The sequence below is a fragment of the Pinus tabuliformis genome, chromosome 8 (genome assembly GCF_031772625.1).
Source record: "Pinus tabuliformis cultivar Carrire ecotype Pingquan chromosome 8, CPIR1, whole genome shotgun sequence".
Classification (NCBI taxonomy): domain Eukaryota; kingdom Viridiplantae; phylum Streptophyta; class Pinopsida; order Pinales; family Pinaceae; genus Pinus; species Pinus tabuliformis.
Window position 1 is genome coordinate 1,868,958,387 of NC_142294.1, and position 144,179 is coordinate 1,869,102,565.

The 144,179-nt window shown below is 36.8% G+C and overlaps 1 pseudogene; it reads left to right on the forward strand.

The window, feature by feature from the left end:
- The first annotated feature begins 114,184 nt into the window (after positions 1 to 114,184).
- LOC149243792 (non-structural maintenance of chromosomes element 4 homolog A pseudogene) lies at positions 114,185 to 117,643 on the forward strand (annotated as a pseudogene).
- The last annotated feature ends 26,536 nt before the right edge of the window (positions 117,644 to 144,179 follow it).

Genomic DNA, 144,179 nt, shown 5'->3' on the forward strand with positions numbered 1-144,179 from the left:
TCTAATCCAACATCTCAAAGATATCACTACAGAACTGTCATGAGACAGATCAGAGTCCATAAGGAAAATCCTAATGAATATCCCAAAAATAATCACAGAGGAATAGATTGAGAATCTCAATAGGCCAATTTCGATTTAGGAAGTGGAACAGGTTGTGGAAGATAGGCCCAGTGGAAAATTTCCTGGCCCTGATGGATTTACAGTCAATTTTTTCAAATCATGTTGGGAAATTGTGGGCTGAGAAATTACTGAGGTAGTAGAAGACTCTCACAAATAAGTTATGGTTCTAAAGGCCCTGAATGCTACTCTCATATGTTGATCCCAAAAGAAAAATAATACAACACTCCTAATAGGTTCCGACAGATTTCTCTGTGCAACGTAATCGATAAAATAATATAAAAAATCATTGCCAATCGGTTAAAACCCATGCTTCCAATTCTAGTCTTGGAAGAATAGGTTCGTTTTTTGGAAGGAAGGCAAATCCTTAATAATATAATCCAAGCCCATGAAATCATTCACTCCCTCAGAGCATAGAAAAATGAGAGAATCATAATGCAGCTAGATATCACTAAATCATATGATAAGGTAAGTTTGGGAATATTTGGAGAATCTTCTGAAAGATCTAAGATTTCAGAATAAATCGATTCAATGGATAATGTCTCTAATCACTTCCACCATATTCTCAATCATGGTCACTGGGGCTCTAGTGCAACCCTTCTCCCCCACAAGAGGCCTGAGGCAGGGAGATATGTTATCCCCCTTTCTCTTTGTCTTGGATATGTAGGGTCTTAGTGGAGCTATAAAAGTCGCAACTTACATAAGGTAGATTAAAGGAGTATAAACTTACTCTGAATGTAAACCAACCACCCATCGACAATTTGTGGATGACACAATACTTCATGGATTTCCTTGGTAAAGGAGGGAAGAGCCTATAAGAAAATCCTCAAGGATTTCTCAACAGGCACAGAAGGTCAATCAATCCAAGTAGATGGTTTTCTATTTTAATACTCACATTGATGTGTAAAGAAACCTCGTAACTATTTTAGTCTTTCAAAGAAAATCCCCGCCATCAAAGTAATTGGGATTTACTTTAATAGATCAATCAAGCAAGAAGCCAACCCGAGAATCCCTAGTATCCAAGTTACAACATAGGGTCAGCAGGTGGACTTACCGAGCCCTAAATCTAGCAGGCAGACTGGACCTTGCCAAAGAATTCTATAGGAAATCAATATGTTTTTATTATCAATGCTACCAACTCCCAAAGGTATTCTCAATAAAATCAAAGAAATCCACCAAAAGTTCTTGTGCTGAGGGGTAGAGGAAACAAAAATAGGCTCTGGCAGGTTGGGATAAAATTTTCAAACTAAAGTCCAAGGGAGGGCTAGGCCTCTAGGATCCAGAAAAAATGAATGTTTTCCGTGGAGAAAAATTATGGTGGAGATAGATTAAAGATATCAACCTCCCCTAGGTAGCATTTTGGAAGGAAAAATATGCACCACAATGGCACCCCCCAAGCCTTGAACAGATTCAATGACATGACGACAGGATTGCTTCATGGAACCTGGCCGGAAGAAACAAAGGATTAATACATGAACATTATTTTTAGGAGATAAGGAATGGAAAAACATCATTATTTTGGGAGGAAGCATGGAAGTAAGAACCAAAACTAGTCAGACCAACAAGAATATCCCTCCATGAGACACTTCAAATAGAAGGAAAACAGGTGGTTCACCAGTATTGGGAACTTGGATGATCCCACCAAAAATGGAGAAAACGGACCATCCTAAACCATTACGAGCAGTAGTTGTTAGCCTAGATTGCCCAAAATCTGGACGAGGAACTTCAACAATGAAAGATACTACACTTAGAGGACGAGGATCAACTATGATGGGGAAGGAAGGAAGGTGGACAATTCACCATAAAGGAAGCCTGAAGATATCTAATGGAGGAAAAATAGGATATAACAACGCTGAAGTGGAATAAGATTTGGTCATCCCCTCAGTGGCGAAAGATAAAAAAAAAATTATTTGGCTGGTTATGCACATTACAATTCTTATTTGGGAAAACCTCTATCACAGGGGATTTTTAGCTACCTCACATTATAGCCTCTGCCAAAAGCACGAAGAAACCAGCAACCACCTCCTTAATAACTATGAGAACACGACTACACTATGGGACTAGGTTTCTGAGGTTTTTTGGCAATCATATCGACTAAGAGACAACATTCAAGATACATTAAACAAATGGAGAGGATAAATATTAAAAGATGAAGTGGTCAATGTTTCTTGGAGTTTAAGTTCTGGATTTGTGATTTGGGTAGCCTAGAAGGAGAGAAACCATCTTATATTCCAAGAAAAATCCTCCTTGGCCTCGTACTTGATCACCCAAATCCTGCAATAATTATAGGAAACAATCCTAATTAGCGACCATGTTCGTATTGGAGATAACAATCCTACAAACAAAGAAAACAAAATTTTTAAAAAATTAGGTCTAAAAGGTATACAAGCACATCTTCACAGGATAAAGTATCTATGAGTTTAGGGGTTTGTGACGACATGGTCAACCCCAGTGGCAGGGTTTTTGAAGTTGAATTTTGATGGTGCCTCGAAAGGAGCCTTGGTCGAGCTAGAGCAGTGGGGGATGATTTGGGAAAGCACTGGTAAGATCCTCAGACTCTATTACACTCCTCTAGGTTTAATGACTAAAAATGCAATGGAGTTCCATGTTATGGAACAAGGTTTAGAGATATTGGTCGAAACCAACACCCACCATTGCACAATAGAGGGAGACTCAACTTTGGTAATCAGAGCGGCAAATAAAATTTAGTGTGGTACCAATATAGGGAAGGTTACGAAGCATTAGCACCTTAGCCATATCATTCAGTGAATTCAAGGACACTTGGCTAGCATGCAGACCATCGAGTTCAACCTCATACATAGAACAACCAAGAATTTGGGAGACATGTTGGTGAATGAGGACACTAAAGAGATCACAGAAAATTGTGAATATGAATGGGAGTAAGTACAGATAGGGAAGCTAAAGGATGGCTATGACAACCTAGCTGATTTGGACCTGAGGGTGAGAAATTATACTCAGATGAAGATCGGAGCTTAGATGACAAAACCTAGGGGGGCCAAACCCCAAAAAGTGATAAATGAACTTTGGGAATCAAAAACCATGTCCAGATATAACCAACATAAGGGAAGACCATTATAGCAAGGTGGAATTGGAATCATCCTAATACAAGGTACGTGGAGGATCATGGCAGGTAAGGTGATGACAAAGGAGGGTACATTTCTCAATACAAATTCTAATTCCCCTAAGGGTAATATTGATTATCACTCGAAGTGCTAGAGTATTCTATTAATTCCCATGTCAAATCTTGCAATGAAGAAAGGATATTGACTGAAGCAAAATCGGGTAAGTGCGTGGTGTGCATGAATGAATCTATGAAAATTATCACACCTTCATTAGGAAATAATGGTTAAAATTGGAAAGTTGTAGAGTAGTGGGAGCTCCAGACTTTAGGAACTTTGTGCTATTTATCACCCCACTAACCATATTTTCCTTCAACATGATCTGAGGTGCCATAAGGTTGGGAGAACCCATTTGTTGTTGAGTAGACTTGTGGTTCACATTATTATGGATCATTGCAAGTAGGTTAATCATAGGGGGAGGTCGTGAGGAAGGCCGCCAAAAGCCACCCCACGCAAGCAGACGAGGATGGAGACCGCAACAAGGGAAGGTGTTAGGCATATGTAGACCTTGTTTTGGAGGAGGGAAATGCCATTCTGGAGGGAAAAGAGCAAGAATTCAGGTAGAATAGAGAAAATAAGTCTAAGGGTCATGTGGCCGAAGAGGTGGATTGGGTGATTGATATGGACATTACCAGGACCCGTGAAACCCTCTATCATAATATTGTGTACACAATGTGGCACATGAAGATGCTTATGGGGAAATTCATAGCGAAGATAGGCGCTCAGTTGAGGCAGCTCAAAATTATCCAGAGGTGGGTGGAAAGGAAGGAAAATCATCTACAAACATTGGTGGATATTAAACGTCGTCAGATGGACCACATTGACACCATGGAAAAAAAAATTGATATTTTCTTGCACTATGTTCATCACCTAGACATCACTCCTAGAAATGGGGAAGACCATTCGTCTATAGTGTGACGTGTCTATGTGTGCAACACGAAAGGGGATCCCTCGCACCATGACAATGACTAGGAGCCACCCGAGAAAGCAGATTCCTCCTACGGAAAAGACTCTAATCATTAATCTAGTTTTTGAATGTCTTTGTTATGTTTTTGGGTATGGTTTTTACAAGTCTGTTATGTTCCTGTTATGTCTAAGATTGATCATGGTTTAAAGTTTGTTAGGGACAAGTCACTAGGTTGGAAAAGAAGGGTTATTAGAGCTTACATGGAGGTCTGAGGCCAGATTTCTTTTTGTAAATTTTGTAAAAGTTGGTATACGAAGAAAAACATATGTAATGTCATAACAAAATTTCTAATGAAAACATGGCTATACTGCCATTGGTCTGGTTTCCAATAAGGCATACCAGCTGCAAATGACTATGACTATAAAATTTTTTTGAATGATGAATAGAAATCCTACTTCTTATTTACCAAAAAAAAAAATCAAAATATTTCTCTAATACTATATTGTGAATATCTCTTCATTCAATAAATTACTAGAATTTTAAGTTGTTTTTTGTAAATCTAGGATCGATGACTGCAATCTAGGGTTTGGTGACCTTGTCGAACTTAGACAAAACTTGAAGTCCCTGTATGGATACATGAGGCATGTATCTAATAGGGGCGATGCAAGCACCAGAGGGGGCTGAGGGGAGATCCCCTCCTACTGTAGTGTAGCTGCCGATGAACGAGTGAAAAAAATTGCCACCAGTCCAACCCCCCTAAATCTGCCAGGCCTAGTGTTTGTCTTGTTCTTGGAGCTCGATGCTAGGCACATAGCCATCAGAAATGCTTTCCTTGTGCAACAGAGAAGCCCCGCTTTGTGATCCCAATCAATCAACTGGAGAAATACCAAATCTACATGAAATACCATGCTATGATATGCAAATTTATTGGAATCTGGCCAATGGAGAAGGACCTTATAAAATTGATACAGCATAAATGACAGCCAAAAGGTCATATAGAACTAAAAATAGGGTCTAGAGGATTCTTTATTATAATCTTCTCGAACCTACAAGATAAGGAAATGGTTTTAAAAAATGGCCCTATTTCTACCATAATGTGGGCCTCTTCATGCGATACTGGGAGGAATTCTATAACCGAGACAAGGAGAAATTTCTAGCAGCTCTTATTTGGGTTCGCCTCTTTGGTCTTCCAATGGATTTCTTGGATCAGAAAATAACAGAAGGTATTGGTTACTCAATTGGTAGATTTGTAAAAATAGCAAAATCTACTCATAGGTGAATATATACCTCATATGCCTGCAGCTGTATCTATATGAATATCTCAGAGCCCATCCCTGAATTAGTGGCACTGGAGTACTAGGAAAATATTTGGCTAATCAAGGGTAGAGATAGGGAGATATGGTGGAGCAACTAGGCATGAAATTGGATAGCTCAAAGGAACAACATATCTGAAGCAAAGGGGGGAAGAAAAGGGGATGGAGAAACCTGCAGGAGTCAATACAAATGATGAGAGAGATGCTAGTTAATATGAGAAGGGTAATATCTCTCTCAGCAATATTCTAACAACTCCACAAAGTTTCCCAATGATAGTAATCTCCTGGAATGTGAGAGGCCTCAATAGCCGAGGCAAGCAGAGATACTTACAAGACTATCTAAAAAAGGAGAAGCCTCAGATCTTGCTTCTCTAGGAAACCAAGATATCAGGGGATAAAATAGAGGATATACTTAGAAGAATCAAACCAAAATATAAAGCATTAGCACTATATGCAAAAGGAAGTGCAGGAGGAATTTCTATACTGTGGAATCCCATGGAGGTAATGGTAGATTATTGGCTGGGTATGCCACGAATCTTGTAAGGGAGTTTCCACAACATTGGAACCAGGTAATGAATTCTTATCTCAGCAGTATATGGCCCTCACACTCCAAGGGAGAAGGAAGGCTTCCTTCAAAGTATAAGGAAATTGAGTCAAATGCATATATAAAAATTATGGTTTATAAGGGGAGAGTTCAACCTGATAACTTCACTGGCAGAGAAAAAGGATGGATAAGAAAAGAAGAACTGGAAAAGGAACTGTTAAGGGACATGTAAGAGGACCAGAAGTTGGTTGACATCCCAACCATTAATGGAACACACACCTGGAATAATAGAAGGGGAGGTGCTCATCACGTGGCCTCAAGGTTGGATTGGTTCTTGGCATCTGAATATTTGATTAGCATATATGTTTACTATGAAGCCTCGATTTTTCCATGCCTGGGTTCTGACCATTGTCCTATTTGGCTGGAAGTAGACCTTAAACAAGGGTAACGAAACCAACATTTTCAGCTTGAAGCTTTTTGGTTGCATGTTCCCTCCTTCCTTGACAAAGTGAAGGACTCGTGGACCTCAAGTTCTGAATGGGGGAGAAATGTTATGCATACATTCAAGCTACATCTAAAAGTGCGCAAGAGAAAGATGAAGAAATGAAACAAAGAAGAATTTGGCAACAACCAACACGACCAGGAACAACTTCAGGCACATATGCAACAAGTCCAACCACAAATGACAATGAACGGCCGCTTGGGCTCCTTAGTAGAGGAAGAGGGTAAGCTTTTGACTAGGATTGAGGAAAGGAGGAAACAAGAAGAGATTTTATGGAAGCAAAAATTGAGGTTTCAATGGCTCCGGGAGGGAGAAAGAAACACCCGCTTCTTCCATAAAGCCATGATACAACATAGGCAATATAATCAAATATTCTCACTGATAGACTGATGAGGAAAAAAATTGGTGCAGTATGAAGATATGGAAGATCTACTGGTTAACCATTTCCAAAAATACTTGTTAGAACCACTTCCTGACAGATCAAAAGCTATTGACTGGATAACCAAGCATATACCCCAATTGGTTAGTAGAGATTGGAACTTAGCACTCATGAGCGTTGTCACATTGGAAGAGGTGGAGGATGTGGTCAAAGGAATGGCATAAAAAAAAGCAACGAGACTGGACAGATTCACAACAGAATTCTTTTAAACTGCTTGGCCAATTCTAGGTAATGACATCCTAGAAGTGGTAGAAGAATCTAGAAGGACAAGAAAGGTACACCCAACCCTCAACTCTACATTCATATCTTTAATTCCTAAATTTGATCACTCTGAAGAGCCTCAGGGATTTAGACCTATAGCCTTATGTAACATCATCTACAAAATCCTCTCAACTATTATGGTAAATCAACTTAAACCAATCCTCCCAGCTCTAGTCTCCCTAGAGCAGACTAGATTTTTCAAGGGTCGCCAACTACTGGACGATATAGTTATAGCTCAAGAAGCCATTCACTCCCTCCAAAGCCTCATATCAAAAGGTATGATTATTAAGTTTGATCTATATAAAGCCTATGACCGCGTGAGATGAATCTACCTTTTGTGTATCCTACAAGCCTTGGTTTTGATCCCTGCTAGATCCACTGGATTTCCTCCCTTATATCCACCCCATTGTTCTCTATCCTCCTTAATGGAGCCCCCAATCAAACCTTCAATGCCACTTGGGGCTTAGACAAGGCAACCCAATTTCCCCTTTCTTGTTTATCTTAGCAGCTGAAGGCTTGGGGTGATATGTCAAAGTGAAGGCTCAAGAAGGGAAATTTAAAGGGTTGCGCATGTGGGGGAATGATCTCCCCTTAACACATCAACAGTTTGTTGATGACATCATGATGTTCTACCAAGATACCCTTAGAAAGGCAAGGTCCCTCCTGTCTATCCTTCAAGGTTTCATGAACACCTCTAGAACTCAGACTAATAAAGAAAAGTCATATATTTTTTCTTTAATACTATTGTTCAGTCACAAGCTTTCCTGGCTAGAATTATGGGCTTTCGAATAGGCACCCTTCCCTCAAAATATTTGGGTATCCCCCTTAGCTTCAACTCCCTCAGAGTGTCAAACTGAAAGGATTTCCTTGATCGACTCCAAGGCCACCTATAGAAATAGACCTTTCGAGCCCTCAATATGGTGAGAAGAGTCATCCTTATGAAAGCAGTGCTTCAATCAATCCCCGTATACCAGCTCTCAGCTCTAGCCGCACCCAAAATATCATGCACTAAAATGAAAAATATCTTTAGGAAATTCCTATGGAAAGGGGTATAAAAAGCCAAGAAATGGGCCCTCCTATCATGGAATTGGTTAATCAAGCCCAAATTAGCAGGGGGTTTGGGTCTAAGGGATCCCTATACTCTAAACTAAGTCATGGGAGAAAAGCTATGGTGGAGATGGATCCAGGGAGGAAATGGCCTATGCAAGTTAATATGGGAAAGGAAATATAGAATGTCAATGTCTACGGAAGGGAGACTGGGAACACAAGAAATAACAAGGGGATTGAGAATATGGAACCTAGCAGTAAAAAACCGAAATCTGATAAGGAACCACAACTTCTGGGAGATTGGGGGGAGACAAAACAAGGTTTTGGTAGGATGCATGGAAACAGAGGGAAAAAGTCTTCAGTCGACAGGACCTTGTGGAGATATTCCTATTTACAAACTAACCAGCAAACCTGACTGTGAAGAAATTCTGGGATGCAGATGCCATATCCACCAAGAGAGAGTGGAAAAGGAGACAACATTGGCCCAATGCGCCAGACTCCCCCCAATGGGCAACATATGATAAGGAGGTCAATTCCAGAAGACTAAAAATCTCTGAAGGCATGGATATCATCAGATGGGGATACAAGAATAAAGGCATGTTTACAATACAGGAGGGATATCAATTGAAAGAAGAAAACCAACAACAACATTTTCTACCCATCTGGGGTAGAATATGGATGGGACAATTATGGCTGAAGGTAGCCTTCTTCCTCTGCTTGGATCACCATGGTCGAGCCCTTATGTGAGACCAATTACAAAAGCAAGGTGTTTAGGGACCTTGAGCATGCAATATGCACGAGGCACAAATGGAAACGATGGAGCACCTCCTAAACTCATGTCCCTTTAGCAACCAACTATGGAAGATTCATGAAACCCTCTTTGTTCATTCAGACCGAGATAGTTCAAGCATCAAGGAAACAATGGAAAATTGGAGAAAGAGAATATATAAGAGCCCCATCCTCAATAGAGCCTGGGACATTTCTATAGGATTCCTCCTTTGGGAAGTGTGGAAAGAAAGGAACTAGAGGGTATTTAAAGACGAAAGAAAGATTGTAGTCGTTGTCTATAAGATGATTAATCAAAACATCCACAAAACCATTATGGTAGAGAAATGGTATCTAGAGGATTGGGAAGCCTCATCTCAAGAAGGTTGTATCCTGGAAATTCTCAACTTTTCTCCACAAATGCTAATGCCCAATTCATGGAAATTAGAAACCCCTCCCATTGAATCCCCCTCACACTTCACATGCCCTCCAGAGGGATTCATAAAATTGAACTTCGACAGAGCGCCCAAAGGAAGTCCTGGTGAACCCAGATTCAAAGGTATATTCAGAGATCACCAGGGTCGAGTAGTCTAGTTGTTCGCATCATAATATGGAATTGCAGACACTAACGAGGAATAATTCAATGCAATCAAACATGGATTGGTAATTGCAAGAAGGGAAAGAATATAGAAACTAGTGGTGGAAGGAGATTCCACCTTGGTGATAGATATTATTAAAAAGCTACAACAAGGTACACACTGGGAAAAAATTAAGCAATAGCTAGAGAACAACGAGGTTAGTTCAGGAAATAGGAGATGTCATCTCCAATATATCAAACCTCATCCTGGAACATGTATGCCGCTCAGGGAATGTTGCAGTTGATTTCCTGGCAGACTGGGGATGTAGTAACCTGGGAAAGAATTTGGACATCTCCGAGAATGGGATAGACTAGGCAGAAGGCATGGAGGCTCTGAGGGAGATTCTAGAAAAATATAGGGGCAGAAGTCAGGGACCCTAATCAGGGTGCGATGGGATAGGAGATCCCCACGCGAATCGTTGACATGTGTAAGAGGACGGAGGACAGGGCAAGTGGGCGACCCACCCAACGACCCCACATGCGCATGGTAATAAACACCTAGAGAAGATGGCCACAAGTGGTAGATACATTAGGAAGACACGCGACAAAGGAAGGAGGAATACACGTGGGAAAGGTGGTGAGGGTCGTCATTATTTGCATACACAATCTATGTAGGAGCTTGCCTGCAGGAGTCGATACTAGTAGCAGGTTGGTGGAATTCGCCTGCAGAAGGAGAGATAGATGCCACTAGAAGGAAGATGCCAACAAAGTTTCAGATAGACAAGTACACTACTATGTATTTAAGGCCCTCCTTTTTCTAGAAATAGAGACTATGATGCAAGAAAGGAGGCTGGATTGGCAAAGATCGGTGATGGTTCCGCATGTTTCTGGTAGAATTTGGTTTAGTTCACTATTGTTGATGTCTCACATTTTAATTTTAGTATCATGTGTAAATTTGTTGGCTCAAAGGGGCATGCATGGAGGGTTTGGGTCTTCTCTTGGCACTCGGGTTGTAAATGTTTCCCCTACATTCATCAAACCCATGAGTCTTGGACCTGGATGGGGCTGGGGTAGTTCTGAGAGCTTGCGGTTGCCCGAAAAATTTATGGGCCAGAGACAGAAGAATGGGGAGCTTGGGATTCATATTACCTATATATTTGTTCAGTATGTTATTGTCTAGTCTTCGGGGAATCTTTTGGTCCAGTGAGTTAGGAATGGGTAGTCATAGCCCTCTAAAATCAGTGTGTCTGAACAGTCGGCCATTTTTTGGTCTCCAGGCAAACCTTTTGCCCAATAGGTCATGAGAGGGGGATTAGGGGACGCTAATACCATGCACTGTCAATTCTACAATGGTGTGGTTAAATTCTTGGAGCCAAAGGCCTGGCTAGGTTGGAGTGTAGAATGAAAAGACAGAGGGAGGGAATGTATTCAAACTTGGGCACACCCTTTACCAACCTGTCTGTAAATCCCATTAAGGTTGGGTTTTCTATCAATTTTAAGGTCCATAGGGGCATGAATGGTGAGTTAAGGTCACCAAACACCAACGGGTCTATCAATTCAATTAGGGTCTAGTATGTCACTTATATCCTAATACCTAAGTTTCCCAACACCTATGGGTCTATCAATTCAGTCATGGCGGGGCTTAATCCATGGAGCCAAAGGTTTGGCTGGACCGGGGGGAGAATAGTGAGCCATAGGGAGGGAATTCACCTAAGTCTGGGTACAGAGAGGATGAAGGAAACTAATGAAGGGGTTGGGTGGAAATTTAGTTTCACTCCTCAGACCAGGAAACACGACATAATAACCATGCTCCACAAGAAATGGATTGTAGGTTTTAACGCCGTACAGAAATTACCTGCATACGAATTCTACAACACAAAAAATAAACAATGCGAGAGCATAACACATAAAACACATATACACAGAGATTTCACCTGGATCCCAAAACTGGGACTACCAACTTGATTTTTCATTATGTTCCTTTCAATGTTACAATACATGTTTATACATGTCGAAGCATCTCATACCATGGACCAAAAACCATCGCGTCCAAAACCATGGACCAAAACCATAGGTAGGTCTGCCCAAACTAATATAGGGTCCAAATTTTTTTTCTCATGGCGCTACCCTAGACCTCGTAGAGGGGGGCTACCTGCCAGCCTCAAACCCCCCAAACAGGGGGGGCTTTCGCTTCCCCTGTGAACCCCTCGCTGCGCAATCAGCACAACGAAGGGGGGGTGGCCCCAGTTAACTATGTGGGCTAGTCGTGGAAAGAATATAATAGAACCCAACATTCTCCCACTTGTTGTTTTCTTTCCACAGGGGGCCACAGGAAAGCTTAGTCATTTATCTAGCCCTGAAATGACCATTTTTTCTATACACCAAGAGAACTTCTCAGAGCTCACAAATTTTTTCAATGCATATGCAGTATTCTTCAAAGAGTCCACCTTTACCAACAACACCTTTTTTTTTCTATCATATCCCTGACAAAGTGATACTGAACATCAATGTGCTTTGTCTTTGAATGATAAGCAGGGTTCTTTGCCAAGAAAATTCCACTTTGGCTGTCATAGTCTATCTTTATAGCTCCCTATACTAACCCCATACTTGAACAAAATCTCTGCAACCAAACTGCTTCCTTGCTTGCATGAGTGGCTGCCATGTATTTAGCCTCTGTAGTTGATAGTGCCACTACAGATTGTTTCTTACTCATCCAACTAACTACACCTTCAAATAGGTTGAACACATACCCACTTGTAGATATTCTCTAATCCAGATCTCCAGCCCAATCTGCATCAACAAAGCCGTGAATATCCAACAATCTATCCAATCTTGGTCTTCCTTGGTGGCACAAACCATAATCACTAGTGCCACACAAATACCTAAAAACCTGCTTCATTGTTGTCCAGTGCTCCTTCCTTGGTTTTGACATAAAATTTCTCAATAATCCCACTACATGTGCAATGTTTGGTCTACTACAGACAATCGCATACATCAGGATACCGACTGCACTTGCATATGGAACATGGGACATGTCCTCTTCCTCTTCTTGTGTCTTGGGACACTGTTCAACAGATAACTTTACACCTACAGGAATAGGAACGTTCACTGGTTTACTATCTTGCATATTAAACCTCTACACTATTGTCTCGACATACTTTCTCTGGTTTAACTAGAGCTTCCTCTTTGCCCACTCTCTTTTAATTTCCATGCCCAAAATATAGTTTGCAGCATCAAGATCTTTCATGTTGAATTTGGAGGAAAATTGGGTCTTCAAATCCTGGATAATTTCTTTGTCATTTCCAACCAGAAACATATCATCGACATACAAGACTAGATAAATAACACGGTCACAAATTAATTTAAAATACACATGGTGATTTTCTTTGCTTCTAGTGAAGCTAAGTCCCTGTATAAATGTATCAAATTTCTGATACCACATCACCAGTGACTGTTTTAACCCATACAGAGACTTCTTTAACTTGCATACCAGTTCTTTCTTACCCTTCACTGCAAAGCCTTTAGGTTGATTCATGTAGATCTCCTCTTCCATATCCCCATGAAGAAATGTTGTCTTCACATCCATCTGTTCTACTTCAAAATCAAAAGCAGTAGCAACAGATAAAAGTAATCTAATAGAAGTTACCTTGGCAACAGGAGAAAAAATATCACCAAAATCAATTCCTGGCACCTGGGAATAACCTTTTGCTACCAACTGAGCTTTGTATTTCTCCACCTTTCCTTCTACATTTGTCTTCTTCTTGAACACCCATTTTCTACCAATGGGTTTCCTTCTAGCCGGTAACACCACCAAATCCCAAGCCTCATTTTTGTGCAAAGATGCCATTTCATCAACCATGGCCTCTTTCCAGAGTTTTCCATCCTCTGAATCTACTGCTTCCTTCACAATTCTGGGATCATCATCAATAACAGATAAATCAAAATTTGAAAAAAAAAGAATGTGGACTATACCTTTCCAGCTGCCTTCTTTCTTGAACTGATCTTCTCACACCTGGAGTTTGTGGCTCTTGATCTTCTGATTCCTCCTCTGCTGTAGAGTCTGATTCTTCCTCCTTTAGCTCAAACTCTATCTTCTCAGGTTCCTTTGATGGGACTTCATGTTTAATAACATCTTTCACCTCTCTGAACACCACATCTCAGTTGTACACAACATTCCTTGTTACTAGGTTCCAAAGCTTATAACCCATTAAACCATCCTTATACCCAATAAAGATGTACTTTTCAGATTTACTATCCAACTTGGTTCTTTTCTCCTTTGGAACATGTACATATGCATCACATCCAAATACCCTCAGATGTGAAAGAGAGGGTTTCTTACCAGTCCATACCTCTTGTGGAGTCTTATCCTCCAACGCTGATGAAGGTGATCTGTTGACCAAGTAACATGCTGTCTCCACCGCCTCTGCCCAGAATTCTTGTCCTAACTGAGCACCAGTGAGCATGCTTCTTGCCCTTTCCATCAACATCTTGTTCATTCTTTCTACAACTCCATTTTGCTCAGGTGTCTATGGTGAAGTCTTCTACCATGCTATACCACACTTCTTACAGAATTCTTCAATTTCCTTACTGCAAAACTCTCCACCATTATCTGTCCTCGGCACCTTTATCTTCTTCTCTGTCTAGTTTTCCACTAGAGCCTTAAATTCTTTAAACCTGTCAAAGACTTTAGATTTCTTCTTAAGGAAATATGTCTATGTATTCTTTGAGAAGTCATCTATAAATGATACATAGTACATAGTCTTACCCAATGATGGAACCTTCACAAGTCCAAACACATCACTATGCACAAGCTCCAATAATGTTTCGCCATCTTACCACCAAAGGGGAAACTCACCTGATTTTGCTTCCCATATACACAATTTTCAAAGAAATCAAAATCCAAAGAGCTATTACTCATACCTTCTACCATTCCTTTACCATGAAGTATTCGAAGGCCCTTCTCTCCAATATATCCAAGCCTTTGATGCTCCAACATGGTTTTCTCTCCAAATACCACTAGATTTTCTGCTCCACTTTCAGGAACCACAAAACTGTTTCACCCATCAACAACAGTGCTACCTTGTAGCTTGTACAAAGTTCAAATCCGAACTCCCTATATCAATAACAATGGTCCCCGAACCATCTTGCAAGTATCCTTCTCGAACACTATTTTTACACTTGCATCATCCAACCTGCTTATGGAAATCAGATTTCTAGCCAATCCAGGAATATGCAAAACACTTGGAAGTGTTCTAACCATTCCACCTTGCAACTTCAACTTTACTTTTCCGCGACCAACGATTCTAGCCTTCCTGTCATCCCCCCAAAAAGACATCACCACCATCATATTTCTCATATTAGCAGAACCACTCTCTATGGGGAGTGAAGTGAAAGGATGCATCTGAGTCAATCAACCATGCCTCATGATCTACATGTGTACTTGAAGAAGCCAAGTACACATCCCCACCCTCATTGGAGGTGGTTTTCATCTCTGTAGAAGGAGCATCATCAGATCCCTTTCTGATCCAGATTTAGACAGGAATGCAACAAATTAAAAAGATAACCATAAACACAAAGATGCAGCGAAATAATACTTCATTTCATTAATGTAAAATACTGAGATATGCTTACAAATAGAAAATGGAAATAAACAGCTAGGTCGATGGTAGCTTATCTCTGAGAAGAGATGTGGTAGCTACATGCCTCTGAACTATGTTACAATGAGGCTCGAAGGCCTATCTATTGTTGAGAAACAATGGAAAACCCTTCACATCGCAAAACCTAACCCTAGAAGATGAAACCCCAAATTGTGGAACCCGTTTGGGTAAATTGGTGCCTCAATTTCCCGGGGTCGTAACTTTGGCATACGATCTCCGTTTGACATGTATAATAGCTCGTTAGAAAGATCTATCTAAGCACTACAACTTTGGGAAGGGAAAAATCAGTCCATGGACCCATGCTGCCCCCAAATTTCCCAAAAAACGTCGTTTACAGCCTCAAAACGGCTCCGGAAGTTCAGGACCCGAAAAACTGCTAAAAATAGTAAATTGTGCTACAAATAAGGAAACTGAAAATCTGAAAGAGACAATTGCAGGGGTCCAAGTGGGATAGGTGGGTGGCCACCAACATCCACCTAGATCATTCCTCCCCCCTTAGGAAGCAATGGTCCCCATTGCGTTGAGTTCCTCCATCTGCTGAACTTGGTCCTTGGTGAGCTGTTCTGCAATCTCAGATGTGTCCAGTAATGGTGAGAAGCATGGTTGAGGGCGGTACACATTGAACACGTGGTGCAGGCAAAGGAATGGAGGAATGTTGTGCTCCAAAGCATTATTTCCCACAGCCTTAGTAATGGTGTAAGGACCATGTCGGCGTGGTCAGAGCTTCTAATGGGCTCTTGTAAGGCGTTCTATCTGCAGATGCAACCAGATTTTGTTTCCCACTTGAAGCTTGTGTGGTACCCTTGTGGGTGAGGAGAAGTTCCTATGTTCTGTCATGACCATATTCCTTTGCTGCTGCTGCTGCTGCGTGGAGGAACCCTTCGTGGGAGTCATGGATGTGGTGACGACCTTCCCCTTACTTTGGGAGCGAATCAGACAGAAAATGAATTTCCTAATCTAGGAGATGAGCTTGCTGCCTTTCTTAGTAGAGATCAAAGAGGTGGCGATAGGTGGGGCTACCTCCGGTATCCTGTATAATGAATTATCCAAAGAAATAATGGCAACGCGATCAACCTTGACTCATACACAACATGTCGCCTCCACGAGTATGCTTGGCCTAATAGTACATCACAAACATCCAGAGGTGTAACATCACACAATACCTCACCTGTGAAGGGCTTGATGCTGTAGGGAAGGTGGCACTGTTGGCAGACTTTGAGATCTCGTCCTTCATGAAGCCACTTGATATTGTATGGTTGCGGGTGTGGTGTAGTCGGTAGGCCTAACTTCTTCACGACCTCTATTGAAATAAGGTTCTTTTGGCTACCACTGTCGACAATGAATTGTAGCGGTGAACCCTTCACCCACATCTGTGAGTGGAAAATATGCCCCCCCTCCTCTGGATCTTTGGGTTCATTCTTCTGGATCTTGGTGGTGGCAACAGTGGCGCTGGGATCCGCATCAATGATCTGCTTCCCTTTGCCATTCCCTTGTCGAGTTCTGGCTCAAGGTCGGAACATGCATCTGATTCAAAAGACTTCAACTTGGCCACCAGCGACTGCTTGGTCTGACACTCACTTGAGTTATGAGTGGGACTCTTGTGGAACTCACACCACTTTCCTGTGTCCTTCTTCAGCTTCGCGACGTTGTTTTTTGCTTGCAGCTTTGGCGGGTTGTCTTGGGCCACCCCACCTTGGATTTGTCCTTTGTTCTACAGTTTGAGGGCACCTTTCCCTTGCTTCAGATTTGCAGATCCAAAGTCTCACTTCTTTTGTTTAAACTTTTACTCAACCTTGACGGCATATCGGTATGCCATGCTAAGCGAGGAGATGTTCAAGAATTCTATTTCTTCCTGGATGTACTTGTGCAGGTAGCCATGGCATTTGAGTATCAAATGCTGCTCTGAATCCTTGATACCCAACTTTGTGTGAAGGGTATGGAAAATATTGATAAACTCTGACACGTCTTGGTCCCTTCCCTACTGCAGCATGGTCCATTTTATGTATTGATCCTCATAACTTCTGATAGGGTAGTACTGCTCCTTAATGGCATCCCAGAATGAATTCTAGGTGGGTGTGGCTGAAAAGAGTGAACTGGTACTTTCATACTTCTACATGTATTAGGTTTCCCACCAGTCCTTGACGTGCGGGGCTGCTTTGAGAAGAGCGAAAATAATCTTTTCCCGACTGGAAAAATCATGAATAGAAAAATAACCCTCTAGCAGATTTAACCATTTATCAATGGCATTTGTGTCTGTCTGACCCTCGAATATGGGGATTTCAAAATTAACTTGTACCTTAAATAGTGTGGTGTTTCCAGAGTAGTTGTGGGAAGCTGATGCGTCGACCGTTGAAGGATCTGGGCAAAGTTGTCCATCATCGCGTTCCTTTGTCGCTCGAAGGCTTCTTCGAGCAAGATTTTGATAGGATATCCTATTCCCTCGTCTTTCTTTTCATCCGCCATGGGAGGCCGTCGTGTTTTTCGAGGCTGGTCTTGCAAAGGTTCGACTAGTTCAAGCCCTAACTCCTTATATCCTGACCTCGTTGGGGATATGCAAAGAAAAACAGAGAAAAAGCAAATCACTTTGATACCACTGATCCGGATTTAGATAGGAACGCAACAAATTACAGAGATAACCATAAACACAAAGATGCAGGGGAAATAATACTTCATTTCATTAATGTAAAATACTAAGATATGTTTACAAACAGAAAATGGAAATAAACAACTAGGGTGATGGTAGCTTATCTCTGAGAAGAGATGTGGTGGCTACATGCCTCTAAACTGTGTTACAATGAGGCTCGAAGGCCTATTTATTGTTGAGAAACAATGGAAAACCCTTCACATCCCAAAACCAAACCCTAGAAGATGAAACACCAAATTGTGGGCCCCGTTTGGGTAAATTTGTACCTCAATTTCTCGGGGTCATAACTTTGGCATACGATCTTCGTTTGATTCGTACAATAGCTTGTTAGAAATATATATCCGAGCACTACAAATTTGGGAAGGAAAACATTGATCCACAGACCCATTTTGCTCCCAAATTTCCCAAAAAACGTCGTTTAGGGCCTCAAAACGGCTTCAAAAGTTCAGGACTCGAAAAACTGCTAAAAATAGTAAATTGTGCTACAAATAAGGAAACTGAAAAGTTGAAAGAGACAGTTGCGGGGGTCCAAGTGGGATAGGTGGGTGGCCACCAACATCCACCTGGATCACTTTCCTTTGTCAGGAGCTTTAGTTTTACAATCCCTTTTGTAGTTCCCTTCCTTTCCGCATTTTTAGCACACCACCTTTATAGGTTTTCCTGGAGATTTAGATCTCCCACTCAATGACTTATTTTTGTTTCTACTCTGGGACCATCCTCATATAGACAAGGCATCACCATTCTGGCTCTCCATTTTTTTCCGTCTCATCTCCTCCGTTAGCAAGGATGAGACTATTTCATCAAACTGCAAGGCAGTTGCATTACTACCTATTGCAATAACCAGGCTATCCCATGAATCTGGTAGAGAACACAAAAAAATAATGCACTTATCTTCATCTGAAATTTTAATATCAACAGATAATAACTGACTTACCATAGCATTAAATGCGTTCAGATGTTCTGTCACCGAGTCTCCATCTTTCATCCTCAGGTTATACAACTTTTTCCACAGGAACATTTTATTCACCAGAGACTTAGATTGGTACAAAGTCCCCAACTTTTTCCACAAATTCTTCACCGTAGCTTCCCCTGATACATTCAGAAATATGAATCTGAGACACACAATTGTATTGTGCTCTTTGCCTTCCAATCTAACTTCTTCCATTCTTCATTGGACACTCCAGTTGGTTTAGTACCCAGATCTACTGCGATCCACTTATCTTTATCCACCAACAGATCCTCCATTTTGAGTTTCCACAACTCAAAACTCTGACCATTAAATTTATCAATCTCTATCTTTCCACTGCTCACCATCTTCTTTCACCACCAGAATCGATCCCACAGATCTCCCACTAAACAAGGTCTACCGCAGGCTCAAGCGAAACCCCTCAGCAACAAAGGCATCCCATTGAAGCCAAAATTGCTCTGATACCAAATGTAGGTTTTAACCCCATACAGAAATTACCTGCATATGAATTTTGAAACACAGAAAATAAATAATGTGAGAGCATAATACATAAAACACATATACACAGATATTTCCCATAGATCCCAAAACCAGGACTACCAGCTTGATTTTTCATTATGTTCCTTTCAATGTTACAATAAATATTTATACATGTTGAAGCGTCCAATACCATGGACCGAAAACCATTTTCAAAAACCATGGACCAAAACCGTGGACCAAAACCGTGGACCAAAACCATAGGTAGGTCCGCCCAACCTAATATAGGGTCCAAAAAAAAATTTCCCAAGGCACTGCCGTAGACCCCGTAGAGGGGGCCTACTCACACGCCTCAAACCCCCCAAACAGGGGGTGCTACTACTTCCCCTGTAACCTCCCTGCTGCGTAATTGGCGCAACAAAGGGGGGGCTCCGTCTTCCCTCTAACCACCCGGTTAACTACGTGGGATAGTTGTGGAAAGAATATAACACAACCCAACATGGATGGACGAAAACACTAACATTTGGTTTGGTTTTAACTTTTCTGCATACATTACTCTTTTAGGTCTGTCTAATCTTCATCTCCCTCCAACTCCGACACTTCTGCTCGAGACAAGGCAAGAGCTTGAGAGCTCCCATGGTTGAAGAAAATTCTATCGAAGACAACATGGTGAAGGAAGAAGTGGGGCCAAGGAAAAGAGGGCATTGCCACAACTATAAACAAAACATTAGCAAAGGGAAAACTTCGTTGGCCTCGACCAACAAGACGCAGTAGAAGAGGGGCAGGAAAATAAGGGAGGAGAATATTCAAAACCTCATGCATGCCTATAGTGGGGGAACTCTAGCATAGGTCAAGTCCCTAATTTCATCATGGAGCAAAAATTGAATGCCAAGGCTATGGAATAGTCACTTCCAACGGAGGATTGGGAACCCTTGCTTTTGGACCTGGGATACACCCAAGGTAGGAAGACTCTCTTCAAACAAAAAGTCCAGATCTACTGAGTTATGAAGAACTTATTGGAAAAAACAATGACAACTACCGCGAATTTGGAGGATCTGCCACAAACCTAGCAAGAGGGGCCTGGCTTAAAATATATTCAACAGGAGATCTAGGCAGTATAGGTGCAATAGTACCACCACAATGTTTGTCTTAGACTAATTGCAAAAAATGAAATGCTCGAAATGGAAACCTTAACATATTGTAAGAAAGAAAGTATAAGGAAAGAAAGTTATTCTAATTGCATAAAGTAAATCTCATGAAGTAAATTTCAGCCATTACATTTGAAAGAGTTTAGGTTCATTAACAAAATTCATTGGATGTGGCAATCATCATTGTATTATCCATTTCATAAATCTGTCCATTAGCCCAAATCGCTGAAACATTTTGCATGGGTAAAGAGGCAAGTCCTAAGTGTTCTTTAGTCTTCTCTAATCATTGATTTAGAGCCCAGGGGTCTTGATTCAACCGTAAGGGACAATAACTAATCTTCTTGAGTGAATTTGGGCAAGTATATACATGTTGGAAGGTTGCTACAGGAGATCCTCCTGTTACTACAAGAAACGACAAATTTACTACAAGAAACTATAATTCATCGAATGACCAAGCAAATAAAATCCAAATTGGATGGGACAATTTTTTTTAATGATGAGGATGTCTAAGGTGTTCATTCCAAGTGGAATCACTCAAAAATAGCTCTGTTAACCCATGTTTAAAAATAACAGAAAATTACTAGTCTAAAATCTAGAAATTCGAGAACTAGTGAGCTAGTAAATCTATCAAATACCTAACCTAATCAACTGAAAATAGAATGGTATGATTTTTGTTATTAACTAGAATTTTTTTGTGATCTAATGCAAGTGGAATTAACTCAATTGAAGTATGTTAGCATGCTTTAAAAAATAACATAAATTTATTGTTATTTTTTACAAAGGACTTCTAGAAATCTAGATTTGGGAATAAGCAAACTAATCCAAGTAACTCAATGATTACTATGAAGTTCCAAATTTGTTCCATGGATTAAATGATCTGTGATCCTGAAAAAGAACTTACTACAACCATTTAACACAATCCTACAAGAAGAAATCATAAATACTAAATGCAGAAATAGAAAAAAACAAGAACAAGAGATGCATGTGAATAAGAAGTGAAAGGAAGAAAAGTAAATGATACAAAAGGGCTATGAGGCTCTTGGGATAGAAAATCCCAAGGAAACTTAGAGTCCTATGAAGGACACCAAGGTTTAGAAGCTGAACATGGCACCAATATTCATTATTTCCATCAATACAATTACATCCCTGCAAGAAATGAAATTGGAGCTACAAAAATACGAGTTCTCTCCACAAGAGGACCAATAAAACTCAACTTGGTACTTATACAACATGATTAGGAGCATTCCTCATGATAGGAGGAAGCTTTCGCCACTAAAATCCCTTAATTAGTGGACTTGGTTCCCAATATTAGGAATCTGCATTAAATGACAAGGAACACATTACTATATTTTTTCAATCATTAGAGCTCGAGAATCTGTGCAATTATTTCAAAATATCTTCTTGATTTATTATTTAATATTGATCCTCCTACAGTAGAGAGCAAGTCCCTAAATTATCTCCTCCAAATATTCATAATATGTGCAATATTCTCACAATATACCACAAAAATAAAAAATATTAGGCACAAATATGCAATTATCCATAAACATTCCTAATGAACATATTAAATTTAAAAATGCATTATCTAACGCAAAAAGAGAGGTTTAATGTGTTGAAGGATAGTCAGATGGGCTTTAATTTATGTTTAATTTAGAGGCCCACCATATCCCCCTCTTGAAAATGTTTCTTATCCTCTGAAAAACTTAGTGACCTCATTGTGCCTCATTTATGGCCCTAGTGCTTTCTCTTTTGTTCATTCCTCAGTCCTTTCCCTTAAGAATTTCTGTTGTAAGTTCTGAAAGGACAAGCACAAGAATGTATTTGTTCTTTTCATGATTCTTTAACACTCTTTCAACAACAACAAAAAACATAGCTTTCCTCTTTGCAAGTGAACTATGTTGGCTTGTAGATCCATTTCATTCATATCATCTCCTTTAAAACCTTCATTCCATTTTCACTCATTTTTTCAAAATTGTTTGTGCATAGAAAAATCACAGTGTTTCTTGAGACCATTATTCTACCTTCTTTCCCTTACTCAAGATGAGTTCTTGAATTATTTTCAGTTTGGAAAGGTATTCCACATCCTTTTCCAAGCTCCTGCTACCTTTTCCACCATTTGGACACCTATAAAACCTTCAAAACGCCTTTAGATGAGAACTAGGACATCCTATAGTAATTCTTGTAGTAACTACATGAAACCCTGTAGTAATTCCTGCAGTAATTACAGGAAACCCTATAGCAACCTGTTTAAATATTTTTTGAGCAGAAATGATAGTCTGAGCCTAGGGTAGGCCCTCAACATGACTTCCATGCCTTTCTCCCCTTTCTATAACATCTTTTCGGCCTTGGAAAAAAGCTAGAAAAAGATTAGAGACCTCTTGGAAAGCCTCTTTTCATCACTGGAGTTTGAGTTCTATTTTGATGGTGAATGCTTTCTTTAATTTTGTTGTATTCTTCTTCTATTTTGTTGTTTGGATGATTTCTTAATAGCCTTCGAGTTTTTTGTTTTTATTAGGTCTCTCTTAGGCACTGCCAGTTTTTTTATAACAAGTTGTTCCTTTCTTCCTTCTTGTAGTAGCATTCTACCTTCCTGTAGCAGTCATTCCTCCTTTTTCAGGGTCTTCTAACTGTTTGAGAGTGATGAGAAATGATGTAGAGGGTTTGGAGGATGATTCTAGGGCTCAGAGGGAGTAGTGTAGGTTTGTGAAAATGGAGAGTATGTGCTTTGTGTGTTTTTTCAAGAAATTTTCAGGGCGAGATAGAGTGTAGGGTTTGTTCTTGAAAAATATTAATTTTTTTCCTATGAAATGGGATAGAAGAATGATGGATAGATAGCGGATATGAAGTGGACGGAGGTCTTGGAGTGTTGTGGTGACTTGACGTTTGCAGAGATTTCTTCTTTTAACTATTGTCCCCATTCGTCAAAATCATCACCCTTACCAATTTGGCTTTTCCACGTTGCATGAGTGAAGGAGTGAGTTGTAATTAACTATTTGAAGGTGGCAAAGACTACTGACCCATCCTTATCTTATAAAACCTCATCTCTCATGCATTGACAACAAATTTCTAGCTATATTATGCTCAAGAGAAGAGGTCAATAATATTGCATACATGTACCTACTTGATGGTTGTTGGAGAGGCATGCATGCTGCTGCTAAGTTGATGATCGATACATGGTCCTCTACAGGTGATACTTTTCTTTGTTTTCTTTTGCACAGGTCTTCATATCTTGGTGATTCTAAACCTTTGTCTTCCAATTACCGTGAGTAAGCTATCTTAGTCATATCCAATATTTTTGGAGTGTTGGGCTCAACCATGGGTGATGTTCACCTTCCCCACGCTTTTCACAATTGTTATACCCCTTCCCACCACTTCATTTCACCTTCCCTACATTCCTATAGCCTTCAACTAGTTTCCAATAGAAAACTATGACATCCTGTAGCAGTTCTTGTAGTAACTACATGAAACCCTGTAGAAACTTGTTTAAATCCATATCTCCCAAATGGTATACTGGATTGACCTAAACTTTTCTGAGAATGCTACCATCATCCTTATACACCTTCCCATAAAACAAATTTGGCCAATGGACGCATGAATCTTAAGAAAAACTCAAAATAGTTGTAGATGATGAAGGTCAATTTCTCGAAACCTATGCACTGGAATTTGTTGAAATTTCTTGGGCATGTTACCATCATCCATATGAATCTCTCCATGAAACAACTTTACAAATGGATGCACGAATATGGACAAAATTTAAAAATTGTTGTAGGTGATGGAGATCAATTTATCGAAAAGTGTGCACCAAAATTTGCTGAAATTTCTTAGGCATGTTACTATCATCCATATGCATCTCCCCCTGAAACAACTTGGAAAATGGATGAATGGTTTTCAAGATATGACAAAAATATATTTTTTCTCTATGTATTCATGTTTCTTGTAGTAACTACATGATCTTCCTGTAGTATTTCAGGACAACAAGGAAAATGAGCAGTAAAATCTTAGGAATGTTGAGTGGATGGTGGAAATAGACGAGGGTGATAGATTGGCATGGACTTGGTCCTGTTGGAGCATTTGAGCAAAGGAGGAGAAAGTAAATAATTGACTTCTTTTGACTAGGCTTGTGATTAACTTTTCATTTGGTGGCTAACTTGTTTTTGGTTGCTTGTAGAGGTTGGAGAGCATTTGCATTCGAGAGAGATACATGGAGCAAAGATTTTTATTTTTTTTTTCTTCTTCTTTTTCTTCTAGGCCTACTAGCCGCCTCAATGAGGTTTTCAACTAGTAGGTCTACCTAGGCGCCTCAAAGGAGGTTTTCACCTAGGATCTTTTATTTTTCTCGTTTTTCTCTTTTTTTCCAACCCATTGACTGCCTCATGGAGGTTTTCAATAAATGAGCCAATTTCAGACACCTCAAAGGAGTTTTTCACCTGAGATTTTATTTTTTTTTTCTTGTTTTTCTTTTTTTATTTATTTTCCTATCCTACTCTACATGAAAAACAAAACCATTTTCAAGTGTAGGAATACCTTCAATGGAGCCACCTGCATAACTAGATGAGAGATAAAATCATGTGTAGGTTCGAAACATATTCTTTGACATGTACCTGAATGTAAGGGAAAAAATGCTTTAACTTTGATGATATCAAGCACAATTGAAGAAGAGAGTATTGATGCAATTTAGTGACTGTCTGGAACCATATTTCAATATAGTTGTGATGCCCCTAGTCCACTTGCTCATTTGGATCATCTTGGATGTCTTCTTCTTCCGTGAAATTCAGATCTTCTTCTTTTTATCGGTTATTCTCTTGAACACATAGAGGATCTGATGGTAAACATGAGGGAACTTTCTCAATCTTTGATTCTGATGTCTGATCTTCATCAAGTGCATCCCATGATCCTTTGGTCTTCTCATTTGAATCTTCTTCTTCTGGATGTGGTCCTTCAATTCCATCAATAGAATCTCTTTTTTTCAATAACTTTCATGATCTAAGATGAATACCATTTAGATCAAGAGGAGATGTTTGGAAGTTTTGTGCGTCAACATTGTAAGTGGGGTGAGCTACTTCCTTGTGTGGTTTTGGAAATAGTGGTACAAGTAGTTGAGTGGGAATGGATATTTGAGATGGATGTGGTTAGGGTTGGAGTTGTGGTGGAGGTGGATGGTAGGGATAACAGAGTTGGGTATCAAGGATATTGAGGAAAATATTGAGGATATTGTGGATGGGTCCCACAAGTTCCTTTCTGATCTTGTTTCCAAGATTGGTTTTGGGGTAAGGCTAAGGTCACCAAGGAAAGGGTGTGTTCCAATTACTTTGAGATGGATGCGAATAAGCTTGAAATTGTGAACTAGGTTCTTGCATCATATTATGTTGAATAGGTTGCCATGGTTCTCTTGGAGCCACATGACATAGCTTCATTGGAAATTGACTTGCTCCATTGTCCTCTTGATAAACTTCCTTCAACCTTAGGAATGAGGGGAAATATTTAACATGTGATTCTGCATGGACAACACAAATATCATCATCTTCTTTTTCCTCATATTGCATTCTTAACATTTCTACTTGTTCGCTTAGATTACTAAGAATTTTTGTTTTAAAGTTATCAAACAAATTTCCATGTTTAGCTTGACTTACCAATCTTGATGTTGATTTACTTACTCTTTCCCTTCCTCTTGACATATGTTTGCATGTTTCACAAATTTCTTCAAATTATAATTGGTATACATAACCTCTAGTCATGAGAGAATGGAGATCAATCCACTCGTCCCTAGTTGTTCTAAGTAAGATGGTTTTTAGTGTGTCAGATCCTAAATGATGTAATTTTTCCCTCTTAACATTATACATGAACCTCTCTATTAAATCCTCAAGGCTCTAATCTTATTTTTTATTCATTATAAACATTTATTCTTTAAGATCATGATATGTATATTTTCCTAGAAATATATTTTCTATATCATTCGATGATCTTATTGAATTATTCCCTAAAATCATGAACCATTTAAGAGCTATATCCTTCGATGTTGTCGGAAACAATCTTAGTTTTTGAGTGTTTAATAAGTAACGATAAGATCTACAAAGGATTTCAAATTCAAAGAGAAAGGTTTCTGGATCCTTTGACCTTAAAGTTTGGAATAAAAGATGGATGGATTTTCTTCATATGCACATTGACATCAGTGTCTTGAATGGGAAATCCAAGAGGATCTTATTCATTATCATCATTTCCATCAATTTATTCTTCCTTATTTGCCACCTCTTCTTCTTCTAACTACAAAAATGAATGGTGATATGGCTCTTACTGCACCACGTGATCAAATGGGGGGGTTGGTATTGGAGAAGTATTTTTATTTTTATTTTTTGAATAAGAATGCTAATGCAACGCAATTTTCTGTTTTTGAAATGAAATATGTGTAATGCAAATTTCATGTTTATGCAAAAAGTAAAGAAATGAATCAACTAGGGAATAAAAAAATACATACCTTGAAAACTCCCTAGCAATGACACCAAAAAGTGATGAGCCTCGCTATTGCAACAAGAATGTTGCAACACCCAAGGCTACCAACTTTAATTATCAACCCGAGGTTCGTACAAACTTAGGAGGTATCGACACTATATGTGCAACATACAATGTGTGTTTCCTTTGATGTCTTGATGTAATGGAGTGAATGTAATAAAATCAGATCCTAAACTAATTCCAGAAAATGAAATGCTAAAAATGGAAACCTTAAACTATTGGAAGAAAGGAAATACAAGGAAAGAAACATATTCTAATTTCATAAAGTAAATCTCATGAAGTAAATGTCAATCATTACATTTCAAAGAGTTCAGGTCCATTAACAGAGTTCATTGGATGTGGCAATCATCATTGTATTATCCATTTCATAAATCTGTCCATTAGCCGAAATCATTGAAATGTTTTGTATGGGTAAAGAGGCAAGTCCTAAGTAGTTTTTAGTCTTCCCTAATCATTTATTTAGATCCTAGGGGTCATGATTCAACCTAAGGGACAATAACCAAGCTTCTTGAGTGAATATGGGTAAGTATATACATGTTGGAAGACTGCTACAGGAGATCCTCTAGTTACTACAGGAAACTGCAGATTTACTACAGGAAACTATAATTCACTGAACGACTAAGAAAATAAAATCAAAATTGGATAGGAAATTTATTTTTATTGACTAGGATGTCTTAGGTCTCCATTACAAATGGAATCGCTCAAAAATACCTCTATTAACCCATGCTAAAAAATAGCAGAAAATTACTAGTCTAAAATCTAGAAATTCGAGAACTAGTGAGGTAGTGAATCTATCAAATTCCTAACCTAATCAAGTGAAAATGGAACGGGGTAATTTTTTTTATTAACTAGAATGTTTTTTATATAATTCAAGTGGAATAAACTCTATTGAAGCTCATTAGCATGCTCTAAAAAATAACAAAAATTTATTGTTATTTGCCACAAGGGACTTCCATAAATCTAGATTTGGTTATAAGAAAACTAATCTAAGTAACTAAATGATTACTATGAACTTCCAAAGTTTTTCCAAGGATGAAATTATGCTTTTAATCCTGAAAAATAACCTGCTTCAACCATTTAACCCAATCTTACAACAAGAAACCATCAATACTAAATGCAGAAATAGAAAAAAACAAAAACAAGAGATGCATGTAAATAAGAAGTGAATGGAAGAAAAGTAAATGATACAAAAGGACTTTGAGGCTCCTAGGATGGTCAAGCCAAAGGAAAATTAGAGTCCTATGAAGGATACCAATATTTAGAAGCTGAACATGGCGCCAATCTTCATTATTTCCATGAATACAATTACATCCCTGCAAGAAATGAAACTAGAGCTGCAAAAATACGAGTTCTCTCCACAAGAAGACTAATAAAAATCAACCCCTAGAGGAAAGTTAGACTTGGTACTTATAAAAAATCATTAGGAAGCATTCCCCCTAAAAGGATAAAGCTTTCCCCACAAAAATCCCTTAAATAGTGGATATGGTTCACAATATTAGGAATCTGCATTAAATGATAGGGCACACATTCCTAGATTTTCTCAATCATTGGAGCTCCAGAATCTGTGCAATTATTTCATAATATCTTCTTGATTTATTATTTAATATTGACCGTCTTGTAGTAGGGGGCAAGTCCCTAAATTATCTCCTCCTCTAAATTTTCATAATCTGCCCAATATTCTCACAATATTCCACAAAAATAAATAATATTAGGCACAAATATGCAATTATCCATAAACCTTCCTATTGAACATATTAAAGTTAAAATTACATTATCTAATGCAAAAACAGAAGTTTAATGTTCTGAAGGATAGTCAGATCGACCTTAATCTACGTCTAATCGAGAGGCCCATCATCCATGTCAAGGGATGAGTTGCCTTCACGTAATTAAATATAAATAATTAATGCATAGTTAATTTTTTTTTCCATTTGATTATATATATATATATATATATATATATATATATGAGTAGCATTTATACAAATTGAATCTGTTGAAAAGTATAACCATGATTTTTTTAAATGAATATAGACACTATTACACAGAGGGGGGTTTTAAGACAATATTTGAGATAATTTTTGGGTGATTTTTCTTAACTTGAGACAAAAAAATAAAATAAAAATAAAAAAATTGTATTGTCTTAAATAATTTTTTAAGCGAGCATCTCAAATTAGTGTCTTAAAAAATTGTCTCTATAAAAACAATATATAGCACAAGTATTATTGTCTCTTAGGAGACAATTTCATTTTTGTCTCTCAAGAGACAATAGTTGGGATTGAGACATTATTTTTATAGAGACAATTTGTCTTTAATCCTAATTTTTTTCTCTCTAGAGACAATGAAAAATTATATTTAATAACAATACGATATCACTTTTGAATTTTTAAAGATAATATAAAATAATGAATCGAAAAAAATATCTCACCATTGCAATAAATCAATGTCAAAAGTATTTAATTAAAAATAAACTACAATATCATTAATTAATTCATGTTAGGGCATAGTGGAATGAAACCAACATCCTCTTGATTATAAGGCATGTGCTATTACATCGAGCTACAGCCATTTAAAGAATTATGTGTGGAGTTATTGAAGTCCTTGAAATTGCATGTATAAGGATTGATTTAAAAAAATGCTAGATACATAATGGCATAATCTTTGTAAAGTCTATAATCATGTAGCCCTTATTTTTAACTCAATAAAAAATTACTTATCTATGCCTTAAATAACTTATCAGATACACAAACCAACAATACATCACCATGTTGGAATTTTGTTTCACATTAATACTCACCTTTCTGATCCATTTTTTTTTGTTACAAACAAGTTTGTGCATACACAAAGACTTTTATTTTTATATTAACTTTGATTTAGAAAAATGTAAGATTTGTTTGAAATTCCAAAATAGGATTAATGAATATAATCATAATTATGAATTCCATGGGAATCAGTAAAAAATAGGCATGCATTTTACAAAAATACACAAGTGAAAGTGTTGGGTAGAATGCAGAACAATGATATGAAAAATAATTAAATAATTTCATTATACAATATACTTATTTAAGTAAGTGTGCATATTGAGTGTAGACATTGACATAAAATTGAAAACACTTTTATATAGCACAGTAACTTTGCCCATAACTTGAATGGGCATTTAACCCATCTCTGTAGTTAGATATAAAATATACATATTAGTTATCACCATTGTGAAAGGATAGCCACCCCAATCTTAATGGTTATGAAATACTTGAAAAGTAAAAAAGTATAAATGTAATGGTGATTCCACACTTTTGTTTGGAGTGGATCTATATGATATATGCCCAAAAAAATATTCAGAAATGTTAAATTGTGTGGGTCAGAAAGAATTGGTTATTTTGGCCAATGAATAAATAAATGTGGGATGCCTTAACATGTATTATAAAACACAATGATTGAACTCTTCAAATAAATAGCGAATGCAATGATGAATCAAATGTTACGATCTGTAAGATCATGAAACATGTGAAGGAACCAACTGATTATGTCTTAGGAAGCAGTATTATTTATTTTTTTGCTCCAAGTAATAGACACAACATCAAAGTGAAAATAAGAAAATAAGGCTATTTTTTGGCACTTAGGATGATATATATTAAATAATGGATGGAGCTGATTGAATATTCACTTGATAGGAACATGCTTTTAGCATAACAATGAGTAGAGCTTGCTAGTAAGTTTCATTGCCAAGACATCATCAATAACATTGCCTAACTTTACTGACTTTGTTACCTTATCCTTATCACAAGGGTTTCATTAAATGTACCTCTGATATAGCATGTTCATACATCACATACTAAACAATACCCTTAATTTGACTACATATTGGAAAATACCTCTAAAAGTCACATTATTTAACAACACGAACACAATACACCTTCCCAATTAAAAAAACCCCTACTTTCACTAGATATTGTAGGTATCCATTTTTCATTAAATAAAATTATATATGTTTATATTTTTCATTAAATTTGAACTCCATCTTTTATACCTACCAATATAAAAATCCTTTACTCCCTATTATATGCTCAATATATTATGTCATTCTTTCCTCAATATATATCCCCCAGTATGAATGCACGTGGTATAGTATTTCTCCACTAGTGACGCCTTCGTGATCCTTATGAGCATTGCAACTCCATTGGTCTACAAAAATTGGAGGAATTTGTGTTTAGAAATGAATTATACCAATCAATAACATGTTATTTTTATATACCCCATAATTCATCTGTGTCCAACTTCAACATTTCAAACAAATGCCTGATCAATAGAATGAAATATATGAGAAAGACTAGATTCTATGTTAGGTCCCTATAATACTAGTGATTCCCCCATTACTATTGTCGTTGTATCTCTTATTGTTATTGTTGTGCCCCTATTGTCCCCATATTGTTATTATTGTGCCCCATAGAATCCCTCTATTGTTATGTTTGTGCCTTTATATTATTATTGTTAGGTCGGCTTGATTATATTGTGACCCTTTAGACTACTATATATAGAAAGGAGGTTTTGTCATTTAATTCATCCAAGAATTTTTCATTTATGTAATGTGAAGGAGGTTGCCTCCTCGAAGAGGCTGAATTCTAAAGTGTTGATCTATCTTTTCTATCTTTTTGTGAGCTGGTTTCGCTGCTCCAAATAGGTCATCGTGGAATTTTCACTATAACTTTATTTCTGCGACGTTTCAGAAGCTAAAAAAAAACCCATTTGAGAAGAAATCGGTCTGAACCTTGGCTCTGAATTTCAAATCTTGTCTCGCTATATTTTCAGAGATATAATATGAGGAAGTTAGGGTTTTGCAAACCCCTGAATACATTCCAAACAGGTCACCTTGGGAAAATTGTCATAACTTTCACTCTGAACATCAGATTGAATTTTCGTAAGAAGTTACAGAAAGAGGATGGACTGTACTTTTTTGGGTGTCATTTTTAGAACCTAAGGTTGAAACAGTGACCCATGGCACGTCATACAATTTCTCTCTACTGAACTAGTCTATACTCAGGTCATCGTGGGAGATTTGGCATAACTCTTCATTGGAGAATCCAATCTTGATCAGACTTGCAGGTTAGAAATATTACTCAAAGGGTTACCGTAGGAAGCAATTTCAGACTTGGGAGATCCAAAATTATAGAGATACATGAGATTCAATATCAAGCTCCTACAAAGTGAAAATAAGTGTGTAGTTTTTTTTTTTTGCATAAGCTTGGTTTGAAAAATTAGTTTGAAGGAATTCAAAGGGCATAGTAAAGCATTATTATTGGTAATTTATTCCCTGAAGAAAGAAAATGGAAATACCTAGTTGTTGGGTGCATATAAGGTGTCTTTTAGAACTCCTAATTGCCTCACATTAATTATCAACCTGGGTAAGTCTTTTTGTTTCAAGAGTGTACACAATATGTGCAAGTGATGAAAATCATTATATCTATAGAGAGTAATGCTTTATGATAACTTATCAATTTCAATACAAGAGTAAACGGATCAAACCATAAATCTTAAGCTTATAAATTCAAGGAAATTAACCTATTCAAGTATCAAAACTCAATCTTAATCTAAACCAAACTCAATCTTAATCAAGAGATTCTAATTGCGATGACATCAACCAAGTGCATTGTAGAAATAACAGAACTCTTTCAGCTGAATCTAAACTACTGCATAGAAATAAAGCATCTGATCTAATCAATAACAATCTGTCTTTTAATTAACAAGAAATAATTCTCATCTAATAATTAATTTAATCCACAACATAAATAAATGAAATCAATTGACAAAATTACCAATTAATGAAATGAATACACGAAATCCACAATCATGAAAGTAAATCAATTGTAAAGCTACAAAATAGAATAATCAAACTTGCAGTAAACGAAAAGTAAAAGTATAACACAGGGAACACCAGTGAAATCCACCAGTGACCGGGCCAAAGCTGCTAGTGATTACTGCTTAACTACTTCAGAATATCGCCAATGAAAAACAACACAAATTATGTATTATTCATTAGATCCAAATGTCATTACAGCACAATGTCTTTTAGAATAATGATCTGTATATTAAAATAACTACTGAAGTAAATGATGAAAAAGTTCTCCCCATCTTACCCTCTCTTTGATCTCTGTTTTCATTTAAATACACAGAGAGCAAAGAGAAGTTACAACAAATCTGATTACAAAATGATTTTCATTACAAAGTTGGATTTTACAAAACAAACTGATCAACAAGATCATATCTAAAAGATCTCCCCATCAACATTCAACAGGAACAAGTTGAATTTGGTATTGCAACTGGAAGAATTTGGAAAATGGGCGCAACAACAAATCTGAGAAAATTGTCTTTGAAGAACCTTCTATTTCTCTTAACACAAACCGAATTTTGGAAAATTGTTCATTACAAAAATAATTCGGTCCGCTCTGGACAAAACCCATGTTTTGGATTTTCTAGATTCTCCTTCATTTGTCTGAAACGTCCAATGAAAAACCGTCACTTCTTATTCCAATGAATTTCTGAGTTGGAATATTTAATTGTGAGTTGAGATCAAATTTGCAATCTAGAAAAGATCTTGGAGGCTAAAATCATGAGTGACGTTACAAAAAATCTATTAATAAACCATCATTGGTAAAATCATGCATAATAATCATCAATTTATTAAAAATAAAGGAGAAAAATAGTATTTATCCATAAGAGCATAAATAATTATAAAATGGAATTATATGATAAATTATGATAAATGACGTGATAAATAATGGTAGAAATTGGTCAAATGAGCATCAAAAAGTGATAGTTATAATGACAAATTAGCAGCCCAACATACCCCCAAACTGAATATGTTGCATATCCTCATGCAACCCCAAAGCCTCTGTATTAAACAAGCTATAAGAAATGTTCATCCCATGTCATGAAAGTGATGGAACAAATGGGTTCTTCCTCAAATAATGAATATTCAATTTTAGCAATATTGATGAAGGCGTAACAATTTTCACATTGACTTTCAACCATATGTATATGAAGTTGCAGTAAAATATGATATAAGTAGCTACAAACTTTATTAACCATTTTCTCAAAAGGTACAAACCAGATTTTGTTGAAATTTGGCAAGAAGATTTATACTATATTAATGCTTCTCTAATCCAAAAATCATATCATTTTGATCCACGGAGCATGAAATATAAGAAAAATGGTTGTAGGTGATAGTGCGTGATTTACAAAATTTTACAAACTAATTTAACTTGAGATTTTCTGGGTTTGTGTATTTTCATGATACCTCTTTGTTGTCCAAAAATCACAAGAATTCAGTTCATAGTTTTAAAGGTATGCACAAATCAATTTCTGCACTATATAAAAATGAAATTGTATGCCTTAAATGAGAGAAAAAAGGTAGAAAACATCCATCATGTGTAGCAATTCCTCCCCAAAACTGGAGAATTAGCATGCCCTCATGCAATACTAGAAAAAAATTGAGGTGGTTGCTACAATTTTGGTTGAAATCTATGCTTGGTGTAAAACAACATGGAATAAGAGATGTTTTGAGTATGAATAAGGAGATCGGTGGATGATGGCATGATAATAATAAATAAATGAATGAAAGTAACACTCCCCCAAACTGAAAGCTTCTATTTCTCTGAAAAATGGAAAGTGGTAAAGATGTGGAATGAATGATGATAAATAATGCTCAATGAATTTTCATGAAATTCTCCTAAATTTTTAATAAATCAGAAACTTATGCTATTTTACCTCAAGTTTTACCTCGAGAAAAATGTGGAATAACATGTATGTGTTTCCAGGAAAACTAGTGTCTTTTTGATCTGCTAGTCCCACTAAGACAGGTAGCTATCTTAGAAACAAACAATTCAAAGTGATTCAAGATTTCCTTTATGTATGATAGATAAGAGAGAAGCAGAGAGCACCAACCTGTATCTTCCACTTGGCTCCTTGCTTGTTTCCTCTCTCCCTTGATAGAGCTTGCCACTCTTCTCCTACTTGTCCCGCTTTAGAGAATATCTGTAGAGGCAAAGCAACAACACACCATCAAAGCATCGAGATCTATGATATCATAAATAATGCAGAATCAGAAATACATTAACCATACAATTGCATCCACAAATAACAAGATTTAAAAATACACAATTATATGGAGGAAAACTCAAAGAACTTTATTGATAGTAGAAGTAGAAGAGAGGATTACAACCCAGCTGTCTGATATAGCATCATCCTCTCAGCATGAAAGCCCTCTTCACCTCATAAAAAGTAAGATCACCCAACAATACAATGTTTCTTCTCAAAGAGAAACCAACAGCACTTCCTTACAAATTACAAAATTCCAACCCCTAGATCTCTCAGATGACGGATCCATTTATAGATATTTGTAGAGGGGTGAGTCAGCTTTTGGGTTTTTGATTGGTGTCATTTCACTGATAGTTTTTGGTTCCACTTAGAGATTTCATGATCTTTACTCATCCATGGGCGAATTCAGAGAGGCAAGTGTCATATGAGAAGTTTCTAGAATATTCCATGGGTTTCCACTTAGCAAACTATCTCTGCCATTTGTCTACTCTCACCCATTGCACCCCACAGAAGGCTCTTTCAATATGCATCACACCTGGCTAGTGTAGCAGCCAGTATGCATCGCACCCTAAGCATGGAGCAGTCTGTATGGTCTAGTTTTGGCCAGTTCTGAGTGTTTTTTCAGGTGGAACTTTTGGGAAATGATGTAATCAGTTGACCATGATCCTTTAGGGTGTGAAACAAGACTTTTAGGGGTTTCAGAGCCCTTGGTTTATCGACATATGTGATTGGGGTTGTAGTGCCCAAATATTTCTATAACAATATGGACTGGTATTTGTTGAAGCTGATATTGGCTTAGATGATGCTAAAAGTGATGCAAAATGTGGAAGCCATGCAAGCACATCCTGTCGACGAGTTGCTTGAGCCTCTTCTATTAGTTGCAATAGTGTGGACTCGCTACGAATAGAGTTTCCCCCCATACTTGATGTTCTCTTGTAAACAATTCACTACTCTGTATGCAATTTTCTTGAATTCATAGTTTTAGTTTTGAATAGCAACAGATAAGGTGCATGCAAAAATTTCAATCAGAAAAAACCATTGTATAAATGCAATAATAATATTTTGTCAAATCAGAAAGTTATGGCGGAGTTTGGTAATTATTACACATGCTATTCCATAATGCATATCTTCCCCCCTCAAATATGATAAGGGCGCCCATGACCATAAAGCATAGGAAAAAGGGAAAGGACATTGAGGATTCATAAATGCAGTAGGAAAATCAATCACAGCGGCGTAAATATAGCAAAAGCAATTAGAGCAATATAGGTCAAAAGATGTGAAATGCCCGTAAAATAAAACAGGGATTTAGATCATTATGTAAATAAATATTTACCTTAGATGGAAAAATATGATGAGAGCATGACCGGTGATAAATGTTAATGACTAGTGGTAGAGTATATGGACAATAATGATATAATGTGTATAAAGATATAGTTTACCATGCATGTTGGCTAATTGAATTAGAAATGTTATTCAAATGGTAAATTCTCCTTTAGAAATGAATCCATAGGGGGTAATAGGATAGAGAGTATTTGGCAGTGTAACATAGTACGTCAATAACACAAGCAGAGCCACTACTGCCAACAAATGTTCATAGCCTCGACAGGGTTGCTTTTTAACCCCAAAAATGAGCTAGAGTCCTCCATTTAGTATTTAGATTGTTTTTTGTTTTTTGTTTTTTATTGTTATAAAGAGACCACTATGCTGGCATGGTAACCAAATAATCATATTTCCATTCACTAGGACATAACAAAGTGATCAGGCTGGTTCGTGATGAGACCCCCTATCCTTCTGACAGTTTTAACCATTAAGAAAGTCATTACCTTGGTGTGGTGGCCATAATTTAATGTCACTTGTTAGACCCTTATGGTTATGGTAGGCTGGCTCGTGAAGAGACTCCTTATCCTCTTTAAGACAATATTTGTTACATTTTCATATTTTTATAAATTAATGATTTTATTGTAATGAAAGGGAGGCTCATTTACTCCTTAAGAGTCAAGGATGGCGTAAGAAGTAAAAAAAAATGCCAATGAAAGTTATGATTTTCCCCCCATATCATCATATCAAAGGGATTTATCCTTTTGAAAGAGTAAAAGATAAACTAGTATGGTATTAGAATAATAAATCATTTTATGATGTGTCCAAAGAGAAGATATTCAATCAGTTATTATATAGGTGCACCATGTCAGCTTCGGAATATAGATGACCATCGAATTTTTTTATAAGTTATAATGGTATTAATATTACTGTTTTTCTTTATCTTATGTACAAATCCAACCATGTGGTTTTTTTAATTCAAAACATAAAAGAGAAAGAAAACTGACAAAATGACTGGTGATGAAATAGTAAAGAATTAAAAACGCAAAAAGTGTTTTTCGATTGATTGAACAACAATCGCTCAATCATTTGAACAAAAAAAATAAAACACACAAAAGTGTTGTTCAATTGATTGAACATCAATCGTTTAATAATTTGAACAATAAAAATAAAACAAGCAAAAGTGTTGTTCAATTGATTGAACAACAATCATTCAATCATTTGAACAACAAAAATAAAACACACAAAAGTATTGTTCAATTGATTGAACAACAATCGTTCAATTATTTGAACAGCAAAAATAAAACACTCAAAAGTGTTGTTCAAATAATTGAATAGCAAAAGTGTTGTTCAATTGATTGAATTGTACTTCATGCCATGAAAAGAAAAAAATTAAGAATAAAAGAAGAATGGGGCTGAGATAAGCTAAGAGCAATCACACGAAAGAAGAAGAAGTGTTGTTCAATAGATTGAACAACAATTGTTCAATTAAATGAACAACAAACAATGCAAAAAGGAAAAGAAGTGTTGTTCAATAGATTGAACAACAGAATAATGCAAGAAAAAGGTGTTGTTCAATAGATTGAATAACAAAATAATCGCAAGAAGAAAAAGTGTTGTTCAAAAGTTTGAACAGCAGGTGTTCAAAATTTTGAATAGCAAAATACACAAAAAGTGTTGTTCAAAAGTTCGAATAGCAAAACACACAAGAAAAAGTGTTGTTCAAAAGTTTGAACAACAAAACACACAAGAAAAAGTGTTGTCCAAAAATTTGAACAGAAGGTGTTCAAAAGTTTGAACAACAGGTGTTCAAAAGTTTGAACAGCAAAATACGCAAAAAAATGTTGTTCAAAAGCTTAAACAATAGCAAAAACGCAAGAAAAATTGTTTTTCAAAAGTTTTAACAACAAAACACATAAGAAAAGGTGTTGCTCAAAAGTTTGAACAGCAAAATACGCGGAAAAAAAGTTTTGTTCAAAAGTTTGAACAATAATTGTTCAAAAGTTTGAACAACAAAATACGCAAAAAAAGTGTTGTTCAAAAATTTGAACAACAAAACACGCAAGGAAAAAAGTGTTGTTCAAAAGTTGTTACAAAATTACGCAAAAATTGTTGTTCAAAAGTTTGAATAGCAAAACACGTAAAGAAAAAAGTGTTATTCAAAGTTTAAACAACAATTGTTCAAAAATTTGAACAGCGAAATATGCAAAAAAGTGTTGTTCAAAAGTTTGAATAGCAGCTGTTCAAAAGTTTGAACAACAAATTACACAAGAAAAAAGTGATGTTCAAAAGTTTGAACAACAGAACACGCAAGAAAAAAAGTGTTGTTCAAAAGTTTGAATAGCAGTTGTTCAAAAGTTTGAACAACAAAATACGCAAAAAAGTGTTGTTCAAAAGTTTGAACAGGATCTGTTTAAAAGTTTGAACAACAAAACACAAAAAAAAGTGGTGTTCAAAAGTTTGAACAGCAAAAGAAGCAAAAAAAATGTTGTTCAAAAGTTTGAACAACAGCTGTTCAAAATTTTGAACAGCAAAATACGCAAAAAAAGGTGTTGTTCAAAAATTTGAACAGTAGCTATTCTAAATTTTGAACAGCAAAATACGCAAGAAAAAAGTGATGTTCAAAAGTTTGAACAACAAAACACGCAAGAAAAAAATTGTTGTTCAAAAGTTTGGACAACAACTACTCAAAAGTTTGAACAACAAAATACACAAAAAAATGTTGTTCAAAAGTTTGAACAGCAAAACACACAAGGAAAAAAGTGTTGTTCAAAAGTTTGAACAACGAAAAATGCAAAAAAAGTGTTGTTCAAAAGTTTGAACGACAGTTGTCCAAAAGTTTGAACAACGAAACACGCAAGAAAAATTGTTGTTCAAATGTTTGAACAGCAAAATACGTAAAAAAAAATGTTGTTCAAAAGTTCGAACAACAGCTGTTCAAAATTTTGAACAAAACACGCAAGAAAAAGTGTTGTTCAAAAGTTTGAACAGCAAAATATGCAAGGAAAAAAGTGTTGTTCAAAAGTTTGAACAACAAAATACACAAAGAAAATGATGTTCAATCGCCAACGGAGCGGAAACTACAACTTTGAAGGAAGCAAAACCTGAAACACAAAAATATAAGAGAAATCAGAAAAGAAACAACACTTTATTTAAAAACAGTAAATAAATAAATTAATTAAGTTACAACAACTATGATTTTATTTCCTAAGGGAATATTAATTTGTCAATGGAAAAAAATGATCTCTTGGAAAAATGGTTTGGCAGTAGTGACATGAATCTTCAAATGGAAATCAATTCTCCATTTCCTCTATTATGAATCTGTTAGGTAATAAATTGGATGAGATGTCCTTGTTTCATTAAAATTCTTTCAAGAATCGCTCGTTCATAAATTGACCTTCTTTATTCTCCTAGGACCTGCAAAAAACGAGTGTCTACCTGCAATAAAACATTAAATCATGGAGGAAGAGAGGTGATTAGACTCCCATAATCCAAGAATTATGCAAAAAAAATAACAAGTAGTTACTCTATAAAACAAATCCACGGAGAAAATAACAAAGTAAAATTAATTTATTACCCGCGGGAGAGCAGTGACGAATCATGCTAACTTGCAATGTTTTAATCATAACTTCTTTGTTTTTCGTTCGATTTGAGTGATTCCAAAGCTAAATGAAAGTGAATTCATAGGGATATCTCTAATAGAAATAGTTTTTAAAAATTCCATGATGTAATATGTCAATTTTACTTAGAACGACCTGCATAACAGTCATTTTCAATTTCCCAGCTTAGACCAACAATTGATATTTTAAGCATACATTTTTCTTTTGATGACGGGTTGATTTGATTCAAATTGGAAATGAAATTAGCTTTATTTATTTATCTTCAATAGAAACATGTTTTTAAGACAAGAAGAATTGATAGGTCAAATACTTTAATGAACAACTGGAAAAACAGAGTTTTAAGAGTGTTGATTTAGGATAGACAGTCAGTATTTGGGTCATAACGTTTTCATACGATATCGAAATAAAGTGATTAAAATTTCCTTGTAAACTATATTCATAGAATAATATACCATAGAAATAGGTTTTAAAAATATAGTCATTTAGGCCTATAAAAACTGACTATCCCAACTCTATTCTTGAGCTGCCTATTAGACGCCCTGTCAATGTTTTAGTTATAACTTTTTCGTTTCAAATCCAAATGGAGTGATTCAAATTGGGTTGGAAAGTAAGCATCAAGGGCTACTTAGGATAGAAACAAGATTTTAAAATATTCACTTTTGGTCCCTCAAAACATGACTGTCTCGACTGTGTTTTCATAATTTCCATCAAACCCACAAGCCAAAAAAATATGATATTCAATAAAATTTTCAAAATTGGTGATAAAAATGAATATGAGTGTTTGTAGAACTGTTAATTTCAATATAATACATTTAAATACACAAATAAATTAAAATATTTATCACCGATGTTGATTTCCACAGCGTGTTGCAACAAAAACAACTATGTTTACATAATAATAAAAAAATGTATTTATTTATGTTCTTATTTATTTTATTTTCTACACTAACCTAATCTGCTTTGAAATATGCTTATGTATAAGAATAATTCCAGTGGAGCCATTTTTGAAATAAGGCCTCTAGTATGTACATACCCAAATTTGAAAAATGCATGTTAATAAATAGTAGGGTATGTCCTTTGAAAAGATGGTGCCAAAAATTGTTGAAGTATGGAGTGAGGCTGCAAACAAATGATAGAGTGAAACCAATCTTCAATATATCCCTTACTTTCCTGATTTCCCATAACCGTCATATCATGAAGTTCTTGAGTTTTTAAAACGGATTGTTGATGTAGGCTAGAAGAAACCTCATTTTTTATCATAACTTCTACAATTTTGGATTTGAAACATTCCCAATCTCAATATAAGTTTTTTGCAATGGTGAATGTGAGATAGAATGGGTGGGAAGGGTAGGTAATTTTTTCAGTTCAACACTGTAAACATGTTGTACTGGTTTATTATGATAAGGGCGTGGAATGAGTTGAGGAGGAAATTGTGTAGGGCATGGAGCATTTTGATGATGTGGTTGATTAGGTTGTATGGATGAATTTGATGAGCAAACAAGATGTTGGAGAAGAGATAGTGAAGAATATGGATAATGTGTTTGTGCTACAAGATGTGAGAGAGTATTCATGTAATCACAAGATGAACCATGCCAAACTTGTAGACAAGATTGGTGGGGGTTATATTGAGATTGACATGGCTGCTCTAACACATGAGTATTCTATAATGGATTATGCAAGTAACAAAATGGAGAGGAATTATTTTGAACCATACATGTAGGCCACGATTTCTATGGTTTTGACCTTGTTGTAGCTTCCCCATCTCTTTGATATGCTACTTCCATTCTAGATAAGGAAGAGTGAGTATCTATAAGATGCTCCTTTTGGCAATGAGGGAAAAACACTTCTTCAATTTCTTGATTTTTCTGAACCTGCAAAACATCCAATTATGAATTTAGAGAGCTAATAAAATCAATTTTAAAATGTTCAAATCAATCATTGATTTCAACTCCTATATCTCTTGTTCTTGTAGCAGATTTGGAAAAGAAAGAAGAAACTTCTCTAGAATTCTTACCAACCTTAAAGATTCCTCTTGAATACCTTATGCATAATTCACAAATATCATCATATGATAACAGCAAAACGTCACATTTTCCCATTATATTTAAGAGTTCTAAAAATTCATCTTTGCTTCCTTTAAGAATGAGTTTTTTAAGATCTCTTTTTTCAAATGCTTATGCTTTGATTTTTGAAGGTTGTAATGATATCGCTCTAAATAGTCCTCCAAGCTTTCATCTTCCCCTTGTATCATATTGAAAATATCTTCGCCGACCTTGCAATAGTCTTGGTACTTCTTCAAGAATATGTTCTTCATGTCCTCCCATGTTTGGATGCAATTCCCACCAAGGCTCATGAACCATCAGAGAGCTGCTCCTTTTAGAGTAAGAGGAAACACTTTCAACCTTTGATCATTATTACAATAACCATATCCTCTACAAAGAACTTCAAACTCAAATAAAAATGTATCTGGGTCTTCGTTTTCCAAACTATGAAAATTTGGTAGAGAAGATGGGGAAATTATGTGCATTTGTGTCACTCATATTAGATCTTTGATAGGGAATTCAAAAGTATAAATGTGAGTCATTTCTTACCATAATAGAAGATGTTCTTCATGTGTTTCTTTGAGTATCCTCCTTCAAGTGTTCCTGTCAATCGCTTAGTGAAATGGGTGGTGCTTACATCACCACTTAAGTGAAATCATGAGATTTGTTTTTCAAAATTCTACCTCTACAAATCCTACTTCTATCGAATTATATCTTTTTCTGCTCTTTCCTTCTTAGTCATTCATGAAAAAATACAAACATTCATTTATACTTTAATTCCTACGTGTTATAAACATTTTTGTGCCTTGCAGCTCCAAGCATGAAATGTCCATAAACCAAGGGCTCCTAAGTCCCTAAAAGTGTTGTTCTAACCCCTAAAGGAACAAGGTCAACAAATTACAGCTTCTCTCAGAAGTTCTCCACCAGAAACTGCTCAGAATAAGTCAAAACATGATCATTTCAGCTGCTCCACTGGCTAGCTACGTTGCATAGCACCTAAACACATTGGCTAGGTGCGTTGCAACGCACCTAAATGCACTATCAGGGTGCGTTGAGCGGGAAATGACAAATGGCAGTGCCATTCTGCGAGGTGGAGAGACAATGGAAGCTTCCAGAATCTTCTCCTATGACACTTGCCTCACTGAATTCGACCAAGGATGAGTAAGAGGCCTTCAGTCTCCAAGTGGAAGCAAGAACTGACAGAGAGAAGCCACTAATCAAATCATAAGCTGACTCATCCTCCTTGCATACATCTATATATGGATCCCTCATCCCAGAGATCCAGAGGCTGGAATTTTGCACATTGTAAGGAATTGCTGTTGGTTTTGAGACAGAGATCAGAGTATTGGGTGATTTATGCTTTGTTGGAGGTGAAGAGGGGCTTCTTTGCTGGGAGGTTGATGTTGGGTCAGGAATCATCGGTTGTAACTCCTCCTGAATCTTCTTGTTATATCAATAAAAACTATTTGAGTTTTTCCTCCATTCTTGTGCATCATTGATGCTTGTTACATTTGTATGGTTAGCTTAAATCTGATCCTAAGCTGTTTATGAATATAGATCCATGTCTTTGTATAGTTTTCTTCCTCTGTGATCTTACAGGTACTTGGTGACGCTGCGCAAGTAAGGGAGCAGGTAGCTGGAAGCTATCAAAGAGGAGAGAGATTGGATCAAAGGACTAGCGCAAGACACATGTTGGTTCTTCCTCTTCCTCTTTATTTATAGTTCATAAGGGAAATACAAAAGTAGTTTTCTCTGTTTGTTTCTAAGGCAGCTGCCACACCTTAGTGGGATAGAGCAGTTCTAAATAGACACTTTTCCCGGTAACAAAATGGCGACTCTGCTGGGGACGATTGTCTATTAGTTTGTTTGTGTATCTCTAGTTGTTTGTTTCATAAACTTATAAGTAGCATTCGAACTGCATTTGCCATAACAAATGCAAAGTAGACATCTGTTGCTTCAATCCATTCACTGGATTTGTTTATGATTTGAACAGCTGATCCACAAATGATCTGATTGCCCTTGTGATAGCTCTTAGACCCTCCTTAGATCTACCCCTGATTGTGCATTACTGATTGCTTTTACTCGGCCAAAAACCAAAGACTAAACTGCAAACTGTGACCCAGAACCCGGATAGAATTCTCGTTTCTGCCCCAGCGCAGGTACTGTTAAGAGTTCCTGCATTTCAGCGCACTTCCCGAAAGGGCAACCTACGCTGCAATCCAGTTTCTCTATGTTACAGGTGGGTTGATCAGCCTAGCCCTGTGCAGCTGAGGTTCTTTGCTTCATTCTTTCCAGTTTCGTCTCTGAATTTTGCAGCCTGTGAGCAGTATATGACTGTTTCAAACCCCTTTTCCTTACTGATATTCCGCCTCATTTGTACAAAAGAACTGTAGATGTTTTTGTGTGTTTGTTGAGTCATTTACAGTTTTCCATTGCAAAAGTATAATAATCGTACTGTCGTCCTTTGATTTAGATCTGTCACAAGTGACAATTTCGATCATAGGAGAAAGTTTATTTGCTGTTGATAGTCGGTTATGCTTTTACTATTGCCTTTGGTTTGAATTTGTGACTTTCTAGTGTCAAAACGAGTGTTTATTTCAAAATCATAAAGTGTCGTAATCATCTCTACCTTTTGATTTCGAAAAGAAGCTTGTTTGTGTTTGTCGCTTGAAAGCAAATTCAGATTTGTACATCAACTTTCTTTTTAGCATCAATACTAAGAAAGTGAAAAACAAATACATGCATGTGCATTTGCATATAGACAGTCTGTTTGGCTTGATTTAGGAAAGTGCATTTACAGTGTGCTCTTTGCTCTTTGTGAAAAGATTGTGTCTTTCTTTTCCCCTAGTAGCTAGGATTTTCATTGCAGAAAAGAGATAAAAGTTTGTTTATCATCTTTAGATTGCATTTTAGGAATTACATCTACATCTCGTGGTGAACCCAAAGGGAAAACTTCATAAGAAAGATCAACTTAAAATAAATTCAATGAATCTAATAACGCTTTGGAACTTAACACACAACATTTAGAGGTCTAGGCTAGAGACGTATTCCGGCGTCGTAAAGCCTGGTATCTGTTGTCCTCACTGATGGTTGGGTGATTCCTCCACTTTTGAGATGATAAGTGCCAGTACGGACTTGTGCTCCCACGTACCGTCGAGTATATTTTGGGAGACCCCTATAGGCTTAAATCCTTTATCAATAGGAAGCCGTGTCAGTTGCCCTACTGATCGCAATGCACTGAACACATCATTCGGGAAGATTGACTGCCGTACCGTAAAAAATATTCTGCAGTTTTGCGATTGGTTTGGTACTCCCTCTACCTAGACCTCCAGAGCAGTCCCTTTCATTCCTTTTCAGACTCCCTAACAAAAAAGGTCCATCTGAGCACTTGTCACTTCAGGCTCATTAAAAATCGAAGGAGACTAGAGTCATCTTTTGTTTTTTCTCGACTCTTAAAAACTGAAAAAACAAGTTGTGTCAAAAGCGTCTAAAATTCATTTAAATCGGAAATATACCTTCCCTTTATTTTAGTTGATCGAGTAATCCGAAATCGTGGAAGAAAGTCAATTGAAACCCCGTCGTTCACGGAGGCTTATGAGTCAACCGTTTTTGTCTTCGGAATCGAAACCAGTACGGACAAAGCGAACTCATTTAACCGGTTCCAAATCTCCTATCAAAGTTAGAACAAGTGTTCCAACGACATCAGAGACTCCGGTTACTCCAAACATTTCTGGAATCCCTGCCTCTATAGAAGAAGTTCAACGGCCACAGAAGGACAGTGATACTGATCCTAGTTTGAGAATAAACACTTGTGTTACCGAACCAGTTCCATCTATAACCAGTTCGGAGAGTCTTACTCTTCAAAGATATGTCGCTGCCGATTTCACACCTTCTTCAGCACCAGAAATATTTTACGGACCTGACGGTCTTCCCCTTCCACCTGGTCTGATTGCTATTGAAGAAATTGTAGAAGATCCTCAAACAAGTACTCCAACGCACTTTGGAGTCGGGATCACTCTATATCCTTCTTCATCAGAAGTTAGTCTACCACCAGCGGAAGCTCCTGTAGAATCGCTAGGTAATCTTTTGGATAGACTACAAATGTCTGAACAACCATCAACATCTAGGACTGTGTCATCTGACACAATGACGACGGAACTCCCTGCTATCACTCCGACAATGTTTGCCGGCATACCATCTGTCCCGACTAGCTCTCAATCGCTAGAAGGAGCCCACTCAGGGGCTATTTCAACAGTCTGGTCCGTTCCTGTTTGTTCATCCGGAATAATATCCGGAAACTCTTATGTTGAGTCTCAACAAATTGATCCATTTGGAGGTCAATTTGGGCAGTCCGGTCCCCAAGGGCAAACAATTCCCTTGAGTTCTGGATTACCACCGTATGGGGGGCAGTATTCCCTTTCATTATCCCCTCCGGGAGGATATCCATACGGGATTTCACAACAATATTCAGGTTATACTGGAATTACCTCAAGTGGTTGGGTACCTATACTACCTCAACAACCAAGAGTTGTGTATTCGATGTAACAATGTATACCTATGTCGAACATCCCGACTACGCCAGCTATTGTGACGGTGTCGTAAGTTCAAGCACTGCCTGTTGTATGCCAACCTCAGGTTTCTCAGGTCGTAATGCAATAGCCCCTTGACCCTGCGACTCAACCACAATCGCCAACTAGTGGGGCGACACAGGTCTAGACGGGTACAATTACCCCTCACCTTGGTCAAACAGTTAGTATCGGGCAACAGCACATGGCTTCACAACCATGGCTGGTGCAATACCAACAACCGCAATTCCAACAAGTATACCAAGGTTCTGAGCAGCAAATCTTTGCGAACAGTGGACAACCGTACATTCAAAACGGTCAAAATCAACCATTTTACAATGGTCAAGTCCACCAACCTTACCAAACATACCAGCATCAAATGCATTATGCCGGTATGCAAAGACCAACTGCTCAGGCGATTCCATCTTATCCTGGGTATGCTTCACCTAACCTGAATCAACAGTTACCCTTCATGGCAACCTTAGAGTTACCTGATTTAAATCGGTTAACAAACGATCCAATTGCTTACGCCCCTTGGTGGCCAGCGATTCCGCATAAACTTCCATCAGATATTCCTAAATTTAATGGAAATCCGGGTGAAGATCCATCGAATCACGTGATGACCTTTCATCTATGGTGTTCATCAAACACCCTAAATGATGATTCAATAAGACTTCGCCTCTTTCAGAGGACGTTAATGGGTCCGGCAGAAAAATGGTACATTGAATTGCCTAGAGCTTCGTTCGACAACTTCAGTACCTTAGCCACAACCTTTTTAACCCATTTTCAATTACCAATAAGGTATGAAACGGGAATAGAACTTCTTACCAACTTCAAACAGACAACAGCCACTCACATATCTGATCATATACATGAGTGGCGACGTCGTCGTAGGATGGTAAAAACGTACATCCCCGATCAGCTATTAGCTGAATGGTTTATCAAGTCATTATTGTCTTCCATCACGGAAGATGTGGCAAAGGGGGGAGTCGTAACAGAAGAGCAAGTTATCGCTCGTGCACAGTATCTGGACTTGATTTACACTCAGTCCGGCATGCTCAATTCTCAATTCCTCCTCCTCCTAAATCAAACAATGACTCTCATGTCGGCGATGGTGTGATTGGCACGACAGACACGAAATCGAAAAAGGCTACATCCAAAAAGGCCCGTAAGATTTCAGGTCAAAATGAAAAAGACGAACTTCTTGCTTCGGAAGTAAATGCCATATCGACAGATAAGGGAAAAGAAACCAAACAACCAGGGAGCAAGACGAAGGGCAAAGGGAAGAAGAAGAAACAGGAGGGATCATCACTTGAAAAATCTTCTTCAAACCCTCCTGGAGATAGGAAACTAAAATTTCCATGCATGATATGCGATGAGGATCATCGGACCACATATTGTCCACATAGAGCTGAGGTTAAGAAATTCTTCAAGAATTCAAAAACCTCCGCAGTGTTAACTGATCCGTTTCCAAATCCAGGAACAAATCTGGTTGAAAGTGGAAATGCTTCCTCGTCTCAAGTGCTAATGTTGTCGGTTTCAAAACAGCAAAATGATGCTTTGATATCGACAAGGAACAAAGATTATGGGAATCCGCAGCTGTCGAACAACAAGGATAAAGATCAACCAAGTAGTTCGACAACAACTTCGACAGAAGTTGTACCACCCACCATCCCTGAATTAACAATAAAACCGCCAAAGGGAGTAGTACACAAGTCGACATTTAATCCCCGCGCTAGAGCGGCGCAACATTATAATATAGTGGAAGATTTGGCCCAATCGCCATCCGCTATGTCGACTCTTGAAGTACTACGAAATTGCCCATCCCAAAGGCAGGCTTTATTATCAGCCATTGGTGGGATTGACCCAAAGGATTCCAATCTTGTATCCTTCGATCATAAAGGATACGATCCTCAGTTACCAGCTCAACTAGCTTTCCTTATTCAAGTGAAAGCCCTCAACAAAACTGTTCATCGAACAATTATTGATGAGGGGGCATCTACATGCATTATGTCGATGAGTTGCTGGAAAACTTTAGGATCTCCAACCTTGTCGCGATCTTCGACAACATTAAAAGCATTTGACGGAAGGACATATACCCCATATGGTATCCTGAATAACTTGAAAGTTGAACTAGGAGGGAAAACGATAGAAATAGATGTTGAAGTCATTGATGGGAATCTTGATTACAACATCCTACTAGGAAGACCATGGATTTATGCCATGGCAGCTGTTGTGTCGACCTATTTTAGAAAGATTGCATTTCCCTTTCAAGGAGGGATTACAATCGTCGATCAACAAAACTTCCTCCCCAATGGTTCTCAAGTTACTGGAAGCATTCCCATGATCCATGGAAGCCCCCATTCACTTCAGAATATCAGAGTAGGCCTACTAAAATATCCTATACTAATGGGAACTTTCGCTCTTCCACCTCCAAACAATCTGGCGGAAGTAGCGACGATAGGAACCTGCAACATGATATCTTCTACAAAGATCTCAGAAAACGATATCGACGTGGATCATGCTGTGGTTCTGCCCCTAAGCCCAACGGAAATATTATAGAAATCAATATTCCTAGCCTGGGAGGCAAACCCAAATCAACGCTCATCAAGCGTTTGGATAGATAGGTCTAGAGAATATGCTACTCATTCAGATCCTTGGTCGCGAGTGCATGTCACCGACGAAGGAATTCTCCAATCTATGGTAATTGAAGGAGCACCATGGAACAATTCCCACCATCGTTCTCTTCTTCCGGATTATGAAGAAGATACTCAAAATAACCTTTATCATCCTTCAGTAGTTGATTTTCTGTCAAATACTGTAAATACGGTGGATTTCGAGCGAAACTTGTCCAACATTGAAGAGACTATAGCCATAAATATCTCGACCAAAACAGATGTTGTAGAGAATATTTATGTTGGCAAATGCTGTTCTCTGTCAGAACTGGAAATATATAACGCTCTTTTTCGCGAATTCAGAGATGTCTTTGCTTGGTCATATAGTGAAATTCCAGGCATTGACTCGAGTATCGTTGAACATGAAATTAAGATGTATCTAGATGTCAAACTAGTACGACAACGGCTAAGGCAGGTGAACCCCAAGAAAGCCGCTGCCATTAAGGCAGAAGTTAAAAAACTTCTCCATGCTGGTTTCATCTACCCGGTTCCTCTAACCGATTGGGTATCGAATATTGTTCCTGTTATGAAAAAACAGGGGACAGGGATGTAAATCAAGCTTGTCCAAAAGACAACTACCCTACACCCTTCATTGACTAGATAGTTGATGAATGCGCCGGATGCGAAATCTTTTCATTCATGGATGGATTCTCCGGGTATAATCAAATAAATATCCGCCCACAGGACCAATCAAAGACTGCATTTATTTGTCCGTGGGGCACATTCGCATATTGAAAATTACCCTTTGATTTAAAGAACGCAGGGGCGACGTTTCAGAGGGCAATGAATTATGCCTTCCATGACATCAAAAACATCGTTCAACCATACTTCGACGACCTTCCGGCTCATTCGCGAAAGCGGACTGATCATCCGCAACATTTAAGAGCGATATTTCTACGTTGCCGACACTACAAGATACGACTCAATCCGCACAAATGTGTATTTTGCGTCAGTTCTGGTCGTTTACTTGGCTTTGTAGTCTCCAAGGATGGGATTCGTCTCGACCCATGTAAGGTCCAGGCAATCATAACTTTGCCTCCACCTTCGAATTTGCTTCAGATTCAGAAACTCCAAGGGAAAGCAAACTTTCTAAGGAGGTTCATTCCAAATTACGCAGAACTTGCTAAGGGTTATACATGTCTTTTGAAAAAGGAGGTACCCTTTGTCTGGGATTAGGTTGTGCAAGCTTCCTTTGATGCTTTGAAAGATTCCCTGATGAAAGCATCATTAATGTACGCTCCTGATTATCAAAGAGACTTTAACCTGTATCTGGCTGCAACGGATATGACCATCGCAATGGTTTTAGTTCAAGAAGTCGATGGAATTGAGCATCCTATATATTATTTAAGTAAAAACTTAAATGATACAGAAAGCAAATATTCTTACGTTGAAAAACTAGCACTTGCAGCTGTTCAAGCGACACAAATATTTCGACACTATGTCCTCTTTCGGAAAACTACCATTCTGTCAGATTGCAACCCCATGACTTATATATTGTCGCGACAGTTACTGGGGGAAAATACTCAAAATGGATAGCAATCCTTCAAGAGTTTGATCTGGAATTTGTAAAATCCAAGTCAAAGAAAGCTCTAGTTTTCGCAGAATTATTGTGTGATCTCCCATCGTTGTCCAACGATGAAACATCCGAGGAATCAATCGTGGATGAGAGTTTGTTTCTGATATCTACAAGCAATGAGTGGTATGGAGATATAATCATTTATTTCCAAACCCAAAAATTTAGGCCAAGCACCTCCCACTCTGAACAAAAATGTATTCGATACCAAGCAAAAGACTACATGATCGTCGGTGATACACTTTACCGTCGTGGTATCGATACAGTTCTGAGAAGGTGCCTCACCAATGAGGAGGCCGAAAAAGTCCTGAATGAGTGTCATTCAGGCGCGTGTGGGGGGCATCAATCTGGATATGCTACAACACAAACATTTTTATGAGCAGGATACTTCTGGCCAACAATGTTCAAAGATTGCATAACCGCAGTCAGAAGTTGCCATGCTTGTCAAATTTTTGATAGCAAAACCAGAAGACCACCCGCACCTCTGCAGCCAATAGTGGCTGTTGGGCCATTCACCAAATGGGGCATCGATTTCATGACATGTAACCCCACCTCGACCGGGGGGCATGGGTATATCATAGTCGCAGTTGACTATTTTACCAAATGGGCCGAGGCGATGCCTACATTAGATAATACTGGTGAAACAGCTGCCCTCTTCTTTTTCAATCATGTAGTCGCCAGGTTCGGCGTACCACAGGCTATAGTCACAGATCATGGATCGCATTTTCGCAATCACATGATGGTCGAATTAGCTGCCAAACTAGGGTTGTCTCACGATAGCTCTACTCCATATTATCCGCAAGCCAACGAACAAGTTGAAGCGATCAACAAGGTCCTAAAACACATGCTGCAAAGGATGATCGGAGTTCACAAAAGAAGATGGCACCTAATCCTGTACTCAGCCTTGTGGGCTTACCGAACATCGGTAAGGAATGCAATCGGGTTCACACCCTTCCAACTGGTATATGGCCTGGAAGCAGTCTTACCAATCCAGTGTGAAATCTCATCTCTCAAACTCGCAATTGATCTCCTCCCCGGAACTTCAGAAGAAGAAGCTCGTTTCTTGGAATTAATCCAATTGGATGAAACCCGTCGTGACGCCGCTTTGGCTAACGAAGCCCATAAGAAACGAGTCAAGGCGCAGTTCGACAAAAAGGTCAAACCCCGTGTCTTCTCGGAAGGTGACTTGGTCTTGCTTTACGACCAAGAATCCGATAAATTGGGAGCAGGTAAATTTAAGTCTTTATGGATGGGCCCCTATATTGTTAAATGAGTGTTAGCAAAGGGAGCCTACGAGTTAATGGATTATGACGGAATTCCATTGGCACAACCCCATAATGGGTTGTACCTCAAGCGTTACTATGCGTAATGGTAACCAATATGCTTTTGTTATATTTTTGTTTTCGCTAAAGTGTTTGTTTTGGTCGAGTAATCCACTTTTTACATTTATTGCAGATGTCAAACCTATTGGAGCCATGTGTTGGATATGCCGACGGAGCGAGTTGTAGTTCGCAGAACCTGTCCTCTGTAGCCTGGGCCATTTTTGATCCAAGCGGCGAGTTAGTAAGTTTCAGAGGTGTATGTATTGGTCGATCAACGAATAACATCGCTAAGTATAGCGCGTTGATAGAACTTCTCTCTGATGCCATCACTCATGGTATACACCGACTAATTGTCAGGCTAGACTCACAACTCGTAATACTACAACTCAATGGTATATATTCCGTCCGAAACCCAGCTATTTATCGCATGTTCCTAAGGGTTAAGATTTTGGAAAGACAATTTGATCTTATTCAATATCAACATATTTCCAGAAACTTAAACACATTAACTGACTCATTAGCAAACTATGTGTTAGATAGACATTTGCAACATTTATAAAAAGAAACATATCATCAATGTTTTACACGTGGATCATGTAACTCAACCAAAATAAAACTCCGAAAATAAAAAGTATATATAACTGTTTATGGTTTACACATAATGTTCTGTAACCAAGAAAAAATCGTTCAAATGACCCAAAAACTCAAAATACTAGGGCGCACCCTAGTCTAATGATGCTCGTGATAGCAAGTCACAGCCTGTGCGATCATGCGTAGGAGACGAGTCCATCGTCTGGGCACACCAGTAGTATGCCGCTGTAACCGCAAAGGTAGCGTATCCGTCCTCACGTCTGGGATACCGAGAGTGAGACCCTCAACCTGCTCCTGCAAAGCTATGAGAGTCTCGGCCACATCGAGGTCACGAAGAACAGCTCTTCCGACGGCCTCTCCTTCTGGGGCAGCAGCTGGTACTCTCAGGCGAACTACTGGACGAACGGGACCAACATCTGCATGTACACATGATTTTGATTAAAGTCTTGATAGAATAAAGCACAAGGACATTATAAGCAAAAAACGATAAACATCAATATGGTCAAAGATTTTACCAATGGCGCCCCACTGCTCGCCATCCAGCAGTACTAAATCTGGATCACCCCGGAAGTCCATGCCAGCGTATGGATACTCAGAATAAACCATCTCCTGACGATCAAACCACCTGAAGAAGGTATCAGAAAATGAAATCTAAGACTGGCCAGCATGCCTAGACATATGGTCAACCCATCTCTGCATACGTGGTTCAGTAGGAGAAGGTAAATCGAGTGCAATGTACTGCGGCTGCATCAGTGGTATCTTCTCCAAGGCAAAGGCAGTCAAAATAGAACCATACCCAAAGTTCTTCAACCTCCCGTTCTTTATCTTGGTCAACTGTTCTTTCATCACAAGAAGTACTGCGTCGCACCAGTTGAACACCTTCGGTTGGAGGCATTCCAAGGCATGCTGCATATAAGATCGGTTGGCTACATGAAGAGATGCACTACCGGCCATCCTACCAAAAGTAAACAGAATAGTCCTAAGGGACCTGTCAGTAACATCATGGATGATGATCTTGCTGTCTTTACTCGGCTGAGATCCTTCTCTACAGTACCGGTGGACATAATCTCTCACAGAATCGCCTCCTCGGGCCGAACCTGACAAAGAGATGGGGGCACCCCGCCTCGACAAGCCAGTCAAGAAATAGATGTCTACTGGAGTCAAGGGGATAGATTTTCCCCTGATCTGGAAAACCTGATTGGTAGGATCCCAAGCATCGAGAAAATACTGCAGTAAGCTAGAAATGCGGAAGAACTTCAGTAAGCCACAATTCCACAGCGCGTTCACTGTAACTGGATCATGTAAGGCAACCATGTCCTCTTCTTCATGCTCACGCATCAGGCAAGGAATCGAACCTTGAGGGCCCAGAAAATAGGCTCTCGAAGGGGGGGACGCTTTCGCTCATCCTTGCAACAGAATAAGAAGAAATGATCTTTCTCACTCTCTCTTCTTACTTAGTTCTTAGCTTTAGTCCCATGCCCTCCGAGTTCAATCCAAGAGCCTTAGTGTGGAGAGCGATCGAGGGGGAGGTACCCCGCCCGACCCAAGGCAGTAAATAAGAAGTGTTGTTTGTCGTTATTCCTCAACCCATAGCGCTCCTCCTCACTGATAGCCAGTCATTGCAAGAAGGTGGTCATGGAGACGTTGACCTTGTCCAAGGATAAGACCTAGCTGGGAAATCTAACCGGAGTCAGGGGCATAATCAAAGGAGCCTAATCTACAGGTGGAGAAGAAACACAAAGACCCATGATAAGTTCGAGCAGATTCATATCCAGTGGTAGAGGAAGCAACGATAGCACAGACAGAGCTAGTTGAAGCAACATTCGTTCCTGTCCCAGCTTCCTCGCCATGTAAGGGTCATCTTACTCCAAAGATCTCTGAAAACAAACAAGAGAGGAGTTAGATCCTGATTTTGGTAAGAAAGAGGCAAAAATTCCATCAAAAATTGTGCATCAAATTCCCTTTTTGCGCCCAACGCACCTGCAGTAGTGCTATAGGTGCGTTGAATGTCAAATAGCCTTTAGACAGGCCAGCATTCAATGCAGGTTTCGATACACTGAGGGTGCGTTTATGGAAAAACGAGTTCCTCAAACCCCAGGGGCTCAGAAAAGCTAGGAATCAAGCTCAAAATGCAAAATGGAAACCATGAAATGAAAGAGCTCAGGTTTAGCTCCTACCTGGTCCAGACGGTGCCGAGAATTGTCCACATAATCTCCCGAAATCAACTGATGAAAATCGAGGGGGAAAAGCACCTCCAAAGCTCCAACAAACCAAGTTCAAATGAAATGGTAAAATGAGAGGTAAAAAACACTTTTTAATTACTTTTACGTAGTTCAAAGTAAAATATTAGCGTTTTAAACTCGTTTTCAAGCAAATATTGTTCATTTCTGACTAGTTTGATGAAGCAGTTGAAAATACAGTACGATCTTTGGAAGGACAAAGCTATTTATGGTAAAAATCAAAACAAGACCATCTGATCGAGCAGTGTTACCGCAAGGTTCAAGCTCGTTAAAAAATAAACCCGCACCGAGCAAATGTTTCCACCCGCGTTTAAGCTCATTAAAAAATGAACTATTCCCCGGTAAATAACCACCGTGAATGTAGTACTTCAGCCATTAAAGCCTTGGTCGTGTTTGCACCGTCACCTCCACTTTTACATTGGCCGATCATTCACCTCCATTTGATTGTTTACCCATTTTTAGGAACAGCTGCGAAGAGTGATTTCACTAGCCATCCTTGTGACACTGCCGTGATTGGAAAATTCCAAACCTTACCTGGAATCAGCTGCTACCCATTTTATCACTCGTTCCTCAAAAGATGAGTCTCCTTTAAGCTCTTTTCAACTGACTCGTAAAATATGAAAAGATTGTCGAGTCCTTGGCCTTCCAGCTCATTAAAGGGACAGGAAGTGCTATCCCTCCTCTAGATTTTAATCTTTTTGGACCTGAAGGATTATTGCACAAAAAGATCGAGCGCTTGTTTTGTTCGGCTCATTAAAACTATCGAAAATTCATCCCTTCTGTATTGTTTTATACTTTTTCGGACTTAAGGGATTAGATGACCAAAAAGGAATTTTGGAGTTACCTTTACGTACCTTTTCAGACTCTCTAAAAATGAAAAGGACCGAGTTATCTTTGTCGTTAAACTCGTTAAAAAGATTAATAGCGACAAACTTGTCTTTAGACGAGAACGAGTTTCACTATCGCTAGGCTCGTTAAAACATAGCGATGGGTTTGCCCGAAGGGAAAATTATAGAACAAGCATATGTTATCCTCCTCAAGCTTGACAAAAATAAAGAGGTACTGGTCAGCAATGACTGGGGAAAAATTGGGAAGAAAACTCAAAGAATCTTTATTGGTAGCAAGTCGCTCTTGAACATGACACTTCCACTCCGTTTCCGAGTCGGGTTGGGTTGTTTCATTCACCGGTCACATCGCCATGGTCATGCCATACCATCCACATTTGGGGTTAATGCTACCAATCCATCACATAAGTGTCGCCGACATGTTCAAGAGAAGTCATCCAGAGAAGTCACCTGTGTCCCACCCACTACCATACATTATACTCCATACTTTCATGACCGCCACCCTGAACCGTATATCATCAGATCGTTTTCACCTCCATCAAAATCATTTGCTCCGTTCCGTGTCATTGATGTGGGATTCATTACGGCCCTCCTTTGACGGATCACTTCTTGTCGACATCAGCTCATTATCCAAGAAGTTGATCTAGGAACACCCCATTCAGTACTTTGAAGCTTGCATGCCTCAATGGCAAGTTTCTCACTTCCGGTGACAGGTTTACATCAATGACCTTCGACCGAAAGATTTTGCGTGGTGTTCGACGCCAAGTCCTTTATTCACACCACGTGAATTGAACTGCAATACCTTGAGGATCATTATCATTATCGGTGATTCCTCTCGCGCTTGTTAACAGTTTACATCATTGACTGGTAATCAAGCGATGTCTTTCCATGTTTGACTTCAAAACATTTCTCACATGGATCGACTTGTACTTCGAGTGAAGATCGGACGAGATTGAAGACCCCGGATCTAGTTTCATCCATCTGGGCTGCGATATATATTCAGGAAAATAAAGACATTAAAATGTACAGCATTGCAGCACAGATAATCATCCTACCAAAAGGATGATGGCTCTATCAGAATCATCAGTCTACCATCAGACGATTGTCTGTCCTATATACATGAAAATGAATTTATAAAGCTGAGCATGGGAATGCCCGCCTCAGCTAGATCATGAAAACAGTATGAAGATAATGTATTGTATTGTATCTTATTACAGGTCTCCTCCCAGCATTGAAAGAACTTCGGATCCTCATAATAAAGCATTTCACCCGATAAACGGCCCCATACTTTAGGGGGCAACTGTTATAGACATTTTTGTGCCTTGCAGCTCCAAGCATGAAATGTCCATAAACCAAGGGCTCCTAAGTCCCTAAAAGTGTTGTTCTAACCCCTAAAGGAACAAGGTCAAAAAATTACAACTTCTCTCAGAAGTTCTCCACCAGAAACTGCTCAGAATAAGTCAAAACAGGATCATTTCAGCTGCTCCACTGGCTAGTTGCGTTGCATAGCACCTAAACACACTGGCTAGGTGCGTTGTAACGCACCTAAATGCACTATCAGGGTGCGTTGAGCGGAAAATGACAAATGGCAATGCCATTCCGCGAGGTGGAGAGACAATGGAAGCTTCCAGAATCTTCTCTTATGACACTTGCCTCACTGAATTCGACCAAGGATGAGTAAGAGGCCTTCAGTCTCCAAGTGGAAGCAAGAACTGATAGAGAGAAGCCACTAATCAAATCATAAGCTGACTCATCCTCCTTGCATACATCTATATATGGATCCCTCATTCCAGAGATCCAGAGGCTAGAATTTTGCACATTGTAAGGAATTGCTGTTGGTTTTGAGACAGAGATCAGAGTATTGGGTGATTTATGCTTTGTTGGAGGTGAAGAGGGGCTTCTTTGCTGGGAGGTTGATGTTGGGTCAAGAATCATCGGTTGTAACTCCTCCTGGATCTTCTTGTTATATCAATAAAAATTATTTGAGTTTTTCCTCCATTCTTGTGTATCATTGATGCTTGTTACATTTGTATGGTTAGCTTAAATCTGATCCTAAGCTGTTTATGAATATAGATCCATGTCTTTGTATAGTTTTCTTCCTCTGTGATCTTACAGGTACTTGGTGAAGCTAGGCAAGTAAGGGAGCAGATAGCTGGAAGCTGTCAAAGAGGAGAGAGATTGGATCAAAGGACTAGCGCAAGACACAGGTTGGTTCTTCCTATTCCTCTTTATTTACAGTTCATAAGGGAAATACAAAAGTAGTTTTCTCTGTTTGTTTCTAAGGCAGCTGTCACACCTTAGTGGGATAGAGAAGTTCTAAATAGACACTTTTCCTGGTAACACTACGCAATTTTTGCTGAAAAGCGGGCAAGGGAGCAAGAAATTTACTTACTCCTACGCAGGTTCTTACCTTCCATTTTTAAGACCCAATTATTTCACAACAAATAAACATCAAATTTTTAGTTATACTTCAATTCCTACACAATTGCGCTGAAAAGTGGGCGAGGGAGAAAGCACTTTACTTACTCGTACGCAGGTTCTTACCTTCCGTTTTTAATACCCAATTCTTTCCCAGCAGCAACTATCAAACATACATCACTTCCTGTGAAATAGAAACACTCTCCCCGGCAACAACGCCAAAATGTTGGGTGCATATAAGGTGTCTTTTAGAACTCCTAATTGCCTCACATTAATTATCAACCTGGGTAAGTCTTTTTGTTTCAAGAGTGTACACAATATGTGCAAGTGATGGAAATCATTATATCTATAGAGAGTAATGCTTTAAGATAACTTATCAATTTCAATACAAGAGTAAACAGATCAAACCACAAATCTCAAGCTTATAATTTCAAGGAAATTAACCTATTCAAGCATCAAAACTCAATTTTAATCTAAACCAAACTCAATCTTAACAAAGAGATTCTAATTGTGATGACATCAACCAAGTGCACCGTAGCAATAACATAGCTCATTCAGCTGAATTTAAACTACTGCATAGAAATAAATCATCTGATCTAATCAATAACACTCTGTCTTTTAATTAACAAGAAATAATTCTCATCTAATAATTAATTAAATCCACAACATAAATAAATGAAATCAATTGACAGAATTACGAATTAATGAAATGAATACACAAAATCCACACTGATGAAAGTAAATCAATTGTAAAGCTATAAAACATAATAATCAAACTTGCAGTAAAAGAAAAGTAAAAGTATAACACAGGGAACAACAGTGAAATCCACCAGTGACCAGGCCCAAGCCGCCAATGATTACTGCTTAACTACTTCAGAATATCGCCAATGAAAAGCAACATGAATTATGTATTATTCATCATATCCAAATGTCATTACAACACAATGCCTTTCAAAATAATGCTCTGTATATTAAAATTACAACTGAAGTAAATGGTGAAAAAGTTCTCCCCATCTTACCCTCCTCTCTTTGATATCTATTTTCATTTAAATACACAGAGAGCAAAGAGAAGTTACAACAAATCTGATTACAAAATGATTTTCATTACAAATTTGGATTTTACAAAACAAATTGATCAACAAGATCATATATGAAAGATCTTTTCATCAACATTCAACAGGAACAAGTCAAATTTGGTATTGCAACTGGAAGAATTTGGAAAACAGTCGCAACAGCAAATCTGAGAAAATCATCTTCAAACAACCTTTCGTTTCTCTTAATATAGACCAAATTTTGGAAAACTGCCAGGGAAAATTTTAAGAACCCCCCTCCCCCCCAATTTTACATGTATAATAAATGTGCGAATCTCCATGGTATATAGGAAAAATGGAAGGCGATTTTATCAATAATATGATATGTATATATAATTTTTCGGCGAATCTCTCACCAGGCATGGCGAATATTTTACTCAATTATAAAATCTTGTGTTTATTGAATACACAAATGAAATCATTGCATTTCTTTAAAATATCTTTTGAAATCAAAATTACCGAAATTACATATCGATAACCTATTGGGTGTAGGATAAAATTCACCCGTGCCATTCATAGAAAGCATGAGAAAAAACCTAATACTATATATAAAACCAAGAAAAATTCAAATTCATCACTTCTAGGGACCTCGTAACCACCCTGCCAATACACAAGTATGTTCCTGTTTGCAATTAGAAAAATTACCCAAATTACAATCTGTTTACTCCACTTCTAGAGACCTCGTAACTACCCTGCCAATACACAAGTATGTTCCCGTTTGCAATTAGAAAAATTACCCAAATTACAATCTGTTTACTCCAGCATAGGTTGGAAAGTTATAGAAGGATGACTAGTGCACTCAATCCATTCCTTTTAGCCCTTGATTTGTTTCAGTTTAAAACAGAAGTATACAAATATACTTGTCCAATGTCTATGCTTTAACCATTCACCTTAAGATGTTTTTACAATATAATTTCCTAAGTCTATTTAATATCTTCATTATCATAAAAACCAACCTATATCCATCTTAACTCCACATCTACCACTCTTAGGGGGATGAAATCTATTTATCCCTCTGAGCACTGGGTAGACCCAGAATTAAGATGGATCTAAGATAGAATTTCCCCTTTAGATAGTCGATGCTCACATGAATACCATGGGTCAATACCATGGGTTATCATAAACCTGGAGCTTAAAAATTACTATTAGTAATTTATAAAAATTAATATAATTAATAGTTGATTTTTATTTTAACCAAGCTAAAAGGTTTAACATACATTAAATTACAACATCCATTTTTACTCTTGATCGGATCAAATATTTTTTCACTCTATGCTAGTTTGCATATCACGATATTTGATACCTCTCGAGGGTTAGTAGATCCAGAGTAAAGATGGATCTATGCTGGTTTAATTCCCCCATTTAAATAGGATACATTCCAAGTGAATACCATGGGTCAATACCATGTGCCATTTTGGTGAATACCATGGGTCAATACCATGTGCCATTTTTATTTTTATTAATACTAATATTAGGGTTAATAATGTTTTTTTGCATGGTATTAATAACAATCTAGTCCATGGTATTTGTCCCATAGTATAAATATAAGGTGACTTATGGAGTAAATATAAAAAAATGTTTTATTTGTTTACCATACCTCTCATTTATTTATATTTTTATTAATTTACCATACCATTCATAAATACAAGGTGACTTATGGAGTAAATATAAAAAAAATGTTTTATTTGTTTACCATACCTCTCGCTTATTTATATTTTTATTAATTTACCATACCTCTTTTACAAATATGGTATTTGGCCCATAGGATTCACTTAAATAAAACTTCTTTCTTGAGCCTTCATAAATAGAACGAGGGTTATGGACTAAATATAAAAAGAGGTTTTATTTATTTACCATGCGTCTAGTTTATTTATATTTTTATTTATTTACCATACCTTTTGAGTAGGTATAAAAAGATGTGTTATTTATTTACCATACCTCCACTTTACTTATATTTTTATTTGTTTACACCCTTGCATGTATATAAGGTGACTTATGGAGTAAATATAAAAAATGCTTTATTTATTTACCATACCTCTCATTTATTTATATTTTTGTTAATTTACCATACCTCTTTTATAAATATGTTATTTGGGCCTTTAGCCCATAGGATTCACTTAAATAAAACCTATTCTTGAAAATGGGCGAATGGATTCACTTAAATAAAGCCTATTCTTGAAAATTGGCGAATGGAAGGTTGTAACTCCTAATTTCAAGGGCTAAATTTACCTTTTTTACCCTCTCCCTTAAAATAAGGTAGGCTATTTGAGGTGATTTGTAAAAATGTACTATGATATAAAATATTCTCCCGCTAAAAATTTAAAACCCCTTAATTTCCCCAAAGGGCAAACATTCGCCCCTAAAATCACCCCTAAAAACTGCTCACTACAAAACTAATTCAGTCCGCTCTAGACAAAACCCATGTTTCAAATTTTCCATATTCTCCTTCATTTGTCTGAAACGTCCAATGCAAAACCGTTACTTCTTATTCCAACGAATTTTTGAGTTGGAATATTTAATTGTGTGTTGGAGATCAAATTTGCAATCTGGAAAAGGTCTTGGAGGCTAAAATCATGAGTGATGTTATAACATATCCATTAATAAACCATCATTGGTAGAATCATGCATAATAATCATCAATTTATTAAAAATAAAGGAGAAAAATAATATTTATCCATAAAAGCATAAATAATTAAAAAATGGAATTATATGATAAATTATGATAAATGACGTGATAAAGAATGGTAGAAATGGGTGAAATAGGAGTCAAAAAGTGATAATAATAATGAAAAATTAGCGGCCCAACACTAGTAAGAAACCTAAAAGCTCTAGCATGACTTATGAAGAAAAGGAAGAAATGCAACATGATATATCAAAATTATGAGACCAAGTGCAACAAATTTCACTCGAAGAAAAAGTAACGGAAAATAAGATGGATGGTTTAAAGAAAGACGTTGAAGCTAAGATGGATGGTTTAAGGAAAGACATGTAAGATAAGGTGGATGGTTTAAAGAAAGGCATAGAAGCTAAGATGGACGGCATGGAAGCTAAGACGAATGATTTAAAAAAAGGCATGGAATATTTGTAGACAAATTTGAAGACAGATTTGACAAAGTTTCTACAAGAAATGTTTACTAGTGGCGAAAGAGTAGTAAAGGGAACTCATGATGAGAACGAAATAAATGTTAATCATGATTTCATAGACTCTAACGTTGGATTGAGGAACCACCATGTTCCAAAGATCGATATGAGGAAGTTTGATGGCAAGGATCCTAGAACATGGATACTATAAATGGAGCAATTTTTCGATATCCATAATGTGCAATACACACAAAAGGTACGTTTTAGTGTCAGTCTTTTCAACCTTCCTCCAGTGATCAAACATGATCTTACAAAGTGATTTTAAGGTGTTAAGGTCAAATTTTGTCATTTTAGTGAGTCTTCAAGCAAAATTTGGTCACTAGGAATTAGGTCTAGGGTTTGCTTTTACTCCTGTCAAATTTGTCCAAATGTCAATCCATGTCACTATTCAGCTGAGTGCACCATCATTCAGAGGGTTTTCATCATCATGTTAAGTTCCACTGGGTCATTTACACCTTGTTCATGCTTTAGTTGCGCCTAGGTAAAGTTCATTTCCCTCTCCTAGGGTTTTGAAGGTAATTTCTCTTGGATGGTCAAATCATCAGGAAAAACTTGTATCCTGATGTTCATACACCTTCCCCTATCCTTAATGTACCTTATTAAACACTTCCCATCACTGAGATCCCCCGAATTCCTCATTTTTGCACAAACCCTAGTTTCTTGCTCCAACTTGGCAATTTTCTAGGCTAGCCCTGTGTTTTGCCCTTTTGGACCCCTCACCCTCACTCAATCTTTGAAATTATACATTCCCCTACTTCCTAACATTCCTCCCTACTTCCCAAAATTTTCTCAAGAATTTAGAAGCCCCTTATCCCCTTCATTTCGCTTCATTTCGACAAATCCCCTGTTCCACACATTGGGATAGGTTTTACTCCAATGATGTTTTTGAGCAATAAAAGATGAATTTGGGACAACTGAGAGAGTTTTTTGTCCAAAATCAGCCATGGAAGAAAAACTTCCTTCAATTTTTATACAGGTGTCATGGTTTTAGAGAAATGTCAAAAATACAGTTGCCTTGGGAGACTTGATGCACCTCTGAAGTGACCTTGGGAAAATCAAGTTTTCTCCTATCTTGGTTGGCCAAATGACCTTCTTTATGAGTCCAATGATAACTAGACACAAAGAGCTTTTCAATGAGCTATCATGAGCTCAATTTGGAGTTGAGGAACCCCTTCAAAAGTTAACTGCAACAACACTCTACCTTTAGGCAACCTCACTTGGCACATTTTGACCAGTCTTGGGAGATTTGACTTTTGATAGGGCAAATGGACACCAAATCCAGAAATTTCACTTAGGTTGGAAAGTAGACAGGTATGTATTTTCAATGAGCTATCTTGGGCTCAATTTGGACCTCACGAAGTGACTCAAAATCATCTCCAAAGTGGCGTGATGCATAGAGAATTTGGGCACGGCGCATAGAGAATTTTGGCCTCATTTTCACTCTTCAGCTCAAAAATTCCCCCAGTTTTGACTAGTTTTACTTTTTGATGTAACTCTTGATCTTTCATGATGTAATTTGATAACCATGATGTAATATTGGCACATTTTTACTTGTTCTATAAGATTCATTCACTAAAAAGTGAAAAACAACTGAATGAATCAGTCTCCTTTCATATAGGGGCAACTTGTTTCATTGCCTATTTTTCAGTTCCTTGTTTAGATATGGTTGAAACAGCTCCTAGAATGATGAGCTCAACCCCTAGAGGCATGGGAAGGAGTTTTGCTTGTCTATATTATGTATTTTCTAATTCATTTTCAGGGTGGGATACTTGGGATTGCTTGGCACTTCATTGTACATTTCATTTCCGCAATTTTGGCAAAGGAAAGACCAGGGTTTTGCAGCACTTCTTGGGATCCATGTGGCTCTGTGTTTTGATGGTGTTTTTCTCTAAGTAATTGTAAGTTTACTGATGTCTATGTGTATCATTTTCCCTTCTCTTTTCTTCTGAAATTAAACAAATGAGTAATTGAGGTAGAATTCATTGGACTGCTATGCTCTGCCTTGAAATTTTGTTTAATTTTACATGTTTTAATCTGTTTGAGGAGGGCTCTTGAGACATTCTTTCCCTCCTTAGCCCCTCACCGGTCTGATCAATCCATTCGTTCAATCCAAAGCATCAAAATGATTTCCTTCCTTGCCCCAGTCAGAACTCTGCAAAAACTAGGCCTCATCCCCGGACCAAAAATTTACCTGTTCCTTTTTTCCAACAAAGCCATCAAAAACTAAAATCAAATCCTTGCACTTCATACCTAGCCTAAGATCAATTATTAAATCAGTCATCTCAAGCCCCATCGATTATCTTTCGCTAAGATTGACTCGAAGAGAGCCCTCTCATGTCCTCGTAGGGCTAGCTACGAGGCTGAGCGTGGTTTGATGTGGACCTAGAACCTTGCCTTTTCAGCTTGAGGCAAATCTAGGCTCTAACATAGTGGCGACCATACTAGGGAAGAAAATGATTTGCTTGTTGATGTCATTCATTTTACAAGCTACAGACGGAGCCTGAAGTTATGCTAGGTAGCCTTCGAAATGCTTTTGCTTTGCATTAGCGGAAGTAGATAAACGCTGCTTCAGTCAATCTCCGGTCTAGCTTGTAATTGTGACACTTGACTTGTAAATTGCCCCAGTACATGTATCAAGTTAGATCTGATGGTTGATGGTGAACAACGATTAGACATAAGAAGGCTGAAATCATTCACCTGGTGACTCCAATTCAATTTGGAGACTCCACTGGAGGACTAACTTTTCTCTGAGAAAATGGAAGGATCTTACACAAAGTTTGGGTATCCAAAGTGGAATGGTATTCAGGATCTACTATGTTTTCTTGTAAATTACTTCTTTGTTGTTGTTGAAGTTGTCTTGAAAGTTTTTCAGAATTTTTTGTATGATAAAGGTGATCAAAATATTCAATCGACCCATTCAAAAAGTGTAAATACTGAGTTTCCCTTTGATCCTAGCCTCCTTACTTTTCCCACATCTTATGATGACTCACTTCAGAGTGATGAGCCTAAAGAAAACAAAATTGATCCCATATCTCTTGTATATACTCCTACACCTTTTATAGTCCTAGATAGGTATAAACCTCTTGTTTTACCTTCTGTTCTCCATGCTTTCCCTGCAAATTATTACCTATATTTGCCAAGATTTGATGGTGAATGTAAGAATGTCAACGCTGAGAAACATGTGGAGAATGTTGAGACTTTTCTAGACCTTTTTGAAGTTGATGAAGAAGATGTCAGTATAAGGCTTTTTGCTCTTTCTTTGCAAGGCAAAGTCAAGAGTTGGTTCAAAACCCTGCCTAATGTGAGCATTTCAGATTTGCAGTAGTTCGTCAAAGTTTTCCTCGACAGGTGGGTGGTCATACAAAACCCTTTCTTGATTATAGAAGAGTATAACCAGCTGAAAAGACAACCAGGGGAGACAGTACAATAGTTTTCAGCCAGATTTAATCAAGTCTATTATTCGATCCCAAATGATATAAGACCTCCTCCTAGATCTGCTCTCTTATACTACCCAGGTGCCTTTGATCCGAAAATGGAGTTTTAGCTGAGAGAAAGGAATTTTGCAACACTTGAGGAGATGTAGAATAGTGCAATAAATGTAGAGGCTCATATGCTGATCCGAAGGGCAAGGTTGAAAGAAGAAGAGACGAAAAACATAGATCCGAAGAAATCAACATCTCTAGAAGTAAAGCTTGACATTTTGGTAAGTGCAGTAGAAGAGATGATGCAGAGGATCACCACAAGGAATGAGAATAATGTTCAAGCCCATCACTCGCTGATTGAAGAAGAACAAGTTGTTGATCCAAAACATTTTCTTTCTTATCCCAGTTGTCATAGATCTGATAATGATTGTTTTATTGATCATCTTGGAGAAGGGAGATCTATTGATATGACATGTATTCTTGATGATGTATTTTATACTGATGATTTGCCTCAGTTTGATCAGTATGATGATGATTATGTTCTCCAAACAGAATCTAATCTTGCAGACAAATCAGTAGCCAGTTTGTGCGAGGAAGAAGTTCACTTTCAGCAGCTTGAGTACAGTGAGGAAAGTGCAGCAAACTTTGAAGTAAGTGAAGGATCTTTGCCTTTTTGTTTTGATTCATCTCAGTTCATCAGAGACAATTTCCATGCAATCAGAAATCAACTGCCAATAAGTCTTGATCTGGACCATCTTGAGAGCAATGAAAACCTTGGTCACAATAGTATTCAGATTTCCAGCCCCGAAATGCCATTGATTGTCAAGTTGCACATGAAGACATGGAAGCTGGAACATATGATCAAATGATACAAGAAGATTCCCTACCTTTCTATTTTGAATCATTTCAGTTTTTGAAGGGTAAATTGCATAGTAAATCTTCAAACGAACAGCTTGTAGGAAGTCAACAATTTCTCAGTTTTAAAGTTGAAGATGAGACAGATAGTGAAATTCTTGAGGAAGTTGTTAATGAGAAATCTTCCCCAAATAATTGATGAAATCATTTTGGATACAAAACCCTCCCTAGCACCAGATTTGCAGCCACCAAACACAGTTGAAGATTAGATTATAGATGAAGGCGTGGAAGTTGAAATACATGATTTAATGATGCAAGAGGATTTTGTACCCTTTTGTTTCGAAGCATTTCAGTTTATAAGGCAAAATCTTCGTAATATCTCTAAAGAAAAAGATGAACAGCCAGTAGGATGTCATACAGTTTCAATAGATACGTCACAGCCGTCTTCTCAAGTTTTTGATGATCCTATTGCTCATGTGTTGGATGATGTGTGCAGTAAAAGTTCTTCTCCATCAGCTAACCATGTGACAGAAGAGAATGTTGATAATAATCTTACTCAAAAGTCACCTTCATTGTCTTGTTTAACAGATTGTTCATTACATACCCCATACCAAGGTTTGCAGTCATATGAGGAGATTGATAAAGGAGACTTTTGTTCTGTTTGGAGTCAGCAACAAAGTTTGGTTATTCACGAAATTTAGGACCCTTTTGGCAGCTTGCTACAATCACCAAAGAAAGACAGCACAGATGTGAGGAAAACCTTAATATCCAGATATGAAGATTACTTGGACCAGAGCAGTAATGTGTTAATGGAAATCAATAGCAATGTTTATGAAGATCCTTTCGCAGTATTCTTGAAGTCATCCAATCAATTCATGTTTTGCAAGTTTATCAGCAGTCAACTTGAGTCCAACTTTTCATGGGAGTTGCCTTTCAATTCTTCCCTTTTCCTGCGCATCAGAAAGAATTTGGGAATAAATCAAATATTAGCGATGATGCTTACATGGTTGCATTGGCTGTTCCATTTCACTTGATCGGGTGGTGAAAAGAACTGTTAGTGTAGGTTTTGATGAATAAGCTTTATTTTGAGCATTATTTTCTAGTTTATCGATTGTGTTTAAGTATCGAGTCAGTTTTTAGTTGAGTGAGGGTCAGTTTGTGTCGTCAAGTCGTCAGTTTTTAGTCATGCATTTCAGCTTGAGTTTTTTACTCCATTGCCCAATGGATAAGGCACTAGTCTGCTCTCCCAAAGATCTGTAGTTCTTGGCACCTCCAAATAGCTACCATCCCCATTGGAGCCAATGTTAGTGTCAGTCTTTGCAGCCTTCCTCCAGTGATCAAACATGATCTTACAAAGTGATTTTAAGGTGTTAAGGTCAAATTTTGTCATTTCAGTGAGTCTTCAAGCAAAATTTGGTCACTAGGCATTAGGTCTAGGGTTTGCTTTTACTCTTGTCAAAGTTGTCCAAATGTCGGTCCATGTCACTATTCAGCTGAGTGCACCATCATTCAGAGGGTTTTCATCATCATGTTAAGTTCCACTGGGTCATTTACACCTTGTTCATGCTTCAGTTACGCCTAGGTAAGGTTCATTTCCCTCTCCTAGGGTTTTGAAGGTAATTTCTCTTGGATGGTCAAATCATCAGGAAAAACTTGTATCCTGATGTTCATACACCTTCCCCTATCCTTAATGTGCCTTATTAAACACTTCCCATCACTGATATCCCCCGAACTCCTCATTTTTGCACAAACCTTAGTTTCTTGCTCCAACTTGGGAATTTTCTTGGCTAGCCCTGTGTTTTGCCCTTTTGGACCCCTTCCCCTCACTTAATATTTGAAATTCCACCTTCCCATACATCCTAAAATTCCTCCCTACTTCCCAAAATTTTCTCAAGAATTTAGAAGCCCCTTATCCCCTTCATTTCGTTTCATTTCGACAAATCTCTTGTTCCACACATTGGGATAGGTTTTACTCCAATGATTTTTATGAGAAATAAAAGATGAATTTGGGAACACTGGGAGAATTTTTTGTCCAAAATAAGCCAAGGAAGAAAAACCTCCTTCAATTTTTATACAGGTGTCATGGTTTTAGAGAAATGTCAAAAATACAGTTGCCTCAAGAGACTTGATGCACCTCTGAAGTGACCTTGGGAAAATCAAGTTTTCTCCTAGCCTGGTTGGCCAAATGACTTGCTTGATGAGTCAAATGATAACTAGACACAAATATCTTCCCAATGCACTATCATGAGCTCGATTTGGAGTTGCGTAAGCCCTTCAAAAGATGACTGAAACAGCACTCTGCCTTTAGGAAACCTCATTTGGCACATTTTGACCAGTCTTGGGAGATTTATTTTTGACACGGCAAATGGACACCAAATCCCGAAATTCCACTTGGGTTGGAAAGTAGACAGATAGGGATTTCCAACGAGTTATATTGGGCTCGATTTTGACTTCAAGAAGTTCCTAAAAATCAGCTCCAAAGTGGCACGATGCATAGAGTATTTGGGCGCGGCGCATAGAGAATTTTGGCCTCATTTTCACTCTTCAGCTCAAAAATTCACCCAGTTTTGACTAGTTTTACTTTTTGATGTAACTCTTGATATTTCATGATGTGATTTGACAACCATGATGTAATATTGGCACATTTTTACTTGTTCTAGAAAATTCATTCACTAAAAAGTGAAAAACAATTGAACAAATCAGTTTCCTTTCATATAGGGGCAAGTTGTTTCATTGCCTATTTTTCAGTTCCTTATTTAGATATGGTTGAAAAAGCTCCTAGAATGATGAGCTCGACCCCTAGAGGCATGGGAAGGAGTTTGGCTTGTCTATATTATGTATTTTCTAAGTCATTTTCAGGGTGGGATACTTGGGATTGCTTGGCACTTCATTGTACATTTCATTTCTGCAATTTTGGCAATGGAAAGACCAGGGTTTTGCAGCACTTGTTGGGATCCATGTGGCTCTGTGTTTTGATGGTGTTTTTCTCTAAGTAATTGTAAGTTTACTGATGTTTATGTGTATCATTTTCCCTTCTCCTTTATTCTGAAATTAAACAAATGAGTGATTGAGGTAGAATTCATTGGACTGCTGTGCTCTGCCTTGAAATTTTGTTTAATTTTACATGTTTTCATCTGTTTGAGGAGGACTCTTAAGACATTCTTGCCCTCCTTAGCCCCTCTCTGGTCTAATCCATCCCAATCCAAAGCATCAAAACGATTGCCTTCCTTGCCCCAATCAGAACTCTGCAAAAACTAGGCCTCATCACTGGACCCAAAATTTTCCTGTTCCTTTTTTCCAACAAAACCCTCAAAAAGTCAAATCAAATCCTTGAACTTCATACCTAGCCTAAGATCAGTTGTTAAATCAGTCATCTCAAGCCCCATCGATTATCTTTCACTGAGATTGCCTAGAGAGAGCCCTCTCCTGTCCTCGTAGGGCTAGCTACGAGGCTGAGCGTGGTTTGATGTGGACCTAGAACCTTGCCTTTTCATCCTAAGGCAAATCTAGGCTCTAATAGTACGCATTGTAACTTTATATTTGGAACCAAATCAGTTTGTATGGTATCGATGGCTTTGCTCTCATAAACAAATTGTTACTTGGGCTATTTTTATGAATGAAATGATAGCACATTATGAGGATACAAAAAACAACACTTTTTTTAGCCAATTGATAAATCTCAAACAAAAGGGTTCAATGATGAAGCACATTGAGGACTTCCAAAAATTGAATATAAGGGTAAAAGATATTCCAAAGAAGCATAGGATTGATGTGTTCATAGGGACTTTAAAAGATAACATCCTCAAAGAGGTTTGCCTTTGGGAACTAGATTCATTGGAGAAGGCATTCAGGTTGGAAAGAAAAATGGAAAGCAAAATTATAGAAACAAGGAAGCCTACCACTCACAATCATAAAGATGGAAGTGTTACTTCCCCTAGCCATCCACAACCTACAAGGTTGACACCACATCAATTGGAAGAAAAAAGAGAAAAAGGGCTTTGTTACGATTGTGATAGCAAATACACTAAATGTCATAAGTGTGTTGAGAAGAAATTATTTTACATTGATTAGGAAGAGGAGGAAAAAAAGGAACAAGAAAAGTTAAAAGAGAATGATATACACCAGGTACAAACCCTTGAAAAAGAAGAAATGAATCCGACCATATCTTGTAGTGCATTGGCTGGAATTACCACTCCTCAAACTATCAATATAGAAGGGCATATCAAGAAGAAAAAAGTAATAGTGTTGATTGATTCGGGAAGCACCCATAATTTTATTCATTGTAAGATAGCCAAGGAATTGAATTGCTTCCTATATCCAGCACTAGAGTGCCAAGTGATGGTTGCAAGTGGAGGAACCATAAATTGCTCAGGAAAGTGCCATAATATCAAGCAATCCATGGGAGAATATGTATTAATTGCCCAATGCTTTCCATTCCAATGGGAGGTGCTGATGTTGTACTATGAGTCCAATGGCTACAATCCTTGGGTAGAATAGCTTTTAATTTTCAAGAACTTTTCATGAAATTCTCTTCAGAAGGAAAGGAAGCTGAATTAAGGGGTATCGCAGGGAAATCAAGAAAGATAATCAGCTCTAACGAAATGACAAAGCTTCTAAAGAAAGAACAACAAGGCATAATTGCATAATTATGTTCACTAGAGGTTCCCACATCAAAATCATCCATTTCTCCATATCTCCAAAAAGTCTTGGACAATCATTCCAAGGTATTTGAGACTCCCAATGGCCTCCCACCTATTCGTGATCATGATCATGCTATTAATTTGATTCCAGGAAGTGTTCCTCCAAACATCAGACCTTAAATATATCCCTATGTCCAAAAGAGTGAAATTGAACATATGGTTGCAAAAATGATAGAGGCTGGTATAATTCAAACTAGTCAACGTTATTTCTTTGCTCCAGTAGTATTGGTGTACAAGAAGGATGGATCATGGTGCATGTGTCTAGATTATAGGGAGCTCAACAAGCTCACTATTAAAGATAAATTTCCCATTCCTGTCATTGATGAATTATTGGATCAATTGCATGGATCAATTTACTTCACCAAGTTGGATCTTTGTTTAGGATATCATCAAATCAGAATGAAGACTAAAGACATTCCAAAAACAACATTTTAGAACTCATGAGGGTCATTATGAATTTTTGGTCATGCCTTTTGGCCTTACTAATGCACCTTCTACATTTCAAGGTTTGATGAATTCCATTTTCAAACCCTTCCTTAGAAAATTTGTGTTAGCATTTTTGATGATATAATAATCTATGGCAAGTCTTGGAAGGATCATTTCCAACATGTTGACATGGTGCACAAACTATTGGAGGAGAAACAATTATATGCAAAACTCTCCAAATGTTTCTTTGGAGTACAAGAGGTGGAATATCTAGGTCATATTGTATCTCATGAAGGTGTTAAGGAAGACCCTAGCAAAATTAAAACCATTAAGGAATAGAAAATCCCCACATCCATAAATCATCTATGAGGATTTCTTGGGTTGATAGGGTATTATCGAAAGTTTGTTAAGAATTATGGGAGAATAGCAACACCTCTAACAACATTATTGAAGAAAGATGCTTTTTCATGGACTCCAAAAGCAATGAATGCCTTTGAACATATTAAAGAGGCAATGTGGTAAGCACCAGTCTTAGCTACAAAGGACTTCACAAAAACCTTTATTATGGAATGTGATGCCTCAGGAAATGGAATTGGTGTTGTTTTAATGCAAGAAGAAAGAGTCGTTGCTTTCGAAAGTCATCCAATCAAAGGAAAGTATTTACACAAATATATTTATGAAAAGGAAATGTTGGCAATACTACATGCGCTTAAGAAATGGCGACCCTACCTAATGGGAAGACACTTCAAGGTAAAAACAAATCATGATAGTCTTAAATACTTTTTAGAACAAAGATTATCTTCAGAAGAGCAACAAAAATGGGTCACAAAGATGTTGGGTTATGACTTTGAAATCGTCTACAAAAAGGGAAGAAAAATGTTGTGGCATATTCACTCTCAAGAAAGGATGAGGATGTGGAGGCATTTCTTTGTGCCATTTCTATTATCCAACCAGATTGGATAAATGAAGAAAGGGATGAATGAAAGAATGATGAGGAAGTGTGGGCACTCATTCAAAAGATACAACAAGATCCCAATACATCTGATGCATTTAGCTGGAAAAATTATTCATTATGGTACAAGGATCGATTATACCTTTGTAAGAATTCCCAACTAAAAAAAAGATTCTAAGGGAATTGCACTTCTTTCCCCTAGGAGGGCACTCGGGATTTATAAAAACCTACCATAGGGTTAAGAAGAGTTTTTTTTGGGATGGCCTTAAATAAGATATTTAAAAGTTTGTGGCAGAATGTTTGGTTTGCCAACAAAATAAAGTTGAATTACCAAAACAAAAGACGAAGACATTACAAGACTATTACAACCTTTATCCATTCCAAGCCAACGTTGGAAGGAGGTTTCAATGGATTTTATCACAAGTTTACCCAAGTCCGAAGGAAAGAGTGTTATCATGGTGGTAGTTGACAGACTTACCAAGTATGCACACTTTTGTGCATTATCTCATCCATTTAAAGCAAGTATAGTTTCTACTGCATTTATGGAAACATTTCAAAGGCTACATCGAAACCCAAAGATTATTGTAAGTGACAGAGATCCCATTTTCACTGGAAATTTTTGGATAGAATTATTTTCTTGTCTTGGTACTCAGTTAGCTCATAGCTCATCTTATCATCCTTAATTTGATGGGCAAACTGAGATAGTAAACAAATTTTTGGAAGGATATCTTCGTTGCTTTGTATCTGATAAACAGACACAATGGGTCAAATGGTTGCCTCTGGCTGACTGGTGGTATAACATTTCCTTTCATATTGCAACAAAAATGACCCCATTTATGGCACTTTATAGATATCATCCACCATCCATAACATCATATTTAAGAGAAAATTCTAAGGTTCAAGCAATGGAAGATCACATTGAGCATCAACAACAAGTTCTCCAAATCTTAAAGGATAACCTCACCTTGGTGCAAAATAGAATGAAACAGCAGCAAATCAACATCATAGTGAAAAAAGTTTCGATGTAGGTGATTGAGTATTCCTATGGCTACAACCATATAAAAAAAATGTCCCTAAAGCAAGCTAAGAAGGATAATAAATTATCACCAAAGTATTATGGTCCATACAAGGTGTTGCAAAAGATAGGTACTTGGCATACAAATTGGAGCTTCCTGCATCTTCCCAAGTGCACCCAGTTTTCCATGTTTCATGCTTAAAGAAGGTTATAGGTGACAAGCTTCCAATTCAAACAATATTACCAGAACTTGATGAGGAAGGAAAAATCATATTGGAACCTGAAGAAGTCAAAGAAATAAGAACTCGACATCTATGAAATCGATCAATTTCAGAGTATTTCATCAAGTAGAAGAACTTACCTATTGAAGATTCCACATGGGAGGATAAGAATTTTATATAGAAGCATCTAGAACTACTCAAGTGTTGAGGAAAACAATTTTTTGAAGGAGAGGGGCATGTTAGGTCCCTATAATACTAGTGATTCCCCCATTACTATTGTCATTGTATCCCTTATTATTATTGTTGTGCCCCTATTGTCCCCATATTGTTATTATTGTGCCCCATAGAATCCCTCTATTGTTATTTTTGTGCCTTTATATTATTATTGTTAGGTCAGCTTGGTTATATTGTGACCCCTTTGACTCCTATATATAGAAAGGAGGTTCTGTTATTTGATTCATCCAAGAATTGTTCATTTATGTAGTGTAAAGGAGGTTGCCCCCTCGAAGAGGCTGAATTCTAAGGCATTGATCTATCTTTTCTACCTTTTTGTGAGTTGGCTTCATAACATTCTAAACATAAATATCATCTTATGCTGGAAAGAAATTGAAACATAAAAATTGTTCCTATCCTTCCAATTTGCATCACATCATGATCATAAAACCAATTCCCATGGTTCCTAAGATTCTTATTAATATTCGTCTATTAGCATGTTTTAAATCAAAACCACCTTCAATAACTTTAAAGATAAGTTGATCAACCTATGTTAGGATTTGTCAAGTATAGACCTAAGATTCTAAGAGCATTTGGTCATTGATTGGAAAAGTTATTGTTGTAAATTATTAGAACCAAATCTTAAGAATTGGATGGGGATTTCTAATGAGTCTCCTCGGAATAAATAAAAAATGTCAAATTTCTAATGTGATGGTTAAAATTCATTAATAACTGAAGACCAACCAGTTTTGGATATGGGTCCTTAAACAAAATGGCAAACTAGCACAGTCAGCAAGGAACCCAAATTATTGGTAGAAATTCAACCCATGGAGCTATATGTGGTGTTGTATTAAAACTTAAGAGGGTATATAATCAAAATGCAAATGGTTCATATTATCAACCATTAATTCTAAGTTCATTGGAATAATACCCATCTGACCAATGTGTTTCGAACCTTGTCATATGTGGTTGACTAATGTAGACATTTTATCTAGGAATACAATAGATGAAATATCCTATGTGGATTATTAGACAATTTCCATTAACATTGAGAATAATATGCACCAGTGTGATATGTAGATGCTAGTAAGTTAATGTCATTAATGTGTTATGAGGCTCTTCGAAAGATGTACAGAAGCTAGAGCAATATTTTAAAGATAGGTGTTTAGTCTCTTGGATAGAATATTCTTATTAAGAAGAGACAGATTATCTTACATTGAAGCAAAAATTAGTTTAAGAATTGCATTTTAATCTATATTACTTCACAAGTTACACAACTGGTAAGTATGCATAAAAATGGGTCATCAGTAAACAATACCCTTTTTTCCACAACTTGACTCCATTGATGACTAATCTCATCAATTATAGTTGGATATTTCTCTCATTTCTTTGTTATCAATCCACTTTAAATTATGTATCATCCATCTCACTTTGCAATTCAAATTGTATCCAAAAACACTGAAATGTTAAAGGGGGAAATAAAAATGGCTCTCTAAATAAGCATGCTCTGCATTTACTTAGTGTTCAAAGTGAAATATAAGATGGTCTCAAACTCATTCCTATGGATATTAAATGATTAGTATTGTCTAATTTGCACTTGTATGATTCACATGAGAAGAAACTCAATAGAAAACTGTTGAAGGCCAAAAAATAGGCCAGTCGAGTAGACTAGACCACTAGCTTCTTGGATAATCAAGCAACACCCAATAAGTTATGTACCAGAAAGGCATCATGTTGGAAATAATAATGAGTGGGTGGGTGAATCAGTCTTATCAGTTCAATAATTTTTCATTTCCCCAAATAGATTTATATACACTACTTATGTGAAATGAACTAGCGTGTACACGCTACTGTTATTAGAGAAACCAGCATATACCCAGAGAACTTATGACTTAATCAGTTTATCATGTGTTGATATTTAACCAGTGCATCAGTAACTTGTTAAATAGTTCATTAAAAGCATAATAAACAATCACACATAAGCAACACACATGAACACCAAGATTTAAGGTGGAAACCCAGTGTGGGAGAAAAACCACCTATTTCTGTCATCTCTATCTTCTTTTAATAATAAGAAAATGTGTTTACAACCTTGTACTGGTGCAGACTCATACTAATACGCAGGCACCCACCTGTAGAAGGCTACAACCTTCTCTCATTTTCTAGCTTCTACTGGAAGGGAGATGCAACCCTAGCTCTTGTACAAGCCAATGTGTTTACTAGTATGTAGGCGCCAACCTACAAAAGGCTACGACCTTCTCTCTTCTTCCAGGGACCACATTTCATAAATTTTCAGACTGGATGCTCCTAGCACACAACAATATACATGAAGGCCTCATTTCATCAAATTTTCATACTAGACCCATCAAAACTTTCAAACTACATCAACCAATAATCATTTAATCTGAATAGTTAGATCACTATCACCAGAACACTATGCTGAACCTAGAAACCTGCATCATCATTCAAAACCAGCTGCAACCTCAAAAATCATGCATTAGAATGTATACACTACTTTACTGAACCCAACCTGTGTGTATATGCTACTTCCTCTAATCAAACCTGCGTATACCATCAAAACTACTGAAACATACAACTTCTAAATCAAGTTTGTACCAACCAACAATATACTTGAACATCTACTGTCAATTTACAGAGCTTTACACAGGCAGTAGCAGAGATCACCCTTCTCACTTATGCAATCAATAAACTAGATATCAAACTCCTTATGCATTCAGTTTCACATTTAGATCTAATAAGACTTCATTGGCAGACAACAATAAAACAACAGAACTGATCAAATAGATCAGTCAGATCTGAAGAATAGGATTTTCCTTTGTATACGCTATTTTGAATAGCAGAACCTATGTGTACACGTGCTTTTACTGAGATGAACCAACGTATAGATCTACAAATATTAACTCATAACTTCGTTGCTATTCTGGACTTTAGACAAACCTAGATCATGACATTTAAAGAATAAAATAGGTGTACATAATTAGATCTAGCCCAACCAATATCATATCATTCAATGATAAGTCATTTCAGGTATCATGATCCTGATCCAACATTGAATTCAAGGTGCACAAAATATTTCAGATCAAATCACAAACATAGCCCCTGCAACATAAAATATAATTCATATAGAAGTATTCCTTAGAAACCCTTTCACTTGCACACTTTGGCTTATTGGGGCCTGACCTGGGTTCAGAAGTGTTTTAGCCAAACAAATCCCGCACTACCAACCCTTTCGCAACAGTCCGTAGAGCATGGACTTAAGTCTCACCCGAGGTAGTGTGGGAGGGTGCTGGAACTAGGTTTCCACACCCTTGGGATGTCTTGATGAACTCTGGAAGGGTCATGAACCAATCTATGCCCTCATGCTACTCTGTTCCACTATCAGGCCTTCATGTAGCGCTTCTTAGATTCTTATTATAAATGAGTTTATTATAGTTCTGATCTAGATCATGAGGTATTTTACTGAAGCATTCAACAGATATAACCAGTGCGCACAACCATACATCTTACAGATATGCATTAACTCAAAACATAAGCATAAACATACAGATCCGCACACAAGATTTCAGAAACACTTATCTTTATTAATATTCTGTTTAGCACAATTAGTTCTAACCTACACACTCAGCTGCAGGCGTCCACACACCCAACTGTAGACTCTATTAGGCCTCCATGCACACAGCTGCGGAGCCTCTATCTCCTACTACAACCCAAGACTCGGACTTATAGACTCAGAGCGATTATTGCCTTCGCAAACCCATAATACATCAAATCTTATCGAAGCTGCCTTCCATCCTTAACACTTTACTCTATTTATACCTTCCCATGGTCCATGGACGATGGGCAGGCTAACTCTCTTTTTATTATTTTACATTATTTTCGGGTGGACAACCCTTTGACTTGACCTATTACAGTTCGCACTCCGCGCTCTTCATGGAATTTTTACAATGTCATTACCCTAAATTGTGGGCTTTAAGCCCCAAAACCGTTACGTGGTGGATCCGCTACCCAATAGGCCCCCAACAAAATCATCGTGACTCATCCCGAGTCACTCGTTGGTGTGGCGATACGCGCTGCCAAGGCTTCGCGGTCCACCATCCCTGAGAGTAACGCACTACGTGCTGCTACTCCCTCCTTGTCGCCTACAATTCTTCTTCAAGCTCTTGCTCCATTACCTCTATTAAGTCATGCAACCAATGATGCTCATTCTGCTCTGCTCAGTTAACACAAAGCACCCCCTCATAGGATTTTAGCTTAAGCTTAGGTGTCGCATGCGGGAACTCTTCGTGCCAACGCAGCAAGTCTCCAATTTCTGATCCACTATTTGCACTGTCTGTTGTAGCTTGTGTTGCATTTTTGCAAGAGAGATGTTGCTATCCATGAGATCTCAATTTTCCTGGTGCATCAAAGATGAACTGTTAACTACAATTCCATCATTTTTCTCATGATTCACCCTCTTTCGCTTATCTGTCATGGGTCGCCTACCAGCTCGTATTTTAGGCAGTGACATCTGGACCAGTTCTGCTTCGTGTTTGAGAATTTCTGGGACGTCCCCGACCATCGATGCTGAACTCCGCATGGCGTCCATGGACGTTGACATCACACTATCCAAAAGGTCCTGCATCTCCATTGGCCATATTGAAACCCCCAGGCGTACTCCTTGAGCATCAATGATTAACAGTTCCATACTGCTTGGAAGGCTCAATATCTTACTTCTCTCGATACCACAGATCATTTGGTGGATGCCCCCCTGTGATTTATAGGTGTATGGAAATTCAAATTCAGCCATTCCCTCCTTTTCTGGCATATTAATGCTAAATCTGTGGTAGATCATTCTGAATTTGGCTCGTACTTCGTATCTTAATTGCCCGCCGCCCGCTCCTTTTCACCATGACTAAGACATCTTGTCATGAACAGTGACATCAACAGTCACCTCTGTGTTTATCTACACAGCAGCGTAGCCCCTTCTGTGCAACTGCGAACCTTGTAACATACCGTTCAACACGCACCCTTGTTATCGTGCAGCTCCTCCACAGACTGCTTTATCGTCCCACACTCTCTTTCAACTGTCTGGAGCGGTGAGACAGTACTTCAATTGGTTAGTCAGGCAGTCGACCCACCTGTGTAGAGCTTCAGATGACTACCATTTACTCTTCCTGGGAAGGGCTCTCCATTAAGCATGCCGAGCTAGACTGCACCTCCATCTGTGACTTCCTTGACTACATATGGTCCCAACCAATGCATCCAGAGTTTTCCAGGGAATTTATCGAACTTGCTGTCATATAGCAATACTAAATCGTTTCTTTGAACATGCGCAACTTGATATGGCAATCATGCCAAGCCTTTTTACGCTGCTTCTGTACCTGCTGATGGAATCCCGCCAGAAACTGTTCCTCCTCGAGTTCTTCCAGCTGCGCGAGCCTTTCTTCCATTGCTCCACGGTCTGCCATGCCAGTCATTGTTGCTATTCGCAAACTGGGCACAATGGTGCCATAGACTAATCAGAAAGGTGTTTGTCCCGTCACTTTCTTGCAAGTGGTTCGGTATGCCCATAGCACAGCAGATATGCACAAATCCCAATCGTTTCACTACGCATTACAGACCTTGGTCAATGCAGTCTCTAAAATCTTGTTGAAGGCTTCAACTGTCCCATTTTCTTGCAGATGATACAGCGTACTTTGCTGATGATATACCTGAAACTCCTTGGTGAGTGCGCTGATAGTTTCATTTAGGAAGTGTGTTCTGCGGTCACTCATTAGAATTTTCAAGCATCCAAACCGCATCAACACATTCTCGAACAAAAATTTCGCAGCTGTAGCAACAATGTAGTCCTTAACTGGTTGTGCTTCCACCCATTGAGTCAAGTATTCTATCACAGTGATGATATAGCATGTGCCCATCTTTCCTTGAGGTGTGATAGACCCCACAAAGCCGATCGCCCATTTTTCGAACAATTGCAGTGTCGTCTGTGGATTGAGCAACATTTCGTCCCTTCGCGATGGTTTCCCAGTTCATTGACATACATCGTAGGCCCAATGGTAGGCTTTTGAGTCTTGATGTAGAGTTGGCCACCATAGTTTGGCACGAAGAATATTTTGTGATGTCGCCCTCCCCGCATAATGTCCACCTGCAACCCTGCCATGTGCTTCTACAAGTATTTGTCGTCATTCGAATTATGGTACATATCTTCATAATATTTCTTCGTTTCCCATTTTGTAGAGGTGCCCCATGATAACAGTGCGGTCCCTATGGTTAAGAAGTGGATTATATCCTCAAAGTGGCCATCCACGACACATACTGTATAAAGCTATGCATCAAGTAGTCCTTCCTCTAAATTTGTTGGCTCCTCACCATTCTCAATTTGATATGTGATCTAGGCCCGCGTTTAGGCATCCCAGCTTTACGATGACCTAAAAATCATATTATTGAAATAGTAACAACCATCTACAAATGCGCACCCCCAATACAGGCTTTTTCACCAGGTATTTTAACGCGGAGTGATCAGTATACATTTTAAAGTGCCCACCGAGTAGATAATGGTGATATTTCTGGAGTGCGTATACCATTGCCAACCCCTCATGCTCAGTAGTGGAGTAGTTCTTTTCTGCCTTCGAAAATCATCGACTTGCGAACACGATCGGGTGATCAATGCCTTCCGTGCCTTCCTGCGTGAGTACAGCGCCCAACGTAATACACGACGCATCCACATGTACATGAAATTCAATGTCCCATTTTGGGAAAACCAAAATGGGGGTAGATGCCATCTTTTCCTTTAGAATTTCCAGACTCTTATTACAGTCATCATTCCAACAATATCTAGCATCCTTTTTCAACAACTTTTCCATTGGCGTCGTGATTTGTGCATAGCCCTTAATAAACTTTCTATAGTAGTCGGTGTGTCCCAACGTGGTACAAAGTTGTTTGACACTGTGCAGTACTTGCAGATTAAGTATGATGACAATCTTCGCAGGGTCCACGATCAGGCCTTGTCTGCAGACTACATGGCCGAGCAAATTACCAAAAGGGACAAGGAATGTATACTTCTTAAGATTCAACGCAATCTGGTGTTGGAAACACATATCCAGCATCAATGGTAAGCTTGCTACATGTTTCTTGACTAGCCAAAATATAGTCCAATCGTCAAAATAAACCTCCAAAAACTTATGGATGAATTCCTTGAATGCGGCCACTACTACGTGCGAAAATATCGCTGGCGCGTTCTTCAACCCAAAGGGCATAACAATGTACTAAAAATATCCCCATTCACCTGCGAAGGTGGTCTTGCTCCTATCTTCCAGCACGATCTTGATCTGATGGTACCCGAAGAACCCATCGGTAAATGAATATGCTTCCTGTCCACCTACGTTCTCCAGTACTTCATCTATAAAATGTGTCGGGAACGGGTTGTGAACATAGGCATCATTCAATTTTCGGAGATCTACGTAGATTCGAATTTCGAACTTCTATTTTTTTCTCCTATACTATCATAGGACTCACCCCGTCAAACTCTTTTATAGGTTAATTCCTGCTGCAAGCATTTTGTCCAATTCTTCACAAAATTTTTCCTTATACTTCAGATTCATCATCCCCAGGCCACCAACAATCATCTTTAACTCAGTTATTTTGGTCGGGAACAAGTCTTGATATTCGTGCAGTAACTCGACTACCTTATCCACCATGGCATCATCCCAATAATCCCCTAGGGTTGCATATTTCGGCTCCTCATCTGTACCGATGTTCATCTGTTTCGTTTTTAGTGGTGCGGTGATGTCGGGGTCCTCGATCGAAGGTCTGTGAACCTTGTGACTCCCCTCTATTTCCGAAATATTGATGTTTCTAGGGTCATCATCCTCATCCTCTATCTGCACGTTGTAACATTCCAGGGTTAGGCTCAACTAATGAGACCAGACTGGTTGCATTATTTCTCGGGTTCCAGTGGTATTTTGAAAATGGCAGCCTTCACGATTTGTAGCACATCACCAACAGTATCCATCCATTGGTCCTCAAATAAGAACGTTAATAAAAATCCTTCGCACAAGATATCCCATTCACCTGTACCATGTCGAAGTTTGGTCTTAGTATACCAGTTCCTTGGGATGACATCCAGGGTATGATAAAATAAGTGTACCCACTCTGGCTGGGGTTCTTCCCCATAGGCTTTGGTCCATTTTGTGAGGTGCACGTGCAAGTCATCATGTCCATCATATTTCTCGGTTATTCGTAGCTCTGGCTTTCCAAACCTTATCTACATCATCCTCTTGCAATCGCGCCAGTCTTCAAAGGTTCCTTCATGCGTTCCCCACCAACGTGCAGGCGTCGTACAATGCCCATTTTAATGCATCAAACCTCTAGTGCTCTGGTACTGTGCTTTGAAACTTGTTCAAGAATTCCTCCACCACTGTCAACCCATCATACGTCGGTAGATCTCGATCCTGAGCGGTTACGCAATGCAGCGACCCATTCATCATGTTGGAGTTTAACATGGTTACTTCATTCAACCAATTATTCCAGTGCTCGTCTTCTTCTTCTGAATCTGAGGGGCAGGAATCTGTGCATTTCCATGATATTCTTCCCTTTGCAGTCGGATTTACCCAATTTGGATTTCTCGCAGTTATCTTGTAAATAAAATCCAATTCATCATCACTTTGTCATGCATGGGTTCAGTGTAGCGCGCTCCTTCATCCAGGTCTAGCGGAATGACTATGCGTAGGGACTTTTTCTCAAATATCATCTTTATTTTTTTTTAAATTAATGACTCCATTCATATTCGTGGCCCAGTCTATTCCTAGCAATGCGGGGTACGAGTTACTGTCATCCACAATTTCTATTACTTCAAAATCTGTTTGTGTGCTCGCACCTTCGATGTCCACTGTTACTCCCTGCAATCTCCCCATGGGCAAGATCTTTTGTTGGTTTTCCATCCGTAATTGAATAGGAGACCACTGTAATGCGAGCTTGCCCATACGTTCCCATGTCTATTTAGGTAGCACATTTGCATCCGAACCTAAGTCCAGAATGACCTGATCCATCTCATAATCACCAATCTGCGCCGTCAATCACATTTCCCATCGGGTGCACAAAGCATGTTTACCCAGTTTTCGGACAACATGAGGTTCACTCGACCTTGCGCTCCTAGTTATCAGTTCTTGTAATCCCTTAACCACCTTATTGTCGCATATCAACTTCATGCATGTCTCTAGAAATATAGTTAGCATAGAGGGATCCATTTCCGGCTCAGGTTGATCCTTACTACCTGAAGTAGAGACCTCCGCAAAGCTCTTCTTAGCTTCCATAAAAGTCTCCTTCACACGTTCCAAATCGAACTTAGGTTGCTTTCTAGGGGCCTTGTGAACCCAAGTGTCATCCTCGGTTTGTTTCCCCTTATCTTCCTCTGTAGTTGCACCACTTCGGAGCATCATGTTCACGTTGGGGTATTCCTCGCGTGGTTTAGACCTCATCATTTGGACGTTCTGTGTCAGGATAGGTTGTGCTGCCCTTTTCTCACATATCTGCGCTATCACGATGGGACAATCTATCATCTCATGATCGAACTACTCACAGCAAGGGCACGATATTCTAGTCGATTTGGTACAGTCACGAGCATATTGCCATGGTCATCCACAGTTATAACAAATTAGCTATCCACGACCTCTTCCTTGCCCCATTCCTCCTCATCCTTGACCACACCCTTGAAACCCAGCACGTACCATCCTCGCGGCTGGATCAAGGTTTTGCATCTCCGTCTGCACCCTCTAGGCTAGTGTTCGGTCCATTAACAATTCATAACTTCAACTTTTGCTCATCATGGCCTACCGATCTACAAAAATTGCAAAATAGTTGTTGTGGCGTTTGGGTATATTTCTACAATAGGTGACAGTTGTTTGTTGCATGCTTTCCTCCCATCTGAAAAATCGCACACTAGATAGCAGCGGCTGCACTCGGTCTTGTTTGCACCTCTAGTCTCAACAGCATTGGTCCCCCCCTACCAAATAGTTCGCGAATACTGGAAAATGATCCTTATCGTGACCCTGGCCCATACATTTTATGCATGACACCTCTTCACGCACTTTTGATTAGGGCGCCTTATCCTATTTCAAACTCTGCATCTCCAGACATAGGTTTTCTAGTTGTGCGTGGATTTGCTGAACTCCCAACCCAGGATCTTGCATTGGAGTTTCATGCAACCTCATTATTATCTCTAATGCTTCAGCTTGGGTTGAGATCTTCTGTTGTGACAACGCCGTCCTCAGATGTGGTGTCAATGACGCCACAAACCACGCACGGTGTTGTGCATATGTTAGCATCATGTTAGCCTCACGAATCGTACTCTTCAGTCTCTGGTCCAAATCCCAAGGGTTTTCGCCTGGAAACATCGCAATCTCCTTGAATCCAATGATCGACTGTGTCTTTGATTTCAGCGAGCTAAACTCCTTGTTCAATGCATCCTGGATCTCCGTTGTTCTGACATTTGGATGATCGCTGGAGTGCTTGATATACCACGTCAACGCGCGATCCTACAACGCGCTCACCAATGTAGCCTTTTTAATGTTATCATCTGTAACGCCTTGGGCTTCCCACACTGCTCTTACTACGAACCAAAACTGATCTGGATCTTCACTTCCTACTCCTCTGAATACAGGCAACTTGATTGCGTTCGCCATTTTAAACTTCTGGTTTGGTGGGGGTTTTGTGGGCGATCCAACCACCTCTTCTTAGATATCTGCGGGGTTTCGTTTTTTTGCACCACGAACTCGTGAAGCTTCAATCTTCAATCTCTTTCAGCATTCTGACATCAGACATCCTTTAGGCAGATGTCGGTCCCAGCAAAGAAACCATTTGTTGGCTTATTGGGGCCTGACCTAGGTCCGGAAGTGTTTTAGCCAAACAAATCCCGCACTACTGGCCCTTTAGGCAACAGTTCGCGGAGCGCAGACTGAAGTCTCACCCGAGGTAGTATGGGAGGGTGCTGGAACCAAGTTTCCACACCCTTGGGATGTCTTGATGAAGTCTAGAAGGGTTGCGAACCAATCTACGCCCTCGCGCTACTCTATTCTGCTATCAGGCCTTCGTGTAGATCCGAGACCATGCGCTTCTTAGATTCTTATTATAAATGTGTTTATTATAGTTCTGATCTAGATCACGAGGCCTTTTACTCAAGCATTCAACATATATAACCAATGCACATAGCCATACATATTATAGATATGCATTAACTCAAAACATAAGCATAAACATATAGATCCACACACAAGATTTCAGAAACACTTATCTTTATTAATATTTTGTTTACTACAATCAGTTCCGACCTGTGCACTCAGCTGTAGGGGTCCGTGAACCCAGCTATGGACTCTATCTGGCCTCCGTGCACACATCTGTGGAGCCTCTATCTCCTACTACAACCCAAGACTTAGGCTTACAGACTCATAGCGATTATTGCCTTCGCAAACCCATAATACATCAGATCTTATCAAAGCTGCCTTCAATCCTTAACACTTTACTCTATTTATACCTTCCCATGGTCCGCAGACCATGGGCAGGCTGACTCTCTTTTTATTATTTTACATTATTTTAGGGCAAGGAGCCCTTTGACTCAACTTATTATAGTTCGCACTCCACACTCTTCATGGAACTTTTACAATGTCATTACCCTAAATTGCGGGCTTTAAGCCCCAAAACCATTACGCGGGGGACCCGCTACCCAACAACAGGCCTTTCTCAATACCTCAGACCAAAACTAGTTACAACCCGTGGTATTCTTGGATGGGATCAAATAGTCGTTACTCCACTCAATATTATGTGCTAATACCATGGTATTAACCCCTGGTATTGTATCCTCTTGAATTTCCTTGATTTTCCAACATATACGCACTTTTCTTCTTGTGAAGGTGTGTGCATACGTATACGCTCTTTTTTTTCTATGAACTGGCGTGTATATGCCATTTTGACTAAGTCACAGGGGATTCACTAGGGGAGAAATACCATATCACATGCATTATTATTGGGGGATATATATTGAGGAAAAAGTGACATAATATATTGAGCATATAATAGGGGGTAAAGGGTTTTTATATTGGAAAATATAAAAAATGGAGCTCAAAGTTAATAAAAAAATATAAAGGGGTATAAAAAATGATAATGAAAAAATGGATACCTACAATATCAAATGAAATAGGGGTTTTTTAAATTGGGAAGGTGTATTGGGTGTGTATTGTTAGGGGCCTAAATAATGTGATTTTTAGAGGTATTTTCCAATATGTAGTCAAATTAAGGGTATTTTTTAGTATGCCACGAATGCACGTGCTATGGCAGAGGTTCATTGAGTGAATCCCCCATGGAATAAGTGGACCTGCATATACATATTAAACTTCTTTTCACCATCCTTTACCTCCAACTTCTTCATTCTGGTTAGTAGACTTTAGTTCCATCTTCCTGTTCTTCTGTACCAATGCCCTATTACATTTTAATGGACCTATTACATTGTGGGTTTCCTTTCATCAAAACTAAACTGACATGTGAGTGAGTTTCCATCAAGGACAACCCTTGTACCATAATGCCAAAAATCTCCCCCTTTGGACTTGATGACAACCATGCTGGTGTTGATTACTGCAAGCTGTAGAAACTGTTAGAGATAACAAGCAACACCAAAATACTCTCCCCCTTTGACATCAAGGGAAAAGGGTGGACCAAACTATTCCCCCCCTTTGATATACATTATGTTTTCCATGCTCCCCCTGAGTACATGTCGGGTCTATAGAGATATGTTTCAAAGGAATAACATGACTATATAACTCAACTAAGTGAGTATGACCTCCCTATGACCAATGACTCATACATACATCAATCACCCAACCAAGTGGGGATACACCATATTTGACTCATCCACCCAACAAAGTGGGGATATACCAATTGTTTCTACATGACAAAAATATAGTAATTATTACATCATCCATCGCATGCAAAGTGGGGATACAAATTACATCATATGTCCAATAGGACTCATTCAAATATAGACCATGACAGAATAAGTCATATCACACCCTAGATCCTTACATGAATTATGCAACAAATGATATAAGTATCTGAAGCAATCGCTAAACTCAGCAACCATCATGCCAACAATGCATAATGTGAGTGAAGGCTAATTCTCCTCCTGAACCTGTGCTACCAGTGAATTGTCAACAAGTCATTCATCAAGGCATCTTTGTCAGTTAGATAAAAATCAATGAACAAAGCATATTGTCAGGCTATAATCATCATTATCAGACAGATCACCCATATTAGGGTCTAACCCACTATTTTTATGTCAGAAAAACATATACACTCCTTCAGCCACAGAAACCTGCATGTATACGATACTATACTTCATGAAACTCATGTATACCTTCAAAACTACTAAAACATAAAACTTCTTAATCAAGTTTGTACCAACCAGAAATATACTTGAACATCTACTGTCAATTTACAGAGCTTTACACAGGCAGTAGCAGAGATCACCCTTCTCACTTATACAATCAATTCATTAGATACCAGACTCCTTATGCATTTAGTTTTACATTTAGAACTAAGAAGACTTCATTGACAAATAGTAGTAAAACAACAGAACTGATAAGATATATCAGTCAGATCTAAAGAATAGGCTTTTCCTTTGTATAAACTACTTGGAAGAGTAGAACCTACATGTACACGTGCTTTTATCGAGATGAACCAGTGTATAGATATGCAAATATTAACTCATGACTTCGTTGCTATTCCAAACTTCAGACAAACCTAGATCATGACATTTAAAGAACAAAGCAGGTGTACATAATCAGGTCTAGCCCAACCAATATTAGATCATTCAATGATAAGTCATTTCAGGTCTCATGATCCTGATCCAATATTGAATTTAAGGTGCACAAAATATTTCAGATGAAATCACAAACATAGCCCCTACAACATAAAATATACTTCAGATAGAAGTATTCCTTAGAAACCCTTTCATTTGCACACTTTGGCTTTATGATCTTCTCCGCCTTATATAGTTTTAGGCCTTTCTCAATACCTCGGACCAAAACCACTTAGGACCCACGGTATTCTTGGATCGGATCAAATAGTCATTACTCTACTCAATATTGTGGGATAATACCATGGTATTAACCCCGGGTATTGTCTTCTCTTGAATTTCCTTGATTTTACAACATATACGCGCTTTTCTTCTTGTGAACGTGTGTGTATATGTATACACTCTTTTTGTTCTGTGAACTGACATGTATACGCCGTTTTGACTAAGTGGACCTACATATACATCTTAAACTGCTTTTCACCATCCTTTACCTTCAACTTCTTCATTCTGATTAGTAGACTTTAGTTCCATCTTCATGTTCTTCTGTACCAATGCCCTGTTACATCTTAATGGATCTATTACATTGTGGGTTGCCTTTCATCAAAACTAAACTGACCTGTGAGTGAGTTGCCATCAAGGAAAACCCTTGTATCATTATGCCAACACATCAGTTTTATTGAAAGAACTAATACAAGATGAAACATGAAATCTGAAAATTAGAAGGAAAGACAATTATGCACATGCAACAAATATTTTAGAGACAAAAAATACAAAGGGAAAATTTTAGGGGCTAATATTTGTAGGTGGGCTAATTTTCCATGCTTTTTTCCAAAAAAAAGATTTTCTAATTTCCATTTTTTGTAAAACTGATTCGACTAAATTTTATAGTATAAAATTATTTCACCTTAAAAATCTCCAAAAAATTATATAGATGTTGTATAAAATTATTAGAAATTTGAATATTTTTACAAAAATATTGTCAAACATTTTATATATTTCATATGATGGACTACAAGATTCGTCAAGGTTTCTAAACTTCAAGATAAATTTCCATCCTTAGAATTATCCCTGAGGAGAACAAGAAAGTTCACAACTTATTGAACTTAATTCAAGTTAATTGACTACAGCATAAGACTTTGAAGGTCATACCAGAATTTGTTGTCATTTATAAAAAAATGCATCTAGCCTTTCCTGTAAATATGTTGGGCTATGCTTCAAAGACTAAACACAAAAATAAAATATTAGAAATGTGTTTTCATTGATGGCAAAGGGAATTAGTAAGAAGGAAACAATAGATATTATAACAGAAGAACGAAGAACAACTCAAGGAATGATAAAGACAAAGTTAGTGATGCTACATAGACCTTGAAGCCAATTTATAACTCATACTATCTCTTCAAAGGAAATTGGGATCCACTTAGATGGCTAGAAATCTGAAAGAGATTTCCAGCGGTATGTGAAAGATCAAAAATGGCCTTCTGGATCACAGGCTATAGCCATTCAAAGAAGGTATCCCCAAAGTCAAAGTTGCAGAGTTAAAGTGTTGGAGGACCCAATGGAGAAAGCTATGTTTGGTGGCATTGAAAAATGTGGCAGAATTGGTTGGCGGAGTAGCTATCCAAATGACTGGAAAAATGTGGTCTACAACAAAGTAGTGGAAAGAATTTTTATTGGCTCATGGTGGAACCCTTACATAAGATGTAATTGCAGCAGGATTCCTCCCCAGAAGGTTCAAAGTTGGGCGCATAATGAAACAACAAAAGAAACAATTAACAAAGTACTTATCCCTTGAGAATGTGTCATCTCCCTCTTGATCTTAGCCTTCTCAGATCTATTCAATCTCCTCATCAAGGAGTTAAATTCATTTATCTCATCAAGGAGTTGACTTTGTTTACATCTTCAAGAAGTTTAATTCATTTACATCATCAAGGAGTTTAATTTGTTTACATCATCAAGGAGTTGACTTCCTTTACATCATCAAGGAGTTGACTTTGTTTACCTCATCAATGAGTTGAACTTTTTACATCATCAAGGATTATATATCATCATCAATATTAAGGAGTTGACCTCATCCATATCATCAAGGAGTCCATATTTTCAATAACATCTAAAAATAAATAAAATAAATACAAGATACTTAATTTTTTAAGAACATGTTCGCTCCCTCTCAATATTTAGCCTTCTTGCATCCAACCTGCAAATCAACCTCATGATCAAGATATCAAATCTTCTAGTGTTCCCTTATTTAAGTGGAAGAAATCAATTCATAATCCCAAGGCTTTCTCAAACATTTTTTCTAGATAGGGTTAACAATTTTCTTGGCTAGGGTTTGCAATTTGTATATTTATGGTTTTAACTTCACAAATTAAGTGAGATGTCTCTATATGTCTAAGTGGTTAATTGACATTGTTTTCCTTTATTTTTAATAGATTAAGGAGAATTGTGCATGGTTTACTAATGATAACTTGGCCAAATCAAGTTTCTAGCTATCTCCATGGTTGAGGTAGTAGCACCACTCTAGAAGAAAATACGACACATGGACATTGTTTCTAAAGGTTCAAATATGGATTTATGTTGGTCAAACTCTACCCGACTCGCACGTGTGGAACACCCATAAAAGATCAAAGGAAAAACATAGAAGTTTTGACCAGTCAACTTCAAATGCGTTTTTTTAGCAAATGAAAATGAATTTTGGAAAACAAAAACATGGGTTTTCTTTCAACACAGACCCAATTAGGTTGTCTATGAAATGTTTTCACAAATTCATTACCATTTAATATATTTTTGAGGTTCTTTGGAGCCTTATTTTTCATCTTACGTGGATAAACGGTTTTCCAATTCGTCATTCAATGCACAATCTACAAAGAGGCTGGAATGAACTGTTATTTAGAAAATTCGTGGTAGGGAGATAAGTTTGATCATATCTAGGTTGACCTTTGATACAAAAATCCATGGCATTTGATTTTATTTTATTTTCAAACTGATATATAAAGATCCCATGACCAGAATTGTTGCAATAAAGCTTTAACTTTGTTGTCTCTTCAGAGATCTATAAATTTCAATGCCTTTAATGAGAGGAGAGAGGAGATGTCATGGAAGATCTTAATTTGTAATTGGTGTTGCTGATTGAAGGAGAAGAACTCTATTTTTTTTCCATTTAATGTAATTTTTTTAATATGGCGCAACTCTGAATGAAATTGGTGATTTAAATCCCTTCTATTGATCTGAGTTTTCAACACCTCACAGTCCTCAGGAGGCCCCCCTAGAGAAATGTGAGAATAGTATAGATGTTTTCCATTTCTTTCATATTCTCATGCATGGTTTATTTTACATAGATTAATTGTTTATTCTTATCATAGATTAAAAACTCATGCTTTCCATATATTAAATGCTTATGTTTTCTTATATTAAAACGTTCATGATTCCATAGATTAAAATTTGTAAGTTTTAGAACAAAATCTCCATGCTTACATAGGGTAAAATGTCATGTTTTCGTAGATCAATAATCTTTATGTATTTTTTTGTTTAACATTAATTGTGCTTCAAAGAACTTAGTACTTTCATGGTTTATATTAAAGAATCTAATTTCATTTTGAAGTTTCTAATTCATTTCAGTTATGCATAAATATTGAAACCTAATATCCTAGCACATATGGTGTCGTGTACTTCACAAGCTCACATACCCGGATTGACATATAAATGCAAGTAATTTAAGAGTCAATTAAATTACCCAACATTTTAGTGTCGTTGCTGTGAAAGTATACATAGGTGTTAGCTTTCAACTGCATATCATTCTTAGTTGCATAAGATTGATCTCATTCTAGTACATCCTAGAGGTAGATTCATTAAAAAAATAAAAGTAAAAAAAAAAAAAGACTTCAGTCACCTACCAACCCCCCTAAATCACATGGTACAGTAAGAGCCACACCAACTTCCACATCATGAATTCATATTTTTGCAGGTAGAAGAAGAGGCAGAAAAAAGAGGTTGAAGAAATGGATGGAGATGATGACAATGAGGAAGATCCTTTTCTATTTCCCATTCAAGAAACAAATATCAACATTCATATGAAGAAAATCCCTCAATCCATACTTCCTAACTTCAAAGGTATGAGATCAAAAGACCTGGAAACCTTTCTTTTAGAATTTGAAATACTTTGAAGATCTTATGTCTACTCATTACACACTCAAAAATTGAATTTGTTTCTTGCAACATTGAAGGATAAAGCTCTTCGATGGTTCATGAATTTAGGAACAAATTCTGTAAGGACATGGGATGATATGAAAAGAGTATTTTAGGAAAAATATAAAGATTATTGCATACACCATGACCATAGAAATGAAGTTTTTAAGATGAACCAAAAAGAGGATGAAAGCCTAGAAGATTTAGTGGAGAGATTTACTTATAATGTAAAAATATATAAATTGCATGATTTAGGATTAGACACATTAAAAAATCTCTTACTAAAAGATATAATGGATGATTGGATAGAGCTTCTTAACCTGGTGGGCAAAGAATATGTCTCTCAATTGTCATTTCAAGAGATTTGTGAACTGTGCATGAACATATCAAGAGGGAAAAAAAGTATGGAAGATCCCCTCAAGATCCAGTTATGGAAAGAGTAAGTAAGTTAGCATTAGGATTGGTAAGTCAAACTTTGTAATTTAAATGAGAAAATTGATATGCTAAGAATTCAAAACAAGAAAAAAGTCTAGATTGCTACTTCATTTATATTTTTCCCAAAATGTAGAAAGAAACATGCTTTGCATGAATGTCCACTTGAGAACATTAAAATTCATGACATCTCTGCAGGATCACATACTACTAAAGATTGTCCATCTTTACTAGGTTTAAAGGTGATTTACCAACGATAAAATCAAACACTAGAACAATCATGCTATGTAGCTCCAAGAAGTCCATGGTAGCCTCATCAACCTAGTATGATGCAAGATCTTATTTCACAATTTCAAGGTTATGCACAACAATCTAAAAGTAATTGGAAAACACCCTTTCCTTGGAAACCTTGGAAATTTCAATCCCAACCTAAAAACCAACCTTGGAAACCTTGGCTATCTCAATCAAAACCTCAAAACCAATCTTGGCAACAAGGTTGGCAAGGGCCTTGTAGAGGAAATCCACCATATCCTCAATCTTTTCCTCACTATCCTCAATACAAATCTCAATGCTATTCATACCATTCACCTCCACCACAAAATTAGTTTTACCCTTAGTTTACCTCAATTCAACCTTTCCCATTACCAACCATACAAGCACTCCAAAGATACATTCCCACTCAACTACCTGCACAACCGTTTCAGATCCCCAGTAATAAAACACCTGAATCCACTTACAATTTTGAGGTATTGCAAAATTATTATCTAGCTGCCATTGAAGAACAACAACCAAAAGAAGAAGATTCAAATAAGGTTCAAGAATCATGGATGCCCGTTGAAGAAGAGTTGTTATTGGAACCTGAGATTGAAAAGTTTATTACATGACTATCACCAGATTCTATGAATGGGGATCACATATCTGAAGACTTGCATGGCATGATAGCAAGAAGCCAAGGAAGACAAGATTACATTGAACCTTGGTTCAAGACACTCATTGGATCCCAGTGCTCAATTCTTCAATATTTTTTGACATCATCTCAATCAAGGTAGTTGGTCTCTCATATATTGGTACATATCAAAGCATATATTTCAAACTTGCATATGAGTTTATCTATCATCTTGTTACACACATGGTTACATTGGAAGTATTCATATACTTGAATGAGCTTTCTTTTTCAAGTAGAGTAGGACATATAAGAAATAAAAAATAAAAAAAGTAAAGAGAAAAATAAGTTATATTGTGAAAACCAACTTGTTGACGTAATTGGACATGATCTTTGCTTGAAACCCAAGAAATTGGCAAGCAACGTTCACAATAAGTTATGAAATTTTATGATGGTTTCAATATTTTATTATGGTTCTTCAAATCATTTTTGGTTCTATGCTCGAGTTGGCTGACGTGGGATGCCTTAATAACCACCTTCAAAATTATATTGTCCCATCAAACTAAACACCTTATCTGGGAAAAAGACTAGAGATTATGTGGAGTGCCTTGGAACCTACATACATCAATGGTAAGCCTCCCCATTGAAAACAATGGGAATACAGCAATGTATCTTGATTGTCAAATCTTGTAGGTGACTCGACTTCAACAAATTCATTCATCCCTATCAAGATGCCTATCAAGATGCACTCAAGTACATTGACACTCATTTACATTATCGGTGGATTATCTTACATTGGTTAACGATTTTCATCATTGATTGGTAATCAAATTATTTCTTTCCATGCTCGACTTTGGCACATTCATTCCCATGGGAAGAATTGTACCATGAATTTTGGTTTTCATGAAGAGTATATGGTTTTATGGAATCAACAACAACTTGGAACAGTATCTTTTATTAGTTTTTTTGCAGCAGCATGTTCATATTTTTGTAATTCAACATCAGCATAATGACGCACTACTACAACTCTTCTTCATTTCATTTCATTTTTCAAGAAAACTACATTAATTTCAAGTCATTATGCATTATGTTTCATGGTTTCCACTTCAACATACATCACACAGTCCAAACTGGCAAATTAGACTCAAAGAAAACATTTTCTAAAGAAAAACAGAGACAACTATGGAAAGTTGCAGTTTCTGAAGTTATTGTTGTAGCAGCCTATTTTTGGCTGTAGCAACTTGTTCCAAAGGTAGTTTTGGCACATAGATTACAAGAAATTGGAGCAGAAATAAAAGATTATGAGAGATTGGGTTTTCTTAGAATATGATAAATTGAGTAAGACGCGAGTAGAATTGAAAAAAGAGAAATTTCCCAAGACATTTCAAGTGGGGTTTTAAGGCAGATTTTCATTTTTCACCACTATGTGCACATCAAGATAACATTTAGTATTTTTTCACAACAACGCCTTTTATTCATCAAAATGGGATTCTAAAGGCATGTGGCGGTAAAAACGATAACAATACATCATTTCCCTTTTGAAGCACTCAATTTGGCCTTCAAATAACTCTGTTGCATATGTTTTTGTGCAACATTGGATGGCATGATAAGTCAGTTTTAGAAGTTTAAAAAGCTCAAAGATTCAAGAATTTATTTGCTGGTAGAATGGTTTTGTTCCAACATCTACAGTCCCTACTTCAACATTTCAAGTTCTTAAAAAGGTAAACTTGAGGTAAAAACTTTCATAAAGATTTTTAGTTTATTAAAAATATTAGGAAAATATAATGAATAACCACTTTTCCATTAACCATTATTAGCCACCATATCGTTCATTATGCAGACCACTCATACCGTCAACGATCCCTTTCACTTTTACTCATTTAGATTAAATTTCCCTCTATTCAAAAGAAATATTTATGATAGAAGTATAAACTCGACATACAAAGTTGCAATAAATGAATTCAAAAGTTGGGAAATGAAGACAATTCCAAGAAGTAGCTTGGCAAGTTTTCTCACTAAAAGTTGATTATGGAATAAAAAAGGCTAGTAAAATTGAGAATATGGAACCCCAATACAACCTATGCTTATGGTTTTTTAAGATGCCTGAAAGAGGCTTGGAAATTATTCAAGTGAATTTAAATTTTTGTTCATGAGACATTAAGGCAGGTTGTCACATCAAAAGTTAGAAGATATGTTGACATCAAGATACTTGTTCTAGCAATTGAAGACAATCAAGCAACAAGTCTTGAGGACCAAGATTTGATTACTTTTAAGACTGGAGGTATGGCATAATTAGAAGTTGGATGGGTGGTTTATTGTTGAGCTTCATTAATTATCTTCTAATTTTCAAATGAGGGCTACTGGATCATTTCATGGGTATTATAAGTTAGTTGTACTACATATTGCATTTACCTTTGAGAATGAAGTATTGGAATGGTTTGAGTGTTTTGGCAAGAGACACATTTATACACTTAAACATGAATTCCAACATCATATATCAAGTATAAAAAAGCTTCAGTGACATGATGATCAGCCAACTTACATCAAAGACCTAGTTTTGTAAATATTTTTTCAAAAGAAAAAGAAAAAAGTAACATTTTATTTATTTCTTTGAAGTAAACCACAGAACATAGAATATATGGACATTGAAAATATATCCAAAAATCCATGAAATTTGATTTGCTTTGATTTTCAAATTGATCAATAAAGATCCCATGACCAAAAATATAGAAATAAAACTCTAATCATGTTATTGTTTCAGAGATCTATAAATTTCAATCTCTTTGATGAGAGGATAGAGGAGATTTCAAGGAGGATATTAATTTTTAATTGTTGTTGTTAATTGAAGAAGAAGAACTCTATTTTTTTCCATTGAATGTAATTTTTTTAATATGGCACAGCTCTGAATGAAATTGGTGATTTAAATCTCTTCTCTTGATATGAGTTTTCAACACCTCATAGTCCTCAGGAGCCCCCCCTAGAGATATGTCAAAATAGTATAGATGTTTTCCATTTCATTCATATTCTCATGCATGGTTTGTCTTACATAAATTAATTGTTTATCCTTATCATAGATTCAAAACTCGTGCTTTCTATAGATTAAATTCTTATGATTTTTTAGATTAAAATTTTCATGATTCCATAGATTAAAGTTTGTAAGTTTTAGAACAAAATGTTCATGCTTTCATAGGGTAAAATCTCATGTTTTCTTAAATCAATAATCTTTATGTTTTTTTTTTGTTTAGCATTAATTTCCTTACAAAGAACTCAGTACTTTCATAGTTTATATTAAAGAATCTAATTTCCTTTTGAAGTTTCCAATTCATTTCTGTTATGCATAAACATTGAAAGCTAATCTCCTAGCACATAAGGTGTAGTGTACTTCACAAGCTCACGTACCCAGATTGACATATAAATGCAAGTAATTTAAGAGTCAATTAAATTACCCAATAATATCCTTTATATATACTTTGAAGGGGGGTTGAATGGGTGCCTCTTAGGGGCCCAACCAACTTAAAGTAATAAGAGGTCGACTTGAAATATTTGGAGGAGAAATTTAAATTCAAGTTTTTTATTTCTTTGCATGATGAAAATACCGACCATGGCTACTATGTTTCCAACATACAAAAACTAGATAGCTTATCTGAAGGAGGCATCTTGGGAAAACAAAATATATAACCATTTATAGTAGGAAAGTCAATAAGGGCAAAGGCACCCTTGGAAACTATCCATTCATATTTGTGTGGACCAATGCATACACTCTCAATTGGTGGAAGTTATTATTTATTTACATTTATAGATGACTATACAAGAAATACATTGGATTATTTAGAAGACATAAAAATGAAGTGTTTGAACACTTTCATTAATTCAAGGCTCTTGTTGAAAAATAAAGTGGGAACTACATCAAATATTCGAGAACTGATAGAGGTGGTGTGATGCAGGAGCATCCTGCTTTATAAAATCATTGTATATTTGGTTGAATAGGGGTGTGATGTTTTCATTTATTTGTATATTTTTAATAAATTCAATGGAATATATGTGTGAAAGTTTTTAATTGTAAATATTCTCAATTATGAGAGAATATAAGTGATGATAGACTTGTAAAGATCTCATAGAGATCTTAGGGATTAGGGGATCCTAGAATAGAGGATTAGTTGAGTTAAAAGTGGAATTAGAGGATTTTTAGGATTTGGATGAGATATTTTAGGAATCAAGAAAGATATTGTTGGAGTTTGTTAAGGGATCTAGAACCTACTTGGGTTCTAATACATTTGTATAAATTAAGAGGAGCCCATGAGGCATGGAGAGGGGAGAGAAGAAAGTGAGAGCGAGGAATGTGAATAATTCTCCTGTAAATATTTTATATAGAATAAATTATTCCTGAGTTTTTTTGGTGGATACATATTGTGTAAACTTCAATATTATGTGTGGATTTTATTTTTGAGGATTAGATTCACGACGTTGGACCAATAAACCACAGGTCTGAGGATCGTTTCAAAGTTGCAATTTTGTTGCATCAAAGTGGTATCAGAGTAGGAATTTGTGAATTTTGCGTTGTGTTGATTTCTGTCACATAGCCATTATCTCTAAGAAATTTCTGACTTGTGGATCTATGTTGGTGCATTGAAGCTGGGAGACCTGGGTAAGACATCTGCATCGAAACCGTAGCCTATCATTATCCTAGTGTTGATGTACCTATTTTTCTACGATGCTACTTTGGTTTCATTTCCATTTTAAATTGTGGAATCACTGGGTCGAAGCATTTTAATTTGAAATTGTAGTATTTTCTTATTCGAAACTAGGTCGAATGCTATATTTATTGCTAGATCTAACCTGGAGTTGAAGCAGAATTCACCGTAGGAGGTTCAAACAGTTTGCAAAACAAAAACAAAAAATATTGTGGACCTTGCTATTCAATGAAGTGCATGTGAAGCGTTTCTGGTTTTGAAAGGCACGAGATTATAGTAATCACTGATGACTGTCCAGGCTATTGATCAAACATCCTTCATGTGGAAGCTTCATTGATAGACTTTAATCATATATTGAACTGACTGTCATAGATTGCTATGGTTTGAATGTTGTATTGCCAACTGTATTTGGGATCTACGTGGCATAGATCTTGTGCAGAGTGAAGTTTGTACTGTGGGATGCTATTGATCATTGTTTCTCTAAGGAAAAAAATCCTACACAGTTTGATTGCAGTGGAAGTGTGAAGAGATAGTGCTGAACTCCTATGCCAAAGATTGTGTTTGGAGGCACCATCGCTCTGTAAAGTTGAAGAAGTTGGAGCGTGGAGGTCTACATGAGTCAATACTAAATTGAATTTCCTTTTCATGCTAACCATATTTGGTTAATCACGTACTTTCTCCACTCATAACTTTTAAATAAGTTTTACGTGGATAAATTTCTTCCACTCATTATTTTTAAAATCAATTTCATGAGAAGAGTTTTAAAAATGGAAAATCAACATGGGATTGGTTGTTGTTCAATTTTTGTTCAATTGTTGTTCAGTTGTTGTTCAATTTATATTCACTTGCTGCTCAATTTATGTTCAATTGTTGTTCAATTTTTGTTCAATTGTCGTTCAATTGCCATTCAATTGTTGTTCAATTGCCATTCAATTTCTGTTCAATTGTTGTTCAATTGCTATTCAATTTTTGTCCAATTGACCTCCATTAAAAGTTGACGCCAAATTAAAAGTCCAGGTCAAAATAAAATTAAGAGTCATAAAGTCAAGTCGAGTCAAGTCAAAAAGTTTGAATCTTTGATTGTAATGGGTGCATGATCAGTGGAGCCCGACACCCAAAGTCTTGTCAAAGTGTTAGTTGTTGTAGGTAACAGTGAACATGATAAAGTTCACCAGAGAAGATGAAGAAAGAGATCGAGGAATTGAAAGTGTGACTTGACATACTAACAGAATGGCTACAAGGAAAAGAGAATGAAGACTGAAGACATGGATGGAGAATGAGGAAACGGATTAGATGGAACCTATTGCAAAAGAAATGGAATGCCAAGCTGATGAACGAGTTCAGAGAACTTGAAAAAATTCATATTGATTTGTTAGAGAAGGAGAAACTCGAAGGAATTGAGTCACAGCAAAGAGGATCTGCTGAAACCCAGAAACTCCATTGTGAAAGATTGGTGCTTGAAGCATCAAATGAGGCCAACAAGTCTTGTACTTTAAAAAATGATAGCTTGTTTGTGGATGCAGGACATGTTAAAGATGTTGAAGGTGAACAAATAATTGTTGGTAATCATCAAATAATTCTAGATGTCAACATGAGTAATATTGAAGCAAAATTAAAATTTCTAGAAGATTGGTTAGATAATCCAAAGTTAGAATGTGACAATATGCCTTCAAATCAACAAATTTGGCACAATCGAAGCATAGAGAATGATAATAAAGTTGAAATTAAAGAAATAAAAATGTTGTTGGAACATGAACATATTGCACATATGGAAGAAAAATGTCCAAATATGGAACCTGAATGTAATCACGATGAATTGTTATTCCAATCTTGTAAACAACATCAGGAAGAAAGATTGAAGGACCAACAACAAAACAGAGTTTGGAATCCTGGAGGTAGCAAGTCATTGAGACTTGTGGCTGTCACATTACTACAAAAAAGTGACAGACCTCATAGACAGGAGTCTATAAATTTTCTTTTCTACATCGAGAGTCTAATGCAGGAGCATCCTGCTTCAGAAAATCATTGTATATTTGGTTGAATAGGGGGTGTGATGTTTTAATTTATTTGTATATTTTTAACAAATTGAATGGAATATATGTGTGAGAGGTTTTAATTGTAAATATTCTCAATTATGAGAGAAGATGAGTGATGATATACTTGTAAAGATATCATAGAGATTGTAGGGATTAGGGTATCCTAGAATAGAGGACTAGTTGAGTTAAAAGTGGAATTAGAGGATTTTTAGGATTTGGATGAGATATTTTAGGAATCAAGAGAGATATTGTTGGAGTTTTTTAAGGGATCTAGAACCTAATTGGGTTATAATCCATTTGTATAAATTAAGAGGAGCCCATGAGGCATGAAGAGGGGAGAGAAGAGAGTGAGAGCGAGGAATGTGAATAATTCTACTGTAAATATTTTATTTAGAATAAATTATTTTTGAGTTTTGTTGGTGGATACATATTGTGTAAACTTCAATATTATGTGTGGATTTTATTTTTGAGGATTAGATTTGCTGCATTGGACCAATAAACCACAGGTCCGAGGATCATTTCAAAGTTGCAGTTTTGCTGCATCATGGTGAATACATCTCAAATGATTTCCTATGTTTTTTAAGGAGCAAGGAATTGACAAACAATTTACAACAACATACAAAGCTCAATAAAATGGTGTTGTTGAAAGGAAAAATAAAAAAATTATGGACATGGCAAAGAGTATGTTAAAAGCAAAGCATTTGCTAAATAATTATTTGGGTGAAGCTATAGCATGCACAACTTACATCATAAGTTAATGTCCAACAAAAAATATAAAGAACATGATTCTGGAATAAGCATGGAGTGGGAGAAAGCATAATGATACGCATATGAGAGTGTTTGGATGTGTGGCATATGAACTTTTCTTATATGAGTTAAGAAATAAATTAGACAGGAAGGGGGGGAATGCATATTATTTTGTTATAATAAAAATTCCAAGGCATACAAGCTATATAATCCAATAACCAAAAATGTCATAATTAGTAGAGAGGTACAATTCATAGAAGAGGAAGAATGATATGGAAGTTTGGAGAAGATAATTAATGTAGCATCACATTTACCACAAGAAGATAAAGAGGAATTAGTGGCAATATGTACTTCTTCAATGGTGACTCCTACACCTCACTACAAGAAAAAAGGTCATTGGTGAGGCTCATGCCTGTGACGAACCTTTAAGGTCAGTCACCAATGTGACATATGATGACGGTCTTTAAAAATCATTGTTGTAAGGGTATATAGTGATGGTCCTTTAAGGTTTGTCACCAAAGCCATTTTCAATGACACTTTTGGTGAGGATCGTTAAAGGCTCGTCACTAATTCTCTCTTTGGTGACACTTTTGGTGAGGGGCGTTAAATGCCCATCACTAATCCTCTCTTTCGTGACACTTCTAGTGACGATATTTTATTGACCGTCACCAATGATCTTTTTGGTTACTTTTGGTGACGGTCAATAAATGTTCATCATCATTGATCATTCCAATGAGTTTTTTATGACGCTTCATGCTTGTGACGGACCTTTAAGGTCTATCACCAATGTTGTATATGGTGACGGTCTTTAAAAAATTGTTGTTGTAAGTGTATATAGTGATGGTCTTTTAAGGTTTGTCACCAAATCCATTTTCAATGACACTTTTGGTGAGGGTCGTTAAAGGCCCATCATTAATTTTTTCTTTGGTGACACTTTTGGTGAGGGTTGTTAAAGGCCCATCACTAATTCTCTTTTTGGTGAAACTTCTAGTGATGATATTTTATTGAACCTCACCAATGCTCTTTTTGGTTACTTTTGGTGACGGTCAAAAAATGTTCATCATCATTGATCATTCCAATGAGTTTTTAATGAAGCTATGTACTTGTTACTATATTTTTTTTTCAAAAGATAAAGATTTAAGACCATTGTTGTGGAGTCCTTTTTATTATGTGTCAAAGGTCATAGTGGTTATAATAGTCAGTCAATTTTTTAAGAATTAATTAGTGTGTATCACTTCCCTCAAGTCATAACAATATAGTTTTCCTATGATTCAACACATGATTCATCTCTATTAGGTTTATTATCTAGAAAATTTCCTTTAAATAAAGTTCCACTAGTGTGTGTAAGAAATATATTATTTAATACATAATCAATCTCTATCAATTCTATTAATGAGAAAGACCTAGCACTCCTCAACACTCATGGCACACCTTAACATGCTTTGGAATAGTACACTAACATTCCTTGGCACTAGGATGCCCAAGCACATGTTGGCATGCCCTAGCATAGCATAGCACTCCCCTATCATGTGTTGGCATGCCTTGGAACACCTTCGCAAAATATTGCATTGAAAAACATTAGAACTTGGCACACATTGGCACTTGGCATGTATTGGAACATGTTATAAGTGTGCCTAGCATGCTCCTTTTGAAAAATATAAATTCACGACTTATTAACCCTCTTATGTGTTCATTTCCTTGCATTTTATCTTGTTTATTCCTTTTTTTTCCTTGAAACTCCTTAACACATATTAGCATACTATGGCACCATGCACATCCTAGCATGTCTTAGCACCTGGAATGCCTTGGCACTATTTGGCACATGCTAGCACACCACGAAAATACCTAGCACACCCTAGCACTTCTTGACATTCCCTGATATTACATGGTGTGCCTTACCCGTGCTTAGCATAACTTGTCACTCCCTCCTTGGCATGACAGCTAACACTCATTAACACTCCCTGACGCACCCTTATATTCATTCACTTCCATGCATTTTGACCTAGTGCTCCCTTGTGTTGTCCTAGTACTCCCTAACACTCCTCAGCATGCATTAGCACTCTCTAGCACACCTTAGCACTCTTCAATATGCTCTTCCACTTCATATCATGCATCACACTCCCTGACGCTCATTGGCACTTGGCACGTGTTGGCACTTGGAAAGTATTAGCATGTTTGGCATGCGTTGAGATGACTTGGTATGATTTTTCATGGTTTAATATTAAATTTATTTGAGATCAATTATTGGAAACTAGATGAGAAGAAATGGAGGAAGATTTGGCACTTAGAATGCATTGACACTTGGCACTTGGCACCTATTGGCACCTAGTGTTGGTTTTCCTAGCATGACCCTCATGGAGAAGGTAAATTTATGACTTATTAACCCTATTATGTTCTCATTTACTTGTAGTTTAAATCATTCCTCCCTTTTGTTCCCTTGAAAGTCCTTGGCATGCATTGTCACACACTTGTACATCTTCGCATGCCTTCGCACTTGGCACATATTATCTTGTTTGACATGTCTTCGTACCATCTGGCACATGTTAGCATGCCCTAGCATTCCCTAACACACCTTGGTAGTCATGACCTTACAAACAGCATTACATTTTTCCATGACTTGGGAACATTACATTCACTAGAACACCTTGGCACTCCCTAGTTTTCATGCCCTGTTATCCTCCACAATGTCCCAGGCTGATGAGGAGATCGACGAAGGTAATCACAGACCAAGCTTTTAGTTTGGTAGCTAGTCCTACCAAACCAAAGAGGGCTCTCTCTATGAAATCACAACAAAGAGATGACTGGAATGTAAAGGATTTTAGGCTAGATAGCTAGGTTTAAGTGGGTTTTGGAAAATTTAGGGTTTTGTTGCTGGATAAGGGAGAAAAACCAGGTAGCTAGGTCAGAGGATCAAAGGGTTACAACAAAAAATAAAAAAGGAGAAAGGTAGCATTACTTTTGTGATGGATCTTAGGGTTTTTCGGTGTAGTGTAGTGTTTAGAAGAAGCGAAAGGTATTAATGAGCATGAAACATGAATTCATTAAGCAAGAAATAAAGTAACACATAATGATTTTTCCATCAAAACAGAGCTTTATGCAAAGAATTTTGTTTATAAAATGTAAGGAAAACCATTGAATAATTCATGAATGGAAAGAGAAGATTAATATATTTCATATAAATCTATAACAGAGAAAAAATAACATCACAAACTTACTGCACATGAATTGCTAGATAATAGTTGCAAATTGTGTCCTTTGATTTCCAGAAAATGTCCAAGTACAAGCTAAAATAGTTCTCTCCTCTGAAATCCAACCTGTTCTATCACTAAGAAACTGATACATAAAGACCAAAACAACATCTCTCCACTCTTAGGGGTTTAATCAATGACTCTAGGAACTGTTCCATGAGGTGTTCTAACCAAACCCTAATGTCTTGGGAAGTTAAAAATGACTTCTACAATTAACTTTGACTCCAACCTCTCTCATAAATGAGGTCAAGTTTACATCAAAACAACTTATAAATACTAATCACCCATTATTTACATTTACTTTTACCCCTCACATTCATCTACTTCACCCTTTTGACTTTTACCAAAATCAAACTAGGAATTACAATAAATTACACAGGGAAAATTTTACAAAAATCTCATAAATTTCCAGCGGTACAGTGAGATATTGGAGGCCATTTTTGAGTGACTTTATAAAGTCCAAATCGAGATTAGAAGCATTTTCTAGAAATCTGGGAGAGTGTAGATGTCTTTAGAGTATTGTTTCACTCAAAATGACCAATTTTTGGCTGAGATATGGCCATTCTCCCAAGGTGTCTCCAGGTGCACAACGAAATGGAAAGAGAGGGGCAGAAAGGTGATTTTTGGCTTTTTTTGTAGATTTCTCAAAACCTGATCCCTAGACCAGGAAAGTGGGAAAATGGGGTTTGAGATGGGGTCATAAGCTTTCAAAAAATGTTGATTTTACATCATTTGGAGCCTTGAGGAAGAAGCAAAGCATGAGCTCGTTGTGCTACTAGACAAAAAATTGCCAAAAAATTACAAGTCTGCACCAAAACACAAAAATTTCTCCAAACCCTCCCAAAATTTGTCCAAAGATGCCTCCTTAGCACACCCAAAACTTGCTAACACTCCCTATCATACACTATTATTCATTCATTTCCATGCAATTGAAACTAGTCCATCCTTGTGTTTCCCTGACACTACCTAACATACCTTGTCAATGCCTCCTTAGCACACCTAGAACTTGCTAACACTCCCTATCACACACTCTTATTCATTCATTTACATGCAATTGAAACTAGGCCTCCCTTGTGTTGCCCTGGCACTCCCTAGCATGTGTTGGCGCCACACCCTAGCACCTGACACCTCTTGGCATGCCTTAGCACTTGGCATGTCTTGGAATGACTAACATGCCTTGGAACTTTCTAGCATGTGTTATCATTTCCTGACATTCCTCGCACACCTTGGCACTCCCTAGTTGTCATGCCCTCATAGATAGGCTTAGTTTTTTTGTGACTTTGGAACCCAACCAAGTCATTGAAAAAATAGTGTTTTCCCTAGACAAAAGTCTTCCTTTGTCTAAAATTTCTTTTTCCATCCCTTTATCATAATCGTAGGCTTACCTATTACGATTCCTATTATGAAATTATCCTTACACTTTGTCCTTGGGACACCTGGAAGACACACTTATTCGTTTGTTTCCGTGCACTTTGATCTAATTCTCCCTTGTGATGGCCTCACACTCCCCAACACTCCTCAACATGCATTGACATTGTCTAGCATGTGTTATCACACATTTTCATTCCTTGGCATGCCCTGGAACTCCTTAGATATCATGTCCTCATAACTACCCTTATTCGTTTTAAGACTTGGGAACCAACCAAGTCCTACCTCGACTACAACATCTTGACCAAGTTATAGCTACTACAACTATACTATCCCTTGTTCACCTAAGAATGGCCTATAAATCATCTTAGGCTACTCATGCCCAATCTTATCTCATCTCACTTAAGAAGTTACCAAGTCAAGGCTCACATCTAACCATGGCCATAAAACAACTAAGCAACATAGTTTACATCTTGGCAAGGCATAGCACCTGGAATGTCTAACAATCCCTTGGCACTATGTGGCACATGTTGGCATTCCCTGCATGCCATGGCATGCTTTAGTACTCCCTATCATACTGTACCACTCCTTGACATGTCATGGCACTCTTGCATGCCTTGGAATTACCTAGCATATAACTTTGTCACTCCCTCCTAAGCATACTTGGAATTCACTGACACTCCCTATCATACACTCTTATTCGTTCATTTCCATGCATTTTGAAATAGTTCTCCTTTGTGTTTATGTCGCACTGCCTAACACTCCCTAACACACATTAGCACACCCTGACAGGCATTGGCACACCCTGACACGCACTGGCATACACTAGCATGTCGCCCTAACACTCTAACATTTCCTGGAACCACCTAACATACCTTGTTGTCCCCTCCTTAGAACACCTAGAACTCAATGACACTCCTTGTCACACACTCTTAGTCATTCATTTCCATGCATTTGAAACTAGTGCTCCCTTATGTTTCCCTGGCACTCCATAACAATCTGTGGCATGCATTGCCACACCCTAGCACCTGACACATCTTGGCATGTTTCATTAGATTTTAATATGCCTTAACACTGCCTAACATACCTTATCACTCCCTCCTTAGCACACTTAGAACTCACTAACACTTCCTGTCACAAAATCTTAATCGTTCATTTGCATGCATTATTTTCACCTATTGCTCCCTTGTGTTCCCCTAGCACTCCTTAACACTTCCTAGCATGTGTTTTTGATGGACAAAACACCATATATATGGTAGCTCATCCTCCATTTGTGGACAAGGAAATTTGGTTAAGTAACTCTGTAATAAGAAGTGCGAAGATAACCAACCAAGAGAAGGAAACAAAGAGAGAAGATTTTGGTGTTATTTATGGGTCTGTTTTAGGGCTAATAGATACACACATGCGAAGGAAGGAAGAATTATCTACTACAGAAAAGGTCAAAGATCTTGTTGTTGTCCAAGAAGTCGAATCAAGGAAGAAGATAAGCAAGGTTACACGCCGAATTATAATAAGGGTTCATACCATCCAAGCGAAGAAGATCAAGGTTCAAAAGGTTGGTCAACCACACGTTCTAGGGTTTATGCAAGAGGGCCAAGAACTGCAGATCTGATCCATGGAACTGGAATTTGAAGGATAGTCGAGTTATTGAAGGAAGAAGCCTGATCATCGTTGACTCAAGGAAAAATAAGGAAGTTTAATCAAGGAGGCTTGTGAATTGGTCTTGGAGAGGTGATTGAGTCAAGGGTATAGGCCATGGTATTGGTATTCGTCAATTGAAGTCTATATAAGAAGAAGATATTGTTTGGGTTTTCCTCTCATGTTGGAGAGGTTTTCACCTTGGTTGATCACATATTCTATGTGTCTCTTGTCTCCTCATTGTTTATGCATTGGTAGATGTTTGGTGAAGAATATTGTTTTGAGCATTGTTTGTTATTGTGGATTAGTCTTGAATGTCTTTGTGTATGAAAAATTGGTTGGGTTTGTAAACTATGAGTAGAGCAGTGTTTGATTGATGCATGCTTCCTACAATAGAATGTGTCTCTTAAACAATTAATTTAGTGGAAACATGGGTATTTGGACAATTATTTTGGAATTTATGCACCTTACAAGTACATCAACTCATATAATGCATAAATATAATGGAAAGTTGTAACATGTTGCATCATAGAAAGGATGTTGATAAAATATGATAGCTTAAATGTACATGATAGTTTGGAAAGGTGGGGAATAACTCTTATTTAGTCATAGGTAGCCTAATCAATTCCCTTTTTAATTTTAAATGTCCATGATGATTTTGAAAGTAGGTGGGTAGCAATTCTTACTCATGTCATAGATAGCCTAACGAGTACTTTTCTCTATCTAGAATGATACTAGATTCAAAACTTTTTGTATTGTGTGCTTCTTCAAAAAAATTTATAATATATCATGTTATAAAAACTTTAAAATAAGCTTCTCACTTTGGTTCTTGCATTTGTGGTAAAATCTGAACCCAGCTTCTGAAAGTAGTGTTATTCTGGAGGATCCCAACAATATTTTTCACTCCATAAAGGCTTTAACCTATCTTTAGCCTTTGATGAGTTTTCTTTTGATGATTGTACCTTAAAAATAAAGATGCATCTGTAGTTTTCTCACTTGCTAATTTAGAATCAATGAAAAAAATCAAAGTAATTACTTACATTTATTTGTAGAGTTTACCTGAAATTGATGGAACATGGTGATTACATCAAATGAGTGTGAAATTGAATTTTGAAATTTTATTAATGTCCTCAATGCTTGTAAAATGTAATGGGATCAGATGATAAGTTAACATGTAAGGTATTTAGTGAGACATTGCTTCTCTTCTAAGAAAAGTATATCTAAACCAAGTGCAATACCAAGGAGAGAGAGGATTTTGTAGTGTGCAAAGCTTAGTTGTGTGGGTTTCGGGCTAAGGCATAGTTGCTCCATTTAACTGAAGTAAAATGAGAGGAAATGAGGCAATGCATACTTTGTAAATCTTAGCTATGAGGATTTGGGGTTCAAGGCTTAGTCACTTCACAATTGAAATAAAATGAGATCAAATGAGACAAGGAATTGCAAATTATTAGTTATATGTAATGAAATTAAAGTGAGTAAACACAAAGTATCAAAATTCAAAGTAGAATCAATCCATTTGTATGAAAATTCAGTCAAGCATTTTTTTATGGTTGAATTACCCCTTAAATATACATTTGATTAATGAAAAAGCTTAGAAAACCACATCTATGTAATCGAGGTATCCCTCTTAGATGCACAAACCTTTCCCCTTGGCTTCCCATTGACTTTTAGGTTGTGTTCCCCTACACTCCTATATGCTTACTAGGGATATTACACTCCAACATGACGGATTCTAAGATATATTGTGATAGGGGGGATGAGGGTTTCATAAATTCTTGTTGCCAAAGGAAAGTCTTGCCATGTTTAGTTCAACAATATGGAAGCAAAATGCTCATGTAGAAGTATTTATGGTGTTTTTTCAATTGTGGGAAATAGAAATGTCATACATTATGGTGCTTCTTAGTACAATATTACCTATTCATGGAGAAAGATCAATGGTTCCTTGGGTGGAACTATACCAATGTGTGGGTGGGACCAAGCTCATGAGATTCATTTTTTACTACCATCACAATGAACTACAACCAAATTGACTCATGAGATTCAATTTTTACTGCCATAACAATGAATTACATCCAAATTGGTTATAAAAGATTGCATTGTTAAAAGTTAATTTTTAGCTTTAAAGTTTGACATAATAATTATAAAAACAAATCTCATTTGTTTAAATAACATGGAAACCCATAATATTAGTATTAGATAATTAAACATTAATAAAAAATATTTATATTTTTTTGTTTAATTATATAAAATCCAAATCTGAATTTGTTTAAAATTACAACTTACAACATGGTTAATTATTTTGTAATTTTGAAAAATAAAAATAAAAATATAATTTTTTGAAATGAGTATACAATAAAATAAGAAAATATACATTCCATACATTTTGATATATTCATAAAATATAATGTTTTTAAAATTTATAAAAAATAAATAATTATAATTAAAAAATTTAACGATCATCCAAATTAAAAATTTAATTTCTGTTGCGTTTTCTTTCCCACCTTAGTGTATTCGAATGAATGTTGAGTAGTTGAAAAAAAAGGAAAGACCATTTTGTCGTGTTTTCTTCCCCGCCTTAGTGTATTCGAATGAATGTTAAGTAGTTGAAAAAAGAGGAAGGACCATTATGTCGTGTTTTTTTCTGTCCTTAGTGTATTAGAATGAATGTTGAGTAGTTGAAAAAAAAAAGGAAAGACCATGGGCACAATACAATCTGATCTGTGGCTATATGGAAACAAGGATAGGTGACTGGATCAATCTTTAGGGTTTCTAGATCGATGGTCATTCTTAGAATTGATTTGCAAATTTGTTTTATATTTTCACATGAAATTTATGTTGAGTAGTTAAAAAAAAAGGAAAGACCATGGGCACAGTACAATCTAATCTGTGGATATATGGAAAACAGGTCGTTGCATCAATTTTTAGGTTTCTAGATCGATGGCCATTCTTAGAATTGATTTGGAAATTTGTTTTATATTTTCACATGAAATGTTGTAGTAATTCACTGGCAGTTATTGTTTCATGGTTGAATTTGGATGCGTTGAGAAATAAGATTGAGGAGGATCTCTTCAATGGTTTGCTCACAAAACATGGATCTATTTTGGCTGGGCAAATTTGGACCATGATGGAAGGATCAAAAGCCTTGGTTTTCTTTCAAGAGCCTAAGAAAATACTTGCACAGGTACCCTTTCTCTCCTTTAATTCCTTCCTCGATTTCAATTGCTTCAAACAATCTACCAACTTTTTCACCTGAAATTAGGTTATTTGGGTTTTGTTTTTTAAGAATTTAGCTTCAAATGAACTAACCCCAATTACTATATTAGCAATGAAATTTATATTAAATATACGTTAAACTCTTATAGTATTTTGGTAGTATACCACACCATAAAACAGTGGAAAAAACAACAACGTAGACTTCTCAGGGTAACTCCTTGCCCTCCCTCATTTCAATGCAACATGAAAATATTTTCTTGCTCTCTTTCCATTTCACGGCCATGCTTAATTAGAAATCTCAATTTCAAAACGGAAGTCTTCGTTTCTGAAAAAAACCGTATAAAAAATGGAACGGTATGGAAAGCGATGTTTTATACAATAGTTTTCGTTTTTTAATGCAAGCAATTGGGTTTTCCAAAAACAGTTCATTTCTTGAAACTTTTTTATGGAAAACGTTAATCTAGTTCATTTGCAATATGGATCTCTTTCTGATTGGATGTCGACATGAATCATAAAAAGCATTGGTTTTCTAGATAGTTTTTGAAGGCATTTTCATAGTCTATGGTTAGAAGTCAACCATATATAGTGTGACACTGAACAAGTTTGTTGCAAATAGGTTGGGTGTTCTCCCTAGTGACAACATCTTGCAATAGTGCTTAATATATCTTTAACAACATTGACTATTTAGGGATTTTATTAGTTAAAGTTATGTTAATTTTTAATCGTAGCCATTGATGTGTAGCAGTGTATGGTTGAGTTTTTACAATTTTTTTTGTTATTTTTGTGTTTCTTTTATTTAAAAGTGGATTTAGTGATTGTATCTAATATTTAAAATGTGTATTTTTATATAAAATTATAAATTTAAACGTATATTTTTTTTATATATATTTTTATAAATTAGTAATGTATATAGATATTTTATATATATTTTTATAAATTAGTAGTTAAATAATTTAGTTAATTTTTCTAGTTAATTAATTGTTTTATATAAACATTGGGACACAATATTTCTTTTTGCCATTGGTCTGGTTTATAACCTCTCAAATGATTGGAAAAGGATTTTGATCAAACCATCCTATAGAAACTTTTATCAACTATTAGACTATCTATAATATTAAATATCATCAATCAAAGACATTAATTTAATATATAAAATAATAATTATCTATTATCCATCCCATTAATAGTTTTATCCCATAAATACTTTTTTCATTGGTCATAAGAGAGATTATGTTAGGTAATTTGCAATAATAAAGCTTAAGAGCAACAAGCTATTGATTAATATGTCTATAATACAAACATAATTTCAACTATGATAAATATGGAAAGTTTCATAATTACATAAAAATAGTGATAGATATAATTGTAAATTTATAAAAATAAACAAGTCTCAAAAATCAAAATACAAAATAATAATCCATCATTTAATAAATTTTAAATACAAAACAAATAGGAGTATTACCTTCATTTATAAATAACCAGCTTAGATCTATCTCTCTCAAGCATCAAGAGAGATCAAATCTCTCTCTCTCTCTTGAGCTACAAATCTCTTAAAGTGAAGATATTTGATCCTCTCAACGCTTATCCACAGTTAAAATGGATCTAGATTGCTTTAGTTATTAGCCTTTGAATAGGCTACATTGCAGAGACTACCATGGACAAAAACCATGGGTTAGGAGTGTCATGGGAAAAACCATGGGCAAGAAAAAACTATGCACTAGAGAATTTTATGTTTTTTAATTTTTTTATTTGATTTGATTTCGTTTTATTTTGAATGAGTTAAATTCCAAATATTATAACATATTCCCCAGGTGGAAAGGGTATCTTGGCACAAAAATCTAACAACCAAAACTATATTAAGAGGGGCCTAGAATAAAATACCTAGATTATGACATTTCTTTTCAAGACTTCAAGGTCTCTCTCGCTTGTTTTATTTATGAAAGAAAATTGATGAGAAAAAACTAATAAATTAAATAAATATTAAATACATAACCATGGAATCTAACAAAACCATGTGCAAAAACTAGAAAATTAAATGAATATAAAGTACAAAACCATGGAATATAACAAAACTATCGGTTGTAACATTTTTTTCAACGAATGGTTTGGTAAGTTCTAACCATGGGTGATAACATTTTTTAAAGTTATTTTAACATAATCATATTTAACAACTAAAAATGAATGGTTTGGTATGTTATAACCACAAGTGATATTTATATATAATATTTAACTAAGTAGAAATTAAAAAAATCACAATTTAATAATTTATTTCACTTATTAATATTGATCAACCACACTTGCTAATTGGAAACATTGGCTGAGAAAATAAATTTTAATGGATCCAACAGAATAAAATGAAAATGAATAAAAAATAACTAATATCAAGAAAGAATATCTAAATTTAACTATTAAAATTTAACATAATATTAAATTTACAGTTCAAAACCATATATATGATGCATTAAAATAATTAATATAAAACATGACTACATATAATAATCATTTAATCAATGCAAATACAAATATGAGATAGCCATTATACACTTTAACAATAATTATGGTAAATAATATATACTAGCCTAGATCCATCTTAATTTTGGATATACCAACACCCTAAAGGGATCAAATCTCTTTTATAAATTAGTAATATATATATATATATATATATATATATATATATATATATATTAGTAGTTAAATAATTTAGTTAATTTTTTTTCTCACAAACTAGCAATTTAATATCTAGTTCAACTATACTTTTAAAATATATTATTTTTATTATTATAAAGATTAGTTTTCTATTATAATGGATTAAAGATAAATTTTTGAAAGTTTTCTCTTTAGATTTTGTCTTCAAACACATGTTGTAGTATTTATGGTTCTGCAAGTGGCAATAGTTCGAGACAACCCTCTATTTTTGGCTCTATATCCAATGGAGATCAACTCAATCTCCACCATATAGTTCGAGACAACCCTCTATTTTTGGCTCTATATCCAATGGAGATCAAATCAATCTCCACCATCTTGTTACCCAACCATGAAAACAATAACCCAATAACTGTGTGGAAAATGATACAATAGATCCCAAATTTGAGGTCCACTCATGTCACATCCAAGAATATATACAATGTATGTGGGATCATGTACTCATTCGGAAAATGCAAAGGCTAAATCAAACTTGAATTTAGTGCCAAGTGTTTCTTCACTATTGTATTTTCTAGCCTAGAGGATCAAACATGGGTATTCAAGAATGTCTTATGTGAGAAATGGAAGCTTTGTTGATCAATATAAGTATTAAGGAATGGCCAATGTGAGCAGCTAAAGCCTATGAGAAACTACCTATGAACCATAGTATTCGAGAATGTTAATGATGAATGCTTGGTTTTATGTTTCATATTTTTCTTGTTTTTTCTCTCTCCTCGAATCTTGAATCTGAAACAAATGCTTGGTTGTATGTTTCATATTTTTCTTGTTTTTCTCTCTCCTCATTTCTTCAATGTGAAATCTAGCTTTGGTTGAATTTTTGCATTGCTCTCAACTCCAAAAGTAGGTGATATAAGGGATGGGTAGAAAGCTTGATAATCGAGATAGAGTTAAAGAGGAAGAAATATTGAGTCAGACAGTGCAAGATTCCTCTCATGGGGTAAAAGGATCACAACAAGGCCACAGTAAGCCCCCGAGAGAGAACGAAGATGCTACCGCATGCAGCGGTAACAATCAAAGTATGGTGCAGCGCTGTATATTAAGGTCCACCAATGACATCATATTACCAAAAATCTAAGCATGAAAATAGATTGAAACAAAAACAAAAGGGAAACCCTCACTAACTCGTCAGGCCCTTGCTCAATAATTGGGCAACATTTGGGTATGAAAAATTAGGGATCCCTTCTTCAATGTCCCTATTTGTTTTTATATATCTCTTCATATTGATGGATGGCTTCAACCCTCCTCGAATGGCCATTGGATGAGTGTTGGGCAGTTGCATTCATTAAACTTCCTGGCAACTGTTTGAAATTTTTTTAATTTAAAACTTTTATACAGAACTTTGAATTTCACATTTTGTAATTTGGTGCATATGTTCTCTGCTCATGCCACATTTGTTTAAATAAACTACATATTTATTTTCTTTTGATTACGTTTCTCAACTATGGTCGTGGATTTATCCTGGACAAGTAATGAAAATAAGATATGTTCCAGGGAATTGAACATATGTTTTTTCATCACTTGTATCGATATACTTTGACAACACGAGCACAGAAACCCGAACCCATTGCTTCATCGCACTATGACCGATAGAGACTTTCTTAGCTATTGAGCACAACACATAACCCATATCATTCGAAGATATACTGGTGTTATTCTTTCACCTTGAGATGGATATATATTTGTTTTATTGTATTAGGGAAACAACCGCTACATTACGATACATCAACTATACTCAAAGGCAAAAACTATTTTTCCTGTACAACCACATTGAGAGTAATAAGTATCTTCCCATGTGTCATCATAGAAACATATTCCATTTTGCTAATTCATTGTGTTTCTCATTCTAGTGGCCGCCATTATTGTGCAAGTTTCTCCTGTCACTTTTTGCCTCCATGAAAGTTGATAAGAAAATGCTAAGACAATGCTAAATGTCAAATTTTAGCAGATATTTTGAATACCTTTTTGATCCATTTTTAACATGGTCCACAATTTGATTTGATAGTACTACAATGTATCTCTTCCAAAACTTGATTGTCTTTCATAGCTGGACAACTAATTTGATAAATGATCTCTTTAAATCTGTCTTGGACTCGAAGTTATTGGATGTTCTTGAAGATGGGCCAAGTGTTCACCCAAAACGTCCAAACATATCAATAACAACACATAGTGTAACATAAATATTCATCCTCATCCAATTATTAAATGTGGAAATATTCCTCTAAAAGCTTGGATTTCCCATACACTAGGGCTATTACATATATAACCCTGGTTTTAGTTTCTCTTGCATGTTTGGCGATTCAGCTGGAATATGTCAAAATATAGAGTTCCTTGATGTCTTCACTCCAACTTCTTGGATGCCATCTCAAAGAAAGGCTCAAAGGATATTCCAAATATTATCTTTAGAGGTGGCCATTTCGACCCGAAAGGCAAGTATCCATGCCATCAGTCACACTCTTCTATGCATGTGTACATTACCAAGCAATTTATCATCAATAAACATTGTTGCAAGACAATAATTGTTCAAATAAATTTATGAGACGTTCTGGATATCTAAAGAGATTTCCTTATAAAGCTCAAGTTCAGCAAAGCATCCAACATATGGATCATGAAACAGTGGATCCTCACACTAATATATTCACCATGGGACTGAGACAAAGATATACAAATTGTAAACTCCCTCATGTAGATGAGAAAGTGGTGTTGGAAACTCTCCACATTAGAATTGACATTCTTACCATATTCAAATGGTGTCCTTCCTCAATGTAAAAAATTCTTCAATAATATGGCCACTCTCCCACATGTGTCACTTCTCCCAATCCTCACGCTTAATTGGCACACTGCACCTATGCATTTCATTCGACAATGCGTATGTCTTGGGACTTTATATCCACTGTAGTGGGCCTTCATCCCTCTTCTATTACAAAGCAGACTTCTTAGGGTAGGGGAAATCACAACTCCCTACCTCCCTCATTTCAATGCAACACGAAAATATTTTCTTGCTCTCTTTCCATTTCACAGTAGTTCTTCAATCAGAAATCTCAATTTCAAGCCCTTCCTTCCAGCTTTGGTTGAATATTTTCATTTCTATCAACTCCAAAAGTAGGTGATAGAAAGGATGGGTAGAAGGCTTGGTACCCAAGCTAGAGTTAAAGAGGAAGAAACATTGAGTCAGACACTAGAAGATTCCTCTCATGGGGTAAAAGGATCACAACAAGGCCACAGTAAGCCCCCGAGAGAGAAAGAAGATGCTACTGCATGCAGTGGTAACAATCAGAGTATGGTGCAACACTGTATATTAAGGTACCATTATCATCCCCTCAAGGCTTCGATTTTTGAGGAGAGAGAAAATATTTTAAAAGCAGAATCTAGCAAATTTGAGGCTATAATTAACAAAGTGGAAAGCTTGCACAATTTTGTTTAGAGACCTCGTGAGCAAGTTACAGATGTTGATACACTCTTTGATCTCACATCCACACTCCTCACTACTGTTAACAGATCACAAAACAATGATGGTGATACTCCAGTTGATTTTATTAGTAGTGATATTCTAAGAAACTATAGTGACCAGGCATATGGAAGCAGGTCTTTGGAGGGAAATGATGATCAAACCCAAATATCATGGAGAAATATTGGGCTTTTAGTTGCTTCTATTTTCCAGCATGTGGCAGGAATTTGCACTATGCTTGGACCAATGGATAATGAACCCAAGCAAAGGAAAGCTATAGTACAGAGAAAACAGACTAAGCCAACAGAAAGCACTCGACCTGAAGCAGTGAAAGAGTCCCTGGAAGATGAAAAATCAGAAACAGATAAGAATATGGCAAGCATATTTAACATTTTTCGAAAACAGAAGCAAGCCAGATTAGAGAATTTGGTTCTAAATAGAATATCATTTTCCCAGACAGTAGAAAACATCTTTGCGTTATCATTTCTAGTAAAGGATGGTAGAGTTGAAATAAATGTCGATGAAAATGGAAAACATTTTGTTGTCCCCAAAAATGCTCCCAGAGCTACAGAAATGGCATCTGGAGAAGCTTCTTACAGCCAATTTGTTTTTCAGTTTGATTTTAAAGACTAGAAGTTGATGATGGAAGCTGTTGAAAGTGGTGAGGAGTTGATGCCTCACAGAACCAATCCACTTATGATTCCTTGTTCTGAGAAGGCTGCAGAGACTCCTATCAGAGAGATTTCAAGAAACAGGGGCAGAGTGGTACCTGCAACTCTTGAGGTGCAGGAGGATGAATGTGGAAGTGATGATGGTGGTGGAGGTCTTCAAAGACCAACACCGAAGAAGCGAAATAAGTGTCTCCTATGACTTTTGCTGCTTTTTTGGGTGCTTTTTGTTGGAAACTATCTCTGTTTCTATCAGTGCACTATAATTCATACAAGAAGCTAATCTTTAATTTAAGCAATCTGGTATATAAACAATGCTATCTTGTTCTCATAATTAGTTATAATTAAGTTTACTGGTAGTGCAAACCCCCGGTCATGTAGTACACCCCTTTAGGCATGGTTCCAAGGCCTGGGCAGAAGACTGGCATCACATAAAAGGAAATTGTTAATGTAAGATGTCAAGTTTGATATGTTAAACCATGATTAGTCTCCTTGTGACAGTATGTTGTAATTTTATGTTTGAAAAGTATTTTGAGATACCACACAAGAACAAAGTTTCTGATTGTGTAGTTGGTTTAATTTGAGAATACATAGAGATGAGAGTAGGGTAAGGCCAGAAAAAATAGATGTAAATACAAAGGTTCAAAAAACTAGCTAGCAACCCTTACCATACCCAAACCCTTTTACTGGCACTACAGGGATAAAGAGATCCACCCAGAGGTGTGTGGAGAATAAGTAGGGATATGCATGCTCTGGATTGACTAATTGCTTGAGCCTAGCTCAAGAGCAATTAGATGCAGATTGGGATATAGATCTAAGTATGTGTATTGAATAGCTTATAGCTCAAGCATGATTAGTAGATGGCAAGAGATTATATAGATCTATTAAGTATGTGTATATGAAATTCATTATGTCCCCTTTTGATTTTCAAGGTGGGAGGAATGCAATGGAGAAAGGGAGATCGTATTTGTCCTCTATATCCCACCTATCAGGACACTAGGATAAGTCCCAATAATAAGAGTTGGGTTCACTCATAAGTATATGATTGTAAAAGGCCATCATGAACTTTATTAAGCTAATCATCCTTTAGTTGAGTTTCATCCTTTAGTTGAAGCTTCAAGCAAGATACTCAGCCTCTTTTCAACCCTTCAGTCTTCCTGGAATAGCTACAGAAACAACCCTATTTAACCCACGTTGAATGCCTCTTCTTGTTGTGATCTTAAACTTCAAACTTCGGCCCTTCTCCCTACAAGAGCACCCAAGAACAACACTCAAAACAACCTCTCTTTCACACGTTGTACCTACAACAAAACATAAGACTTCCACGTTGCTTCTAGGGCTTCTTTCTTGTTGTCTTATGGATCCTTCTTGCAGTGGCTAGGGCCTCCCTTTGACTACGTCTAGGGCCTCTCTGAGTGCTGCTTTAGACCTTCCTTGACTGCAGCTATATGCTTCTTCTTGATGGCTGATAAGGGCCTCCCTCTTGCTATGGATTAAGGCCTCCTTTGTTGTGGATAAGAGCCTTCCTTTTTCTGTGTATCTGGCCTCTCTTGACTACGTCTTTATGCCTCTCTTGACTGCATCTTAGGCCTCTCTCTAGACTACATCTTAGGCCTCTCTCTTGTTGTGGCTAAGCCTCCTTTTGACTGCGGTTAGGGCTGCCTTTTACTGCAGCTAGGGCTTCCTTTTCGACTGTGGCTAGAGCTCCTTCAAGACTGCGTCTAGGTCTCCCTTCATGACTGCAGCTAGGGCTCCTTTGTGACCGCAACTAGGGCTCACACTATTGCAGCCTGCTAGCCTCGTGCTGCCCGGGGACTCCTGCACTGTAGCACTCTCTGCTGCTTCATCTGCATCTGTCTCTACCCACATCTGCCAGTCCTGCTACTCTCTCTTCGGGGCTCCCGTAGCAAGGTATAATCCAAGAGGTTGGGTACCTCAAGTATCTACCCCTCATCGCTTGTAGTCCTCCTGACTATAGCTCGATGTCTCCCCACCTCTTCTCTAGATGTACATGAGCACTCCCTATAGTCCCTAGCATGCCTGGGACACTACGACATGAGCACTAGTGCATTAACTATGCTAAAAGGTCACTTTCTTGTTAATTTGACCATGAATATCTCTTCTACAAAGCAATATTTCTTAGCTTTGTTTACATTAGTGGTTTGATAAGAAAATTTCTACAGTCTCTTCACTGAATTTCTTAAAGTTTTTACATTTATGCTTTTTGACAAAAAAGGGCTAACATTTTACCCTAGCTAAGTAAGGATTCTTTAAATAACCTTCTAGCTTGGTTCCTTTTTGTTCCATCTAAGCTTGGAAAAGTGTCATGAATTTACATTGAACAATGTAAGAATCTAGTCTTCTCCAGAAACAATCAAGCCAACTCTTTCATTTTGCAAATTACCTACCAGTTCTGGACATATTCTTTGAAATTTCTATGCTAAAGGTGTTGGATTTAGGTAAGTGATACAGAATGCACACCTACAATTCTATTGTTCACCTATTAGACCAGTGAAAATTATAGGAAAAATTGGAAGGGTTGGACATGAATGTTCCAACCATACTCTTATTGGCCTGCAATACATATATTCATAACACATACCTACAATACTATTGTTCACCTATTCTGCTAGTGCATATTGTAGGCAAACTGTTAATGTTGGACTTCGTTGTCTCAAGTTCACACACCAGCGCTAAAGATGCAACGTATTGTGTGCATCCTTAGATATGTTTGACATTGCAAGCTAACTGTTTAAATAAATGCATGTATAAAACTTCTATATTAGAAAAATAACCATCAATATTTTTTTCTAGCATTTTGGGCTGAATTCACAATAGTATGCTAAAAAGTGTCATTTCAATGTCTGGAAATTAGGATATATAAATGTGAGATATATACTCTACATCTTTGGGTTATCTCCTTTTCAAATCTGAGTTTTTTTAGGCTACATGTTAATTGTTTGAACTTTGAACTTTGAATAAATTCCTGAATGGACTTCGTAAATACTCGAATGAATGGACTTCATAAGGCAGTGGTACCATAAATTGTGTTATTTCAAAGATTTGACTTCCATATTTTCACAAAATACAATGTCCTCAATAAATACTTATATGTATAGATACTTATGTTTAGGATTATATATGTGTTGGAGTGGTTCCTTTATGTTTTACTATAATCCTGATGCTGAAGCTTTAACTGACTTTTTTCATCAATTGTTCATAGAATATGCAAAAGATTTCATTGTCAAAATGTGGCAAAAATTACATTTCTCCTGATTTATTTTTTTATTGTTCATGACAAGATAATCATGTTGCAGGAATGAGGTATCCTACAGTCTGTTTCAATTTGTGGATATTTTTTTTCCTCCCATTTTTTTACAAGGATGTAGATTTGATTTTCATGTTGATGGTTTTTGCATGTATCTTATCTAGCCCCAAATGCTGGTAATGGAGCGGATCTTGAGAAGTAGTCGTGGAAACAAACTATCAAGGTTAATTTTACAATACCACTTCCACCTGGTATCAAAAAAATTTAATGGTAAGTGACATAAAGAAGAGTTATTTAACGACAGGGTTGAAAGGGCAACCTCATGTCTTAGTTCTAAGTCATTTATTTGCATTTCTTAGCTCTAAGTCATCTGTTTTTGAGCTTTACCAGATCAATTATTTCACTAATCCAATATGCATGGATTGTATTTCTCACCCGATGTTAGTTACTTGACATGGTTGATATAACATTCAATTCTAGGCCACTTTTATTTTAAGTCAAAGATTTTATTGATTAAAAGGATGTTCATATTTTGATTGGTTTACTTGGAGCTTGATTTAAATTTTTCTAAATTCCACGTGGATGTTATTTTTTCAGGGTGAGCTCTTTGCACCAGTAAGGTCAGATGAGTCCTAGAACATAGGTATACAACAAGAACATCTTTGGCCTTTGTTGTGTATCTGTTATTCTTTATATCATTGATGGATGGTTATTGATTATGTAAAACAAAGGATGGGAAGGTCCTGCCAATTCTCTTGACAAAACAAAATAAAATGGAGTGGTAGAATTGTGTTTTAAAGGGTGAGCCAAAAATCAGTACTTGAAAGGTAGAACTTGAGAATGGCAAGCTATCTGATCTGGATCTAGAGACACAACAAGACCATGGAAAAAAAATGATGGTATTGATGAGTTTTCCAAAAATAAGCTCTAATTGTTAGACCACTGCCCAAATTTCAGTTATCTGCAATGGAAATAGTGACTCTAGCTTTATTTGTATGAATAATGACTTTGGCCATTGTCCTATTCATTTCCTATGAATGATTTTGATTTTCAAACTCCAACTAGTTTGTTGTTAAATTAAGTAAAGCTTTGATGACAAACTTATAGTTTTCAAATCTCTTTTCTAAATCTATTTTCTTGAGAAAATTTGTCTTTTTACTTTAGGTACTATAGATTGCTACTGTGTGACATATGCTATGATATAATTGCCTGGATAAATAGACATAAGTGTTGTACAACATAGTCTTTTTTAAATCTAAAGAAACAGTATTTCCAAATACAAAGTTTATTAATTAAGAACATCTTTTAGACTTCTTTGCTAAGTTATGATTATATTTCGGTAGGGGATTTTGTGTACACTGATATTGTGTTGTCTTTTTGGTTTTTGTTAGGTAACAATGGTTAATAAGGAATGTGTTCTTGAGCAGTAGGCACACATCTTATTCTACTATCAACAGGAAACTCCATGGTTTTCAGGCATGGCAACAAAAATGCAGATGTTAGTGGGATATCCAAAGTCCGTGTTGGATGAATTTAATACTAGTGATGATTTTGATTCCTTTTCAGATAAATAATGTCATGATTCAAATTCAAATAAACAGAAGCAACTCAAGAATGAAGGTGAAGCTATTGCTTTCTATCCAAGTCAATTTCTTTTATTTGTTGGTTGCTGTCATGTTTTGAGTGTGGACTTGTGAAATTCCAAATTGCATGTTGGTTTATGTAAAGGGGATATATATAAAAAAAAAATTATCATATGTCGTTCACAGTTTCCAGAGATTCGTGTTACATTTGCACAGAAGTTTAGATATCATATAGATATCTAAATACCAAACAAAAACAACATTGAGATTTTTCTTTCACTCAACCTATAACATATTGCATCTGTCTTCATCAATGTTCTTCTTCCATATGTTATCAACTTATGACATTTCCTTTGCAATATTTGGTGCATTTTCTAGTTATAGGTCATTTATAGATTATAAATGTCTTGAGACTTTCACTTCTAATTGAGTATTCAATTGAACATATTGATTCTCTTATACATAATTATTTTTCCCTCCACAAATTCCATAACCATTAGGTAGGGACCTCCAGCTTCGATGTTGCTTTGCTTGTTTAGTAAAATATTGTCAAGACTTTAATTTATTGAAAGTTGTAGAATTTACAATTTATGAAGTTTCAAGGTCTAATTTTAAAAGTCTAATTCTTTAAAGGGTGCTAGCTCAATGGAAGAGCACCTGATTTACAAGCAGGAGGTTGGTGGTTCGATTCCATTGTGCCCTGACATGATCCATATGGAATGAGCTTTTGACCATCACCAATGAGCTTTGGTGACATTTTTCAACCATCACCAAAATATGAAATGGTGATGGTCAACAAACGCCACCATATATATGCATCAATAGTGACGAACCTCAAAGGTCTGTAACCATAAATCGTTGTTGTTGATATGAAATGGTGACGGTTGATGTCCATCATTATAGTCATTATTCGTGATGGACCTTGAATGTCACCACAACACCTATACTTATGGAAATGTGGCTTTTGGTGAGGGTCAATGAACATCACCATATATATGCACTAATAGTGACGGCCATGGAAGATCCATCACAATAAATCGTTGTTGTTCATATGAAATGGTGATGGTCACTATCCGTCATTATAATCAATATTCGTGACGGACCTTTAATGTCACCATAACACCTATACTTTTGGTGACATTCAGTTTTTTGTGATGGAGGCTATGGTCTGTCACCATTGCTCATATGAAATGGTGACGGTTGCTATTTGTCATTATAAATCATTATTGGTGACAAACTTTGAATGTCACTACAACACCTATACTTTTAGCGACGCCACCTTTGGTGATGTTCAGTTTTTGGTGACAGAGGTTATGGTCTGTCACCATTGCTCATATGAAATGGTGATGGTCACTATCTGTCATTATAAATCATTATCAGTGACAGAATTTGAATGTCACTACAACACCTATACTTTTGGCGACGCCACTTTTGGTGATGTTCAGTTTTTGGTGACGAAGGCTCTTTTGACCATCACCAATGAGCTTATGGTGACATTTTTCACCCCTCACCAATGTCCTTTTTTCTTGTAGTGCCTATTCAATCTCAACAAAGTAGTCCTCAAGTAACGCCTTCAACAAGTAATGGGACAATATTTCATTCAAGAAAATACTCCTCCAAGTGCGCAACAAACATCAGAAATTTTGCATTCTCCAAGTTCAACTTCAAGTTACACATCAAATCCATCTTTGGTAAGCTTGGGAAGACAAAAATTTAGAAATTTGAGTGATATTTATGAGCAAAATGAAGGTGAATGTTGCAAATGTCTGAATTCCCTTTTTTCTTTATTTTCTCGTGTAGATGATCTAATTAATTTTGAAAATGCAATCAAGGAGGAAAAATGGGTAGCAAAAATGGATGAAGAAATAGGTGTAATAGAAAATAATGACACATGGGAATTACTAAATCTTCCGCAAGGAAAAGAAGTGATACGTGTAAAGTGCATCTATAAGACCAAAAGTAATGCGAAAGGAAGGATATGAAGACATAAATAAATTTTATTTGTTAAGGGATACAAACAATAGCCTCGAAGTATGTTGAAATGTTTGCACTAGTTGCAAGAATGGAAATTGTGAGGACAATTTAGGCAATAGCATTGCAACAGAAATGGAAGATATATCAAATGGATCTGAAATCAACCTTTTTGAATGGAGTATTGAAAGAGGAAGCTTATGTGAAGCATCCACCTATTTATGAGGTTCAAGGGCGGTGAGGCTCATCAATGGGTGAATTATATGGACCTTAATTCACCTCCAAGTTACTAAAATCAACTCTTCTCATAATTCTTTACATATTTTAATTATGTTTTGCTTTATGAGGAGAGTAAATATGAGATATGTCTAGTGGTCTAATGTGCATTGATTGCAGGTTTTGGAAAAAAAATTGGCTAATTAAAGTGAAGGAACTCGAATCAAGACAAGAAAGATGCATTCTAGGAGATAGGATCTCCCTCCTTAACTCCTCACTCACTCGAAGATTCCTCAATCAAACCTCATCAGCTCAGAGTTGCAAGCAGCCAAGTCATGAGGTTCATTGGTAGCCAAGCCAGTGACAGTTGAAGACGAGATGATCTCAAGATTAGGACCAAGCCTCCCTAAATTTAAGGAATTTGTTGGTAACTTCAGTTGTATAAATCAAGAGGCCTAGAGCCTCATTAGGATTCATATTTTTCTTTCAGATAGCTGAGCAGTTTTTGAGTTGAAACATTGTAAACAAGCACTCTTGTGTATTTCTCATATTTTAATGAAAATGAGTAGCATTCCCTTGATCCAGCACTAAGTTGACTCAGAGGCTTGAAGCTCTTGCATTAAGGCACAACCCTAGTAGCATAGGTTCCTCTTGTTGTATATGTATGCTTAGGTTATGCTCATAGTTAGTTGATAAATTGATTCTAGTATTGTTCATTTGCAAGTATTGGTAGGTTTAATTAGTTTTCTTCCATTTGTGGATACTTCTAGTAGTAGCATTGTAGTGATAAGAAGATATTCCAAAAAGGCTGACAACGAGTAGTTTTCACTTCATTTCTCCCTTTCAGGGATCATGGCTTGAGCAACACTTCCCATCCAGCCCAAAAAGATAGAATTCTTGCTTTTTGCGTAATCTATGGTTTTCCTACTAATTAGGTCATTATCTTTCATTTTCACAGGATAAGTTGCAATTGGAATTTTGGATCTTGTAAGTTTTGCACTGATTTCATCTCTCTTTTATATTGGTTTCAAGCACTTCCACTCATAAACTTAGCAAGTAAATGATGACAACTATGTTTTCTCCTATTTGAATAAACCCTTCTTGTTTCTATATGAATTTTTATGTAAATGAAAAGAGTGATGTGTGTTGTTGCAAGAGTTTCTACATTATAGGGAGACCTCATCTCATTAACCTTAGCCAAGCCATATCCACCCATGATTGCCAAAAGTCACTAAGGTCTCAATTCGAATTCTTGTCTTATGAGGAAAACATGCCATTTCCGTTGAGCAAATCCAACCATATCAAAGCTTTGGTTTCAGTTCTAAGTAAGTGCCTACCACTCCCATGCCTTATTCCCTCCTTATTCACCTTTTCCAAGATCCATCTCGCCTTCTAGACCACTCCCTAAGCTTTCAGCATGATCCTGTAGTAAAACAAGGGATCTTGTAGGTGAACTAGTACATCCTGTAGGAAAACCTGTAGTAGCTTGTTTTGAGCCCGAATTGAGAAAAATCATCACCAAAGCCAGGATTAAGCCCCTACTTGACCTCCAAGCCATTAAACCATTGTACTCCTCTTCCTCCACAGCTGTATACCCTGCCAAGTAACAAAGAAAGATTAGCATTTACATTGTTCAAGCAAAAAGATAAAGAAAAAGTAGTCTTTTTATATTTATTCATGCACACAATAGTTAGTATTCTCTAGATCATATTTCATGCTTGGATTATTTAAAACCTCACGTGTTAAAGTAGGGTTATTTTACAAGAAAGGTATGTTAGCAAGTAGATAGAGGATTTCATGTTATTTTGCAAGAATTTCTTTCAGTCTTTCATTCTTGCAATAGGCAACATTTATTTTCCCCCAATTAGGGTAAATTTCCCCTCTCCAAGTTGGTAATTAGACTTCTTCTAGTTAATAGAAGGCTAGTTTGAGAAACCCTAGTGATATATTGCCCCATCTCAATGGTAACAAAGAATAGACCAATTACATCTATTTGTGTATACAACACTCTCACCTCCAAGTTTGTATGAACCTCGGGTTGATGAAGTAAATTTGGTAGCCCCATGAGTTGCAACATCCTTGTGTTTGCATTATGATACATATGTTGTACTTGATGGCAACCCACTCATCTCAGATGATAAATTATAGTGCAACAAATTTCACGCACTTTCATGAAGATAAAAGTTTCTTTCATGTAGAGAAAAGTTCACGCACTTTCATGCGGAGAAAAGTTTCTTTCATGTAGAGAAACGTTCACGCACTTTCATGCAGAGAAAAGTTCCCTTCATGCAATAGAAAATTTCACGCACTTTCATGATTGGTTCATGGTATTAGTCCGACAGTTTTTGGTCCTATGGTTTTGGTCCATGGTATTGCATCCAAAAGTGTTGATCCCAAGTATTGGGTCCGTGGTATTGTGTTATTATGGTTTTGGACCGTGGTATTGTGAAATGCCTAAGACTATAAAAGAGGAAGGAGATCATTTGGCAAAGCATCATCTGAATTATTGAATATCTGATAAAGTGCTAGATCTGGAATACTGTGATTGGGTTATGGTGCAGATCTGGATCTGAGCTAAAGAGGTATCTCACCGATTGATGGAGAACAAGATCTAAGGATAGATCGGGATCAAATGGTTTGAAATGAACTATCTTTATATAGTTGATTATGCTTATTCTAGATCTGTATACTAACGCTTGTAATGACCTGAACTTGGTATAACTTAAGTTTGAAATCGCTGCAAGTCATGATTGAATATTTATAGATCTGTACGTGGGTTGGCTTTGGTGAAAGCGCGTATGTACGCAGATTATGATGTTGTGCTTTAGTGTATCCAGTCTGAAAATTGATGAAACATGGTACCTGGAGGAAGAAAGAGAAGGTTGTAGCCTTCGGTAGGTTGGCACCTACGTACTAGTACATCAACTAGTACAAGAGCCAAGGGGGTGATAGCTCCCTTCTAGTAGCAGCTGGAAAAAAAGTAAAGGTTGGAGCATTTCAGCAGGTAACAGCGTGCGTACTAGTAAATGGATCTGCTAGTACAAGAACTATGGGGGTTGTAGCTCCCTTCCAGGAGAGACTAGAGAATGAGAGAGGGTTGTAGCTCTCTGTAGGTAGTAGCCTGCGTACTAGTAAAGGACTGCACTAGTATAGAACTTTTGTAAAAGGATTTTCTTATTAAGAAGAAGATTGAGATGACTTGCAGCAGGTGGTTTTCTCCCACATTGGGTTTCCACCTTATATCATGGTGTTCATGTGTGTGGCTTATGTGTGATGATCTGTTCTATTTTACTGCACCTGTTTACTGTTAATATGGTTAATAATGTTCTAATGCACTCATTGAAGATCAATTAACTGAATCATAAGTTTACTGAATATACGCAGGTATTCTTAACTGAAGCAGCATATATGAATCAGAGTATGGAAATGAAAAAGTTTTATTGACTTAATAATACTAATTCACCCCCCCCTCTCAGTATTATTTCCAACAATTGGTTTCAGAGCAGGTCCTTTTGTAGAAGCTTGATCGCTTGAAGGATATCCGTGGAACAATGGGAAAGAAGCTTAAGAAGAAAGTGCCTAAGCAGAAGAAGACATCCCAGAAGAACTATGACAGTGGGAGAACCGATTGGAGATTATGCAGAAGCACTTCAGATTCAGAATCACTTCAGAATGAAGATGAACAAGATCTATCAGGTATGAATTTGTTATCCTCTGGTGATACAGGTATCTATCCATTTGGAAAAGATGAAAGTGATAGCGAAACAACTGAATTTGCTCTTATGGGTGAACAAGAAAGATATCAAATAGAGGCAGAATTTAAAAGGCTGACAGACAAAATTAGAGATCAAGAAGATCTATTGAACATAAAGGCTGGTGCCTTCAAAGAAGTTGCTACCAGACTAAAGGCTCAACAAGAAGCAAGGAAGTTATTCAAGGAAAAATATCAAAAGTTGCATGATGAAGCAACATCTCTAAGAAATGAAGTCAATGAAAAGAACAAAACAATCAAGAAACTTAGAGATAGATCCAGTTATTATGAAATTCTTGAAGCTACAATCCTCTCACTAAAAGAAGATCTTGAAGAATCAAAGAAGCAGAATAAAGATCTACTCAAAGCTATTGAAAAACATGAAAATGAAGTCATCAGCTTAAAATCTCAGCTGGAATGTGCCTTTAGAATTCGTCAAATGCAACAGGATCTGAATGAAGAACAAGAAAAGGAGATACTCAAACTAAGGCAACAAATGGAAGAAGGAAGAAAGTCTGAAGAAATTTTGAAGAAGCAATGTCTGGAAAGGGAGGAACAACTTCAGATTGAGGTAAATATCTTAAAAGGTAAATTAGAAGAAAAGGAGAAACTGTTACGATTTCAAGATAGTACTAAAGCCTTGGATGATATTCTTAGTAGTCAAAGGTCTCCTGCTATCAAGACTGGTCTTGGTTTTCATGAATCTATTGAAGGTGAATCTAGTTCACAAGGAGAGGCAAGGAACTCTAAAGAGAAGTCTAAAATGATCAACAAGGAGAAGAGAGGTCAACCCCATCAACAATCAAGGAAAGAGATTCTTCAAAGAAAATCTTTTACTCCTAACTATGGAAGTAATAGTCGGCCATTTACTCAGATGAATAATATTGAATGTTATGAATGTCATAATCTTGGACATGTTGTAGCTAGATGCAAAAGAAGAATGGTTCAAGATCATCACACATAAATATTATCACATTCCAGGTACTTTAATGGATATTGCTTTGCTTGCAATATGTTTGGTCACAAAGTTACTGATTGCTACAGAAGGAATATGAAACATGTAAGATGTTATGCATGCAACAAGCTTGGACATATAGCAAAGGAATGCAAGAACAAGGTACGGGCACCACACCAAAAGGAGAAAACCTCATCACACTTGAAGGTATGAAAGAAAAAGGAAGTACCGTCAGAAAAATGTGGCACAGCACAATGTACAGGCACAACAGACTCAGAAGGAGCTAAAAGTGTGAAACTTCAGTATCCTGAATTTCATACGCAAGTTTCATAAAGGAAAGTCACGTATATACGCGAGTTGGTCACTACACAGTCGCGTATATGATTGCTTGAGGAAAAGCAGTAGGGATAGGCTCAGGAAAGAGGGTCTGATATGATTTAGTCCATTATTTAACATGTTTGATAATGGTTACAATCTGTTAATGATGTGTGGAAATGTCTTGATCCTAACTTGATGATGATGATGTCTTGATACTTCTTGTTGATATATGCGTGATTAGATTTGACGGTAAACAGATGGCACAGGTTCAAGGGGAGCAGATACGTTTAATAATGCATTGTTGGCATTATGGTTAGTGGTCCTTGGTGATGATGCTTAGGATACATCTTACTATGATATGGTTATGAGTTGTCCATGAAAAAATCTCTTGTGATACATAGTTGACTTTCAAATCAGATTTGTGGATTCACTGATGTATATATGGTGCTTACATGGTGATCTTCATAAGGATAAGGAGAAGTTCTAAGCTTGAATTCGCATCTTCTTTACTTGATGATGAATCACTCATATGCTGCTGCCGTCATATGCATAAAGATCATATATTACAGTTATGGTGCAGGATTCCTATAGTTCTTTGTGCTCACATTGTTGCTGCTGATGATATCAAGAAGTTTTGACAAATGATCTTGAGCTCATGATACATAGTACTGGATACATGGATGATTATTCAAAGTTGCATTGTTGGAGACATGATGATGATGGTTTCTTACCTATGTGATGATAGGTTGTTGCTTACATATGTTGATTGATGCAGATACTTGGTTCATGCAGATCTTGATGGCTATGGTGGTTCTCACATATGATATAATGTGATTGTTTCTATGCAGAAGTCTGTTGTTAAATCTTGCCTATTTCAGAGAAATGTGGTTGTACGCGATTTTAATGAAGGGTATCCGCGTACATACGCTTGTTTATGAAGATACAGGCGCATATATTTTGATTTGAAGATATTCTGTGGGCCAGGCTCTGAATGAAAAGAGTCTGATATGGGTCTGACAGAGACCATCTAGCACAGCTTCAGGGGGAGCATATTAACTTCTAATAATGCATTGTTGGCATTACCTTAGAAGCTCTTGGTTCGTGTACACAAGCTGTTTTGGTTAGATCAGGTGCAGAAGGAGAACAGAAGGAGATCATGGTTGCTGATCTGAAAAGTGGTTGCTGATATTAGTCATTGGTGACTTTCATAAGTCTTGCTCTTGATACTTGGTCTCTATGTCATGTATCTCTTGGGTAATGGTGTCAAGGTCATGTAACGGCCTATCTTGGTTTCCCCACTATGCCTGGGATGAAGATGTAATGTTCTTGTTTTATCATATGTAAACTTTTGATGTATCCCCACTTGGTTGGGTGGATGAGTCAATTCTAGTATATCCCCACTTGGTTGGGAAATGGATGTATGTATGAGTCCTTGGTGATAGGAAGGTCATTGATGATAGAGTCATGTTCTTCTTGTAGAACATCTTTTTGCAGATCTTGCCTACAGTCAGGGGGAGCATGAACAACACAACTCAGCAAGAGCAGAACTTTCAGCATGTAGCATGGACAGATTGGTACACCTTGGCATATACAAAGGGGGAGCTCATTCAGAGATTTTAGCAGGTACTCAGGGGGAGTATGGGCAACAGAATGTTCATCTAGGAAAGAGATTATCTTGGTCTGCCCTTTGCCCTTGATGTCAAAGGGGGAGAGTGATTGGTTGTTGTTGCCATCAAGTCCAAAGGGGGAGATTGTTGGCATTATGATACATATGTTGTACTTGATGGCAACCCACTCATCTCAGATGATAAATTATAGTGCAACAAAGTTCACGCACTTTCATGAAGATAAAAGTTTCTTTCATGTAGAGAAAAGTTCACGCACTTTCATGAAGATAAAAGTTTCTTTCATGTAGAGAAAAGTTCACGCACTTTCATGAAGATAAAAGTTTCTTTCATGTAGAGAAAAGTTCACGCACTTTCATGAAGATAAAAGTTTCTTTCATGTAGAGAAAAGTTCACGCACTTTCATGCAAAGAAAAGTTTCTTTCATGTAGAGAAAAGTTCACGCACTTTCATGCAGAGAAAAGTTTCTTTCATGTAGAGAAAAGTTCACGCACTTTCATGCAGAGAAAAGTTCCCTTCATGCAAGAGAAAAGTTCACGCACTTTCATGATTGGTTCATGGTATTAGTCTGACAGTTTTTGATCCTATGGTTTTGGTCCGTGGTATTGCATCCAAAAGTGTTGATCCCAAGTATTGGGTCCATGGTATTGTGTTATTATGGTTTTGGACCGTGGTATTGTGAAATGCCTAAGACTATAAAAGAGGAAGGAGATCATTTGGCAAAGCATCATCTGAATTATTGAATATCTGATAAAGTGCTAGATCTGGAATACTGTGATTGGGTTATGGTGCAGATCTGGATTTGAGCTAAAGAGGGATCTCACCGGTTGATGGAGAACAAGATCTAAGGATAGATCGGGATCAAATGGTTTGAAATGAACTATCTCTATATAGTTGATTATGCTTATTCTAGATATGTATACTGACGCTTGTAATGATCTGAACTGGGTATAACTTATGTTTGAAATCGCTACAAGTCATGATTGAATATTTATAGATCTGTACTCGGGTTGGCTTTGGTGAAAGCGCGTATGTACGCAGATTATGATGTTGTGCTTCAGTGTATCCAGTCTGAAAATTGATGAAACGTGGTACCTGGAGGAAGAAAGAGAAGGTTTTAGCCTTCGATAGGTCGGCACCTACGTACTAGTACATCAGCTAGTACAAGAGCCAAGGGGGTGATAGCTCCCTTCTAGTAGCAGCTGGAAAACAAGTAAAGGTTGGAGCATTTTAGCAGGTAGCAGCCTGCGTACTAGTAAATGGATCGGCTAGTACAAGAACTATGGGGGTTGTAGCTCCCTTCCAGGAGAGACTGGAGAACGAGAGAGGGTTGTAGCTCTCTGTAGGTAGTAGCCTGCATACTGGTAAAGGACTGCACTAGTACAGAACTTTTGTAAAATGATTTTCTTATTAAGAAGAAGATTGAGATGACTTGCAGCAGGTGGTTTTCTCCCACATTGCATTTCCACCTTATATCATGGTGTTCATGTGTGTGGCTTATGTGTGATGATCTGTTCTATTTTACTACACCTGCTTACTGTTAATATGGTTAATAATGTTCTAATGCACTCATTGAAGATCAATTAACTGAATCATAAGTTTACTGAATATACGCGGGTATTCTTAACTGAAGCAGCATATATGAATCAGAGTATTGAAATGAAAAGTTTTATTGACTTAATAATACTGATTCACCCCCCCCCCCCCCTCTTAGTATTATTTCCAACACCTTGCTACAATATTGGTGCTCATCAAAGGGAAAGAAGACAAAGTGTATAGACTGAAGAAAGATCTTTATGGGCTGAAGCATGTAATGTGCACATGGTATAACAAGATAAATTCATACTTGTTAGATAATGGATTTAGCCGAAGTGACGATGAGCCTACCCTCTACATCAAAGAAAGTGATGGTGAGATTTAATTGTGGTTTTATATGTAAATGATCTAACTTTCACTGGGAGTTATGATATTCTCATTGCTAATTTCAAAGAAGTCATGAAAGATGAGTTTGAAATGAAAAAATTGGGGTTGTTAAGGTACTTTCTAGGTATAGATGTGAAGCAAATGGAAGATGAAATTTTTATATCTCAAACAAAGTATGCAACATACATGTTGAAGAGGTTTAAAATGCAAAACAACAAGCTTGTTCCAACTCCAATAACCATGGGTTTGAAATTGAAGAAAGAAGATTGTAGCAACAATGTAAATCCAACACTATATAAAAGCATGGTTGGAAGTCTGATGTATTTGACTACAGCTTGACCTGATTTAATGTATGTAGTGAGTTTAGTCTCAAGATTCATGGAGAAACCAAAGGAGACACATTGTCTAGCAACTAAAATAATTCTAATGTATGTTAATGGAACCAAAGGATATGGAATTTTATATACTACATCAAATAATTTTCGGCTAGTTGGATATACTGATAATGATTGAGCATGAAGTCTAGATGATAGAAAGAGAACGTGCAAAGATCTCAGTGTGGGGGAGATGTTGGGTCATTGATTTGTCATCATTCTCACTTGTCTTTGTCATTCATTAAGTCATTACTTCCAACCATCCTTTGTACCATTTCACTCACTTGCAACCATTTTTACCATAATTCTTCATGATGTGTCTCTATATGTCTAAGTGGTTAATTAACACCGTTTTCCTTTATTTTTAGAAGATTACGGAGAATTATGCATGGTTTACTAATAACGGTTTAACTAATTCAAGTTTCTGTAGTTTAGTCAAGTTTTCGTAGCTATCTCCATGATTGAGGTAGTAGCACCACTCTAGAAGAAAATTCAGCACATATACATTGTTTCTAAAGCTTCAAATATGGATTTATGTTGTTCAATTCCACCTAGCTCGCACATGTGGGCCTCCAACAAAAGATCGAAAGGAAAATGCCACAGTTTTGAACATTCAACTTCAAACACATTTTCTAAGAAAATGAAAAATGAATTTCAAAAAATGAAAACATGGGTTTTTTAAGCACTAGCCCAATTAGGTTCTTAGTGAGAAATTTTCTCAAATTGTTACCATTTGAGATATGTTCGAGGTTCGTTTGAGCCTTATTTTGGAGATTATGTGGATAAATGGTTTTCCAATTCGTCATTCACTGCACAGTCAACAAAGAGGCCAGAACGAGTTGTTCTTTAGAAAATTCTTGGCATAGAGATAAGTTTGATTAGATAGGGGTTGATATTTGATCCAAAAATCCATGAAATTTGATTTGATTTGATTTTCAAATTGATCTATAAAGATCCCTTGACCAGATTTGCTACAATAAAACTCTATGCATGTTGTTGTTTCAGAGATCTATAAATTTCAATCCCTTTGATGAGAAGATAAAGGAGATGTCAAGGAGGATCTTAATTTGTAATTGTTATTGTTGATTAAAAAAGAAGAATTCTATTATTTTCCATTGAATGTAATTTTTTTAATATGGCACAGCTCTGAATGAAATTGGTGATTTAAATCTCTTCTCTTGATATGAGTTTTCAACACCTCACAGTCCTCAAGAGGACCCCCTAGAGATATGTGAGAATAGTATAGATGTTTTCCATTTCATTAATATTCTCATGCATGGTTTGTCTTACATAGATTAATTGTTTATTCTTATCATAGATTCAAAACTCGTGCTTTCTATAGATTAAATTCTTAAGATTTTTTTAATTAAAATTTTCATGATTCCATAGATTAAAGTTTGTAAGTTTTAGAACAAAATGTCCATGCTTTCATAGGGTAAAATCTCATGTTTTCTTAGATCAATAATATTTACGTTTTTTTTGCTTAACATTATTTTCCTTGCAAAGAACTTAGTAATTTCATAGCTTATATTAAAGAATCTAATTTCCTTTTGAAGTTTTCAATTCATTTCAGTTATGCATAAACATTGAAAGCTAATCTCCTAGCGCATAAGGTGTAGTGTACTTTGCAAGCTCACGTACCTGGATTGACATATAAATGCAAGTAATTCAAGAGTCAATTAAATTACCCAACAATATCCTTTATATATACTTTGAAGGGGGGTCGAATGGGTGCCTCTTAGGGGCCCAACCAACTTAAAGTAATAGGAGGTCGACTTGAAATATTTGGAGTAAAATTTTAAATTTAATTTTTTTTATTTCTTCGCATAATGAAAATACCGACCATGGCTACTATATTTCCAACATACAAAAACTAGATAACTTATCTGAAGGAGGCATCTTGGGAAAACAACATATATAACCACTTCCAGTAGGAAAGTCAATAAGGGAAAAGGGACCCTTGGAAACCGTCCATTCATATTTGTGTGGACCAATGCATACAATCTCAATTGCTAGAAGTTATTATTTATTTACATTTATAGATGAATATACAAGAAATACATTGGCTTATTTTATAAGACATAAAAATGAAGTGTTTGAACACTTTCATTAATTCGAGGCTCTTGTTGAAAAATAAAGTGGGAACTACATCAAATATTTGAGAACTGATAGAGGTGGTGAATACATCTCAAATGACTTCCTACATTTTTTTAAGGAGCATGGAATTGAGAAACAATTTACAACAACGTACACACCTCAATAAAATGTTTTTTTGAAAGGAAAAATCAAACAATTATGGACATGGAAAATAGTATGTTAAAAGCAAAGCATTTCCTAAATAACTATTTGGGTGAAGCTATAGCATGCACAACTTACATCATAAGTTAATGTCCAACAAAAAATATAAAGAACATGATTCTGTAATAAGCATGGAGTGGGAGAAAACATAGTGATACGCATATGAGAGTGTTTGGATGTGTTGCATATGAACTTTTTGGAGATGAGTTAAGAAATACATTAGACAGGAAGGGGGGGAATGCATTTTGTTTTTTGTTATAATAACAATTCCAAGGCATACAAGCTATATAATCCAATAACCAAAAAAATCATAATTAGTAGAGAGGTACAGTTCATAGAAGAGGAAGCATGATATGGAAGTTTGGAGAACATAATCAAGGTACCATCACATTTACCACAAGAAGATAAAGAGGAATTAGCGACAATATGTACTTCTTCAATGATGACTCCTACACCTATTTAACCTCAACAAAGTAGTCCTCAAGTAACACCTTCAACAAGTAATGGGGCAATATTGCATTCAAGAAAATACTCCTCCAAGTGCGCAACAAACATCAGAAATTTCGCATTCTCCAAGTTCAACTTCAAGTTACACATCAAATCCATCTTTGGTAAGCTTGGGAAGACAAAAATTTAGAAATTTGAGTGATATTTATGAGAAAAATGAAGGTGAAAGCTGCAAATGTCTTAATTCTCTTTTTTCTTTATTTTCTCATGTAGATGATCTAATTAATTTTGAAAATGCAATCAAGGAGGAAAAATGGGTAGCAACAATGGATGAAGAAATAGGTGTAATAGAAAAGAATGACACATGGGAATTAGTGAATCTTCCACAAGGAAAATAAGTGATATGTGTAAAGTGTGTCTATAAGACCAAAAGTAATGTGAAAGGAAGGATATGAAGACATAAAGAAAGGTTATTTGTTAAGGGATACAAACAATAGCCTGGAAGTATGTTGAAATGTTTTCACTAGTTGCAAGAATGGAAATTGTGAGGACAATTTAGGCAATTGTGGTGCAACAGAAATGGAAGATATATCAAATGGATCTGAAATCAACCTTTTTGAATGGAGTATTGAAAGAGGAAGCTAATGTGAAGCATCCACCTATTTATGAGGTTCAAGGGTGATGAGGCTCATCAATGGGTAAATTATATGGACCTTAATGCACCTCCATCTTACTGAAATCAACTTTTCTCATAATTCTTTACATGTTTTAATTATGTTTTGCTTAATGAGGAGAGTAAAGATGAGATGTCATGTCTAGTGGTCTAATGTGCATTAATTTCAGGTTTTGGAGAAATTTTTGGCTAATTAAAGTGCACAAACTCAAATGAAGACAAGCAAGATGGATTCTAGGAGATAGGATCTCCCTCCTTAACTCCTCACTCACTCGAAGATTCCTCAATCAAATCTCATCAGCTTGGAGTTGCAAGCGACCAAGTCATGAGGTTCATTGGCCACCAAGCCAAGGACGGTTGAACACTAGATGATCTCGAGATTGGGAGCCAAGCCTCCCTAAATTTAAGGAAGTTGTTGGTAACTTCAATTGTACAAATCAAGGGGCCTAGAGCCTCATTAGGATTCATATGTTTTTTTCAAGATAGCTAAGCAGTTTTCGAGTTGAAACATTATAACCAAGCACTCTTGTGTATTTATGATATTTTAATGAAAATAAGTAGCATTCCCTTGATCCAACACTGAGTTAACTCAGATGGTTGAAGCTCTTGGGTTAGGGCCCAACCCTAGCAGCAGAGGTTCCTCTTGTTGTATATGTATGCTGAGGTTATACTCATAGTTAGTTCCTAAAGTGATTTTGGTATTGTTCATTTGCAAGTATTGGTAGGTTTAATTAGTTTTCTTCCATTTGTGGATAGTTCTAGCAGTAACATTGTACTGATAAGAAGATATTCCAAAAAGGCTAATAGCAAGTGGTTTTCACCTAATTTCTCCCTTTCAGGGATCATGTTTGAGGAACAATTCCCATCCATCCCAAAAGGATAGAATTCTTGGTTTTTGCGTAATCTATGGTTTTCCTGCTAATTAGGTCATTATCTTTCATTTTCATAGGATAAGTTGCAATTGTAATTTTGATCTTGTAATTTTTCCATTGATTTCATCTTGCTTTTATATTGGTTTCAAGCACTTCCATTCATAAACTTAGCATGTAAATGATGACAACTCTTTTTTCTCCTATTTGAATAAACCCTTCTTGTTTCTAGAGGAATTTATGTGTAAATGCCAAGAGTGATGTGTGTTGTTGTAGGAGTTTCTACATTACAGGGAGACCTCATCTCATCAACCTCAGCCAAGCCATATCCACCCATGATTTCCAAAATTCACTAAGGTCTCAATTCAAATTCTTGTCTTATGAGGAAAACTTGCCATTTCCATTGAGCAAATCCAACCATCTTAAAGCTTTGGCTTGAGTTCTAAGTACGTGCTTATCACTCCCATGCCTTATTCCCTTCTTATTCACCTTTTCCAAGATCCATCTCACCTTCTAGACCATTCCCTAAAGCTTTCAACATGTTCTTGTAGTAAAACAAGGGATCCTATAGGTGAATTAGTACTTCCTATAGACATCCTGTAGGAAAACCTGTAGTAGCCTGTTTTGAGCCCGAATTGAGAAAAATCATCACCAAAGCCAGGATTAGGCCCCTACTTTACCTCCAAGCCATCAGAACCATTGTACTCCTCTTCATCCACACCTGTCTACCCTACCAAGGAACAAAGAAATATTAGCATTTACATTTTTCAAGCAAAAAGATAAAGAAAAAGAGTCCTTTTATATTTATTCATGCACACAACAATTAGTATTCTCTAGATCAGATTTCATTCTTAGATTATTTAAAACCTCACATGTGTTAAAGTAGGGTTATTTTACAAGCAAGGTATGTTAGCAAGTAGATAGAGGATTTCATGTTATTTTGCAAGCATTTCTTTTAGTCTTTCATTCTTGCAATACGCAACATTTGTTTTCCCCCAATCAGGGTAAATTTCCCCTCTCCAAATTGGTAATCATACTTTGTCTGGTTAATAGAAGGCTAGTTTTAGAAACCCTAGTGGTCTATCGCCCTAGCTTAGCAGTGACAAAGAGTAGACCAATTACATCTATTTGTGTATACAACACTCTCACCTCCAAGTTTGTACGAACCCCAGGTTGATAAAGTAAATTCGGTAGCCCCATGAGTTGCAACATCCTTGCTACAATACTGATGCTCATCAAAGGTAAAGAAGACAAAGTGTATAGACTGAAGAAAGCTATTTATGGGCTGAAGAACGTAATGTGCACATGGTATAACAAGATAAATTCATGCTTGTTAGATAATGGATTTAGCCAAAGTGATGGTGAGCCTGCCCTCTACATCAAAGAAAGTGATGGTGATATTTTAATTGTGGTTTTATATGTAAATGATCTGACTTTCACTAGGAATGATGATATTCTCATTGCTAATTTCGAAGAAGTCATGAAATATGAGTTTGAAATGAAAATTTTGGGGTTGTTAAGGTACTTTCTAGGTATAGATGTGAAGCAAATGGAAGATGAAATTTTTATTTCTCAAACAAAGTATGCAACATACATCTTGAAGAGGTTTAAAATTCAAAACAACAAGCTTGTTCCAACTCCAATAACCATGGGTTTGAAATTGAAGAAAGAATATTGTAGCAACAATGTAAATCCAACACTATATAAAACCATGGTTGGTAGTTTGATGTATTTGACTGCAACTTGACCTGATTTAATGTATGTAGTGAGTTTGGTCTTAGGATTCATGGAGACACCAAAGGAGACACATTGTCTAGAAACTAAAAGAATTCTAAGGTATGTTAATGGAACGAAAGGATATGGCATTTTATATACTACATCAAATAATTTTAGGCTAGCTGGATATACTGATAATGATTGAGCATGAAGTCTAGATGATAGAAAGAGAACATAGTCTTTGGGTTCGGGAGTTATTTTGTGGACTTTCAAGAAATAACCAATTGTTTCTCTTTCCACATTTGAAGTTGAATATGTCACAATAATAGGGGCAACATGTGAAGCAATTTGGATGAGAAGAATGTTGAAAGATTTATGGCATGAACAATAAGAAACAACAAAAAATTGTTGTGACAAAAATTTTTCAATTGTGATATCCAAAAACTTAGTTTTTCAAAAAAGAAGTAAAACAAGGCATCATTTCATTAAGGAGTTGATTAATAATGGAGAAATTGTTTTGGAACATTTCAGATCTCAAAATCAATATGCTAACATCTTCACCAAATCATTAGCAAAAGAAAATTTTGTTCATCTAAGAGGTTGTTTAGGCATCATTAATATCAATATTTGTGACTAAGGGGGAGTGTTGGAAATAATCTCAACTACCAAATTAAAAGTTTATATGTTATGTGCTTATTAATGGTTTAAAAAGCCCCATGTGGCTGTGGGACTAGAAATAGGGTGGGGAGAATAATATTAATTCTTCCCTACCACCTAAGCTACACCCACTTGACATGAATTTCTCCATGTTAATTTCATTACTTTTTACCTTCAATATTTTATTTAATTACATCATTATTATTATATTTAAATAATTATATAGATTAAAAAAATATTTTTAATTTGATTAATTAGTATATATCACAATTAAATTAATTTAAATTGAGTTTGATTATGTTAATCAAGTGTATATTTTGAAATAGGATTTTCAAAATTTTAATTTAACCCTTATTTTAAATATTTTTAGAAACGGTCAATTTTTTACATGTTTTTTTAAGTGTATATATGTTTAACTCATATATTAATGGTTAATATAGCTTCAGTGGGCCTAATAGTTAAGAACATGTGTTTCTTCCTAAGAAGTCATAGATTTAAAATCAGACGGAGGTAGAGTATGTATGCCTTAATAGACTTAGACCTTAAAATTGGATAATAATAATAATAATAATTCATTTTATAATTAATATTAATAATAACAATAATATATAAAAAAAGCTATAATTTAGTTTATTTTTAAGATTTTTTTAATCTCAACAATATGAGATGTATTACCAGATAAATGTTTTGATTCTTTTCTATTTTTGCAACTATTTTACTTTATATAGCTGCACTCATCTTAGATATATATAAAAACTTTACACTTTATAATATTAGAGCATCCATACAAGTGATTCTTTTAAATTTTTTTGGTAATTATTATTTATTAGTTAAGTGTTCATAGTTAAGGAATTTTAACTCTCCCTTTTATTGCATATAGTTTTAGTGAAAATAATTGATAAGAATATTATATATATAATATATATATATATATATATATATATATATATATCTGATTTGATTTAATGCTTAATAAATTTGAAATTCAAATGAAATTAATTTAATTAAACAAAACACCTTATAATAATTATAGAATTAAATAAAACAATCCTTCATACAGTGAAATTAAATTAATATGAATGAAAATCATTATATATTAATATATGTTTATATATATATATATATATATATATAGATATATATCAATTTTGTCATTAATTGTATTAAAAGTATTTAAATATAGAAAAAAATACTACATATGGCTATCTTAAAATAAATATATAATTATTTTATCATTGATTCTCTATATCAAAATGATAAAATTCAAGTGAATAATAATAAACAAATTGTCTTCACAAAATGTACAACATAATTCCTAATAATTCATTTTTTTGGATAGTTATTAATGAATAATCTTTCCCCTCCACTTATTCACTACTTTCACAACGTGTGTATAGATCTTTCAATTTACTATTTTTCTTTAATGCATTTTTTTAAAGCTTTTAGAGTGAATATTTTCTGACCTAATTTCTCTAAAACTACAATCTATTCACAGTTGCCTAACAACTCTGTACTCATTAAATTTATCGGATCCCTCCAATTCCAAGATATTGCCGCGTCCTACAAATATGTGGACTCATTCAATGTAACTCGGGACCCACCCATTAAAATTCTTAGTCTTTTTCTCCTCTGTATTTGCGCGATATTACTCAGCTCCTTCCATTTTCTATATTTCCACAGGATATTACTCGGCTCATTCCAATTTCTATATAAAGCAAGAACGCCATTGTGCATTTATAACGAAATTTCAGGTGTTAGATCTGACACCATTGCGAAGCAAATCCAGCAGCAACCCCAAAGAGAACATGGAATCAGAATTGCAAACTCCACAGTAAGCATGAGCTTCCACAATCGCTTTCTCTTCTCTTTGCACGATCTGCTTGTCTTTGTCATAGGCTTCCCTCTGTCAATCTTGAAATTAATTTTTCAGTGTGGAGGTTGGGTATGTTTTTCCATTTATATTCATTAGCTTCAACACCTAAGTTTTTCACTTATTTTAATAACAGAACATTTTCAATTTTTATTTGTGCATTATCATTATCATCGAATTTTATTTATGTTTATATTTTATTAATTTTTTTCGTGAGCGTAAGTGTTTCATATTCTTGGGAAGGAATTTTTCTCTGTCATGTTCAACTGTGAAGCCAAAGTGACCATAGTTTAGGGTTTACTTCATTAGGAGCAATTTTTTGAAATTCAAAGAGAAAAGTAACATTGTATTATGTATTACACGATTAATCGGTTGCAGATTTACGCGGACCCAAAACAAAAGAAACTCAAGCTCATCATATTTGCGGGTCACTCCATAGGAGGGGCAGTGGCAACCTTGGCCACATTATGGGTTCTAGGAAAGAGGCTAAGGCAAAGCTCTCCCTTTTGTATCACGTTTGGTTTCCCTCCAGTTGGAGATGAAAGTCTTGTTGAAGGAGTTAGCCGTGAGAACTCGGAAGGAAACTTTTGTCACATGGTTTTTCTCAACATGATATTGTTCCTCAGATGCTCCTTGCCCTGATTGAGTCAATTGCTAACCCCTTTACTGCTATTTTTCCTTATTGGCAGGGCATAAATTTGTCTGATTCTTTAATTCAAGAAGCTTGTACGACTCTTCTGAATCAGATCTTTGTTTCTCGAAGCAACCCCTATGAACATCTCGAACAATGAATGGTTAGAATACTAAGTTATATGCCAAAAGATTCAAACTAAGGATTAAGAAAAGAAACTCATACATTTGTTTGTAGGATAGTCATCAAATATGAAAGTAACCCTATAACCTGGTACAAAACAAAGCGACTTCAAAATTCCCTCTACCAAATGGGAACAGTGTAAACCAAGGAAAAATCCTTCGAATATATAAAATTTACTTATCAAATCTAGACTAGGCACATTGGAGACACATTCGGGCTATCCTCCAAGCACCATGCCATTCAGGGAAGTCCTTCAAACAAATTGTGCTACATAGACTTGCACATAGGGGAGTGAAGCTCAAAAGGGGTTCACGACTGGGCATCAGAGTAAAACAAAATAAATAGCAAAACCCTTCTCTCGAAAATAAACTGGGAGAAATAAAAAAGTGTAGGTACCTATTGAATGTGGAACAATCATGACCATAGTAATCCATGAAAGTAGAAGACGAATGTTGTAGAGGAAACCTTCACAAGCGAGAGAGAAAACTGAGAATGGGTGGCGCCATGGGATGGGAGGTAGTTACTCCCATAATTGCAACGATCCCTTAATTACTGTAGATTTAAACCCTAAACATTAGAACCCTTTATCTATTGTGAACCCAAAGGTGGAATTAGTCCCAAGGAATTAGTTGTGAGTTGTGCACTGCACAGTCTCAGAGCTTAACCTCTTCCCCTAGCTGATGGAACTGTGCACTGCGCAGTCACTGTGTCCCTCTTTCCAACCTAGTATCACTTGTTCCGATTTTAGTTGGTGGATTAGAATGCATCATCTTAGACTAGGGTGTTTTTGGATTGATGTCGTCTCGTCATGAGTGAATTGCAGGAACGACTACCTTATCATGTCATGGAAAGATGATGGAGAAGGAGAAGGAGAAGGAGGAGGGAAGCATGGTTAAAGACTCTCTTGTAGCCAAACTTACAAGTTTATCGAACAAGAGAAAGTGAAGGGACACTAATTTGTGACCATTATCCAAGACTGGAGATCATTGAAGATTTTGCATCACCAAGCCATGCAAAGGTGAAGAGAAAGCATCTTCAAGAAGACATCCAACACTTAGCAGCAACAGTGACTTGAAATTTCCACATCATCAATTGGTCCATGTCAGTTGTGTCATGTCATGTCATGTCATGTCATGAGTTGCTATTGCAGATCATGTATATTGTATTCAAAATGTGTTGTACAGTGGAAGTCCAAAGGACACACATGGAATGTAAAGATTCATGTAAGTTGAAAAGTCATAGGAAGTCAAACAGTCATGAGGGTATTCAAAGAGTCACCCTTGGTTATATATACTCCCTCATTGTATGAGTAAAGGAATTTTCACCTTGGCAACTCCCTTAAGGAATTAGAGAGATAAGCTATTCCTGCAAGGAGAAAGGAGTGGCTCCAATGCTCCACTACTTGAGCTA